The sequence below is a fragment of the Polypterus senegalus genome, chromosome 15 (genome assembly GCF_016835505.1).
Source record: "Polypterus senegalus isolate Bchr_013 chromosome 15, ASM1683550v1, whole genome shotgun sequence".
NCBI lineage: Eukaryota > Metazoa > Chordata > Cladistia > Polypteriformes > Polypteridae > Polypterus > Polypterus senegalus.
Genome location: NC_053168.1, coordinates 61,795,583 through 61,939,761, shown reverse-complemented (window position 1 = coordinate 61,939,761; position 144,179 = coordinate 61,795,583).

Sequence of the window (144,179 nt, the reverse complement as noted above, 5' to 3'; positions counted from 1 at the left end):
ATAGAATTTTCCGTATACAGTATTTAATTCTAAATAGTCTGTCAAATGTCTTCTCAAAAGTAAAATCTGAGCACTTAGACGAATCATTTCTCATGGATTATATAAACTGAGAATATATCCTGCTGAATGTGTTTAAGAAGAATGTAATGTAAATATACCTGTCACTTTGTGCTCCTTGTCATCTCTGCTCTAATTCCTTCAAACGTTTTTGCTTCCGTTCTTTCCTTTTTTATCTTTTTCTCTGTAGATCTTCTCTAGAAATCAAGCTTACATAATGTGTCCTTTACAACTGACACATCCATCCATTTCAGCCTTCTGTGTGAGAACTGTACCTCACAGTCATGTCTGTAATATCAGAAGACAGCACTTGCCTTGAAATGTCAAATTTTAAAAGTTGTGGCTTCTAGTTTGACATCTTCATTTTACCATCACTTCTGCTTCATTACTGAAAATCATAGATTGACCTTAATGATCAAAGATCTGAAGGATCTTCTAATTCAGTGTTTCTCAAGCTATAAGATGCTTCCAAAACTGGGAAGCATCACATGTTTGTGATGGGAAGGTTGTGATATGATTTTGTAGTAAAATTAGCTGAGCTCACCCTATCACAAATACTACGACATGCTGCCGTATATTAAATATACTATTCATTGCTGTACTATATGATTTGAGACGTAGCCTATAAACAACGACGTTGATGCAACACAGAGAATTTTAATATCCGTGGCATTAAAAAAATAAATAAATGATGTACACTACACCACCACCCCTCTAACAACCTGTAAAACAATTAGAATGGGACAACTGACAGCTAAGACACAATTAAAGGTGGAATGTGGATGAATGACACAGCCAAGCTTATGAGGAGAAAAGACTGAGGTGCTAAATTAAAATGTTCAAATAAGAATAATGGGTGTGGCATAAAGCTGTCATGAATAATGGGGTGAATAGGATAGGGGTATATATAGTGTCATTGCAGTATTGAATGCTAAATACAGTTTCAGTGATCATGGACAACTGATTGGTTGGTTACTCAATTGCTAAACTGTAAGTGGGAATTCCTGCTACAGTGTTAATAAAGTTTTATTGATTATTTTGTGAGGGTTGAAGTAGCCAATGGGAGTAGAGAAAACAAGCAGCAGGTGTAGCTCTGCAGGATAGTGCAATGTTTGTCTCATTAAAAAGACTTGAAAAGTAGACCACAAACTGGAGTGACCATCTCTTTTAAATACAGGTAAAATTCTGTTACAACAAACTGCCAGGGACCTATAAAATATATTGTAATGAAAATTTCGTTGTAATGAGATTCTATGTTTGTCACTATAGTGCTTTCTTTAACTTGCATCCAGGCATTTACATTTAATTTTAATCTTCTACTGCCTACAAGTTATGCTGACGAGAATTTTTCTCAGCATTTCCTTGCAATAATACACTTTCAGGGTGCGAATGATGCCCAAACCCAATGGCTGAAGCACTGCTGTGCAATTGGGTGGGAGGAATTCAACGCGAACATTATCTAAATGCGGAATCATGTTGTGGGCAGCATAGTTATCAGCCAGAAGCCGAATCATCCTTTTCTTCTTCCTCATATTGTGAGGATTCTGAACTGTTTTGGGAGCCCCCACCCCCAACCCAACTGGAACGACATGCTGAAGTGCGTCCTGAAGCACGATTGCCGCGTCAGTGGAAGATTGTCTGTCTGTTGCCAGGGCAGGGCAACAGCAGGCTCACGTGCTGCAGTGAAACGCCACAGAAGCGAATCCTAAAAGATCATGGGCACGCTATAAGTCCCTGTTTTACACCCCAAAACACGAGGCTAAGTCTCAGTACTTTAGCAAAACCAGCTTTATTCATCTTAAAACAGGAACAGCATGGTAATTTATTGTAGCCTGAACTGCCACTCTCCTAAACACAGACACAGCAATCAGTCAGGGTCATGGCCAGGTTAGTGGCCAAGTAATCCTTTTCTCTTCATTTACAATGTTCCTTGCATCACCCATCGAGATCTTTTCTGTTTGCTTCAGTGCCGAGCCGCATCAGAGCTGTGAGCCTGCTGTTGCCCTGGCAACAGATAAACAGTCTTCCACAGATGCGGTGATTGCACTTCAGGACACTCTTAGGCATGTTGTTCAGTTGGGGGAGGTCCCAAGAGAGTTCAGAAACCTCACATTTTCTTGAATGAGTGCCACATTAATAGGAATGTTTCTTGAACGAGCATCACTGAACCACATAAAAACTGCTTTTTCGGTGTCTTCAAATGCAGCATATAAATTTTATGTTTAAGATGATGGTAATTCATATATCATTGTCCTGTTGCAGTTCAGACGCATGATTTAGGAGATTCCTGCACTTGCAGTTTAATCATCTACCAGTCTCAGTGAAACGAAACATGCTGATGACAGAACACATTCCTGTTCCATGTTATTCCCATTGAGATCTAACGAATAGATTTGTTCATGCCCATGAATCAATTTGTATAATTTACTGAAAAAGAGTCATTCAAAAAGAAATAATTGTTTGCAGTTACCCATCAGTAATGATGAACAATTTGCAAACTTGCTTAGTAAATTAAATTATTGTTACTTTTTTAAAAAAAATGCTCTTTAAGACAAGGTAAATAAATTGCATCCATTATTTTTGATGACTTTATTCCTAATATAACTCAATAAAAACCTAGATGATTACAAGGAGAAACACTCAAATCAATTACTTTACTCATTGCGTCAGAGTGGGGCGCTAACTGACCATTCATGCTATAGCCAAAATGAAAGATGAAGTTAGGGACATTGACTCGCAAGTAAAAACAGGTTTTATTTTTGGTAGCTGAACAGGTGCTTTCAAAGTTAAGACAACACTTTATCAACAGAAAAATCCTGTGATCACTTATAAATAAAATACAAGAGCATGCACTTTCTTTTACCTTAATCAGAAAAGGGCAGGACACAAAGAAGATGTAGAAACTAACCAAACTGTCCATATTCTCTTTTTGTAAAAAGAGACACCATGGGTACAGCGCTCTCCTTTAAAAAGAAATCATCACACTATCAGGCCAAACGCATTATAAAGGAAAATTTGTTTTTCTTGGCTTCACTAAAGCTTACACGATCTGTTAACACTGGCATAGATGTACCTCAGGCATCTAATCCATCTTTTGAATGACAATTATTATTTTATTAACAGAACGTTTGCTTTCTGCTTTTCTCTATTTGCTTGAAAACACATTACTTTAACATTGCTTTCTCCTAACTTCACTTTAACTTAATCCTGATACTCTGTATGTTCAATTCATCATAATAACTATTCATAGTGGCTCTAAAATCCGTACTGACCCCAACTCTCTCTTCTGTTTCTTTTTCCAGTTTCTTTGTGGTGGCGGCCTGCGCCACCACCACCTACTCAAAGCATCATGATGCACCAACATTGATGGACTGAAAGCCAGAAGTCTACGTGACCATCATCATCAGGTCCTTCCATGAAAACCCTAAATACGAAGAGGACTGTTTGACTTATGTTAGGTAGATTGCCCAGAGGGGACTGGGTGGTCTCATGGTCTGGAATCCCTACAGATTTTATTTTTTTTCTCCAACCGTCTGGAGTTTTTTTTTTTTTTTCTGTCCACCCTGGCCATCGGACCTTACTTATTCTATGTTAATTAATGTTGACTTATTTTTATTTTTTACTGTGTCTTCTATTTTTCTATTCTCCATTTTGTAAAGCACTTTGAGCTACATTTTTTTGTATGAAAATGTGCTATATAAATAAATGTTGTTGTTGTTGTTGAATAGAAATAGTTTTTTACTATTGTATTTATTTATTATATATTCTTTGTTACTTGTGTTTGTCTATGACTCTGCTGTCATTATATTAATAACTAGCAAAATACCCGCGCTTCGCAGCGGAGAAGTAGTGTGTTAAAGAAGTAATGAAAAAGAAAAGGAAACATTTTAAAAATAACGTAACATGATTGTCAATGTAATTGTTTTGTCACTGTTATGAGTGTTGCTGTCATCAAGCATTTGATTATCATTATTTCTTTCAATCAGGTTCGCATTTGGAGGATGTATTGTGTTCAAGTTACATTCCGTGTTTGTCAACCGTTGTAAAGATAAGAGGTTTCATTAATCGATTCCTTTCTTACTGCATCAATAAACAGCTCGTCTTCCTCTTTATTTGAGACATCACACACTGCATGCACAGGTTTTTTTTACACTGTCTTCCTTTAGCTGGACATTGACTTTTTCCACCGTGTGCTTTGTTTCCGCAGTAGCTGCACTTATGAATATGCTTGTATGCGTCACTCGCTTCATATTCTTTTGCTGCCTTCTCAGTTGTGCAATGCGTTTTTTGTTCAGCGCTCTTTGTAGCTGTTGCTTTTTGTCTGCGTACTGCGTTCACAGTCAGTTCACGTGAGCCGCTCGGAGTACATGCATTGAAGGTTCTCAGCTGTGCTTCTGCTATTTCGTGCGATGTCCACAGCTTTATTTAATGTTAGCTAAGACCCGACATTTAAAGTTTCTCTCGCTGTTTCGCTGCGTTTGTGCCAAACACCACCCTGACCATCTCATCTTCATCTGCATAAGCACAGTCCTTCACCCGTGAATATTTAACGCCAGAGTGTTTCTATTGGATTGCCGCTGACGGACGGCCTTATATGGGCAGGCTCTCAATTACGTGGGAGGCATGACGATGAGGGACGCAACTCTGTCTCACATGGCGACCGAGCTGCAGGCTATGGCCGGTATATATGTACTATGTACATAAGTAGGTTCTAGTTATGACCGTTACGCGTAGAATTTCGAAATGAAACCTGCCTAACTTTGTAAGTAAGCTGTAAGGAACGAGCCTGCCAAATTTCACCATTCTACCTACATGGAAAGTTGGAGAATTAGTGATGAGTCAGTGAGTGAGTGAGTGAGTGAGTGAGTGAGTCAGTCAGTCAGTCAGTCAGTGAGGGCTATGCCTTTTATAGTATAGATTCTTTTCCTGGGCCCCACTATAGTACCGAAGTAACGATTTTCTTATTTGGGTCCTTCGAATAAAATGTTTAAGAAAATCTACTCTAGTTTATAGACAAATTGTGTAGTTGAAGATAACTTCCCTTGCTGAGTCAAGTGTTCTACTTGAAACTGTATCTTGAAATTTAATTCTTCAGTAAAGACTGTACTAATCCTTTTTGAAATGTATTATTTCTTCTAATCATATATACTACTTAGCTTATGTTAAGTACAGCACAGTTTACTGTATTTAACTTTGCAGTATATTGATTCTCTTCTATTTAAGGCTCCAATTTTCAAATGAAAACTCATTTGTTTTGTAATTAGATTAGGTTCAACTTAAATAATCCTATGAACATAAACATAAAAAGACAATCATACAAACTCACAGGACAGATAATACAGCAAATCAATTTCTCAATTGTTAAGTAAATAAAAATAAACGTAACAAGTTCATCGGGTAGAAGCATTGAATTGCCAAATAACAGTGGACAGAAAAGCCCCCTAGAGGTGCTTCATAGCACACTGTGTGGAATGATTCTGTGGCTTAAAGTGCTTAGAGAGAGCACCTCCTGGGGGGCATGGTGGGGTATACATTGTGATGCTGTATGCTTTGAAGAACAGTGTATCCATCTTAGCAATGAACTGATAAAGAACTTGCATTAATCAAGCAGTCTTTTTACCTTCATTTTAAATTAAACACATGCAATGTACAGCACAAAGGTACAACACAAAGTACTAAAAGAGAAAGCGGGACTTTACTACCCCAGGTTTAAATCAGTCTGTATGTCTGGTCTGGTGGTCCATCCATTTTTCCAGGTCTCAAGTACCATAACAAAGGATTCCTTCCTCAACTTATATTCCTCTCTGTCCTTCTCTCTTTAGACTCTGGCATCCTTTCACTTCCCAATATCTCATCAATTTGTCCATCAGATCATCACCAAAACATTCTCTTCTGTACAGTCAGACCCTCTATTCTGTCTCATAATGCATTACACCCTTGTGTCAGTTCATCTTATGATGCTAGATTCAATGAGGCTTTGTGAGGTTTTAGCTCTCAAACCCCACTCAGTGTTTACTTCTCAGACGCCTGTACAAGAACATATCTACAATAACTGACTGAATAATTTATTCATTTCACTGACTTAGAGAAGTTTACCTAAATTCCTTTTATCTTTACTGTACGATTGGTCAACCCCTTTAACTGATGCTACTTACAAGATCAGGATACAAATATTTAGTTTCTTTTTGTGTATCATTTTATCATTTTTCACAAGCTATAAAATTAAGGCACATATTCATCACAAAATATATTAGTCTTTGACTTTAATGGCTAGCTCTCCAAGATTTACGTATCAACACAGTACTAAATATTTAATTATTCAAACCATTATCATGACAGAAAAATAATTTACTTGATGTTAAAATCTCACGTGATTCAGAAGCAGCTGAGAATTGAACCTTGAGATGCTCATAAATATTGATAACATTATAGCAAATTGAGTAAATGATTTAAAATTAGAAATCAAAACCTTTTCTTATAGTAAAATTATTTCATTTTTTGTACAATTTATGTAAAAATGATTGTTTGAAGAAATAGCAAATTATATAAAATAAGCAAATGAAAGCATATGTTATTTTTGGAATAGCTAAGTGATGAACATCTGTAAAGAACATGTGACTGCGAATACTTAAGCTGATTGCAAGTTGTATTATACATTTGGTTCTTACTATACAACATTACTGAAACATATAAATGTTTTTCTACATTATTTACAATTATCTCTCTGCATTTGTATTTTTTTCCTTAATAAAATACTTACTGTATGGATTCCATTCGCCCCATGCAGCTTATTTGTTTCAGTTACAATTTGATTTCTGAGTGTTTTATTTCCCATAGGCTTTTCTTGTCAAGTGGATTGAAAGGATTGCCTATTCAGTTTGATGTACCAATTTAATCTTTCCTGTGTGAAATCTGTGGCAGTGTGAGGCTGCGTGTCAGAGGGAAGTCTTTAATCCCCTCATCATACAAAGAATAAGTTGTCCTCTTCTTAAAAAATATCTTGATGGCAGCTTAACAGTCACTGATATATAATATTACTTGCATGACGGCAAATAACTGTATTCATAAAATCAACCCTAATCAGTTTTTTTTTGCAAATATATTAAAAGAAAACATCTAATACTATTTTGAAAACTTTGCAATGTAAATTATTACAATATATCATTCTTATTATACATGAATTATAAGAAATTAATTTAGATTATTTTGTTAAAAAAGGGAAAAGTAATTTTTCTGAGAGTGCTAGAACCTCTGATTTTCTTATACTGTGATTCAGTATTGTATGGATATCCCTTGTGATTTTTAACAGAATCGGAACTAAGCTGGCTTGTATCTTTTGAATTATTAATGTTTAACTTTATCTCTTCTCCATTATAAAAAAAAACATGCCATCTCTTGTAAGTCTTTTATTTCGAATAGAATATTTTAATTATGGTATATAGATATTTTCCCAGCCTGTCAGTGTGCTGCAAACCAAGTGGCAATTCCTATTCCCAAATATAATATCGGGGAAGAAACAACACTTATTTACAGTGGATTCAGAAAGTATTCAGACCTACACTTTATTGAATTGTAGTTTAAACAGTACAGGGATAAATTTGCCATTGTTACCCATTAATCTATACTCAATAACCCAAAGTGGCAAAGTGAAAACATGTTTTCATAAAAGTTTGCAATCAGAGAATGACATTTTTCATTCATAGTAGTAGTGTCTTCTATATATTGTCAAGCACCAGGGCGCATACAGCTGCCCTAACCGCAACACAGACAGGCCGAGACACAAGAGACACAGAAAAGATTATTTACACATAGGGGCGCTTCCTTCACTCCCCACAGCAACAGCAAAGTAAGCACAGTCCCTTCTCTTTGCCAGTCCTCCCGCCTCCACTCCTCTTCAGCAAGCTTCAGCCACCTCCTCCCGACTCTGGCTCCTTGAATGGACTGAGGCGGCTTCTTTTATTTTACTCCTGGGAGTGTGACAGGTGGCTCATTAGTATTACTTGCAATCACTCCCAGGTGTGGTGGTTCCCAAGCCATGAATAAAGAATGGTACCAAAACCAGTTTGGTGATGAACAATGCCTTTTCCAGCATGATAGAGCACCGTGCCATAAGGCAAAAGTGATAACTATGTGGCTCAGGGAACAAAACTTTGAAATTTTGCATCCATGGCCAGGAAACTCCCCAGACCTCAATCCCATTGAGAATTTGTGGTCAATTCTCAAGAGGCGGGTGGGTAAACAAAACCCCACAAATTATGACAAGCATTGATTATGAAAGAATGGTTTGCTATCAGTAAGGATTAGGCCCAAAAGTTGATTAACAGCAAGTCAGGGCGAATTGCAGAGGTCTTGAAAAAGAAGGGCCAACACTGCAAATATTGACTCTTTGTTGAAACTTAATGTAATTGTCAATAAAAGCCTTTGAAACTTATGGAATGCTTGTAGTTATGCTTCAGTATACCATAGAAACATCTGACAAAAATGTCTAAAAACACAGAAGTAGCAAACTTTGTGAAAACCAATATTTGTGTCATTCTCAAAACTTTTGGCTATAACTGTACTTTTAGCTCTTACTGGGGGCTTTACACCCCCCTTTAGCCATGTTTGTTACTAATTATATAGAATACTTGTTGATTCTGAGCTGTTCCAGAATTTCTGAAATCTACTCAGTTCTGATTTTACTGCATCGATTTTAATATTGACCACAAATGTAAATATATGTATCTAAATAATTCATTAAATTATTTATAACTTACATAATTTGAACAATTATATCAGGATTGATCTTTGAGCCATTGAATGGGTCATACATAAATATAGATAAGGATAGGTAAGTTTAAGAGTGGATCAGGATTTTTCAAGTTGATTCCTGAGGCTCTCCTGTGGCTGCACATTTTTGTCCCAATCAGTTTCTTTTTAAATTGGAGTGTTCTGTTAACTAAGCAAGCTGTCATTTCCCAGTTTCCATGTTTTCTTGTGTTACTCCAGAAATTACAAACAGGTAATGCTAAATGAATAGTGGATGAAGCAAGCAGTTACATGTGTTAAACAGGAATAAATTCATGCTTTCTATTTTGTTGTTTAATATTTTGTTCTTTCTTAATGTTCAGGTTATTAAATACATTATTTCTTAATAAGCACATAAATGCATAACAATAAATTACCTGATGCTCTTAAGCATAAACATGCACGCAAGCCAATACTTACTGTATGCATGCCTGGCCACTTGAGAATTGCCAATTAACCTAACACTTTAGTTTTAAAAATGAAGAAGGAAAATTGAAGGAAAACCCAAGGCTTTAGGAGAATGTACAGACTCCACAGAGCCAGCAAATGAGGTGCATTTCAAACCTCGTTTTCTGTTAACTATAGGCCTATATTTCAAAAAATTGTTCTACCAAATAATCCCACAAAAATCTCCAAAAACTTTAAAATATTTAAACAATTACATCATTATTTTGAAACATTCCATTAGAATTTAACATTTATGTTATGACATACTGTATCTAAATAGGTTGTAATGTCCCAAACTGTAGTTAGAAATCAGTAAAATGGAGTCCACCAAGTCTAATCAAAGGTGTTTTACTGTATTCTTTGTTAATACATCTTTCTCTGTAAAAAGAGACAGAATTTATAACAAAGACTATAGCATGGAGAAAAAAAGAATTTTCAAAGAATAGCTGGAATTAGGCTTTTGAAAGACAGGATGGGGCAGGAAGAAGATAAAATATTTTTCCCAAAGTTTCTTAAATTCTAACAGCACAATACATTCTATTACAGTGCATTCTTTTTGGAACTTATTTATTTTTATGGATCAGTAGCAATCAGTCCTAATTAGATATGTTTAAGTTTCATCTTGTAGCAAAACACAACAAAAAGAACAACGTGAGAAAACAGAGATAAGTACTTCTCAAAAATACAGTACTATCCTCAGGAGAAGAGCATCTTTCTTTCTTATTAAAATAGCAAATTAGTTAGTCAAGATGTAGTTAAAAAGGGAATCTGGAATAAAATTTACATCTCTAAAAAGTATTTTCCAAGCAGTATAATGAGCACCCCTAAATAAATAAAGAAATAGATCATAAATAAATAATACAAAAACGTAACTAAGATCTTTTTACCAGATAAAAGTGCTCCAGGCATTAAGCCTGAAAATAAAAATGCAACGGGGAAATCATCTTGTCAAGTGACAGACACTAAACAGGATCTTACTGTCAGAAGAAAAAACTAGGCTAGACTTCCCAGACATTAGCCCCTTAGAATTTATAAGACTTCGAATGCTGACAAAGACGTCTGCAAGAATACTTGATTTAGTTTTAAAAACTCATTTGTTCTTCCTGCCAAATAAAATCAGGCACATGATTTACAAGATCTGATGTTAGACAATCAACATAGTTTTATTAAATATTTAATGACTGATTTCCGTTTCCTAAAAATAGCACTTTTACCAATGAGATTTTATTTGCACTTTTCATCATTATCTTACAAGATATTTCTGGAAGATAATGGTTTGATAAAAATTAATATTAAAACAACAGTAACAGTAATAATGAATAACATAAGACTTCAAACTATACTAAAAATATTGTTAGTAATTACAAATGTTAACATTTAAAACCATGCATTTAACAGCTTCATTTAGTAAAGTTTGTGGGACACTAAAATGCTGCGTGAGTTAGTGTGCATGTGTTGTACAGATGTCCCTTCAAGTTTGCTCCTGCTTTGCCTCTGATGCTACTGGGATACACTGCAGCTCTATGTGACCTCTCTAAGAAATAACTGGCCTCATAAAGTAAAATGATGGATGGAAGAGGTAAAAGCCAGACCAGGATTTTTGCCTTAAATATTTAATTTGTGGGTGTTCCAACATACAACTGTTATCTATTAAGAGATGAGTTAATATATCTAATACTATTATTACCGTAGTGATGCACTAAATGGTCTTTCTATGCTTCTGTATGTCCTTTGGGAAGACAGGTCTTCAGCAGGTTATACAATCATGACAAAGGAGCACTACAATTCATAGCCTGTCCCTGAAGCTGTGGAAAAATATGAGAAAATGCCAACTGCAAAATTACCCCTCCTTTCTTTCTGATAGTAAATCAAATAAACAAGTTACTATGGATTCAAAGAAAATCTCTCTGAATACTGACAAAACTGATAAAATAAAATGGTCAATGGAAAACAATCTAACTTATATACACTCAAGTAATATGTAACACTGGTGTCACGCACAAGTGCTTGGGGAGCAGCTAATCGACCCGGTTTGCTTTGGAAACATCCTGGGGGAGTGCGACGACAACAGTGTACTAATGTGTCTTTCTTTCCTTCCTTAGAAGGACCGATGCGTCAAAGCCGTAAACGCCCGGACAGCTATCACATGAGCACACTTCCGGGTCTACGTATTCCCTCTAATGACCCAAGATGCTCTCACAAATCCCAGAATCCATCACACCTATCCCAGCATACCTCACTTCAATATCTGGTCCACCCAAATAAAATGTCCGTCCTCTCTCCTTTCAATGTCTTCTGAGTTTTGTACAGAAACGACTGACCTTTTTCTTTGTTGCAAATCTTGAACTGTTTCTTGTGTTTATTACACTGGACAATGCAGATTTTGCTTCCGGAACACCTTTGTCTAACTTTTATAGATATTGGCCTGCTAATCACAAAACACCTTTAAATTTCTTATCACATACCATTTTATTGCAATCACCAATTTTTGTGATTTCTTCTCAGATTTTAAGCCTACTAATATTTTGCCCACAAAGTAAGCTGTTTTGTTTAGTCCAGACATTCCTCAATGCATGCACTCATTGCAGGTTGCACAACGTGAATTGGATGTGCAAAGGCTTAGTCAACATGGATCCAGGACAGGATATAAAAGTAGCTCACATGCACAGATGTTTTACATGTTTGTATGTGTACATATGTACATGTTCTATAGACATAATGTGAATATTTAGCGTTTATTGTCTAGAGTGCAATTTGTTACAGGACAAAGGTCTCACCAATGTCACAATAGCCATGATACATTGTTACATCTGAGGCGAGTATACGCTGAAGTCTCAAAGACACAATATAACTTCACTTGTTGAAAAAGACACACAAGCTTATCTTCAGTTGTGAAACTGGCGATCAAGAAAAACCGTAGGCTCATCAGATTTGTTGTTTGGTGATAAAATCAAATTGTGTGCTCCCCATATTTGTTGTGCAATATGCACTGTCAATCAGAGAGTTTGGTTTTAAAAGTTTTCAGAAGTTAATACTATTTCACTGCATGAAAAGAGCTCTATCCGGACAAATATGGTATGGGAAATCTCCACTAAACTCTACGTTTGCCAGATGTATGAGGTAGAGTGCTTGGAAAAGTAGCATGCAAAAGGAAATTTTGTGAAACAACCAGATACCTTACGTATGTGGATGTATACAGGAATCGGTGGAAGTTTCAAGGAAAACTCACAGCTAGCAATGAGGTGTGATGTCTGTGAGGTGTAAGAGCCTTTCATATGTTAATGACTATCAAGTAGAGGTGTTGTCTTTGTTATCATAGCCGGGTGGGGGGATTAGCCATGGGACAGCAGATACTTCATTATTGTACATAAAAACTGGATAAAACACCCTGTCTGTACAAATGTGTTTACTACATACGTTTAATATTAGGATAGCTTCATTTGTGTTTCTCAACAGATCCACAGATGACCTCAAGCGCCCTTCCATGATGACAGGCAACATGTCCAGTATGATATTTTCCCCCAGAATAATTACAAAGAATTAATTGACTGGGGTGGGCGGGGTGTCATGGAAAGCATCGAATGGGGAGGGTTGTATTTGTAAAGCATCCATTCAAAAACAAGAGGCTATCCAGCGTCTTGATGCACTTGAGCGCAAGTTTGGCGAGCAAAGACCGCAGGAAGAGTCAAGCCATGCGCTTAAAAGAGTCAAGAGGGCGCATAACGTGGGCATTGCGGTAAGTTGAGCTTTATGTTAGCCGACAATATAGTAGAAAATTATACCTCGCCAAGTTAGCCTAAGTTAGCGCTTGGCTGCACATCTGCTTTTGTTCCTTGCGTCTAGCTTGTTTAACAGTTTGTCACGTCCGAATTATACGATGTTGTTTGAAAATTCTTTGTTTCCTATGCATGTATGCGTGTATCTACTAAAGCGTTTTTAACTCAATGTTACAGGAAGCTGTAAGGCGCCTCCATAATTCGGAAAACAGCCAGCATAAATATGATCCACAAACTGGGTAAACAGTGTTTTTTTTTTTATTTGCTATGTATGGTGTTTTATGTAATCATTTTAAATTTAATTAATGACACTACTCTCTTTCCACACAGAATAAGTTTACCTCATAACCAGGCAGTAATGACATATCTCCTGGAGGAATTGAAGACGACTTTTGCAGATGCAGATCCTGAGTGTATGAAGGGTAATTTATACACTTAATATTTGTATATAAAGGGGAATTGTTATTATAATTATGTTCATGTCCCCTTTATTGTTGTCCCTCTAATAATTTGAATTGGTTTTGTCCTGTCTCAGCCAGGAAAGTCCCAGTTAAGAGACTCCATTAAGATAGGGGCTAAAAACCGACAAAGGAAAAGATGAGTAAGTGTACAAATTAATATATATACTGTGTATATATATATATATATATATATATATATATATATATATTGTCATGCACGTGCGAGTAGGGGACCGCGGACGGACCTTAATACGCTCAGGAAGACATTCGCCAGCAGGGAGTGACGGGGTACTAACCTTTCTCCTCTTATTTCCTACAGAAAAAAGACGCTCCTCCGCCATAAGCCTCCTTCTTCCCGCAGCACGTTACTTCCGCCCTTCCTCCGTCCACTACTCCTGATGTCATCAGTCCCATCTTCCACCATGGTTCCTTCCCAGAATTCCTTCACTTCCGGCTCCTCCTCCATAAAATGGCCGCTGACGCCATCACTGGTGTTGTGCATTGGGAAACTGTTTTGCTTTGATGTATATGACCTGTTTTTTTTTTGGCTTTGGCAAATACTACAGTATACAGGGCCGGAAACCCCAAACCTTTATGTTGTCTCTTGCTTCATCTTTTACAACATATATATATATAAAGTTTGGTACATCGCTGGGTGTTTTTAGGGGTTAACATATGGTGTGTTTTGCAGTTGCTGGAGTCCAGGTCTAGAGTCATCCAAACAGATGCAGAGAGAGAACTGTGGCAGACTGCAATTCTGCACCTGATGTCCGATGAAGAGGATGCCATCGTTGATGGAAGACCGGTGTGGGTTGTGAGGTCTCTACCTCACAGGAACCCACAATTGTCTGAGCTTTGCCAGCAGTCCAGATTGGAGGCGGATATGCGCTATGCTCTTACACACCGTCAGCGTGTAAGAGCTGATGGAATCGGGCCAGAAGAGGATTCATTTTTGGAACTTTAATAAGCACTGGTGCATGTGTTTGTTTCAGTTTGTTTCATTGCTTTTAATTTACTTGCACCGTCATATTTGAACATTTTTTTCTCCATATTTTCAGTTTTTTCTTATTCTTACGTTGTATATTTATTAGTGTTTGGTTTTATTTTAATAAAAACATTTCTGAATCAATTTTATTCTCATTTTTTAAATGGTGCGGGGGATGTATAGCACAGTGGGGGGGTGGGGGTAAAAATGTGACCAATCAAATAATAACAGGAAAGTCACTGGGTAATGTCCCAATAGATGTCAGGGTTTTGGAAGTGTTTTTTTTTTGTTTTTTTTAATCAACCAATCAATATTGAGATAAAAGACCAATGTAGAACAGCAGAGTTGTGCAGAGGTGTAAAATGCAAATGGTTCTTGAGGCGTGAATGTCTCCTTGAAAGAGAGACTTGAGTGGATTATTTGCCATGGCAACAAATGGCTGTACCATGGAAGAATCCCTCAGCAAGATACATCCGAATTGGTATCAATCCGGAAGTATCCTAGGTTGGTGGAATTTGATGTATACGCTCAGTGGTTTTTGTAGATACTTCCGAAAATCAGTGGTGTATACAGGAGTTTCCTAGTACAGATACACCTCTTTTCATGCAGTGTTTGAAGTTCTGATGATATGGCGAGAACTGAACAATCACATGATGGAGTGTTACTCTGTCTGATCAATGTCTCTGACTTCCTTGCTTAAAATAAGAAACCTATTGAATTCCCCAATCTGTGTTCAGCTAATACACCAGTGCTACATGATGGCAGTTTGTCAGTACTGATGGCACCATAGACATGGACCCGAGAAATGAGGCAGATGCACATGGAACTTGACAGTGATCCAGGTTTTGAACTCTACATATTCAAGATTAAATGACATGGTCAAACATTGAGACTTGTCAAACCTAAACTTGGTTCAAGACTACAAGGATGGGGGTTTGCTGTTGCCAGGAACAAAAATGTTTCTCTTTTAGAGGTGCCAAGAGCATTTGACAAATTTCATTGTGCAGGTTGATAACAATCTCTGTTTGGATACTGACATTGGTGGGCTGATCACACAAACACAGCAATGTCTACCATTCAAAACTCATTGGCTATCCAGTGCACATGAAAAAAAAATACAAAAACATGGAACTGTTGTTGAAACTTATACATTAGTACAACTACAACTGGAATATTTGTGGTGATCTAAAAGTAGTGGCACTGGTACTAGGAATGCCAAGTCCTGTTGTTTCATTTACCAATTGGACAACCATGCTATAGAGTCTCATTACATTAAAACAAACAAACAAACAAACCAACAAACTGGCCAATCTGTAAACAATTGGTTCCAGGGCAGGGCACATAAACCACTTGTGTGCCCAACAAAGTTATTTTTGTTTCCATTTCATATAAAAATTGGACTGCTGAACATTTTCATGAAAGCAATGAACAAGGAAGGTGAACAATTTAGATGTATGAGACAAATGTTTCCTCAAATAACTGATGCCAAGATTAAGGGAGATACTTTTGTTGGTTCATAAATCAGACATGTAATTATGATACTACATGACTTGTGAATCGAAGACATTCAAGGATGTCATTGAGAATTCTTGGCATCTACAGAGCACTAAACTACTAACAACATGCTTCAAGCATACAAAACCATGAAGTGGAACATGTCTCTAAAGATTCATTTTCTGCATTCATACTTGGATCTCCTTCTTCCTGATCATGGTGCAGTCATGTGTTGAAAGGTTTCAGTAAAACATTGCAACAACGGAAAAGCATTATTAGCGCAAGTGGAATCCATCAGTGCTCTCCAACTATTGTTCTACACTGAAACAAGATGTGTCAGATGCTGAGTACAAAAGGAAATCAACAAAAATACATTTATTAAATCAACTGAACTAATACATTGTGTAACATTGTCATCATTAAGTGATTAAATACACTAAATTCAACAATAGTAAACTCCATGTTTATTCAAATTCCTATGTGATATATTCTGAAATTAAACTTGTCTTCTTGTTGATTATTATAGACAGCTTCAACCTGCATACATTAGGAAGCAAAACGTTTGAAAAAAAAATTGTAAGGTGTAATTATACATAATGAATAGCTACTGTAAAGGATCTATACTGTAATAAGCAAATGCCAACTAGTTAAAAAGAACAAAATATTGTGTAAAAGATGAATGAAAAAACAGGTATCATTGCCTATAAACCCAGCTTGATCTCACAACTCTCTGGTGTGTGAAGAGATCTTTTTCCTCAGCCCACCCATAAGAAGGACTACTTGTTGAAGAAGGCAGCCTCACTATGTGTAATCCATATTAAAACAAGAAGACTCTGGTTTCTGTAGGATTAAGAGCTGGTACTCCACATCCACCTAATGTCTTCCTGTAGCAAACAGTTGTGACAAGACAATGAAGGAGAATTTGATTCCATTTTTGTTTTTACCACTTATATCATTTCTGATAACCTGAAACTAATTTCTAAGCAGACACCGGAAGTTCTATCCACCAAGGTAATTGAAGTAATTCACATCCTTACCCATCATATTATAATTGAATGGGAAAGATACATCACATATACTGTAAAATATATTAAAAATATAAAAAATTTAATACTAGATAATAATTAAACAGTATGTGGTTGTGTTATATGGTTTCATCCTTCACAAAGTTTTAGTTTTATATAAAAAAATAGTCTAAAAAGATGAATGCACAAGCATAAAGTCAGTTTAAAGAGTTCTTGAACACCATGTGTTACCACCAAAGTTTACATGTATTTTGCCATAATTGTAAACCGGTAGGCTACAAGAGTAAAAGAAGGCAATGGAACAAAGTTTTTATCTTAAGACAAGCAAGGGTCAAAACCAGGAATCAGACTATCGTGTGACAAAGCCCAATATGCAAACCAAAATCAAATCCATAAAGAATCAAGCCAAGAATCCACTATACTAGAAACAAAGTACAAAAAGCACTTGCAAAAGATTTTAGATTTTATCAACAAACCTGAAAAACTGGCAACCGTAAAATCAGTTTAAATAGTGTCATGTTATGCAAATTCCAGGGGGAATGGTCTAACAATGGAGACCTACGTCTTAGCAACAAAGTTACAAAATGAAAGCAAAAATGAAATCATGAAATAAACTAACATAAAAGAAGCCTTTAACCAAACTGGAGAAACAAAATGAGAGTTAATCAAAATATAGAAGCTTTCAGAACTTTGAGAAAAAGTCCTATAGCTCGAGAAAATTGAATTCAATTGGAGAAATGAGATGCCAAAAGATATTTCCATTGCAATTTTATACAATTTACATTAACTTTCATTTGGCATGTGTTTTTTTTTTCTCCTTCTTGCATTTTAGTCCTTCAGAGGCTGATATCTTCATGCCGGCATAAATCCATTCTAATTTAGTCTTCTAGGAGTCGGTGAATGACTACTGCCCACTCTCAGTCGTACAGATGAAGACAGATAGAGTTAAAGATAATATTTTTGATGTATTAAGTGATTAAAATCACAAAGCTATACTGGATAGAATGGTTAGCTATTTTAATTTACACAAATTATTGTATTTTAATGACGTTGTAAAGATATGAACTGAAAGATATTACAATGGGAATAGTCAGTATTCTCATTTTATTTAGATTTGCATGAGAGGCAGTATGCATGATGTGGAAAAAGTTGTAAAATATGTTTGTATTAAAAATGTTTTAAAAAATTACATATAATGCATGCTACTTTTGTGTAAAGTTTCCGCAGGCATACTACAACACAACATTGACCTGTACACTAAAAAATTTGGCCTATACTATTAATAAATAACAAAATATGATAATTTCAGTTCATTCTAATAAATACCTTTCTAGTTATAAGCACATAGAACAATAAGCTTCTACACAAAATATCTGTTCCTTTCCTGTACCAACTTTTTCCAAATCAAGATCATGAATCCTGTCAGCATCAGGAGAAAGCCAGGAATAAATTTTGTGAGTTTGTAATATAAATTATTGTAATAGTCTTAAATTGTACATGTTTTTAATATAATTTAATACCATATTACTGCATAGTATGACACAGTCTAGGACTATCTGAAAATAAACCTGATCCACGTCTACAGTGTTTATTCATCACCTGTCACACTTTCATCCACTGCAGGATATGCACATGTATCACATTTCACTTCAGTTGTTGAATGTTCATTGCAGACAAAGTCATTGCAAGAAGAACATCTCATCGTTATCATACATACACAAGTACATGTGTGTTGTACCAAATGCACCATATGGAACTTGCAACTGTGCATCCATTTATAAAACCGGCTGAGGGCACACTGGAGGGAATCCATTGTGACACTGTACTTGTAGTGAAGCAATCTGAGGACAAATAGTGGATGCTGCCAGTAGGTTCAAGTAAAAGGATGCTGGACAAAAATAACTGAGATGGTGTACAAAATACACCAGTACGAGTAGTTAAGGGTTAAAAGAATTATCTATTTAATCGCATAATCACGATTAATCACATCCAACATTAAAAAACGTAGTCATAAAATAAATACATAAATCATGAAGTAAACACATACTGAATCAGAAAGTAAATTTAGAATCAACACAAAAGAATTAAAAAATAAATTGATGACATAGTTTAAACTTAAACAATGACCTGAGTCCTGAACTTTTAACAAAATACTACTTGAGCAAGTACAACCTGAATTTGAATGCCATCCTAAAAGGCAAGATGAAAAAAAGGCAATTAAGAAAATGAAGCCATTCTCAAATTGTCACATATTATGCGACACAGACATGTCAAAGTAAAATTTAATTACTGAAACAAATATAGACTTTAAATGCACTACTAAAGACTGGTTTACGTGAAAATATATACTTCTTCTGGACGTCACGCAAAAGGCGGCCTTTTACAGGAGTTCTTTCTCTTCCTGTCTTCTTTTTTTGGGACAATTTTGTTGTTTTTTTAATAAGATAATTAATGTAATTAGTATTAATGATAATCTTTTGATGTGGCTTCTGGCTTGTTACTGCTAATCTTGAAGGAATTTTTAAATTGAAGATGTGCTGCTGTCATCGTAGACACAGATCAAAGCGGTCAGCATGTATCAACTACTTTTTTGGACGAGCAGGCAACTTGAAAGTTATCACAGTATGAATGAAGAGGTTCGGAAGAATCTGATGGCTACCTTTGTTTGTAACATCAGGGAGTCTCAGAGTCTGTAAAGAGGGAAATTTTAAATGTTCCACTATTCAGCTGGCAGCTCTGCAACCGCCGACTGTTGCACCTTATCTCAGAAGCACCTTGTCTAAAAGATGGGAAGAATATGGAGCAAGAATGAAAGTAAGATAGACAGGACTCAGAACAATCTGGACCTGCTTTATTCAAATGTTAACACCTTTATATGAACATCTGGACTGATCTTACCATCCTACTGTCACCAATAGCCCTGTTATTGACTGCAACAGTTCTCCTGAATCCAAGACAAAAGTTCATATGTATGTTTATGGGGTTGTTGTTTGTTTTATTAATTATATATTATTTAATATATTTATTCTTCTCAAGCTTCTGTAAATTCTAATTTCCCTTTGGGGACAAATAAAGTACATCGTGTACAACATGTTAAAACTCTGCAACTACCATCCTCAATTGTTCATCAACATTATTTACTTGAACTGGTGTTGTATCCAATTTAGAACACCTATATATACATATATACAGTCATATGAAAAAGTTTGGGAACCTCTCTAAGCCTGCATAATAATTTACTTGACTTTCAACAAAAAAGATAACAGTGGTATGTCTTTCATTTCCTAGGAACATCTGAGTACTGGGGTGTTTTCTGAACAAAAATGAGATTAAATCAAATGTGAAAAACTGGATGTGCAAAAATTTGGGTACCCTTGTAATTTTGCTGATTTGAATGCCTATAACTGCTCAATACTGATTACTTGCAACACAAAATTGGTTGGATCAGCTCATTAAGCCTTGAACTTCATAGACAGGTGTGTCCAATCATGAGAAAAGGTATTTAAGGTGGTCAATTGCAAGTTGTGCTTCCCTTTGACTCTCCTCTGAAGAGTGACAGCAAAAATTGTTCAGTATCATGGTTTAGGGAAAGGCTACAAAAAGCTATCTCAGAGGTTTAAACTGTCAGTTTCAACTGTAAGGAATGTAATCAGGAAATGGAAGGCCACAGGCACAGTTGCTGTTAAACCCAGGTCTGGCAGGCCAAGAAAAATACAGGAGTGTCATATGCGCAGGATTGTGAAAATGGTTACAGACAACCCACAGATCACCTCCAAAGACCTGCAAGAACATCTTGCTGCAGATGGTGTATCTGTTCATTGTTCTACAATTCAGCTCAATTTGCACAAAGAACATCTGTATGGCAGGGTGATGAGAAAAAAGCCCTTTCTGCACTCACGCCACAAACAGAGTCGCTTGTTAGATGCAAATGCTCATTTAGACAAGCCAGATTAATTTTGGAACAAAGTGCTTTGGACTGATGAGACAAAAATTGACTTATTTGGTCATAACAAAAAGCAAGAACACTGCATTCCAATAAAAACACCTGCTATCTACTGTCAAATTTGGTGGAGGTTCCATCGTGCTGTGGGGCTGTGTGGCTAGTCGAGGGTCTAATGAATTCAACCCAATATCAACAAATTCTTCAGGATAATGTTCAAGCATCAGTCACAAAGTTGAATTTACGAAGGGGTTGGATATTCCAGCAAGACAATGACTCAAAACACAGTTCGTAATCTACAAAGGCATTTATGCAGAGGGAGAAGTGCAATGTTCTGGAATGGCCGTCACAGTCCCCTGACTTGAATATCATCGACGATCTATGGGATAATTTGAAGCAGGCTGTCCATGGTCGGCAGCCATCAAATTTAACTGAACTAGAGAGATTTTGTATGGAAGAATGGTCAAAATTACCTCCATCCAGAATCCAGATACTAATCAAAGGCTATAGGAGGTGTCTAGAGGCTGTTATATTTGCAAAAGGAGGCTAATACTAAGTATTTATTTTGTTATGATGCATATTGCATATTTTCTGTTAATCCAATAAACTTAACATCACTGCTGAAATGCTACTGTTTCCATAAGGCATGTCACAAATTAAAAGGAAGTTGCTACTTTGAAAGCTCAGCCAATGATAAATAAAAATCCAAAGAATTAAGAGGGGTTCCCAAACTTTTTCATATGAGTGTACATACACACACACACACTATATATATCACTCTAAAGCATCATTTTTGGTTTACCACTTGATACAGCAAAACCTTACATTTTGTACAAGAGATTGAAGTTTTTGTGCTGCAGTTCACACATCTTATCTTGCCTTCTGTTGCACTTGCCCCTTAAAGGTTTAGTGTGTTTTTACTTTTTTTATTGTTGTTGTTGCTTTTTTCTTGCAATTAATATCTGAAATACATACATACATTTTCATACCAACTTTTTCCAGTGGTGGGGACAATACCTTTCCTAGCAGCCCTGGGCAGGACGCACATACACCTATACTTTGAAAGTTTGTGGAGTTTGATTTTGCGACATTCAGTTAGGGGGTGCCCCACATAAAGCTGCAAGCAGCGGTGTGGCATGGCATGATTCGGTGACATTCAATCAAGAAGGGGAAACAAATTTCAAGTCTTATTGCACATCAACAAAAAAAGCCCTATGCACTCTCACAGAAGCTTTGTGTGTAAATTTGAGCTTGCCACACATGAAATTTATTTCATGACATTCATGAACAGCTTTGACATGTAATATGAATGACAAGTCATAGACAACTATACATCATTTTAATGCTGTGAACATCAGCTGTCCAGTGGGTATGATCCTGTCACTGTATGTGGCTTGATGTAGATGGGATCATTGATCTCATCTAAGGATGTATGTGTGTAAATCACATATTTTAATAATGTAAGAGAGCAGACAACATCTCATTGATAAACAGGTACGTAGTAGCAACTCTTCAGTACAATGGATTAGGAGAAGTATTTGCCTAGAACAGACTTATATAACAAAAAAGCATTCTTATCTGCCTAAAAGTTTTATAACTCGTGTGCTACAGGATATCCAAAAAATGTAAATACTCATACATTTCAGCACTGCCGCAGTTCAGCCTGAAATCTACTTAAGGTAACTGTGCTGGGCTTGTAGAATTTTTATTAAATATTTTTAATCAATACATGATAATTTTTACAATATAATGTAAGCATATACTTAAATGAAGTTGTAACAATGGGTTATTACATGCATAAGGAAAAGCACTGAAGGTAACTAAAGAGTTAACTAAACATGTCTTAAAGCTTGGGCATATGAGGATTTTTGCTCATCTAGAGAAGACACCATAATGGTTGTTAAGGTTAAAATGAAGTAGGTTTGTAAATAACACCCCCTTAAATAGCGAAAACAAACTAGTGAGAAAGCTCATATTATGAAGAATTTAAAAGATCAATGGGAAAAACCATATGACACCTCTATTAATGAAGCCATGGAAGAATCGGCATGTATACAATGTTACTGGTTGCTGTAGTCAATTGGCTAAGATGATAGAATTCTTCATTTTAAGAGTCAGATGACCTGATGTATCAGATAATATAATGGTAATAGAAAAGTATAAAAAGAGATGAATTGTATAAATGATTGCTCACTTCATGGATTGAGACATTTGTGCATATCTATATGCAAATAAAGAACTGTTCAGCATTTTCATCAGGTCTCCAAGAATGATTTATTTGAATACAGAGGAAAGTGTTTTTCACAACAGGCTCTTATGGTACCTTGTATAAATAAAAGAATCATTGAATCATCCAGAGCTTTGACTGATTATTTAGCAAAGAGAAAATCCCCTAAAGATGCAGGAAGCTTGTGCAGTAACCAGGATTAGAACCTAGACTTCTCACACTGTGAGCTCCCCAAATACAGTTTAGATTTCCATATGTGGAATTGTATCACATACTTGATGCAGACTGAGTTTAAGGCAGTATAAGAAAATGATTTAGGACACCACATGCAACATGCATTGTTTATTGCTTATTTAGGAAGGAAGCTAATAACTAGAAAGGAGATTTGTAACCCTGTTTCATTGACATTACTGGACTGGCCCATTGTCCAGACAATTCTGTTGTATTTCCAGGGCATGACTCTGTAGCAATGCTTCCAGTGCTTCCTAAAAAGTAGAAGAGAATTTATGGCTCGAGTCCCATGTGAAGATAGGGTGAACTGTGACAAAATATGTTTCAATCAGATTATTAAATATCCAGATATCTATATCTATTTAATAATTGTTAAATGGAACTAGAAAAGACTGCCCTACCCAAATGATGGAAACTCATTTTAATAGTGAATTAAAAAGCATCTATGTCAAACAAACAAAACAAAAACTAGTTATTAAAAAAACGGATAAAAAGTAAAAAAGAAATTGGTACATGTTTTTGATCTCTCCTTTAAATTTTCAAAGCCAAATTCACACTCATCAATGTGCAGCTATTTCATTAAATCCAAAGTGCAATTTTAATGCCCAGTTGCAGATTGTAGGTTTGTTTTCATCAGTTGATATGGGACCAAGTTCATTACTGTGAATTAAACACGGCAGAATGTTTTGTTAGCTCTAAACATATACAAGGGACTTTTAACCAGGAAATGGCAACACAAATGGAGAATTGAAAGCAGTGTCAAAAAGGCAAACTTTGGTTATATCAGAAGTCAAAATATACTGTTAAACAAAGCCAAAATGTAAGACTGTAGCATTAGTCAACAGTCTTTCTGTAACTAACTGAATGTCACTTCTTTACCAGAGTTTGTGTTTTTATGTATGCTATGAGCCACCATCTTGTTTAAAGTAGAGGACTCTTGAGACAAGCAAAATGTTCCATTTATTTAAATAACTATTATTTTTTATGGTGAATGTGAATTTTATTTGTGTAATAGTTATTGACACAGAAGAATGGAACAAATGTTAATATTAATGTATTAGCAGTTTTGCATCAGGATTAAATACAACTTAGGACTAAAATTGTACAATATTAGGTTTTTGAATTAAAACATCCTAAATTAGATACAGGGTATATAGTATAAATCTTTTAAAAAGTTTGTAGAACAACATATAATAGAAATTAAGTTTGTAGGATAGTGTTAACAGTGTTTTCAGGAATTAGGATACTTAGGCCACATAGACAGAAATAGTTGGTGGCTATACAGGACAAATAAATAATGCAATGGTTTCCTGATCCTAAGTAACATAGAAGACAAAAGAAAGTAATAATTCAACCCAACAGAGATGGATACAAACCAAGGATCCCTGCTGCTGGCAGTAGACTTTGACATCAATAAGAACCTTGGGACTCCTAATGTCAGCAAGATACTGTTTGTTTTATGCAGCAAAGGTGATCATCTAATTTAAAACCACAACTGGAAGTAATTAGGGGCAACTTTGTGGATGAGAGCATGAAGATGTTATATTATACAGAGTCTATCTCTGGTTATTGTTATGCAAATCATCGGCACCATAAACTAAAAACGTTTAAAGTTTTTAAAGTAAATACTCTTTCTGTCTGTGTCGGCACCAATAATACTATTAAATTACCTGATCATAAATGAAGGTACAAGACTAGGTACATTTTTATTAACTAACATAGCTAATGAATAATGAATAATAATTGATTAACACACAGGGGCAGTGTGACTTTGATCAAACAGTTGTTAACTATAATTTTTCATCATATTTAGAACTTGTGACAAAATGGAACACAAGTCTGAGATTTATAAATGACGTAATGCCAACATAGTCAAATGAAGAAAAAGGACGTTTATACATGTAACTGTGTCTTTGAATTTCCATGTTTACAGTTTTTGTTTTTATTTGATTTTATTGACTTATTTTAAATATATTAGGTATTAATGAATTACACAAATTTCTATTATTCCCCAAATGTATCTAGCCAGGGATCTTATATTTCTTTTAAGCCCAAAAGTGGGGACATATTTAGTATAGACACATGTTTTATACAGACCAGAAATAGAGTTAAAGTAGGAGAGTATATCTTACTGTTTTTAGTTGGACTTTAATAAGTACCAAAGGGTGGAAAATATGTAAAATTTGAATCAATATTTTGAATCAATATGTCACATAATTTTACAATTTAATACAAGTGTATACTTACATAAAGTTATAACTATGAATTATTAAACATTAATGTGAAAACTGAATGTAAATAAAAGATAAACAGTGAATGTAACTGAAGGGTTTTAAGCCTAGACATGTGAGGACAGAAATCTTAGAGGAGTAAGAGTAAAATGAAGTAGGTGAGTAACAAACACCCCTCTAGAAAGTGGGAGTAAACTAATGGAAAAGCCCAAACAACCCTCCTATGAAGTGGTGCTAAAATCAAGAGATGAATCCGTATATCACCCCTATTACAAGGCAATATTCAGATGGGAGAGTCAAAAGGAGTCAGAAAACACTGGTAACACTCATAGACTGGATGAAGCAATGCATATTAAGAGTCAGATGATGTGCTATATTGGATGAGGTAATGCAACAGAAAAGCACAAAGGCAGATGAACTGTTTATTGAGGGCTCACTCCGTGGACTGACACATTTGTGCATACCTGTGTACAAATAAAGAATTATTCTGCATTTTCATCTGGTCTCCATGAATGACTTCTTTGAAAACAGAGGAGAGTTTTTTCCACTACACAAGGAGTCCTGCCACTGAAACTATGGAAAAACATTTATAAAAAACAATCAGATAGTCTTAAGCTAGTTATGTTGGGGATGTTTTCACACTTTTTTTAATCACATTCTCTCACAGTCACCTTTGTCTTTCCAACCATGTCATAGGTATGTGTCTAAATTTATAGTGTGATATTTGTGAATTTCCACTGAATTAATCTTTTCTTGGTATAGAAGGTAACAAAGGACTAGAAGCTACTCCAATAAAGCATTGACGATATAAAACAGTAACAGTTTCCACACCACTTAATATAACATATTTTTCTGTTTTACAAACCCTTTCATACTAAAACAGGGTTGCAGTTGACAGGTTTCCATCCTGGACTGGAAACAGGTTATGCTCAAAATCACACTTGAATGCACTTATCCTAAGCCAATACTTTCACATGTTTGGGATATATTCGTAGATTAAAATACCCTAAGAGAACCTATGAACTGTGTAAACAGAAAAAGTGCAGACTTGGTAAAAACAGCTTCTAGGCTAAGATTTGATCCCTGAGCAATGGAACCATCAGGCAGTAGTGCTAGGCCTTGAATTATTCTGCCACCCACACTTTTTACTGTCCCTGTGGATGTGTATTTTAATATGCATATCAATTATTTTACCAATAATCACCATTGCACAAGGCACTGCACCTATGTAAATTCACAAGAGAGATTTCAGCTGCTAACTTTCAGATAGCAATGGATAGTTTGAAAAATGTACAGATTAAACCTTGCATGAAGTCTCCATAAAGATGATGTCCCCTGATTATATTGTTTAATTAATGTTTTTCTCCAAAACAAAGCTCAAATGGTTATTATAAGTGAAAACTGTCAGTCATACTTATGTCAATAGAAAATCTGTTGACTGGTTATAGTTTGGGAATGTCTCTTCTGTATGTTCATTGTTCTGATGAGATAAAAGTCAGTGCTGAAACTATCATCAAAGAGCCATTGGTACTCCTGCTGTACTGCTGCTCTCCAAGTGCCCACATGTATTAATAAAGTGTTTTCTGATTTAAACTGGTAAAAAAAACAGAGTGGAGCTTGTTTCTTCCTCATTAGATTCTTTTGCCAAATTTTTATCAGTTTTGCTTCTTTGTTTTCGCTAAGCTTTTCTTTCTCTCAGGAATGTCAGATATAAATAGGCTCTGGGAACCACACTGAAGTGTTAATTACATTTTTAAATAGACACATTATCCACATGTTTTCTTTCTTGCAACATCAATATGTTCAATACTTAGAAAGGTCTATCCATATCTAACCACAGGCAGGTTTTTATAGTAAATTTATTTTAGTATGTCAAAGATTATATTTTTAAATGAACAGTAACAAGAATCTCAGTAACCTTATATGAGTTATTCATTTTTCAAGAGATGGATATCTAGACCTTTGTAAAACAGTGCAGCACTCTTAACAATAAAATAAACATAAAAACTAGAAGTTGGGGAAAAATGTAATATTAAGGTGTATCAAAAGAACCATACAAAAAGCAAAAACCTTTCAATTTTAAAACTGTGCAGATGATGATGTCAGGAAGGAATTTATGTAAGTCATCCATTTCTCTTGATAATATCACAGATTTGTTACATGTAATGAGGCAATCTAATTGACTATTTTAAGAATTTTAGAATGATTTGGTTAGGTATTTTGTAGTTTTGGTCTGGAAATACACAAATTATATTGTTGCATGTTTAGTGAATGTAAAAACGTGGTGTACTTCGCAGGAACGATTTTCATGACACACAAGAATAATTCTAATAGACTGATTTCACTTTGAGATAGAAAAAGAAATTCAGGTAAAGCCATAAATAAAGATGACAGTTTTTGGTATGACAAGAGTAGTCAGCTTATTTACTCAAACACAATCTGAAATTTAGTTTAACCAGACATGTTGAGTCTGCAAGGCTATGGAAAAAAAAAAAGAAAAATTAAATGCAATGAGACTGACCTAAATATGGAACTGAGGACTTGAAGAGGAATTCCTCAATGAAGTCCGACTATGGTAACTTTTAAAAAGTAATACATAAAATAATTTAATTTACTGGTAGATGTCTGCATGACCCAACACTTTCTAGTGGGTCCCTAATCTCTTCTATCAAATAAGTATTAAAAAACCAATAAATGTGCAATGTATGAGGTAGAGAAGGAAGAGGTGAAAGACCCGCAACATTTCAGAGTAGGGGCAAGGGACGGACTTCATTGTGTGACACTATAAAAGGTTTGAATCACTACTCGATTTTTAATATTTATTTTGCTAGGAATGATTCATCTCCAACTATTTAGAGTATCAGGCTATTCAACAGGAGTAAGAAAACAGAATCTTTTGGAACAAATGTCTACTATAAATCAACATGCAACATTAAGCTGGCAAATAAGTGAAAGCAACAAGAGAGTTAGTATGTAGCTTCTGAATTTGCAGATTAGCGTTGAGGGTACAAATCTGTGTGTGTGTAAGGTACATTTAATTGCCTCAAATTATTTATAACTTTGCAGGACACACTCTTATAAGCACACAAGTGCCCCAATCTTGGACTGACTCCTGTCTTGCACCCAATGATGCTGTGATCATCTCTAGTCCCCCACAAACCTAAAGTTGGAATAGACAGATTTAGAAAATGTATTCTTTAATATAAGAACCAACACACTTTTATTCAGTATTGTAACCACCAAGGCTAAGCCAAGTGCCATCTGATACCTTTTGTTGTCACGACTGACCCATCACACATTTTAGTGGATATGCAAACAATTTTAAATCCCAAGTTACTACCAAACAGTCTGCATGTTAGTTTCCAGACCCCGTGATGGCAGTAGCATTTTAAAAAAAGTTCTGTGTTCTCTTTGTTTTTTTTCTTTGTAATTAATAAATAAAATTTTATCTATCTGTCTGTCAGCATTTAGCATAGATTTTAGGCATCTTCATGGTCAACTGAATACAGGTTTATTTATTTATTACTATGTGTGCATTGCTTCATTCTACCACAGGGGTGAAGGACCCGAAAGGTATACTGTGACAGGAGCTGCTTCCCAAGGTTGCACTACTGTTCAGCATAACACCACTACAGTATTTAATTATATAAAGCAAAACAATTACTTTTCATTCGGCTGCCAAGAAAATATTCTTCATACAGAAAAAAAATAATTTTCTAGATACATAGGTTATATAAATTACACCTATATTTAAATATTTCACTGTAGGTAAACATCATGATGGACTAATTATACTTTTCACAAATCAGCACTCAGTTTTGAATGTTATCCGTTCTTTTCATCATATTGGTGTTGACTGTGTACTTTGTATTCCAAGATGTGTGAAAAACACTGTGAGATCATTTAAGGTGGGTTTATATTTGTTTTTACCTAACAAATATAAACAGAGTGCAACATCTGCAGTCCACACTCAGTTTTGCAGTCTTTGAGCAGCTCTCTGACACACAAAATGGTGGCACTTTATTCACTGCCACCTGGCATTGCCTCTGCACTATTGCTGACCACCTCAGGTGTTACCTCTGATAGCAAGGTGGCAGCTTCTACCTCATTTTTAATTTACAATTTGATATGGATCAGGCTTGCCATTTTATCAAGTTTGCTTGACTTTCATTGAAAATAACTGCCCATCAATGGTTATGTGTTCCTTTAATTATAGCACATCATGTAGTTCTGCAGAAAGTGTTCCAAGTGACTGATAAAGCAGCTAAGTTGTCATTAAATAAAGTAGACAACTAGCGTCAGTTTGATGTGGGCAAAGGAGAACATATATATAAGATGACACTTTGTGGATGAAACAAGTTGTGAATAAAAAGCACAGCAAACATTTTCACAGACACTGCAGACCCAATAATGTATACCGATACAAGCATAAACAGTCAGCTTTCTTTGCTTTTATACTCACAATTATGTAATTCTATACACGCTCTAGCATTCACGCTCTAGCATTTTAACATAGTGGTTCTCAAATCATATTTTTTTCATGGACAAGTGCCATGCTGCACTGGTTCTTCCACCTTCACAAAGAAGGTCCAACATTTATTAATGAATTTGCATACATTGACAGATTTAGTGCGTCTATGAAAACTTTGTGAGTGACCAGTCTTACAGCACAGTGCTCTTCACTCATTCTTGTTCCATCCACAATATGCCATCTCACATATCTTGTGGAAATGACTGGACATGCACTTACTGAAATGAAGTAAGAGATTGCAATTGTGCCATTTTTTCTGTGGTTATTTTCTAGATGTTATAAGATGAAAGACAACGAATCACATTTGGGAAGCAATATTCAGTATTGTCAATAAGAGTTCAGGTGACAAGAGTTTACTTGCCGGAGTAAAGGAGATGTGCAAATGTGGCCAGGAGGAGGAAACAGAGATAGAGGGGGTGTTCCATGAAAAAAAACTAAAAAAGATTATCAATCGCAATTTCTTCAGAATATTTCAGAGCTACAACAACACTGGCATTTGCAGTGCAGCAGTTTAGGAAACGTCAAAGAAAGACGGGGCATGGCACACATGCTGATGAAATAAACCGAGATTTAAACACAAAACACCAATTGGTGCTGGCCAGAAAGCCTCAGGTGTTTAGCAGAGAAACAAAAAATCCACATATTTGTTTTCATCTGGCAACATCTGGCTTTTATCTTATTTTATTATCTGATTTTTTTTTATTTAATGTTGTAAAATTCCTACAAATTTGTGATTTTTCAGATTCTTTAAAGGACACTCACTTGACCAATATTCAGAATATTCCAGGAGCCAGCAGTAGTATTTTGAAATATTTATAGCAGAAATAAGTTTTTTGACTATTTAAATGTTATTTACATGTGCATCAAGGAGTTAATATTATATTGATGTCACACTCCTGAATTTGTCAGAGACTCATTGGATAAATACCGTATATACTCATGGATAAGTTCTCCCATGGATAAGTCGGGACTTGATTTTACAGTATAATTTCTGGTATTTTATAATGTCGTACATATAAATTGAATGTGGAAAACTCACACTATTGGTACAAGGGATTAGGATATGCTAACGCCCACCTGAGAGAATAACCACAGAGCACGCTGCCTTTTTATTTCTATGTGGGTGTGGCAATGCGCTCTATCAGCGTGTGCTCCTAACCCTTCTCTCTCTCTCTCTCTCTCTACGTGACCACACGGTAATACCCAAACTATTCCGAAGCAACGTTTGCACTGATTTGTGTTTTTTGTATCTCACACCCTCACACACCTTTATCGTAAGAGCATCCGTTATCTACGATGGAGTGTTTGATCAGAAAAAAAATATGAAGCTGGTTTTAAATTAAACGTTGTTGAAGTAGCGAATGAGTTTGGTAACTGCGCTAATGCAACAAAATTCAATGCATCCGAGAAACTGATGCGAGATTGGAGGAGGTAAGAAGATTAAAAAAAAAAAATTAAAATTAAGTGTCGCATTTTTGAACGGGCGTATAAGTCTGGGTCTGATTTTGTGATCGATTTTTCAGGTTTCAAGACCCAACTTGTAAGTGAGTATATACGGTAGGTGTCATTTTTCAGCTATCTTATGTTTATATTCATGTTTAGTATCTTCTTTGTTTAATTTAAATATATCACTTTTCATATGTTTATTGTAATTATGTAATTTTATTAATGTTGTTCTGTTTCTTTATTGTGTAGTTTCTATGTATTTTATGTTGTTCTCTCGTGTTTCTTGTGTTTTGTCAGTGGAACCCCAAAAAGCTGGGCCACCATGATGTCACTGCTAAATGACCACCCTCAGCCTATATACAGTGTTGTGTGGGCTGGGAAGTGTCCTTCAGTGGTTCGTTGAAGTTCATAGATTACTTATCAAAGTGAGTATTGATTTTCTGGCTTCTGGATTTTGTTTTATTTTGCAGATTCTGTTTATTGTATTGTGAGTTGGAACTTGTTTGCTTTGGGTTGCAATTTAAGCAAAAACTTTTTGCTTTTATTTTGTTGGATATACAATAAATTCTACATTTACTGTATAAAGATTCTATCCTGCCAAAGTTTTAGAGTTCCGATTCCCTAAAGAGATATTTTTGATATAGTTTTTGGAGCATTAAAGAATATTTCAAACTTTTGAAGCCATTAATATTTGGGGTCAGGTTGCCTTGGGCGAGGTTGCAATTAGTGCAGAATACAGTAGCAGCAAGAATCTTAAAAGTTTAAAACAAATGGCGAGGCAGCCTTTTTCTGTTTATATCAAAAATCTGGAATACTTTACCATTAGAGATATGCCAGGCTAACACTGTAAATGATTAAAAAAAAACTTCTAAAAACCCACTTTTATATTTTTTTTTTGTAGCTACATTTTAGTTGTACTCTTAATAGACTATGTAGGCATAGAATTATACTTTTCATGGAATTTCAATCTTTATTAATCACTACTTTTCTCAGCTTAATTTTCTGGTTCTTCTGTGGTGACATTTTGTACCACCACCACCACTACCTGATTGAGGCACTGTGCAGCCAGTTGTGATACTGGACTGAAAGCAGGTGTCTCAGCTGTCCATGAGACCAACTGCATCGAGTCCCTTCAGTTGAAGCCTGCAAACAACAAGGAATGACTTAAGCACATTTATAATGGGTAGAATGCTCACTGGAGACTTGGCGGTCTTTTGGCCTTGGAACCACTGCAGATTTTGTTTTTTTTCTCCAGCCTGACTGGAGTTTTTTTTTCTCTGCTTCTGGCCATGTGACCTTATCACTGAATTCGACTTACATTATGATATTGTATATAAGGTGTGGACTATGGCCGGCCAGTCATCCCAGCCAATACACCCAGGCCACCAGGTGGAGCGCTCCCTGCAGCATGGAGGTGCCCCGAATGCCAACAGGGAACTATGGACAATGGAGTTTTTATCCACAGACCTGCTGGATACCACAGGGGCCCCTAGAGGATGCTGCAGGGAGGCCCAAGGACTGCTAAGTCACAGCGACAGGAGGGATGACGTACATCCGGGATGAAAAGAAGACTTTTGATCTGGCCCGGAAGTGCTAGGAAGTCACATGGACTGCAGGTTCAGAAGCACTTCCAGGTTACGGACTATAAAAGGACTGTGGGAGATCCCAGACATCGAGCTGAGCTGGGTGGCAGGGTGGCAACGCATCTGGGAGGGTGGAGGAATTGTATTGTATTGTAGTGTCTATTTATGAGTATTGTGGAGAGGAGGGTGCTTTGTGCACATTATTGCTTTAATAAAGTCGATTATTGGACTTTTACCTGGTGTCTGATGTATTGTCTGAGGGTTCAAGGGGACAAAGCACCCCCTATCTGTCACAAAGGACATTACTCTTCTAATAATTATCTGCTTTATAAGATTGTATAGATTTTTTTTTCTTTCTCATTTATTCATTAATATTCTTAGCTTATTTGTTTTTTCTTTTCTTGTAACTTTCTCTTTGACATTTTGTAAAGCACTTTTTCATATAAAGAATGCAGCTCAAAGTGCAAAATAAATAAATGTTGTTGTTTTCTGGACAGACCAGGGGGGTATTTTTCGTATGTGGATTACTCGTTTAGCCGGATGTAATTGTTGACAATTTCGCATGATCCTGGATCTGTCGGTTTTTCGGAACTCTTGCTGGATGTGTTGTCATAGCAGCAGATCCAAATCCTCAAGCCTGCTCGGAGCAGGTTTGTTCTATGTAAACAAGGATTAGCTCACACACTTAATCGGTTTCCGTGCATGGAATTCATTCAGTCATGGCTTTGCCGTTCATGAACAAGCTACTAATTGATATCGGTGCGCAAATTATAAGAAGAGAATTTCATATAGAGAGGGTTTTGTGCGATCGGCAAGATCCTTTATTGCTCCCGGAGGAAAGTCTTTTCGAAATTTACCGCTTTAGCCGAGGGGGAATATTGTACCTCAAAGATTTATTAGTACCTTATATTCGAAGTCAAACTAGGTGAAGTCGGGCTCTCACAACCACACAGAGTATGCACCGCTTTGAGTTTTTTTGCAAGCGGCACTTTTTTTATATAACGTAAGCGATGCGGAAAATCTATCTAAAAGTGCAGTTTGCCAGGCAATTCGTAAAGTCTGTTTGGCTCTGAAATATTTCCTTCGGGTTTTCATAGTGTTTTCTGGACACCTGCATGTGCAGACAATAAAAGAAGCATTTCATGCTATTGCAGGTACACAGACAAAAACACCCACAGTTCCATAAAGAATCTCACAATCAGCCTAACATTCTCATTACCCAGGATTTCCGAATGTGATTGGGGCACATGAGACTGATCAGAGTGGAGTTTGATCAAACATTATTTGGAAAATTTACATCTCCTCCTGATGAATAATCAGACACAGTGTTTTCATCCTTTACCTGAAATGAAGTGACCACTGCATCCTGGTACTGGTTCTGAGGATCAGCTTCCCCCATGGAATGGCCTCTGAAACAGGGTGATGGGCATTTTGTTGGAGAACCAATTCTTCTGCAGGGATTAGGTCAGGATCGCGTGGACCTCCACCTGTTTTTGCTTGTCTGCCTTCTTATTAGCTTTAAAATGAATGTTTTTTATATTATATATAATTCTTTATGTCAACAATTCTTTAAATAATTATATACCAATATCTACCAGTTTGAAGTATATTCTTGTACTTCACTTTAACCTGTTGCCATGTTCTCCTTGTGCTCACATTTGATCTGGAATTATGACATATTAAACAATAATTAATCTGACACATAGGAAATGAAACGCTGCATTCAGTAAGTCAATGCACACTACTTAGCGTTTAATTTGTCGACCACTTTTTGCCAGCTATCTTTTCTGGTTTGGGCTGCTTTTGCAGTGTTACCCCTTGTGCATATTAAATCTTGAAATTCTTCATATCCTTCGAATAAAAGGTCCTGCTCCGCTTGTGTGAAAAAATGCACCCTTTCTTTCGTCATTTTGTTACAGCCTATCAAAGACTTGCTGATCATGTTTTCTAGACTCAATATATATGGGTTTTTCAATCAGCACGGGTGCGCACAATCATCTCGGATGATTAGATCCAGCTAGACTAATCTACTACACAGCTGCGTTTGAAAAACCGACTTATCCCAGATGAGTTTCACCGGCATTAACTCATCCAAGATGAGGCATCTGATCTCAGATGATTTAAGCGACGTACGGCAAATACCCTCCAGGAAAGGCCCTGGCCTGGTTCATTGGTTGTTCTGAGGCCTCACATCCCTTTCATGATTTAAAGTGCACTGAATTGTTACAACAGGCTGTTAAACAAGGTCACATTGTAATAGGTGGTTTCCTTACATCAAACGGTTAAATTATATTAATGTAATTTACTGTCATACAGGATCTGAAGCTGTTTTATTCCTTTACAATACAGGCTTATGACAATCTAAGAACTGTGGTTGATTACCACAATATAAAATCACATTAAATATTCTATTTTCACCTTTAATATTAATGTCATTTTAACCACTTAATAGACTTACGATATTCAGCTGATTTTTCAGTAATGCTCTGAGAGAATGTTTGAGTTATTCTGGGCTGAATTCCGGTGATTTCAGCATATGTTTTTACATTGGCCACAAGAACAATTACTGGAACAGTTTATGTAACCCAGAAAGGGTGGAGTATCCTGATAGCTGCAAAATGTAATAGCAACAATTTTCTCAGGTGAAAATGAAAAGTATCTCAGACACCAGGACTGGTTTATATATGAGAATGTGATAACTAGACATTTCTAAGCATTTTATCTTACACGTTTTAGTCCTTGTTTTCATTTTCACTTATCATTTTTAGAAGTGAGAAATTGTGTTTCTGTCACACAAACTATTATGTGCTAATTCACATCACCATCATTTATTCTGAAATCCAAATAGCCATGAAGCAGACAGTTTTGAAAGCTATTGGGGTGTATTGACCAGAATGCACCCAATGTAAGTATGCCCAGATACTTCCTTTTTCATAATACAAAAAAACTGACATAAATCACACCATTTCAAAGGGCTGGGTTTCTTCTGTTTAAAACAACTCACTGCTCTTATTTCTGCACAGAAAAAGACAGAAAGAAAGAAGCACAAGCAGACATCCCAGATGTTACAAATTTCAGAACAACTTCTTCAGTTTTGTAAACTGGCCCATGTGAAACACATATTTACATGATATCAAACATTTTTCAAATCTATATATTTGTGTTATGCAATTGCAAAAAACAGCATCAGATCAGATAGCATGACTATTGCAACGCACACACACAGATTTTAAATTTTGAAGCACTCTTTAAATCATTATAATATCCATCCACTTATTTCCATAGTGACAGAACAAGTCCATTACAGGGTCTGCACCCTGATGTTCATACTGTGTAAATAAAGAGTAACCTACTGTATTAACTTAAAATGCACATCTTTCAGATAAGGGAGAAAGACTATACAATTGGTTTGGATTTTGGAAGGTATCCCAAATAGACAAAAGGAAGATGTGGCCAGAATTGAAACCCATTCATTCTCCTGGCTGACTGCAAACCACTACCCCACACTCTTTAAAATAATTGTCCTTTAATGGCACTCTATTGTTCTTTACTGGTTGTGTGGTTCCTCTCAGAAATGTTGCTGGACCAAAGGAAGAGGTCTTTGTATATGAACATCTTATAATATGTAGAAAAAAACCCTGAAATGTTTAATGTATGGTAGGCTACATAGCAGGACACTAACAGATTAAGAAAAACTGGACTTAGTCGGTGTTGTTGTATGAGAATGTAATAAGTTCTTCTACAACCATGAGCCATTGGTATTTTACAAATCTCTTCCTATCTATTTTTGGTTATTTCCATTATGTAGTCTGTTACAGATCTGAATAAATAAAGGTGATTACTGAAATCTGATTCCCTTATGGCATCACTGTGAAGAACCACTCTGGCACTCTGCACTATGCCACCCAAAAATAAAATTAGGTTATATAATTGAGACAATTAGATATTAAATTGAAAACAGCTCAGTTAATCATGTAGTAAAAAAAAGCATTTACGCTATGTTTAATGGTTCTGTGATGTGGAATCATTAGGGTCTTCCATTTTAAAAATAAACTGCTCTATAATGAATGCATTATACTGATGTTTTTGAAATAATGGACCATGATTCAGCATCATATTCAATATCTTATGCATTGTAATAACAAACCCCAGCATTTCAAAGCATTTTACTGAGAAGAGCATATTGATTTATTTAATGGAAGGTGAAGTCAAAATTTTTTCTGCCCAATTTAAGCACAATTCATACATTATTAACTCTGGAAGGCATATACTTTACTAATACCATGTACACCCCAAACCTTTCTTTCAAAGTTAGTTAAGCACATGTAATAATAAATGAATGACAAATGAGCATTGATTAGCTGCAGAACCACTAAAGATTTATGGAAAATTAAAATAACTACAATCTGGTTTCAATACAGGAAATATGGATGGATGTTCAACTTTAGTGAATATCCTCATGAATAAAGAAGGACAGGCCCAGTGGGCATAAAGCAGTATATAAATAAAGGAATGCTTAATGATATAAAGTAAAACGGAGAGTTGGAGAGCTGGCTTGTTCTTCAAGCACCCCCTGGATTTTTTAATGATGCCATGAATCACTGATTCAATATCAGTTTAGCCTTCAGTGGACCAAAAAAATAAAATATTTTTATGACAATTTTTCTCTTAGCATATCCCGAACTCTACATGATGGGCTTACATATTTTACACCCAATAAAATTGATCTCAGAGTCTGAAAAGCAAACGGAAAATGCATTTTAATGTACAAAAGGGCAAAGTATTACATACAGATAAAAGCAACATTAAATATAGATTAGAAGATAGGCCTACAGGAAGCAAACTATGAAAAGAATTTAGACTTAATTTTACATAACATTCTCTTCCTCAATAAATTGTGCAGAGACAATTAAAATTTCTATACAATATTAGGTTTTAACAATGAAAATAATGAAGGATCATTATAATCAAACTCTATAAAACACTAGTAAGACCTCATTGCCAGTATTGTACGCAGTTCTGGGGACAACATTACAGAATGAACATAGGAGGTTTATGCACATTGAAGAGTAACCAAGAGTGTTACTGGCTGCAAGGTCTGACAGGCTGAGGTAACTAAAACTCAGTAAAACTCAAAAGCAATTAACTTGAGAGGGTGTGGTACCTTGGGAGGACAACAGGGGGCAGGAAATCCAGCAAATCACAGGGATGCCTAAACCTCTGGTTAACAGAGAAAGGTCACAGAGGTGACCATAGGACAAAATACCTCATGACCGATAGAAACAGAATATTATCTTGGGGTAATAACTGAGACAATATTTTAAAAGGTAAGGTAGTAGGTGTTGCACACAGTTTGGGGTTGTGCTGAGGCGGAACAACAGCAGATATTTTTAATGAGGGATAATGATAACGATGAGGATTAAAGAACCAAATTCTAATCAGTAGATGCACTTCTAGTTGACTAACAGTTGCTAAATTCAAAACCAAATGATTCCTATATCTTTTGCCAAAACTGAAAAAATAAGGTCGAAAGAACATTGCAGAACTTCAAGTCATAAAAGTCAAAAGCTAAAGAAAGTGTTTGATTTGTTTTGATATTTATACACACTTTTGGATGCTTTTAAATACTTTGCTTTTGAATCTTCACATTGATAATATCACATGGTGCAATGTCCGGGACGTGAAAAAGTAATGTTATAACAGAATTCTCCATATTACAAAATTCCTAAATAAACAAATACTAGGAAATATAAAAAGGATAGTGCAAAAAGGGGTAACCTAGCAAACATCAAAAACAGAATAGTAAAAATACTTTATGAATAAAGTAGACTGAAGGCCAAAAAGTCAGATCTAACAAAAAGAACAAATTCTTAGAAGCAAGCAAATGAGAGGGTTTTGAATTATCCAAATGTTTTGGATGCTCAGTACACTATACTGCCATCTAGTGTAGGAAGTACAATATGTCATGTGACCTTTAACTGCAACAAAGCATGAACAACATGGCTGCAGACATGTAAAGACAGCAACAGAATGGTGGTGACCACACAAAAGCAAAATGCAAAATGACACCAGCAGAATAATCGTAAAAATTATAAATAAGAAGGATAAAGAGGCCCCGAAATAAACCAATCAAGATCTTACAAAGCTAAAAACCCAATTTCATAACAATGGGAACATTTTGCTCTTTCTAAAGCCACATCAATACTATGTTGTTCTTTTTAAAAAAAAAACTGCATTTCTAGATAAATAGAAAGACAGGCAGACAGAACTTTATTTGTCCCCATGAGGAAAATGTAGATCTTTACAGAAGCTCTTTAAATAAATACATGAATAGGTAGACTGCGGTGGGCTGGCGCCCTGCCCAGGGTTTGTTCCTGCCTTGCGCCCTGTGTTGGCTGGGATTGACTCCAGCAGACCCCTGTGACCCTGTGTTAGGATATAGCGGGTTGCATGATGACTGACTGAATAAGTAGATAAATTGTGAGACCCTGGCACTATCCCCAACAGCGCTATGCGCTAAAAACTCTGTTAAAATAGGCAGACATTGGTTGTCCGATGCTGGGTCAACTGAAAATTCACAGGCTCACTGCGTAATATGTCTGTCACACAATGGTTGATGCAGGGAACATTCAATACCAGCCGCTGGGGGGCTATATGTTCTTTTTAATCTGAAAGAAAGGAGCTAATACAGGATGATATTGGTGTCACCGCTTGCTTGCTTTGTGTTTTGAGTGCTGAAGTGACTGCTCCTATTTAAAAATGCCTATAACAGTCTCTGTCTTCACAACAATAAAGCTGATTTTTTCAAAAACATGGACTCACCTCCTTCTCTCTTGTGCAAGCCAATAACCCACACATCACGAAATAAATAAATATACACACACTTTGGTCTTGGCAAACACTCAATGACTATATAGCAAGAAAATTAAAAAGAAAGAAAGTATTTAACTTGACTGATAGTCACGGCGAAGAATTACACAAGGCGTATTGCCGAGGGAATAAAGGAGCCCAGTAGCGTTTCTTTACACACCTTTGCTGAATAATTCATTGGCTGAAAGTTCTCAGTGTTAGTGTGTCAGAGAGAGGATGTGCAGAATTGTTCATGATGGCACTCAGTTTTGTTTTAACTCTCCCCGTTGCTACTACATCCAAAGGATGTCACTTCCCACTTTAAAGGAACGCAGTCTGCTAAGGAAAAAGAGCCTCCTCCACTCTTTGTTATATGATTCCTCTGTGTTCTTAGACCAGTCCAACCTGTCATTAATGTGGACTCCCAAATACTTGAAATCGCCACCTTTACATCCACTCCCTGAGTAGAAACCAGACACAGAGGCTCTTTTGTGTGGAAAAAGTCAATAACTATTTGCTTGGTTATTGACTTAAGAAGCAGACAATTCTCTTTGCACCAAGAAACAAACTTCTCCACCTGACTCCTATACTCTGTCTCATCAATACACCCCATAAGTACAGACTTTTTCGAAAATTTCGAAAACGAAAACAATCTCTGTCCACACTAGCATTTTGGCACTGTTCGTGAAAATATATCTGTCCATACTAGAATGACTGAAAACACATGATGTGGAAATTCAACCACACTAGACATGTCCCCATTAGTAGAAAAATCCTTTTAGAGATGGAAACGGTGATCTATCGCTAAATTGCAGTGACCAGTTAATTATTTGCCTTTTGCTTATGTATGCAGCATTCAAACTGTTGAAAAAGCTATTTAAATGCATGCGGTCAAGCAACAAAACAAGCATCATGAAAAGCAACACTTCTTTGTCTGCTATGTTAGAATATTTATTTTTTCTATGAAGGATAACCAATCAGGGAAGGGCCACATAATAAGTATGAACAAATCAGAGCGTGATTAATATCTTCATTTTCAAAAGTCTACATTTTGACCCATCCACATTACAACACAGAGGCTGCATTTTCATAAGTATATGGCTCTAGAGAGCATTTCATTTTCAAATGCCTTAAAAGGTTTAAAACACTTGGGTAGTGTGGACGAAAGGTAAAAACAGACTAAGTTCTGCATTTTTAAACAAAAATGTAGTAGGTGGACATATCCTAAGTCTGGCAACCCACTTATTAGACTGCTGAAAGGCCACAGGAAAGTGATTCCAGAATTTGACCAGATGTGAACTCAGTAGAGTTTTTAATGCTGCCTCATGCCTGAGGACTCATTCATGTAGAGCTGGGAAAAGAGGTTCACTACAGGAAGGCAGAAGTCGGGATTGTTTTATAGAAAAAGTAATGGGAAATGTGAAGGTAGGAGGTGGACAGATAAGCAAACCACCATGTCTGATTGACAAGGCAGGCTCAGAATACCAATAGACATTTTCTGGTTATTTCTACTATGAGGTCTACTTTGATTTGTGTGTTTAATTATAATATTTGCTCTATTGTTACTACTTTGAATAACATTCTCTAAAACTAATTAAGGGGAAATACATTCAAGATGGAAACCGAAAACCATTTCTTCATACAAAGAGTCTGGCACAAACAACTTTTAAAAGGTGAGTTTGATAGCTTTTAGAACATCTGCATAATATATTTTCACAGCTACATTATATAACTAACCATGTAAGGCTTTTGGATTAAATAGTGTTGTATCTTTTTATAATTCCTATTCTTCTTATGTACACTACATTCTCTGACATTTGTATTAAGTAAAATGCAAGAAAGTATGGTGGCAAAACACAAACACAAATAAAAATCGCTGCTAAAATTAAAAACATGCTATATATTATTAGTCAGAAGAGCATCTGATATTCACTGATCTGTGGATCGAAATTCTCCTTTATGCTTATTAGGATAGTACCTTCTCTTTTTAATATTTTTTCATATTTACACATAACTATTGTCAAGATTTTAAGTAAAGCTGTCAGTATCTTTTTACATTTCTTGGTACAGGAGTTGTAAAAGGATTTACCATTCCAGCTTCTGGAATCTGACAAATCTATTAATGAAATCTTGTCTATAGTATGTTAGTTGAAGGTTTATGCACTGCATAAGCAGATGTTCTTAAGGTCTGACTTAGCACTATTTTAGGCAGTTTCTTAAGATCATTTAATATTTCTGTGCACGTTTGTTGTGAAATAATCCAAAACTTAATAATAATCCTATATCATGGAGATCTAATTTTGTTCATCTGTCTGCTCTGTCATTTTCTGGCCCCCATCAGTCTGTCTCACTTGGAGGGGTGAAGGGAGAAAGTTTGGCAACCAAATCTACTTACTGTATCTACTTGAAATACTACACTATTATTTAATACTAGCCAACCCGCGGCGTACCATACGCCGCATAATCAGGCTGATTTTTTAATGATTTTTAAGTACAGGGAGAAAATTAACATTTGAAAAATCGGTAAAGTAATAAATCAGCAAGAAAAGAAACATTGTAACAATGCATGGAACGAACCAACACACAATCGTCTGTGACTGAAAACTGACGGACCCTCATCGCGCCTTCTCCTGCCAGACGGAGGGATGTGAGTGCACTGCGCTCAGGTGCGGAGTGTGGAACGGCAGGAGAGGAGAAGGACGTCCACTCAGCTCTCTCCATCATGCTAGTCTGCTGATTTCTCGTTCAGTATGCACTGCCTACTCATGTGCCCACCTCCAACTCGTCACTGGAGTCGCTGTCGTCTTTACACAGTCCAGATGCATCTGTGACTCACGTAGACGTTTCATTGCTCTGTGCTATTTTGGCTTCTTTTCTATATATAATCCACCAAGACACCCGACCACGGTAGTCGCGAGGTGGGAGGAGGGTGTGCACAAAGGGTAGGGACACAATCAGTGGGAGCGTATGAGTCGCACTTAGTGGGAATTCCACGGTTTGCAGCCCGAATGGGGTTCAACGGCTTACCCACGCCTCTCTGCGCCTGGTAGACACGCTCAATCTCATGCATAATTATTAATTGAATGCTAAACACTTCTGGAAAGACACGGTTGTCTAAAACGGGTTGGTGTGAGAATACAACAGTAAGTGAATGAAAAGATGGAACTCTGGAGAGAACAAAATACAACACAATAGTGAAGCTGCGGCATAACAAACGCCACATAATTATTTATTGATGGTTGAACACTTCTGGAAAGACACAGTTGTCTAAAAAGGGAGGGTTTGAGGATACAACAGAAAGTAAATGAAAAGATGGAACTCTGGAAAGAGCAACATATAATTGTCTGTGAGTGAAGAAGATGCATGTTTGTCGCGGATGCCAATTGCTGTATGTAGCTTGTAAAACAGTTTGCTATGGCGCACGAAAACTCGGTTTTTAAAGACTGCTTACTTCATTGTGTTTTAACCTCAGTTGGAAAGAATTGTTTTAAGGATCCCATGGGATACCCCTCACAAACCGTTTTACACGCTGCATATGGCGATTCACCTCCGCAAGAAACTTGCCTCTATGAACAGTCAACGTGGTTCGGAGGTGCCATGAGTTGGTGGGCATGGCTCCTTCCTGCGTGCGCCATAGGTGTCTTACTTGTCGGTGGCTCAGTGAATCCACACCCCTTCCGGCGTGCTTTCCATGGTTGTCTTTCCTTAGTGAATTATATATATAGATTGTCCATGCTCCGATATGCTCTGTTATATTGCAAATAAGTGTTCAACTCTAATTCTATTCTGTAATATTGTAATGGCAATGACTCTTGCATCAGCCAGGCATGAATTAGTGCTGAGTCAGTAGAAGTAAGTGCTGACATTCAATATTTAAATGAGCAGCTTCAGCGCCAACTGCAGGGGAGCTAATAGTAAGAGCAAGTCTAGCACATTCACACTATCACCGTTCTCATGGGGATAAAGCCAGAAGTGCTTTTAAGAATAGCAATCTACTTAGATGAGCAAAAATCCATAGGATCAGAGCTGGCAAGAATTATGCAGTGCTACAATACTTTATAAATACCTTTGTCATTGCTTTTCTTTCCACTGCCCTTATATTTTCCTAATATGTCAGTTTCAATCCATGGTGGTGTTTTAGCTGAGAAAAAAAAAAAAAACTGCTTACAAAGTTTTGCGAAAAAAAAAAAAAAATTACATAGTGGAAGCAATGACTAGCAAATCTTTACAGAAAGGTAAAAACATTTTGAAGATTAGAAAACATTTTGTTACTTTAAGGTATAGGACCCTTACATGTGATTAACCTTTGGCAAGTCATTTCCCTCTGTAGTATACATTCTAGATTATTCAGCTTCCTTATTTAAAATTAACTTGCTAAAAATAATATTTTTATTGATTACTTATAGCCTCTTTCATTCTGCCACCTAAGAATATCACAAATTATTTTTTTGAACTTCAACAGCAGGCACCAAGAAACTTCAGACACCAATGTAACCTGGTTTGAATCAAGTAAGCCCATAATTTGTAAACTTTTCCAAGCAAAATAAGATTTTCTTAACTGTTTTGTTCTTAAAAAGTCTTTCCTTTATAGTGAATGAAGTACAAACATGTATGCAGCACTTTAGCAAGGGTCATTGCTACAGAAAAAGGCTAGTAACATCATCGATATGAGACATTCAATAAGAAATGTATACAAAACCATGATAAAAAAAAAACTTTGTAAAAAAAGGACTTTTTAAAACACCTTGATTTAATTGCATTGTTATTGTAAGAAACAATATTAGAGTTGAATAGAGTTGAATTTTTGTTAATTTTACATACATTTGTATTGGAATATAATAAATAATACTGTAGGTTTGGAATATTTTCAAGTCTGAATTTATTTCACAACCATGGTATATTATTAATTTGACATGAGAAATTGTGTTCTAAAGTGAAGTATTTATTTATAGATTTCACAAATAAAGTGCCTATGCTTGCAGTTAAAAATGAGGTCCATGGGGAATGAACCCAAACATAAAACAAAAGCCTTAAAATTTAAAGATTATATCAATTTTACATCAAAGTCAAGAATGCTTTTGAGTATCGCTTTTTAGATTGCACAAATGCTGTAAAACAGCTTATTTATGTTTTTTCAGGAACAAAACTTAGATTTTGGTTAGATTACATCATTTGTTAACAACATCCAGCAGTGCTCTTCACACCATTGCCTGTCTCCGTCTGCAGCCACCTTTTCTCTCTAGGTGCATGGTTTCCCTCAGCTCGTGAGTGCTGCTATTTTTATTTTAAGTGTTTCCAGCATTAAGGCAAGATTATTCTCAGGCACCAAGCTTGTGTGAGTTAGTTCATATTAATCAAATAAGTTGTAGTATGGGCGGCACGGTGGCGCAGTGGTAGTGCTGCTGCCTCGCAGTTAGGAGGCTCGGGTTTGCTTCCCGGGTCCTCCCTGCGTGGAGTTTGCATGTTCTCCCCGTGTCTGCGTGGGTTTCCTCCGGGTGCTCCATTTTCCTCCCACAGTACAAAGACATGCCGGTTAGGTGGATTGGTGATTCTAAATTGGCCGTAGTGTGTGCTTGGTGTGTTTGTGTGTGTCCTGCAGTGGGTTGGCACCCTGCCCAGGACTGGTTCCTGCCTTGTGCACAGTGTTGGCTGGGATTGGCTCCAGCAGACCCCTGTGTTCGGATTCAGCGGGTTGGAAAATGGATGAATGAAGTTGTAGTATGTACAAAAATGTGATGACAATATTGTTATTTTGCTCAGAAATTAAATATGGTGTCTCACAGGGCTCAATACTTGGACCCTTGCTGTTCTAACATTATATGTTTGGGAACTGTCATTTGCGCATACACATGCATGTAAATGTCTTGATTTTTCTCTGATATTTGGGTTTCAGTTTTTACAAATTCACAACAATATATCTCAATCAAACAATTTATTTTTCTTTTGGTTTTATTCTTGAATAAAAGCACACTTTTTTTGTTATACCTTTTGTGAAAGTATGTATTTGATATATGTACTTTATGTTGTCATTACTATAATATATGAAAAAAAAATTCTGTTTTAGCTGTATGTTCAACATTTCTTGCCTCGCATTTCCTATGTCATTCTACATCTACACAGATTGTTGTAGACATGGAATACACATGAAATGTATACCTTTCAAATAACAATGTTTCGTGTACCTATTGTCACATGCATGCACATAGAAGGCGTCAATATTGTATGCCAAGACAAAGGATGACTGGATACAACAATGCTTATTCTCCTTCCCCAGAAGGGAAGCCACTCTAATTCTGCATCCAGTTTCTCCACAGACTCCACTTCCAGACTACAACTACAGCCAGGCTCTGACATCTCTTCCAGCAAAGCAGTAGACCCACCTTTTCCTCCCCTTCCTCTATAAAAGCCCAAACTCTTCAGATCCCCAGCAGTCCCATTTTGAACACAGTCTTTTGTGATTACTCTTTTTTGAGATCCCCTTTTTTCTTAAAACTATCAAATACCATACATACTCGCATATAAGTTGGGTCTTGAAACCCGAAAAATCGATCATAAAATCAGACCTCGATTTATACACCCGTTCAAAAATGCAACACTTAATTATTTTTTTTTACACCTTCTTGCTCCCTTCAATCTCACACCAGTTTCTCCAACACATCGGATTTTGTTGCAGCAGTGCAGTTACCAATTTGTTTCACCACTTCAACGACTTTTAATTTAAAATTAAAATTAAAATTTTCTTCTGATCGAACGCTCCATCACAGATGAGGGATGCTCTTATGATAAAGGTGTATGTATTTCCAAGAACAAAACTTAAAAGAAGTGGTGAGGCGGCCTTCTGCTGTTATGCACCTAAAATCTGGAATAGCCTGCCAATAGGGATTCGCCAGGCTGATACAGTAGAGCACTTTAAAACACTGCTGAAAACACATTACTTTAACATGGCCTTTTTATAACTTCATTTTAATCGTAATTTAACTTAATCCTGATACTCTGTATGTTCAATTCATCATAACAACTATTCATGGTGGCTCTAAAATCGGTACTGACCCCTACTCTCTTTTCTGTTTCTTTTCCGGTTTCTTTGTGGTGGTGGCCTGCGCCACCTCCACCTACTCAAAGCTTCATGATGCTCCAACAATGATGGACGGATTAAAAGGAAGAAGTCTACGTGACCATCATCATCATCAAGCCCTTCCGTGAGAATCCTAAATCCAAAGAGGACTGTTTCATTTATGTTAGGTAGAATGCCCAGAGGGGACTGGGCGGTCTCATGGTCTGGAATCCCTACAGATTTTATTTTTCTCCAGCCGTCTGGAGTTTTTTTTGTTTTTTCTGTCCCCCCTGGCCATTAAACCTTACTCTTATTCGATGTTAATGTTGATTTATTTTTTATAATTATGTCTTTCATTTTTCTATTCTTTAATATGTAAAGCACTTTGAGCTACTGTTTGTATGAAAATGTGCTATATAAATAAATGTTGTTGTTGTTGTTGTTATGAGGGTGTGAGATACAAAAAACACAAAACAGTGCAAATGTCGCTTCGGAATAGTTCAGGTATTATTGTGTGGTCACGTAGGCACAATACATAGAATAAAAAGGCATTGTGCTCCTTGGTTACTCTCTCAGGTGGGCGTTAGCATAACATAATCTCTTGGACCAATAGCGTGAGTTTTCTGTATTAGACTTATACAACCGACATTATAAAATACCGGAAATTATATGGTAAAATCAAGCTCTGACTTATCCGCGGGAGAACTTAAACATGAATATATACGGTATATGGAGTGAATCCCCAAACCTTTTTGACTTCACTCTGTCTCTTATTACACTATTTAATACCTTACAACTTATTGCCAGATAAACACTTCAGCACAGACTTGAGCTGTAAGAATTGTAGCTGAGTGATGCCTTCATCTGGCTGAATGGGGAGTTAAGTGCAGGCTGTGTGCTGCTAATTGACACATTTGCAAAACAAAAGAGGTTATCGTCAGACAATTTCTGCAGTGATAAAGAACTATGAGCTTCCTGGTTTATGTTAGGAAAATGTAAGGAGGTCAGGGTATGAGAAGTGGTCTGTGGCACTGTGCTGATTTTAAAAAAATAATCACGCCCCGCAAAAGTGCAGGCTGTAATCGGGTGCGAGCATGCTTTGCTTAGAAGATGGCAGGTGTGGTGCATTCGTACCTGCACCTTATTAGGAGCAGTTGAATAAAAGGAGCCTGCATGGGACAGAAGGGGAAATAGGGAGAAAAAAAACAAGACCCATGTGAACAGCATCAGGTGGATGCAGGTGTTAAGGAAAAAAAAAATCATAAGCTTCAGGGATTCTAGTGTTAAATAACAAGATGCCAGCGTACTAAATACTTCAAAGATTTAAAAAAACACAATAATGGGAGGTAGAGCTTTGAACTACAGGGCCCCAAAGCTGTGGAATGATCTGCCTGCTCATACAAGAGATGCTGATTCAGTCTCAACTTTTAAATTTAGGCTGAAGACTCACTCCTTTAAACTACCATAGCCTGTTTAGAGCTGCTGATTAGCCATGCATATGGTATCGGTTTGTTAGTCATTTGTAGAAAAAAATATAAATAATACAATAAACTATTACTAACCTTCCTCTGTTTTGTTCTCTTCTTGGTATCCTCCTATGGCACTTGGTGTGAATGCTTCTACTTCCAAACTGTTTTTTCCTACTTGCTCTATTTTCCAAGCTGAAATTGGAAAAATCATCTGAAATACTGGGGGCATTAAAATCAATGAATGAAAACATACTGTTATCAGATTCTGAAAAAATACCTGATTTGAAAAATTCTGAACTTATCCTTTAAGCGATACATACAAGTGTGCTGAAAAGTCCTATAAAACTATTCTTTAAAATCCCAAATTACAAAAAAGAGCTTTTGTATATTCTATGAAGCTATTTTAATCAAATGGTTTCCTGGCACCAACAAGGAATTATTACTTCAAATATATATTGTGTGGAATATATTTTTAAACATATTACTTTTATTCTAATTTATTTTTGTATCCACAGACTTCCCCATGAGATTCTTTGTGTAATGTACAAAGGTTTCCTGTTAAAACGTTCTAAAACAGAAAATCTCTTCATAATCCAGACTATTTATGGCTGCTGCCTTGATCATTTAGTGGAGATGCTTAAATCTCATCTGGATAGCAACTCTGTGTTAATCAAGAGTCTTCTCTTTAGCCTTCAATATTCTGAATTGCCTCCCTTTTGACAAAAAATATGGCACTTGGCAGTACAACTTAACATTTTTCTTCTATTTAAAAATGGCTATTCACTCTAGCAACTTAAATTGTATACTTCGAGGTTTATTCCTTTGTTGTTCCTATTACAGTATAAAATTGTGTTATTCTGGAAGCTTTAAAATTCATTCTTAAATATTAAAACCCTTGATGATCACCAGAATTACTTACATTTTAACCTCCTTGTCTACTTTATTTAACAGGGTAATGTGGTAGTATAATGCCTGCCTCACACCTTCATTTGAGTCCCAGCCTGAGCACTCCCTGTGTGAAACGTACACTTTCTCCATGTGAGCTTTCTTCTGCATACTTCTTATTTCCTCCCACATCTCAAAGATAAACATGTTAAATGCATCATTAAAAGTAAATCGGCCCTGTTTAAGTGAGCATGGTTGTATACATGGGAACAGATTGACAGGTGACCTGAAGCTGCTGTGATATGCTCAAAAGCCCTGTGATCCTGAATTTAATTAAGCAGGTTGATAATTGGATGAACATGACTTATCTAAAATGTTTCTTAAGGACTGTTAATGATACATCGTACATGTACGATAAGCACATTTTGCTACAATATAACCCAGTCACAGGGGATGCACAATCCTGTGTGTTTTTTTGTGCCGGTCCCAAGCCCTAATAAATAAGAAGGGTTACGTCAGGAAGGGCATCTAGTGTAAAATTTTGCCAGATCAATATGTGGACAACAATACAAATTTCCATGCCAGATCGGTCAAGGCCTGGGTTACCAACGGCTGCCAACAGTGTGCTGGTGGAAATTGGGCTACTGTTGGCTCGAAGAAGGAGAAGAAGAGGTGGGAGACGTGTCCAGAGGCAGGAGGAAAGGAGGAAAGTACAGAAAGTGGAACTGAGGGTAGGAACTTTGAATGTTGGCAGTATGACTGGTAAGGGGAGAGAGTCAGCCAATTTGATGGACAGAAGGAAGGTTGATATATTGTGTGTGCAAGACACTAAATGGAATGGGAGTAAGACCAGGTGGATCGGATGTGGATTCAAATTATTCTATCATAGTGAGGATGGGAGGAGAAATGGGGTAGGGGTTATTCTGAAGGATCAGCATGTCAAGAGGTGAAAAGAGTGTCAGACAGAGTAATGAAGCTGAAAATTGAGGTGTGATGATGAATGTTGTTAGTGCATATGCCCCACAAGTTGGGTGTGCGATGAATGAGAAAGAAGATTTCTAGAGTGAGTTGGATGAAGTGATGGACAGTGTATCCAAGGGACAGAAAATGGTGATTGGAGCAGATGTCAATGGACATGCTGGTGAAGGGAACAGAGGAGATGAGGAGGTGATGGGTAGGTATGGTGTCAAGTAGAGGAATGAAGAAGGTCAGATGATAGTGGATTTTGCAAAAGGATGGACATGTCTGTGGTGAATATGTATTTTAAGAAGAGGGAGGAACATAGGGTGATGTACAACAGTGGAAGAAGATGCACATAGGTAGATTATATCCTATGCAGAAGAGTCAATCTGAAGGAGATTGAACACTGCAAAGTGGTGACAGTGGAAAGTGTAGTTAAGCAGCATAGGATGGTGGTCTGTAGGATAAAGTTGGAGATCAAGAAGAGGAGAGTGAGGACAAAGCCAAGAATCAAATGGTGGAAGATGAAAAAGGAAAACAGCAAGGTTGAGAGTAGGGAGGAGGTAAGACAAGCACTGGGTGGCAGTGAAAAGTTACCAGTCAGCTGGGCAACTACAGCAGAGTTAGTAAGGGTGACAGCAAGATGTGTGCTTGGGGTGACATCAGGACTGAGGAAGGAGGAAAAGGAAACCTTGTGGTGGAATGGGGAAGTACAGGAGAGAATACAGAGGAAGAGGATGGTGAAAAAGAAGTGGGATAGTCAGAGATGCAGAAAGTAGACAAGAGTACAAGGAGATAAGGCGTAAGGTGAAGAAAGAGGTGGCGAAGGTGTGAGTTGTATGAGAGGCTGGACACTGAGGAGGGTAGAAAGGACCTATACCGCTTGGCTAGATAGAGGGACTGAGCTGGGAAAGATGTACTGATTAGGGTCATAAAGTATAAAGATGGAAATGTTCTACCAAACGAGGAAGGTGTGTTGAGCAGACGGAAAGAGTACTTTGAGAGGCTGATGAATGAAGAGAATGAAAGAGAGAAGGTTGGATGATGTGGAGATAGTAAATCAGGAAGTGCAAAGGATTAGCAAGGAGGAAGTAAGGACAGCTATGAAGGGGATGAAGAATGGAAAGGCCATTGGTCCAGATGACATACCTTTGGAAGCAATGAGGTGTTTAGGAGAGATGGCATTGGAGTTTTTAACCAGAGGATGCCTGAGGAGTGGAGAAGAAGTGTACTGGTACAGATTTTTAAGAAAAAGGGAAATGTGCAGAACTGTAGTAACTACAGGGGGAAAAAATGATGAGCCACAGCATGAATTTATGGGAAAGAGTGGTGGAAGCTAGGTTAAGAAGGGAGGTGATAATTACTGAGCATCAGTATGGTTTCATGCCAAGTAAGAGCAGCACAGATTTGATGTTTGCTCTGAGACTGTTGATGGAGAAGTACAGAGAAGGCCAGAAGGAGTTGCATTGAATTTTTGTGGACCTAAAGAAAGCATATGACAGGGTGCCTTGAGAGGAGTTGTGGTATTGTATGAGGAAGTTGAGAGTGGCAGAGAAGTAAGAGTTGTACAGGATATGTACGAGGAAAGTAGTGTGACAGTGGTGAGGTCTGTGGTAGGAGTGACGATGTATTCGACGTGGAGGTGGAATTACATCAGGGATCAGCTCTGAGCCCTTTCTTGTTTGCAATGGTGATGGACAGGTTGACAGATGAGATTAGACAGGAGTCCCTGTGGACTATGATGTTTGCTGATGACATTGTGATCTGTAGCAAGAGTAAGGAGCAGGTCGAGGAGACACTGGAGAGGAGGAGATACTGTATGCTCTAGAGAGGAGAGGAATGAAGGTTAGTAGGAACAAGACAGAATACATGTGTGTAAATGAGAGGGAGGTCAGTAAAATAGTGAGGATGCAGGGAGTAGAGTTGACAAAGGCAGATGAGGTTAAATACTTGGGATCAACTGTACAGAATAACGGGGATTGTGTTAGAGAAGTGAAAAAGAGAGTGCAGGCAGAGTGGAATGGGTGGAGAAGAGTGTCAGGAGTAATTTGTAATAGACAGGTATCAGCAAGAGTGAAAGGGAAGGTCTACAGGATGGTAGCGAGACCAGCTATGTTATATGGGTTGGAGACGGTGGCACTGACCAGAAAGCAGAAGACAGAGCTGGAGGTGGCAGAGTTAAAGATGCTAAGATTTGCACTGGGTGTGACAAGGATGGATAGGATTAGAAATGAGAACATTAGAGGGTCAGCTTAGGTTGGACAGTTGGGAGACAAAGTCAGAGAGGCGAGATTGCATTGATTTGGACATGTGCATAGGAGAGATGCTGGGTATATTGATACTGCAGATACTGTAACTATTTCCTTGCAAACATGCAACTTATTTTTTAATGATGATACTTCAGAATGATTTTCACTTACTCAGTAAATTCACTAAAGAATGATCTGAACAGCTGCTGCCACTGTAGCTAAGAAAGATATTGACAGAAGAACTGTTATCTTTGTTATTCTATACATATGCAACATGTGATATACACTAAGGAATTCCTTAATAAATAAAAATAGCATTAAGAAATGGTCATCATACCCAAGTCTTAATGTTTAAAGATTAATACTCATTTCATTAATAATTTTTTCATCAACATCATGTTCATTTTTATCTTTTGCCTTTCTGTATGTCTGGAAAGTTCACACTCTGATATTTTTTCAGGAGCAGTTTAGTTGTGTCAGTTCTTGTACAGAGCAATAGTTCTGTGTTTAAAGAGGAGAATTTTTGACAAATTTAACATGAGTAACTCCTTGATGACCATCTTATTAGTCAATAGACTTACATACCAAGAAAGCAAATCAAAGTAAATGTGAGATCACTGCAGCTTGCAAATTCTCCTCCCTTTAACTTCAGCTATCTTTTACTATTGAATCAGAATTCAAATGGTTTCAATAGATAAACATGCCATCACATCTTCTTCGATGCCTTTGAGAATTTCGAAGAACTGGATTAGCTCCTCGCACAGTCTTTCCTCGAGCCTATACCGATTAAATTCTTTGAGTCTCTAAGTACAACAGGTCCATAAACGGTGAATCATGTACTGAAAGACACCAGTAAAAATTAAAGTGAAGTGCATTTAAGACTTAAGCCAGGAAGCACGTCTACTCAAAGAGTTGTGGGAATCTGGAGCAAACTACCAACACATGTAGTTGAAGTAGAAATTTTGACCACCTTTAAGAAGTATCTGGATGAGATATTGTGACATCTTAGCTACAGTATTAGCTAAACAAACGAGCTTGATCAACTGAATGGTCTCCCTTTTGTTTAAGTATCAAACTAAGCTTCTCATCCCTTGATGAGATCAAGGATGCCCCTGGCTTGTCTGCTGTACAACAACTCAAACTGGGAAAACCCTGTGGATGCTTCTGGCAAGAAAACAGTACAAGAGGAAGCAACTCATGACAATTCCTCCTTTCTACTTGAAAACATATTCTCAGCATCCGTTTTAATGTTTGGCTAAACCCTTCCACAAATCCATTTGTCTGAGGAAGGTACACAGGCATCTTGTGGAGTTTTGTCTTTAGAAGTTTGGTGGTCTGCATAAGTGTCTTTAAAATAAAAAGATTTATCTGGTTCTTATGCTGATCTATGGAAACACCCTAAGTGTTCTGTCAGAAAATGAAAAATCTGTCAGGCCACAAAAGCAGTTAAAATATTGCATCAGGAGATGAAAGCATACAATATGCAAAAAGTCAGAGCAAAAGTCAAAATACAGAGTCTTAAGCCCAGAATGCTAAACAAGAATCAAAGTCAGAAGTAGTAGATAGAAACTTATAAACCAGCGGACTATAATGACAAATACAAGGAAAATTATGTCCAAGTATTCCGACTCTTGGATAACCTGAGGCCTCATGCATAACGCTGTACGTAGAATTTGCACTATAACATGATGTAAGCACAAAAGCCGAAATGTGCTTACGCACAGAAAAATCCAGATGCAGGAACCTGTGCGTACTCCAACTTCCACGTTCTTCCGCAACAATAATCCCGGTCAGCGTGAAAATTAACACACGTGCACGCGCCTGCTGTCCCACCCCAATTCCTCCCAGAATTACTTCTCTTTGTATATGCAAATCAATATAAATAGCCCTCAAGCTCAGCATTCCGTGAAGAGACAATGGGAAAAGCACGGGGGAAAATATAAGAATTTCAGCGAATACCAAATGAAGGCAAAGGAAAAACATACTATTTGTTGATTTAAACAGTGGTATAATCAACAAAAGGAAGTTGATTGACTGACATAGCATGTCGGAGAAACTCGAAAGCTCAAGTTCACAAAGTCACACAGTGCCAAAATAAAAAAGAAGTCACATATCAAAGTCGGCGTGATATGGCAAGTTGTAGCCACCGTCTGAGTGTCATAAGAAAGCTTATTAGGGTACAGACAAAAAAAAAATAGGCACACAGTGGGGAAAAAAGCACGAAATGTCAACTTTAATCTCGAAATTTCAACTTTAATCACGTAGTTTATTTTGTCATTATAGTAGAACATCATAAACTTCATCTTAAAATCATTTAATTTACTAGTTTCTCAAATCCCATCGTAACTAAAGTAGCATGTTAAATGGTTTGTTTTGTATTTGATCTTCTATGTGCTCTATGCGTGTGAATCACTACGTGCTTTCGTTCTGTCTCTTTTTCCGACAGGACACAGAATCCTTTACATTTGTGATATTACAGCTCTCTGAATAATTAAAATACTGATATGTATATGTGATATCATTTTCATGATGATAGGAATGAAAGCATGTTATTAAACATGGTAACAAGATGGCACAGTGATTGTTCATGTCTCACACAAGATACTGCTGCGCCATGCGCGACCTTCGATGAAATACTTTATCGTAGCAGTACTGTCTCTTTCAAATGTACTAACCTTTAATTCCTGTCCTTACTTTTCTTTCCCCAAATACCCAATCGCAACACAATCAGCTCTGTAATAGACGTTAAGCCATATGTAAGCTTACAACGACGATTCTTCAAAACTTTTAAGGAAATATCTTCATAGTACGTGTTTAATTATTCTATTCGTTTATCCTTCCAGTGTCGCGCCAGCCTCGGTAGATATACAGCGCGAGGCAGGAACAATGCATGAACTTGCTAGCACTGCAGTACCGTGTCCTCACATGTTTAATCATTAACAATACAGATTATTTAAATGAAGTTAAAGTTTTATCTGTATAATATAATCAACATATTTTGCTGAATTTCATCTTAAAAATGATATCGTCATCATATGTTATTTCACGCTTCATAAAGTGGCACAGGTTGTGCAATATTATAACTGTAGTGCAAGTTTACAGTGGGGTAATTGTACTTATAAGTACAAACAGTTCTACAAGGAGTGTGTTTATAGTTCTTGGGATGAAACTGCTTCTGAACCGCGAGGTCCATACAGGAAAGGCTTTGAAACCTTTTGCCGTGGCTGAGGCAGCGTGTGCTTGATGCTGTATACCGGTAATTCTCTTTCTGATCAGCTGCTGCTGTGATTCCCCACTCAGATACAGTGATATAAATACTCCAAGTGGTGCAGTGAGAGTAATATGGAAAAAGATGATCTGCTGTGGCAACCCTTAAAGGGAGCAGCTGAAAGAAGAAAAAGAAGGTGCAGTGGGAGTAACAACGCTAAAGCAGTTATGGTATTTGGAATACTATGGCTATTCCCTGGACCATTATATTGTTACAGGTAATTTACAATCAGATGCATTACACTAATAAACAATATGCGGTTAGTTTCAGTGTATTTATAAAGCCGCATCTGGAAAGGAAAGGATAGCCACACAGGAACACTAGCACTGCTTTGATGCTGGGAGCCGCCAGTCTGCAAAACCTAGCGGAGAACTTGAGTACGACAGGGTATGAGGTACCGTGGAAATGTGCATGGCTTTACTCCAAGTTTAGGTTTTATATATCACAATTTGAATGTGGAAACGTTCTTACACAACATTTCTGTGCATATGCACATGAGGCCCCTGGATATTCACAAAATGCCATTGCTGCATAACAGAAACAATTTTATATAGCCTGTTTTCATACTTGAAAGTAGCATATAATGCTTTACAATAATAATGGCTAAAGACAATTACAAAATAAATTGACAAGTAAAGAACAGTTATTCATAAAAGTTTTTATTTCAAACAGAGTAAATCACAGACAAAACATCCAGTTTAATAAAAAATACTATAGTCAGATGGCCTGGAATGAGAGGAAAAGAAAAACCCCAGTTGACTGGAGGGTGGAGAAAGAAATCTCTAGGAGTTCTGAGGTCAAAAGACAACTAAGCCACTTCCAGGAATTCTACAGTACATAAACGTGCCACCATCATGAAGAGACTCATGTATAGCTTTTTTTTATATTCCTAGCACCACAGATGGCTACAACATAATCAACATGCTTTTTGGCACAGTGGCCACAGTTATAATTCACCAATTGAAAGAAGTCTTCGCCGCACATAGAATACCACAAACTGTCCTATCAGAGGATGGACTCCAGTGTGTACCATGCTTTGGACAATGAATACACCCATATATACAGCAAGCTGTCAATACCGATCAAAGTAATGTTTATGATGAGAATTAAAAGAAGGCTCCTAGGTCACTAACAGAAAAAACACAGTGAATGCTTTCCTAGTGTCTTAATATAACAACATTCTATAACATTCTCCGGCATAATTGTTCAGAATCATGAAATTGACAATTCTCACAATGTAGCAAAAACAAAAATATTACAGTGCTGAATGTGATATTTTTAATATTATTGATATTATAATAAGAGTCTAAAAAACATGTACTACAGAAGTGGCTGTAATGCTCTATGCTAATATTTGTTAATGGCTTGACTTTTTTTAAACATCCATATACAGTATAAGCTTTCTGGTGTAAGGAAACAAAACCAGAGTTTAAGTCTTAATGCATGGCAACACGGATAAAAATGAAAACATTTAAATTTCAAGCTAGCATTTTCAAATCATTATGGACAGAATTGGGCATGTGCAGTTTGTCAGCCAAGAGTGGTTTCTTAAATAGAGCAAACTTGAAGTACAGTGATCCCTCACTATATTGCACTTCGACTTTCGCGGCTTTTATTTTCACGGATTTTATATGTAAACATATGTAAATATATATCACAGATTTTTCACTGGTTCGCGGATTTCTGCGGATAATGGGTCTTTTAATTTATGGTACATGCTTCCTCAGTTGGTTTGCCTAGTTGATTTCATACAAGGGACGCTATTGGCGGATGGCTGAGAAGCTACCTAATCAGAGCACGTATTACGTCTTAAATAAAACTCCTCAAAGATATATGATATACTTCCCGCGTGGTGCTTCGCATACTTAAAAGCCCGAACAGCACATATTGATTTTTGATTGTTTGCTTTTCTCTCTCTCTCTATGACATTCTCTGCTCCTGACGGAGGGGGTGTGAGCAGAGGGGCTGTTCGCACACTGGCCTAGAGGATACAGACGCTCCTCTAAAAAATGCTGAAAGACTACCTTCACATTGCTCTCTTCCTTGCAGCTGCTTTATCGCGGTAATTCGCATACTTAAAAGTCCGAACAGCACGTACTGATTTTTGATTGTTTGCTTTTCTCTCTCTGTCTCTCTCTCTCTCTGACATTCTCTGCTCCTGACGTGCACTCCTTTGAAGAGGAAGATATGTTTGCATTCTTTTAATTGTGAGACAGAACTGTCATCTCTGTCTTGTCATGGAGCACAGTTTAAATTTTTGAAAAAGAGACAAATGTTTGTTTGTAGTGTTTTAAAGTCACTGTCTCTACAACCTCCTGTGTTTCTGTGCAAATCTGTGACCCAAGCGTGATAATATAAAAATAACAATATAAACGTATGGTTTTTACTTTGTGGATTTTCACCTTTCGTGGGGGTTCTGAAATGCAACCCCCGCGATCGAGGAGGGATCACTGTAAATGGAAATGCTGAAAGTAGGAGAAAAACAAAAAATCACCAGAAGAAAACACTTAAACAGACTTCTTTATTGACCAGGAATTCTGCAGCTGCTTTTAAAATGTTACAAATCAGTATAAGGTAGCCAAAGCCATGGAAAATATACTAGTACACCATGAGTCTTGTCAAAATTAGTTATGTGAAATATACATGTGTTTTAGGGTAAGTATATGTAAGATGATGCAGAGGAATTTGGAGAGGACTATTTGCACAGTAAAGGTATATCAGAACATACCTGAAGTCAGTGCCTGATTACACACTGATTTTGAAAAACTCCACTTTCCCCACCCACACTGCTATGCAAGACCAAGTGTTATCAAATGTATCCAGTTTGGGGGGCATTTTTTAAAAAGATTTGCTTTCAATGGATGAAAGCAGCATGGGTGGCTAGTCAAAACATGTGAACTAAGTGTAAGAAAGTGTGATAAAAGAACAATAGTTACATCAAAAATGTTAATAATGCAGTTACACAATGTGGTAAACCTGTTATTTTGACGATTCAGAAAACATTCTTCTAAATAGGACCCTTACTTCAGCACTTCTATTAGTCTTACAAGAGTACTGTGTAATGTGGAATTCTGTAAGATAAAATAATCAATTTTTATACACCAGCTTTGGTGCCCCCAGGTTCTAACCTATAAATAATCACACAGTTGCCGTTTCTTCGATGTGTGCGTCTGAACTAGGCGGAGGATTCCCACTTGTATTTGCCTTCAGCCACATTCACCCATACCTTCACCCCCGTCAGCAAACTCTACTGAATCCAGTGCATAAGTTCATTTTTGCTGAATTATTACTTTTTCAAGAATTTCATTTTAAAGGGCAGAATGCCTGTGTGAGGCCATTGTAACCTTAATTAGCTCCTTGTGCCTCCTGCATGTGGCAATTAAGCAAATTATGTTTACCCCTTAGCAGCATAGTAGGGCTAAGCAGCATTCTCAACTTATCCCTGACATTGGCTTTTAATGTAAACTTTTCATTAAAATAATAATTAACTAAGACCTATGATTAACTTTACTAGTTCAGATGAAAAGCACAGAATGTTAATACATGGGAGGAATAAAATATTTTGCATAAGAAGCAACATGGAGAAATGAGAGATGTTAATGTTGCTAGTATGGTCAATGCATACATCTGCATGTGACTAAATGAACTCTTTATTGATATCAGAATCACTTTTATTCACCAGTGCGTAATGTATAGGAATTTAACTTGGTAAATCTGGAGCTGCTTATAACAGAACATAACATCACATGCAAATATCATAAATAGCATAAGTTAAAAAGAAAAACTTCAAACAAAGTTGCAGAATAGTACAGTTATAAAGGAGATGTGCAAATGATGATGTGCAAGTGGAAGCATGTGTATGCGTGTGCACATTGTGACAGATAGGGGGCGCTATCGCTCCCTTGAACCCCTGTCCACGACTCCAGACACCAGGTAAAAGTCCAATAGTTGACTTTATTAAATCACCAAAGTGCATAAAGCACCCTCTCCTCCACTATAATCATACAATAACAATAACCAATCACAATAAATCAATCCTCCACTCCCAGACGCGTTGCCACCCATCCACCCATCCACCCAGCTCAGCTCACCGTTTGGGAGCTCTCATAGTCCTTTTATATTCCCTGACCCGGAAGTGTTCCCAATCCCCAGTCCATGTGATCTTGTATCACTTCCGGGTCAGGTAAAAAGTCCTTTTCTTCACCCCGGAAGCACGTTGCTCTTCCTCTGATGCACGTCCGGGTTATAGGGCACAAAGGAATCTTCGGTCCTCCCTGCAGCTCCCTCTTGTGGCCCCTGTGGTATCCAGCAGGGCTGAGGATAAAAACTACATAGTCCATGACTCCCTGCTGGTCTTCGGGGTACCTCCATACTGCAGGAAGGGCTCCACCTAGCGGCCTGGAGGTATTGGCCGTGATGACAAGCCACCCCAAAGATCACAACATACATACATATACATACTGTACCCTTGTAAATGCGCACACCTTCATACAGTGTATGACAGAATGCATGAATATACAATGAAGACAGGTTAAGTTACTGGTTTGAGAGGGTTATGGCTCTGGGAAAGAAACTATTGAGATGTCTATTAGTTTCGGTTTTAATTGACCTGAAACGCTTACCAGAGGAAGTTTTTAGAATAAGTGATGAGTTGCGTGGGATGAGTCCCTGGTGATCCTTATGACATGGTAAGTGACACGAGATGTTTACAGGTCTGCCACAGATAGAAAAGCACAGCCAATTATTTTCTTCGAAGACTTCAAAACACGCAGTAATTTAGATTTAGAGTGTGCCGCTGCTGAACCAAACCAGACAACAATGCAGAATGTGATTAGACTTTCAGTTATAGTTTTGTAAAATTAAACTAGGATTGTCTGGGAATATTTTATTTTTTAGATGGGGTAAGAAGCACAATTGCTGATGTGCCTTTTTAGAGATGGAAGTGGTGTTAATGTCCCAGCTGAGAGTGTTTGTGATAACTGTACACAAACATTTGAAGGATTCCACCATATTCACTGCAGATTCATTAATGTGTAGTGAGAGAGGTTGTAACTGCTATTTGTGAAAGTCAATAACCATTTCCACTGTCTTGGTCATATTGAACACTAGGTTGTTGAAAGCACACCAAGACACAAGACAAGACATCTCTTTTCTATAAGGTGTTTTGTTGCCATTAGTAATTATACCATTAATGGGAGTGTCATCAACAAACTTAATGATTTTACTGAAGGATCAGTGGCTCTACAGTCATTGGTGTACAAGGAGTAAAGTAGAGGGGAAAGTACACAGCCTTGAGGGGCACCTGTACTAATACAGAAACAGTCTGAGAGGTGGGAGCCCACAGTGACGTATGGTTTGCGGTTTATCAGAAAGGATGTAAGGATTCAGTTCAGTCTGTAGAAGTTTAGTTCACAAGAGCTCAGGAACAATGCTGTTAAAAGCAAAATTGAAGGCATCATCCACAGATCAATTTTCTCAATATGCAAACTGAAGAGGGTCGAGATCATGAGCAGTAACAGAATTCAGAAGGATTAAAAGAAGCCATTCAAATATTTTCATTAAAACGGATGTAAGAGCAACAGGTCTGTAATCATTTAGACACCTTATTTTATCAAGAACAGGAACAATAACAGAAGATTTAAAGCAATCTGGTATTTTGCACTGCGCAAGAGACTGGTTAAAGATGGCTGTGAAGAGAGGAGTGAGCTGCCTGGCACAGTATTTGATTGTTGTAGGTAAGACAGAATCCACATCGGCTGACTTTTTGCATTTCTTTGTTGGCCTATTCCTGGCCTGTCTGTAAAGTGTCCTTAACACTAGTTTTATGGGCTTTTTCTTTCATCTGATGGAGATTCCATCATTTGGTGAACCACAGCTTTCCATTCCTAAAAATCACAATACAAACCACTTCATAGAAGTTGATATAAGATGTAACAGTGTCAGTCAGCTCATGAATGTTTTCACAATCATTTTTAAAAACATTGCAGTCTGTAACAGTCTAGATAATCTTGTGATGATTAAACTGCCTCATCATTCCATGACCGAATAGATTTATTTACTGGTTTAGTTAATTTTAGTCTTTGTTTATAAGTGGGTAGTAAATGTAGCATAACATGATCAGTATTACCCAGCGGCGCATGAGATAAAGCCTGGTATGCATCCTTTATGGCACAGTACCAGTGATCCAAAGTCTATCTATCCCTGGTAGAGCATTTAACAAGCTATTTTTATCTGGGAGGCTCAATGGTTAGGTTTGCATTATTAAATTCACCCATCACTATAATTAGGTAGTTTTCATGACTGTTCTCCAAGCTAGTGATGTAATCTGCCAGTTGTTGCAGCATTATATTCATGTTTGCGTCACGTTTGACGTAAACTCCAAAAAGATGTATTGAAGAACATTCTCTAGGTGAATAGAAAGACTTACAGTTAATAAAAAATGTTCCAGATTGTTGTAGCAGTGCTTCAATAATATGGAAACATCAGTAAACCAATTGTTATTGATATTGACTGATTTGTTGCAATGATCAGCATCTCTATTTGCTCTGTAAAGCAGAAATCCCAGCAGTTCTATTGCAAACTAGGGAAGTGATGCATTAAGCCATGTCTCCACAAGGCAATATGCTGAAGAGAGAAAATAATCCTTACTTGTTGTGAGAAGAAGATTAAGTTTGTCTGTTTTGTTCCTCAGTGATCTGACATTGGATAAAACAAGACCGGGAAGTGGCACTCAAAGTGTATTTCCTGAACCACACGAGAGACCCTGCACGCCTCCCCCTTCTTCCCTCTTCAAGTGGAAGTTGCGTGACTGGGAGTCAGAGTCTGCAATTGGAGGAATCATAAGTGGTAAATTCGTATGTAAGTGTCTTTGATTGGTTGAGGATAAAGTCCAATCCCAATAGATAGGAGCTAATGTTGCGTGTCTCTCGCTTGTCTATTTTTATTCTTGGTGTATCTTATATAGTATGGTGTAATACAAGTTACTGTTGCTTTTCCTGAAATTGCTGCCATGTCTTTTATTTTGTATTTACTCAATTTAAAAAAAACCTGTGTGCTGTTATCTGTAAATCTCAAGAGTTCCCAGTCTCTTAATAAAACTGGGTGGCGTAGTCGGATATTTTAACTAGTGTCTAGTTTAGATTATCTATAAGTGTGACCTGACACCTGTCACACATGTCTATGATCCTCTGAAAAGAAAAAAAAAACTACCTAAATTTTCTGCACAAATTACCCTTAACAACTTTCCATCTGTGTCTCTGTGTTCTTGTTGAAGAAGTACTTATAAAGTAGCAGTAGGAATCCACCTTACTAATCCCATTCAAAATTTAGTAAACTTCCATCATGTCATTCCTTAAGCTGCCATTTGTTTTAACTTTATGAAAAGGTTTAGCTCTTCTCGTTACTCTTACCCCACGGTCCTTGTACCCCAGTATTCTAGTACTCATACCCCATTTGCTTTTCTCTGAACTTTCTCTAGTGTTGCTACAACTTTTTGTAATATCAAGGCCACAAATGTACATAGTTTTCCAGATAAGGTATATCATACATTGCATGGGTGAGTGTTGATTTGTTTCAAACCTAGTTTTGTTAAACTTGACTTGTTTGTTTGAAATGTTATTTGATTTTAATAAAATCAATAAAATGCTAAAAAAAAGATGTATAATACACTTGTAAAGCCTCGGCTATAATCCCTTTGATTTGTACTCCACACTTCATGCTATATAATTTAACATTTTATTAGCCTTCATATTAATCACTTCAGTGTACTGCCTGGATGTGGACAGTGATGAACATGAACCATCTCATAGATACTTTCATAAGGTGGACTTTCAGGTTTCACATTACGCCATTGTATAATCAAATCTAACATTTTGTGTGATAATTTACATTTGTTTACCCAAAATATCATCTGCTACAAGAGTCCCAAAGTCTGAATTCTGTCCAGATCCACCTGTAACAATTTAACTGCTATTAGATGCCAAACAACTTAGTTTAGTATCAACTGTAAATTTAATAAAAACTTTTTATTCATATTCTTATTACGATCATTTAATTTTAGGAGTTACAGCCCTTTTAACATCACCTAAATCTTAACATTCCTTTTGCCATAATTCTTTGCTTTCTATCCTTAACTCAGTATTGCACACATTTACTCACTGCACCTTGAACTCACTCTTCTTTTCATTAGGTAACTAGTTTCTCTCAAAAAAAGCCCAAAATCAAGATATATCATAAGCATCACTCTGGTCATATGTTTTCATATAATATTATGAAACAGAATCTCCCTGTCCAAAACTAAATTGACTGTTCACTTGCCATGTAATGTTCATTCTTTTCTGTAGTAATTGCTTCCATTAATTTATGCTTAATATACAGTATATTAAGCTTACTGGCCTATAATTACTAGAATTCCCTAGGATATGCTTTCTTATATAATGGGATAACATTTATTAGTTTATAATTTTTAAACATTTCTTCATTGTGCAATGATTTTGGAAAAATTCAGGATTTATATATAACTTCTAGAAATTTCTTCTAGCCTAAGTGATTTATTTTGATTTCACCCTTACCTTAGATCTATGTATGGCTGACACAAATATAAATCTTGGTGTATACAGTATTTTCAAGCAGCATATACTGTAGCATAAAGCTACACAACATCCAGGAACAAATGCTGTGCACAACATGCATGCACAACATGAATTTGTACAGTAGATAATAAAAATAAACACCAGGAACACCCCATGGTAATAGAAGCGGATTTATGGTGGGTTGTGTTTGATAAACTCATGAAGCTGGAGTATAATTATCTATTACTAAACCAAAATGTCTACCTTCACCGGACAACATGGTGCACAAATGTTAATCATAGGTTTCTTATCAACAGATCAAAGTATATAATGTAGTACAGGGGTGTGGTAATGTGCCTACTAGGCATTACCAGTTTAAACAAAAGTCAATTTTGTCACAAAATAAAACTTACAGCACTTACCTGTTTAAGTCATTAAAGTGCAGAGCGCCTCCAGGTCACGTCTGGTCTGCTGGGGGATGCGTGCGTACCCCGTTATCAGACCGAGTGTTTCTTTTTAGCCAGAAAACCGTTAGCAAAGGAAAAGGTGCAACATGTTAGGTTAAGTTTGTGCATGCATTAGTATGAGAAAGGGATCTCCAAGAAAAAGTAACTTTTGTAGTGCACACCAGCTCTTCGAAGGGAGTGCGACTGGATACGCTCAAGTTCGCACTCGTGATTACTCACTCGCGTGCATGCATGGCTGCTAGCCCTATTTAATACACACCTTGTAAGGATTGAGAGGAACACCTGTGCAGAAGAAACCTGCGTCAGTCTTGATTGGTGTAAGGGGGAAGTGTGTTGCATGATTGGTTGAAGATTTGTTTCCTGACTCAATGGGTTGTCTTTAGATTTGGTGGTGTGCTTAGTATAGTAAATTCACTTAGTATACCAAACAGCGGCTTGTGCCTATATGTGTAAATTTTTTTATATGCATATCTTCTAGTTATAGTATGGTTTTGGTGTAGGTATCTTATAATTTCTTGTATACTGTAGACACTTTTTTCCCTTGTAAATATTTTTTGTGGATTATTTGGTTTGTCATTCTGTATAGTTTCTTCATGCTTGTTTTCTTTTCTTTAGGAAGACTACAATTTTGTGTATATACATTTTTGCCTTTATTTTTCATTTTTGGGACTGACAGCTTCACTGTAAATATAATTCACTGTTTTTGATTAGGACATTATTTGTGTGTGTGTTTTTTATGCACCTGTAAATAAAACCCACTTTTGTTTGGAAATATCACCTTTTTGTGTTTGTGTCTCCACGTCTGACTTCTCTCAAGTCTGATCCCGGTCGGTCACGAAATTAAGACGCCCACCAAGTAGTCTGGTGCCAACCTTGCCACTACATGGGATGTCACAAGGGGTACTTAACGCTGGTCCTTTAGGTCCATAGTGACTACAGGTTTTCATTATAACCATTATAATAATTAGAAAACAGGCCTAGAAGATAATGAAACTTGGTATGTAATCTTGTATGTAACTTTCATTCTTCCAAGACAAATCTTTATCACATTTTCGATTTTTCATTTTCTCATAACATTATCCATATGTTTTGTGGTCCTGAACAGATCTATACTTCTTGGTCCTTACATTTTCTCTTATTTATTTAAAAACATTGTATCAACACAGATACTTCATGATAGCTACACCCAGGTTTAAACGGGAAAATATTAGCTGAAGAGCTGATGGTTTCTTTTGTTAGTTGCATCTCATTATTAACTTATAGATGGTTAAGAAAACAGGCAACAATTACAACTTAAATGTGGCTTTTTAAAATAGGCAATTAAGAGTTCTAAATTGCAACAAACAAGTTATCTAAAACCAAGCCCAAAAATCATATTGCTTCATTAGTAAATACAGTACATGGGTTCTAATTAAAAATTTGATTGAAGCAAAAACCTGCAGCCAGTGCAGACCTCCAGGACAGGAGATGAGTACCCCTGGTCTAGTGTCAATTATTATTTATTTTTTTAACATATCTCAGCTGTTGTTGTTAGCTTTATGTAGGTAATCGCCTTATGTATAATGGTGGAATAACAATTATGTTATTGTTAGATTGTCAGATTGTTATAATCTGATGTAATTTTAAAAATCATTTTTAAAAAAGAACTAAACAGTACAATTTAATGATGACAGAATTATAATGTTGGCTGCCTCAGTTCTTCTGATATAATCTATATACTGGTCTATGCTTTTGACAATTTTTGATTGCTATATAATTGGCAGTTCAGCTGCCAGTCATTCAACTCTTTAATTATGGTCCTTATTTTTTAACGGTGCCGATTTTCAGGCTGATGTGGATGTGTACATTTATTGTTACTACATTCATTTTCATAATACATTTTGGTGTGCAAGCATATGTGCCATTTTCTCCATAATACAGCAAACTTTAGAAATTTTTGGTATTGATGTACAGTGAACCCTCGTTTATCACGGTTAATCCATTCCAGACTCTACCATGATAAATGAATTTTCGCGAAGTAGGATTCTTTATTTATAAATCGAATATTTTCGCAGTTAGAGTATAGAAAACCTGTTTACGACCTTCTAAATACGTTTTTTAACATTATTAGAGCCTTCTAGACATGAAATAACACCCTTTAGTCACCATTACACTCGTATTACCCAATATATTCGACAAAATAAGAGAAAATAAGACATATTAGACGTTACAAATATCATATTACTAGGCAAACTCACCTTTTAAGGCGACCGACTTTTATCCTCAATTTTTGTGCGCTCCATTTGTACATCAGGCATGTAAGTGTAGGGAATGAGAATATCAAAGTGCCCATTCATAACATCTCCTGAAAACCTAAGTTTTTTTTTATCCCATCAAGTGCCTGTCCAAAGTCGTACAATGTCAGCCCGATTCTGTACCGCTAAAGACGGAGTTTCATGCACTAAATAAGGTATAGATGAGAATAAGCAAGCACCATCTCCCCTGATATTTACTACGCGGTGAGGCATTTGTACTCCATCAACATTAATTATTTCCAGAGACATAATTTTGTCTATTTTTCCAGCGCATCGCACACAAAAGCAAGGGAACGATGACAGCACCAGAACTCTGCTCACATCGCGTCGCTTCGTACCTCAAGCCGCAAGTAATAAGTCTGTAATAAGCGGAATACCACTATGCTTTGCACTCACGGGACGGAAGGACAATCCCGAACGCTTTTTTATAGTAGATTATTGTACTGTACATTTAATTGCACACAACCACTAACCTATGAAGGCACGACCTCAGTAGGAGAGTCTTCAGAGGTGGTGCAGTATCTTCAGCAGGTGCGTTGTTGTCTTCTTCCGCTGAAGTAGTACTAGGAGTAGGCAGTAGGTGTCTGGGTGCGCGGCTAAAGAACATCTTGATAGGCAGTTGCTGGCGCTGTCTTTTCATATGTGTGAGGAGGCTTTTGTAGGGTATTTCCATCTTTAATCATATTCAAGAGTTTCACCTTCTCCTGGATAGTAAGCATCTTCCTCCGGCGCTTAGTTTTATTGTCAGAAGGCTTAGAAAAAGCAGCACGTTTAGGAGCCATCGTAGGGCTTAGATAAAAGTTCTCAGAAAGCGCATGCGTAGTGACGTAAGCATGTATGAGAAAAAAATTGCGATAGAGTGAAGCCGTGAAAGTCGAAGCGTGATATAGCGAGGGATCACTGTATAGTATTTATTATCACCAGTTTTTAAACTTGGCCAAGTATGTGTTACTTATTCTAGAGCAACCTCATAAATGTAAGTTCTTTATATAGAAAAGCAATGAAAATTGATTCTCAATTAGGGCAGAGCCTTGACTGCAGATATACACCCTTTAATTACATAGTAATGTTGCTCCTGTGCAGCTTAAAAAAAAAACTTAAAATAAAAATATAATGTAAGCAAATACTAGAAATCAATTAATTTTGTAAAAAAAACACACACAGTCCAGGCTCTTATGTCAGCAAAGCAAAGCCTTCTGCCACACAAAGCACAAGGCCTTGGTACCTGGAAGGCAGACTGCTAAAAGTTCAAAATAAACAGAAGGTCACAAAAAATTAAAAGAAGAAAACCAAATAACTTCAGATCCATAAAATTAAACATACAGTATGTTATGATCGAGGAATATATGTAATCAAAAAAAATGAGAGTACAAAAGTCAGGAAAGGAAAAACAGAGCAAACATATATTTGGGCCATCATAAGGCAAACAAATCCAGACAAAATCCAAAGAAAGTTCCTTATCCAAGAACAAGGGTCAGAATCAGAAAAATCAAACATGTAAATTAACTAATATCTATGTATAAAAAAGGATAGAAAGGTAGGAGAAACATTATTAGAAAAGCCTGACAAATAGAAAGCCCTAAAATAGTTTTTTAATAAAATGTGCCACTTGTTAATGACAAGAGAAATAAAACATTACCTTAGAATACCTGAATTTTGTATAATAAAACTTATACAAATTAGAACTGCAGCTGACTTCAAAATAATGCCACAGACTTTCTTTTGAAAATGCTAGATTTTTTTAGCGTAGTTAATGTAGCTGGATGTTACTGTATCAGTATGAAGAGAATTTTTAAAAGGCAATAATGGAAGGCAATACACAGCTCAGTCACATAGCAAAGAAATTATTAAAAAAAAAACAGGAAATATTTTCTTCCTCACCCAACTAAACAACTCACTGCCCATATGTTCTGTAATAAAATTAAAAAAATAAATACACTGTACCATTATTTTTTCCATGCCAAATGGCAACCTATTTTAAGGATAAAAGCAGATGTATTGTTTTATTGATTGCTCACTCCATGAACTAAGACATGTGTGCCTACCTGTATACAAGTAAAGAATTGTTGTGCATTTTCATCAGGGGCCTCATGCATAACGCCATGCATGGAATTCACACTAAAACATGGCGTAAGGACAAAAGCGGAAATGTTCATATGCACAAAAAAATCCAGATGCATAAATCTGTGCGTTCGCCAACTTTCATGTTCTTCCACTCCATATAATCCCAGTCAGTGTGAAAAGTAACGCATGTGCACGTGCCTGCTGCCACACTCCAAACTCTTCCCAGAATGACGCCTCTTCGACTATGCAAATCAATATAAATAGCCCTTAAGCTCAGTGTTCTATGAAAGGGCAATGGCAAAAGCATGGGGAGGAATAGAAGAATTTCAGCAAGTACCAAGTGGAGGCAAGGAAAAACATACTATTTGATGGTTTAAACAGTGGTATAAACAACAAAAGGAAGTTGATCGAGTGACATAGAGTGTTGAAGAAACTCGAAAGCTTAAGTTCACAAAGTCGCACAGTACCCGAAATAAAAAAGTTTTCAGATATCAAAGTCGCTGTGAAAAGGCGAGTCATAGCCCATCATCTGAGTGTCATATGAAAGTTTATTAGGGTACAGAGAAAAGAAAAAAAAATAGAGACACAGTGGGAAAAAAGCTTGAAATGTCAACTGTAATCTCGAAATTTACACTTTAATTACGAGGTTTATTTTGTCATTAAAGTAGAACATCATAAACTTCATCTTAAAATTGTTTAATTTACTGGTTTCTCAAATCACATTGTAACTAATGTAGCACATTAAATGCTTTGTTTTGTATATGTTCTTCTATGTGCTCTATGTGTGTGAATCACTATGTGTTTCTTAAACGGGCTTTCTCTTCCTCCGACAATCCATTACATTCATGATATTACAGCTCTCTGAATAATTTAAATACTGAGATGTATACTTTATATCATTTTCATGATGATGGGAATTAAAGCATGTATTAAACATGGGAACACGGTGGCACAGTGATTGTTCATGCCTCACGTAAGATGCTTGCTGTGCCATGTGCTGCCTTCAATGAAATAATGTATTGCAGCAGTACTGTCTCTTTCAAACGTACTATCCTCCAATTCCTGTCCTTCTTTTTCTTTCTCCAAATACCCAATCACCACACAATCAGCTCTGTAATAGGCGTTAAGCCATCTATAAGATGAGAACACCGATTCTTCAAAACTTTTAAGGAACATTTGAATATCTTCGTTGTACATATTTAATTATTCTATCCATCTATCATTCCAGTGTCGCGCCAGCCCTGGCAAGAATACAGAGCGAGGAAGGAACAATCCGTGAACGGAGCACCAACTCCTTGCTAGCGCTGCGACACAGTGTCCTCACATGTTTAATTATTAACAATATAGATTATTTAAATGAAGTTAAAGTTTTATCTGTATAATATAATAAACATATTTTGCTGCATTTTATCTTAAAAATGATATTGTCATCATCTATACTAATAAAAGGTAAAGCCCTCACTGACTGACTGACTGACTGACTCACTCATCACTAATTCTCCAACTTCCCGTGTGGGTAGAAGGCTGAAATTTGGCAGGCTCATTCCTTACAGCTTACTTACAAAAGTTAAGCAGGTTTCATTTCGAAATTCTATGCGTAATGGTCGAAAACCATGTTGAACTTTCTTATTTATGGCCCCATCTTCACGAAATTTGGTAGGCAGCTTCCCTGCGCTAACCAAAACCAATGTACATACTTATTTCAGTGGTATGATGCCACTGTCGGCCGCCATATTGAACTTTTCAACGGTCTTTGTTACTTATGGGCCCATCTTCAAGAAATTTGTTACGCGGGTTCACAACGCTAACTGAATCCTACTTACGTACATATATACGTCCATAGCCTGCAGCTCGGTCACCGTGTGAGGCGGCGTTGGTCCCCATCCCAACGCCTCCCACGTTGTTGGCTGCCTGCCTATATAAGGCCGTCCGTCGCTCCGGTCTCTACATTCCCTTCCGTGCTTCGCCACGGGATTCATGTCTCCCTGCTGATAACTACAGCCTTTTTATTTAATCCACGGCTTCTCTGCTGTTTTATTGTTTGTTTATTACAAGTATAGTTATTGTGTAGGTATTTTAAACTTACTTTACATTGTTCAGGTACCCATTTCCTTTATCGTTCCAACCGTACCCTCATTAACATGTCTATCGAGGTGATCACCATCGATCAAAGAACTGTCACTTACCGAGTGGTTTCCATGCCCGGAGATGGCACCTGCCTTTTCCATTCTCTTTGTTACATATTGCACGGCCATATCAGGGTCACTCTTGATATCTGGAGGAACATTGTGTCTTATGTATTAAATGACTGAGACGGGTTTAAGGTGTGGACTGATTACAGTACAGGAGATAATTATACTACGTAGGAGCACTATAAGAGTGAAATGCTTAAGCCCTTCACCTATGGTTCTGCATGTGAGTTGATGGCTGCCAATGAATTGTTCGGTTGTTTCAAAAGTGTATCGAAATGGCCAAATATTTTACACCTTTCGACAACCGCCAATGCCTCTTAAACATCTTAGTTCACAGGTGACGATTTCAATAGTGGACACTTTGATGTTTATGAATGTTTAAACTCTCAAAAGCTGGATGCGAAGTTATCAATAAAACTGGTTGTATGCTTGCAATGCTTGACAGATGCCGAATGTCACTTCAACACAAGTCCTGCAAATACTGTTGTAATTGAAACAAACCATGAAACTCAAACCGATTATGACAGCAGCAATCCAAGCTGTGAGATCTGAAACAAGATTTCTGTTCACATGGCCAACTGTACGTTGCATGCTCAAGAGTAAGCTCAGCGCACAGCTTGGTCATATTACCACCAGAGGGCCGAACTGACAATGTGGTATACAAAGAGATCCTTAACAAATAATTATTGGTATATTTTCCCTCAGTTTAAAAAGGTTTAATTTTCTTCTTAATAAAAATTTTAAGGCAGTACTTTGCCACTGCAAAGCGCAGGTATTTTGCTAGTATGTAAATATGTGCTTTATAAAATGCCTCAGGTTGTACAATATTATAACTGTATCACAAGTTTACAGTGAGGTAATAGTACTTATAAGTACATAGTTTTACAAGGAGCACTTGATGGACTGATTGAGTACATTTACAGTTCTTGGGATGAAACTGTTTCTGAACCGCAAGGTCAGTACAGGAAAGGCTCTGAAGTGTTTGTCGCATGAGAGCAGTTCAAATAGACAGCATGGCTGAGGCAGCGTGTGCTAGATGCTGTATACCGATAATTTTCTTTCCAAGCAGCAGCTGTAAAGCTGTGATTCAACACTGGAACACAATGATATAAATACTCTTGAGTGGTGCAGTGAGAGTAATATAGAAAAAGATGATCCGCTGTGGCAACCCCTAACGGGAGCAGCTGAAAGAAGAAGAAGGTGCAGTAAGAGTAACAACGCTAAAGCAGCTATGGTATTTGGAATTGTTTGGCTATTCCGTGGACCATTATATTGTTACAGGTTAATTACAGTCAGAAATAAATCTTGCCTTAAACCAGTGCTTCTCAATTATTTTCTGTCATGCCCCTCCTAGGAAGAAGAAAACATCTCGCGACCCCGCGCGACTATAAATAGTATAATTTATACTGTATGTATACTTTGTACTGTGTGCAAAGCGTGCATGCTCAGTGCAAACAAAACCCCTACACCACCGAGCGAATGCTCCCTGTGCACACTCTGCCAATGAGAGCGCCACTGCCCCTTAATGTAGTGGAGTGGTATTGCACTTTATTCTAGAACAGTAAAAAAAATCAAAATAGAAAAATAAAAAAGCATGTTCCCCGAGGTCAAACGCGCCCCCCTTGATGGCGCGCCCCACTATTTGAGAAGCACTGCCTTAAACTAATAACAGTATGCAGTGTTTCAGTGTATTTGATAAAGCCACGTCAGGGATGTGGATGTAAAAAAGAAAGGGAAACCACACTGGAATACAATCACTGCTTTGACGCTGGGTGCCGCCAGTTTTCAAAACTGAGTAGAGAACTTGCATACGCCAGGGTTTAAGCTACCGTGAAAATTTGAGTGGCTTTACGCCAAGTTTAGGTTTTATACATCGCGATTTGAGCGTGGAAACGGGAGTATGCAACATTTTTCTGCATACGCACCATTTATACATGAGGCCCCCTGGTCTCTAAGAATGACTTATTTTAAAATAGAGGAAAGTTTTTTCCACAACATGGGCAATTCGTCTGACTTTTTGGCTTTGACACTAGCTAAGATCCATGACAATAATTAAAAATCTCTCAGTCAAAATTTGTAATTGCCCTTGTGGCCTGCCATTTCTGTTCTATGTCACAAAACATACCTGACAGTATTTCAGCCTTTAAAAATCACATGTATGCAGAAGTTCTTGTAGATATACAATGATCATGCTAGAATAAATGTACAAACAAGGCCGCATAGAGTAAGGTTATTAGAGTGCACTGTTTTGCAAGTCAATCCAACTGATTTCAATTATTACTTAATGATATTTATTTCCAAATATAAGCTGTCCATATAATACACTTATACAGTAAAGTCAGAATACTGTAACATGATATGCATGATATGAAACTTTTCTAGGTTAGCTGCACTTTGAAAGTCAAGGTTTAGCCCCACTAACATTTGTAGGCAGATTTGTATAACATAACACCTTTAAGTAGGTCTGCATCTTGAGATTAGAATCTTTTAAGCTAATATGTTCATAAGACCCACTGCATTAAATCCTCTGGGACAAAAGCTGGAACCAATGATGAATGGCTTAAAAATATTTATGTTAGGTAGTGGCTAGCAGAGGTGGCTGGATAGTCTTTGGCCTTATTACCCCTGCAGATTTTGGTTTCTTCTTCAGCTTATCTCCATCCTGTGTATAATGCTAACCTGCATCTTGCCCTGCAAGCAGATCCTCCAACTTGCAGGGAGAACTTGGGTGTTTGTGGCAGGATTGCCTCTCCAGCCACTATAAAGACCTTATACTGTTCCATTCCATTTGAACTAGTGTGTTGCTGAGGTGTCACCTTTTGCACAGCTGCGCTGTGGTCCAAATTTTGGATCCTGAAGTTGTTTGTCATGTGGTAGGTGTGGCAATGTGCGGTTTCAGTTCACACTCCCAACCTCACTCTCCAGCTTATCTGGAATTTAAGGTTTTTTTTGGTCCTCCCGGCCATCTGACCTTTTCATTTAGTTTTTCTTTTCTTGTGAATCTTTGACAACTTGTAAAGCACTTTGTGCTGCATCCAGTGTCATAGAAAAAATGTTGTTTCTTGAGGATTGTAGAACCCATCACTTATTCTACTATAAACTAAAGCATCCATTACTCATCACAGGGCTTCAATGTAATATCCATCATAATAAAAAGAGAATATTCACTTTTATAAATAGCAACAATGTAAGGTGTTTTTGTATTTTTTCCAGTGTGATTCATTTTCATCTGACATGGTTCAGCTCAGACATTCCCTTAAGAGATGCATGATGAGTAACACATAAAAAATGGACACATTCAGAGAAACTCAAGTCTGTCAAGTACAGAAGTGATTGTCCATTAATCTTAAAACCCCAATGGTTTTCCTTCAATATTTCTGGAAAGGGTTTTAATAGGATTTTTTTTTTCTTTCTTCTTTGAGCCAAGTGTACAAGGCATTCCACCAGAGCTAAAAACAGTCAATGCAATAAACAAAACAGATATTGTTTTTGCATAATTGTGTTTTTGTCTTTTACTCTTTGCAGTGAGACATGGTTTAGACTAATATGTCTAGCTATCCTGTTCTTACATAAAGTATTTATTCCTGTTGTTCCTTGTATAAGTACATATTTATTCTTGGTGTTCCTGGGATAAATTCAAACATTTTTTTCTCTATGCCCATAAATGATGAAATAATACAAAATATGAATGCAACAAATATGCTATGTGTTTTTGTGAAATATGTTGAGAATATGCGCTGACTTAGTAGCATATTCCTGGTCTTCCCCCTCTTCCCTAAGTTTTAGTTCATTCATGGTCAGGGTACTGATGCATTTAGATGCATAGAGAAGGGAGTAGATACTGTACTATACATTAAAAATATTCACACCAACTTTTCTTACTCACATAGGTGTGTGGATTTAGCATTATCTTGGATCTGTACAAAGGTGTAATGGGACAGGCAAGGCAGGCATTGATACTCATTGCAATGACAAATCTGGTAAAAGCATAGCACTGACACACTAAAACGACACAGTCGGAATCCAACCCCCACCCCGCTGGCCTGATTTGCTCTTATGAGAATGTTTGCGATGAATGTTACCTTTTTTAAGTAAATTTAAATGTAATCAGTGCCATTTTCCTATGAAGAAAATGTACATGTTTGGAAGCAAAAGGTGATATAAAAAACAAGAACTGGAGGAAAAGAAGAAGCAGGACAGTGGTAAGCAGTAAAGAACCTGTAATATCGATTCAATTTAATATGCAACTGCAGGAGAGTCTCACATATTTAAAATGAATGGATGGAGTGTTTTACAGCAGTGTAGGAGAATAGGTGATAACTTATCAGGATTGAAAAAGTAATTGAATTCATTGATATTACATTAATTATAGTTGGAATGAAAGACAACATCTGACTACCAGAGGAAACCAACAGCCCTAAAGTCTTTCATCCAGCTGGCGGTGAAAGCCTAAACAGAAGTTTAGTGAACCAGCGGAAGGCACAGAAGCAACTGAAAACTTCTTAACAATGAAGAATATATTGCTAAATGCAAATTCAATTTATTCCCTTTCTGTCGAGGGAACCTTTATGTGTTTTAGATTTTTCATCTGCTATTACAGACAATTTTACCTGCCAAAAATATTGGTCAAGAAAATACATATATAGGCACTACTTCAGGTGAGACATCACCAGCATGTTATAAAGCTTAAGCATAGCTTCCTTTGACTTTTACTTCACACATTGTGCTATATAACTTAAAACCTCCTTGGCCCTCTTAAAGGAATACTCCACTTAAAATTGATATTTTTTATATACAGAGTGGGCCATTTATATGGATACACCTTAATAAAATGGGAATGGTTGGTGATATTAACTTCCTGTTTGTGGCACATTAGTATATGTGAGGGAAGAAACTTTTCAAGATGGTTGGTGACCATGGTGGCCATTTGGAAGTCGGCCATTTTGGATCCAACTTTTGTTTTTTCAATAGGAAGAGGGTCATGTGACACATCAAACTTATTGGGAATTTCACAAGAAAAACAATGGTGTGCGTGATTTTAACGTAACTTTATTCTTTCATGAGTTATTTACAAGTTTCTCTTTGTTTACAGCCATTGACATGTCGCAGAGGTTAACACGTGAGGAGCGGATAGAAATTGTGTTGATGTCTGGTGAACGCAGTAACCAGGTCATTGCAGCACATTTCAATGCAAGACACCCTACGCGACCACCCATCTCCCATGCTACAGTTAACAAACTGCTTGCTAAGTTTCGTGAAACTGGTTCAGTGTTGGATTTGCCAAAATGTGGATGCATGAAAACTGTCACTAATGAAGAAACATCAGTGGCTGTCCTAGCTTCATTCAGCAAGAGCCCACAGCGTAGCACTCGCCGCATGTCACTGGAGAGTGACATCCATTCGGCGGATATTAGCTACTCACAAATGGCACCCTTACAAACTCCAGCTACTGCAGCATCTCAACGAGGATGACCCAGATCGGCGCACTGAATTTGCAGAATGGGCAAAACAAAAATTGGAACAGGGCCCTCAGTTTACGCAGAAGATTTTGTTCAGTGATGAGGCAAACTTTTATGTGAATGGTGAAGTTAACAAACAAAACCACCGCTATTGGTCTGACACTAACCCACATTGGATAGATCCCTCCAAGACTGTTGGAACAAAAAATTGATGGTATGGTGTGGTATATGGGGTACAAAGATAGTGGGGCCATTCTTCATCAATGGAAACCTCAAGGCCACTGGATATGCGAAATTGCTACATCATGATGTGTTTCCCTCTTTATGCACTGAAGCTGGCACGTTCCCTGAGTTTTTCCAGCAAGATGGTGCACCACCACATTATGGGTGTCAGGTCCGAGCATTCCTAGATGAACAGTTTCCTGGAAAGTGGATTGGTCGTCGTGGGCCAGTTGAATGGCCCCTGTTCACCGATCTGACCCCCTTAGACTTTTATCTTTGGGGTCATCTGATGGCAATTGTCTATGCTGTTAAGATACGAGATGTGCAGCACCTGAAACTACGGATACTGGAAGCCTGTGCTAGCATTTCTCCTGCGGTGTTGCTATCAGTGTGAAGAGTGGGAGAAGAGGGTTGCATTGACAATCCAACACAATGGGCAGCACATTGAACACATTTTATAAGTGGTCAGAAACTTGTAAATAACTCATGAAAGAATAAAGTTACGTTAAAACCAAGCACACCATTGTTTTTCTTGTGAAATTCCCAATAAGTTTGATGTGTCACATGACCCTCTTCCTATTGAAAAAACAAAAGTTGGATCCAAAATGGCCGACTTCCAAATGGCCACCATGGTCACCACCCATCTTGAAAAGTTTCCCCCCTCACATATACTAATGTGCCACAAACAGGAAGTTAATATCACCAACCATTCCCATTTTATTAAGGTGTATCCATATAAATGGTCCACCCTGTAGTACTTACCCCATGTATTTTATAGTGGTGGGTGAGAAAAAAAATGTCATGTTTAGGGGAGAAATCACATATTAAAGACTCAAATTCTGTGGGACCCTTTAGTGACCAATTCTGGACAATGACAAACAATGTGAAAAACATCCGTGGAAAAAAGAAAAATGATTCTCATATAACGTTTGTGTTGCATAATCAACATGTCCGTTACCCATTTGTATGGTCAAGACACACAAAATCTGTAAATTTTGCTAAAATATTATTAAGTTACTTCTGGAAAACTCAGTATTGAAGATCAACAGGAAAAATGTCATTCCCACTCATTCCCCCTCATTTATTGGTCAACATTCCTGTTTTCAGCATTTAATCCATATCTATTACATTCAGCGCAACATCCAACCTTATTATGCTATCCTCCTTCTTCTCTTACACCTTTTAATATTGTTATTATTAATATGATCTTTGTAGTGAAGTCAGTGTTAGTATCAAAAAACTACAATATGTCATTATGATTTCCAAGGAAAATACAAAACTACTTCAAGAGTGACATTTTGTGGCTTGGGGTGCAGTAAAATAATGATGTCAATCATTCTGAAACATGAACACCTGCTCCTCACTGAGTGGGCGTAGGATGTTTCATAATTACTTCTCATGTACTACTTTGTGGTAGGATAAACTCTTATTCTAGTCAGAGTTTTAGTGGAATTCCTAGGAGTTATTCTGAGATGTTTGATAAACACAGGCACAGAGCTTTAATGGGAGCTAACAATATGACAAAGTGGTCAAATGATGTAGATACGTTTTGGACATGTAAGTCATTGTAAGCCACTTATATGTACTCACACAAAAATGTGTGGACTAAACTATACAATATAAGCATTGTGTAACGTTCATTGGCCTTACAATGTGATACAGAGATTTCTTTGTGCTTTACAAAGACGTTGCATGCAAAGTGTTAAAAACACAAGTTCAAGAATGAGTCTAGTTCTGGTGATAAAAGCAATACCTATTTTATCACATTTTAAAATGGTGTATAATTACATAGTACATACAAATGCAATTACATACCTAAATGGGCATCTCTCTGTATTCAGAATTCAATAAAATGCATTTTCAAGGCATAAAATTTAAGATCTAATTTCAAGAAGTGGTAGACACATTGTAAAAGCAGAAATCAAGAAAAACAAAATTCAAAAGCATAAGAAATGCTTATAGGGGCATTTACTAAGCAGTTTGATGAAATTTAGCACTGAATATATTCCTTTAGCCATGTGTCTTATCTGTCACAAGAAATAAAGGAAATTTAAACTACCTCAAGGTGTATGATTAACTACATAAAGGCTGATGTGATGTACAGTAGTACTCTATACTGAGCACAGCTTAATAAAGAACATGCATTTATGAATGATAAAACAAGAACATGCATTTATGAAACAATATACATAATGTGGAGTGAAAACCCATTTTAAATAATTATAGGTAAGCCTACTTAAAAATAAATACAGAAACTGAACGCTCTGTGCCAATTAGTATAATTAAAGTTCAAGATTCAATTTAAAAAAGCAACGTATTCCAATTAAACATCTCATCTGTTTTGCTGGTAAAAATAATTGTGTTCAGTACAACAGTCTGATTATCTAACTTAGACATCAATGTATAAAATACACAACAATGAAGCTTTGACCTGTACAGCACAATGTCCTTCTAATGCTTATACAGGGGTGGGCAAAAGTATGTTAACTGTTGTTCATATGGAAAAAGACAAGCAAATTTATGGTTATTCAAATACCTTTATTAACTCAAAAGAATTTCACAAATAATATGAATAACTAATAGAATAATTAATAAACAAATGACGATAAAAGAATGAACTCTTTTGTAACCTCACAACTGTAAACCTACTTTTGCGCAGCGTTGTACAGTGGGTGCACAAAAGGAGGTTTACGATTGTGAGGGTGCGCAAAAGTAGGTTTTCAGTTTAGAGTATACAAAAGTATTATTGTAACGGGGTGCGCAAAAGTAAGTTGACAGTTGTGATTTCGCAAAACAGAGTTTATTGTATTATCAGTTATTTATTTTTATTGTTTTTATTTTTATTTTATTATTATTCATTTTTTTGTTTTTTATTTTTATTATTTATTATTATTTGTGATGTTCTTTTGAGTTAATAAAGTTAATAAATAAATCCTGAAAACTGTAAACATACTTTTGCCCACACTGTATAAGCAATCAAACTACAATCGGCTATACGACGGGTGTGCAAAATGAGGTTTACAGTTGTGAGTGTGCAAAATACAGAGCTTATTCTTCTAAAATGGTGCATAAAAGTAGGTTTACGTCTGTGAGTGTGTGAACGTTTATTCTTCTACCAGGGTGTGCAAAAGTAGGTTGACCATTGTGATTTCGCGAAACAGAGTTTACTGTTGTATTATCACTTTTTTATTAACTATTGTATTTCTTATTGTTATTATTTGTAACGTTATTTTGAATTAATAAAGTTAGTAAAGCTGTTGTGTTAATGAGGCTGTTGTAAAAACCATAACCTGCATGTCTTGTTTCCATCTTAACAACTGTGGGCATACTTTTACCCACCCTATATAAGAAATAAGTACAATCAGCTGTACGGCGGTACACAAAAGGAGGTTTACGGTTGTAAGTGTATGAAACACAACGTTTATTCTTGTACAGGCGTGCACAAAAGTAGGTTGACAGGTGTTATATTGCGAAACACAGAGTTTATTCTTTTACTTCCACTTATTTATTAATGTAAGTTTTATTGGTATATTTGTGACATTCTTTTGATTTAATAAAGTTAAGAAAGCTATTGTATGAAACCTACTTTTGCCCACCCCGTGTGACTAATCGAAGTACAATCGGCCATACGGTGGGTGCAGAAAAGGAGGTTTAGGGTTTTTCTTGTACATCAGTTTGTAATGGTTGCTTTACAGTTGTGAGTGTGCAAAACGGTTTAATGTCGTACCGTGATGCGCAAAAGTAGGTTACCAATTGTGATTTTGTGAAAAAAATTGTTTTTTCTTGTATTATCAGTTTATTTTTATTGGTATATTTGTGGCATTCTTTTGAATTAATAAAGTTAATAATGCTGCGGTGGGCTAGTGCCCTGCCCGGGGTTTGTTTCCTGCCTCTGCCCTGTGTTGGCTGGGATTGGCTCCAGCAGACCCCCGTGACCCTGTAGTTAGGATATAGCGGGTTGGATAATGGATGGATGGAAGTTAATAATGCTGTTGTTTTAATGAGGCTATTGGAATAACCGTAACCTGCACGTCTTTTTTCCATCCGAACAACTGTAAACCTACTTTTGCCTACCCTGTATAAACAATTGAAGTCCAATTTGCTGTACAGCAGGTGCAGAAAACGAGTTTTATGGTTGTGAGTGTGCGAAACACAGAGTTTATTCTTGTAAAGCGGTGTGCAAAAGTAGGTTTACAGTTGTGAGTGTATGAAACAGTTTACTCTTGTTCCAGGGTATGGAAAAGTAGGTTGACAGTTGTGAATTTGTGAAACACATTTTTCATTCTTGTATTATCAGTTATTTATTAATTATTGTATTTTTATTGGTATTATTTGTGACATTCTTTTGAGTTAATAAAATTAATGAAGCTATTGTCATAATGAGGCTATGGAATAACCATAACCTGCATGTCTTTTTTCCTTCCGAACATCACTGTAAAGCTACTTTTGACTACCCCGTATAAGTAATCGAAGTAGAATTAATTATATGGCGGATATGCAAAAGGAACTTTACGGTTGTGAGTGTGTGGGATAGACAAGAGTTTATTTTTGTGTAGACTGCTTTATCTATCTATCTATCTATCTATCATAGACTATTTTACATATCTTTTTAACTATTATAGTTTGCTTTACATATCTATTATAGACTACTTTACATATCTATTACAGACTGCTTCACATATCTTTCAATTATAGACTACATATTTATTTATTTACTGCTTACATATTTATTTATCTTTTACAGACTGCTTAACATATCCATTTATCTGTTTCAGACGCTTTACATATATATCATAGACTGATTTACATTTTTATCTATTAGAAGACTGCTTATCTGTTTATCTATTACAGACTGTTTTACATATCTGTCTGTTTCAGGCTTCTTTATATATTGTGATGTTTTAGAGTTCTTTGGAGACCCTCCTCAATGGTGCTACATGCCGAAATGTGAGACAAGCATCTTCTCTTGGGTGCAAGACAGTGACTCATGCATCACATGGCATCAGAAGTGGGGTGCTGCACCAATGGATCATCAGTAGGCTCATGATGCAGCTCCGACAGACACCCCGGTCTGTGTCTGTCCCAGAAATGTGCTGGTGAAGAGGGCTCCCTTGGATTACCCAGAGTTTTTCCTATTCTGTTTTGAACACATAGCAACAGTGATGTGCTGGGCAGCTATTTTGGCCCCCTTTTTGACTGGGGAGGCCCTAAAAATTGTGCAAAACATTCCACCTGAAAGGCTTGATTATTATGACTTTCTGAAGAAACTGATCATCCTCTGATTGGCTATGAGCCTCTTGGCCAAGGGACCTCAGCTTTGGCTGTGGAAGACTGATCCAGATTGCCCCATCCGGGGACAGGTCCAGGACTTAGTGGATCTGATTCAAAGCTGGTTCTGTGGAGATATCTTTGAGTGCAATGTAGAAAAGGTCACTATTGATGCAGTCTTGTCACAAATAAACAAAGACCTTTGTGATGAGATGCTCCAGTACGATGTCCACTCACTGCTAGCCCTGACCCACAGACAGGAGGGTGCCCAATCCACCTGGAAACAAAGGGGCTATCCTAACATGGCACTGACTTCGTCCCTGCCATTGCATCTTTGTCTGATATCCAACCACTGCAGGTGTGGGTCGCAGGCTCTGCCTCCACTTCATCCTCGCCTTTCTTCAGAGCGATGTCTTTTTCAACTTGTTCCCTCAGTTTCTCCTTCTCAGACCCATGCTCCTAAAGGTGTGGACACCACTGCTGGGGCCACATGAACTGACACCACAGACAGAAGGCCCTATTGGAGGAACCCTACAGCTGAGATCAAACGCAGGTGATTATGCTGTGATCAACAGGGACATTGGGCTTGGGAGTATCACCTCCCACCTTCACAGTCAATGGACTTCAGTCTGCCTCAGGTATGCAGGTTGTAGGTTTCCGCCAAGGTGTTGAAGAAAGACAATTTTAAGGTCTCTATTAAGTTGGCCAGATACAAAATCCTGACCCTGTTGGACTCTGGTAGTGACCTCTATGTAGTCTGTCATGACTTGTTCTGGCCAACTCCCTACACAAAGACGGAATGGGTGAACATTTGCTGAGTTCATACATTATAAAGAATATGAGCCTATTTAACTCCCTCTGAAATTTAAAGGGAAGGACTTTAAAGTCTGGACTGACATATCAGATACTTCACCCTGGCCTCTTTTAATCAGGAAGAGGAATGCCCTTTCCCACATGTCCTAGCCACCTGCAGAATGCCCATGTCTGTTGTAGAATGAGTGTGGTTCGTTGCTAACAAAGTTGGTTGAGAAGCTGACCTAGAGATTGAACCTGATTTGTCCAGTGAGGTAGGGGTTGGCTCCTCACCTGAGAGTTCAGGAAAACTGGAGGGCTCTTCGCATCAGGCACTTGCACCTTCAACCTCCACAAGTCAGCTAGCAGCTACCAGCCAATGTGCTGCATCGGGCCCTGGGGAAGCGGGAACTGACATCTCAACATAGTTTCCACACCTGCAATTGGCCAACAGCAGCTTAGACGTTGCATTTAAACAAGTACATGTCACAAACGATGATTACTATATGGAGCGGGAGGGTCCAAATTTCAAAACACACTTTTTGATTAAGGATGGTTTCTCATATCTGGTGATTTCTGATTGCATAGATGAAGGGCGGGTTGAGCAGTTGGTGGTCCTGAGTGGGCATAGAGTGATGATATTAAAAATTGCTCACACCCTTGTCTTCGGGGGCCATCTTGGCATAGATTAGACAAGGGATCACAATTCAAAAAGCTTTTATTGGCTGAATATGGGCCAAGATATGGTGCGGTTTTGTACAGCCTATTCTGACTGTCAATGTATTTCTGCTCATAGATCTGCTAGGTCTCCCTTCTCACTGATGCCTTTTTTGGATGTGCCCTTTCTGAGGGTTAGGTTAGATATTGTTGGCGCACTTCCCAAGATTAAGAATTGTTGTCAGTACATGCTTATATTGGTTGATTATGCAGCAAGGTACCCCAAGCTGTTGCTAAAGCTTTATAAAAAATATTCATGTATATTGGCATTCCTCGTAAGATTTTATCTGACCAGGGTACGCCCTTCATGTCCCGTGTCATGAAGCAGCTGTGTGGAAATCTTGCAATTAAACAATTGAGCACCACTGTTTATCATCAGCAGACGAATGGCCTGACTGAACAATTTAACAAAACTTTAAAACAGATGATTTGGCATGTCGTCCATGACAACCCAACCAACTAAGATACCGTGTTGTTCTTCCTACCATTTGCTGTTTGGGAATTCCACCAATCATCCACCAGCTTGAGTCCATTCAAACTGGTATTTGGCCACTGACCATGAGGAGTGTTGGATATTTTCCAGGAGGAATGGACAGGGGGTCACAATACAACTCGCAGGGTGAGATTTCTTAATTGGGTTGTTTCGCTCTAAGAACAGATTTCTAAACTGCCCTCAATCGTGATATAGCATCAGCAGCACAAACAGGGGGTGCAAAAATGCAATTATGACAAGAAAAGCAAACTTTGCAAATTCAGAAAGGGCAATTGGGTTCTGGTTTTGTTCCCACCTGACCCACATAAATTTCAAGTCAAATGGCTAGGTCTGGCAGTTCTGGAAGAAAAAGCAAAGTATAAGGTCAGGATTTCTGGCCAACAAATGTCTGTATAAATCTTACATGTGAATACTTTGGAAGAGTGGCATGAGCCCCAGGAGGTGTTGGCTACGGTAGCAGCAGTCTCTCAGACAGAGGTTACTATTGGTGATGATTTGATGGACACACAGAAGTTGCTGTTACAGATCGAAAGGAACTTGGATGTGTTTTCAGCCATACTCAGCCGAACAGAAGCAGAACACAAGATTGTAACGAAGCCCGGAGTTAAAGTACAGCTATTCCCCCATCAAGGTGAAGCAAATGCTCTAAATGGGTGTAATTTATGAAAATAAAAATGAGTGGCAAAGCCTAATTGTTCTGGTCCCAAAGCCAGAGAGCTTGGTTTCAGTTCTGTACAGATTTCAGATGCTTGAATAAGATCTCCCAAATTTGATGCCTACCCAATGCTGTTTATTGATGACTTCTTGGAAAAAGTTGGGCAAGCCTTGTATATTTCCACCCTGGATCTCACAAAGAGGTGCCCTCTGAGGAGTCCAGCTGTGAGAAGACTGCATTCATCAGGCTTCCTTTTGGTCTCCATGGTGCACCATTGACTTTTCAGCAGATGATGGATTAGACCTCATTCCACGTATGCTGGAGGATATTTTAATTATGTGGTCTTTTTTAGTAATGATTGGAGGTTGCATTTTGACCACCTTCAAGCAGTCCTTGACAGCTCGAGGCTAACGGGCATAAAAAAGTGCACCATTGTCTGGTCAGGATGCAGCTTCCAGCACTGCTGGTGGACATTTATAGCATACACTGCCTCCGGAAAAACCACCAGCATCTGCATGAATTCCACTCAGCCATGCGTACAGTCTATTCAAGCTTCTCCCATCTGGCAAAGACTTCAGAGCCTTTATTGCTTGGACATTGAGGCTCAGAAATAGTTTCATCCCAAGAGCTATAAACATACTCTATCAGTCCGTCGAGTGCTCCCGGTAGAACTGTTTATACTTATAACTACAATTACCTCACTGTAAACTTGCATTACAGCTGTAACATTGTACAACCTGAGCCACTTTATCAACCATTTGCACTATCTGCACTATATTTACATGTTTATTGTACTTATGCTTTCATATTGTATATTTTTCATTGTTTTTTATCATATTATTATTGTTATTTTTGCATTTTATAGGAAAATAAGTTTATGGAGAATTTGATTATTGAATCTCATTGTACCATACAATGACAATAAAGGAATTCAATTCAGTTCAATAGAAGGGAGCACATATTTATAGATGATTATGACTGGCTATCCTCTTGGAGCTGTGTGTTGTAGAATATGAGGATGCATAGTTGACGTCATTTTTATGATGAAATCCTTTATAGTATGTATGTTACATTTTACAGGTAAATTGTTAACTTCATTTAAATAATGTATACTCTTAATAATTAAACATGTGTGGGCACGGCGCCCCATCCAGGGATTGTTTTTGCCTTGTGCTTGATGCTTGCTGGGACTGGCATGACCCTGGATGGATGGAATAATTAAACATGTATAATGAAGATTTTTCAATGTTCCATATAAGTTTTGAAAAATAAGCATTCTTAACTTACAGCTTGTTTTACATTTATTACAGAGCTCATTGTGTGGCAATTAGTTACGTGGATTAAGAAAACAGAAGAACAGGAATTGAGGGTTGGTATGTATGACAGACAAGAACTGCTGCAATAAATTATTCCATTTAGGGTTACGCACATCCCAGCAAGCATCCTGCGGGAGGCAGGGACAATCCCTGGATGGGGGAGACAAGAACAATCCCTGGATGAGGCACCATCTCATCACTATTGGTGCGCCACCATGCCCCCACATGTTTAATACGTACGTAAGAGCCAATCTTAAAGAGTTAATGCTTTAAGTTAAACTCATATTAGTGCTAGCTTGATTTGAATAGAATGTAATTTTCTTATAGCTACCTAGAGTATGGTACAGGTATAGTCTTTTACCCCCTATAAGTTAACATGAGGTAGAACTTTCTTAGGTATATCAGTAATGCAGTGTGTTAATTAAGTCAGTTAGGAAGTAGTCTTACTACTAGCATGGACTATTAGATGCGTTTTTAAGAAGGATATGGCATACAGTTTCATGACCGTGTTTAATGTGCCTCAAGTACGACTTTATGACCAAATTTAGGGAAATGAAACAAGATTTATAAGCCTTAAACAGAACTTTCTAAAAAGAAGAACTTTTCTGTTCTTTGTTATATCAAATTTTTCTCTATTTTTATGTGAACTGTTTTGCCTTGAATTTTTATTAAAACTTTTAAAACAAAGATATTTTGTCTGTGGAATTATTTGATCACTCATCACACTGGTGCTTGAAACATCCTATGAAGCAAACTAAAAACTGCAGAACTTTGGTAACTTTGGAGAAACACTGCTACAACATGGTTAATTAATTTTATCATGAAAATAATATCACGTATACATCTTAATATTCTAAAATGTTCAGAGAGTTGCAATATCATGAATGTAATGCATTCTGTGTGGCAATCACTGCCTGCATACTCCTGTCTACGAAAGAGAAAGCCCATTTGTGTGATTCACACACATAGAACACATAGAATACAAAGCATTTAACGTGATACTTTAGTAACGATGGGATTTGAGAAACTCTAGTAAATTGAACATCAATTTTAAGATGAAGTTTATGACGTTCTACTTTAATGACAAAATACACTGCAAGATTAAAGTGAAAATTTTGAGATTAAAGTCTACATTTCTACATTTTTTTTCTTCACTATTTTTTTTTTTCTTTTCTCTGTATCCTAATACACTTCCATCTGACACTCAGCTGGTGGGCTACAACTCACCTTTTCACCTCAACTTTGACATCTGACCACTTCTTTTTTTTATTTTAGTTACTGTGTGACTGTCTGAACTTGAACTTTTGAGTGTCACTCCATCAGTTTCTTTTTGTTGCTCATACCACTGCCTAAGCCACCAAAAGGTATGTTTTTCCTTGCCTCCACTTCACTGAGTAGGACCTCCACTTCACATTCAGTCAAATTCTTCATTTTTCTATGTGCATTACCATTTTCTTTTAACAAAATAAATAATAAAAGGAGCTATTGATATTTATTTACATAATCAAATAAGCAAAAATGTGGGAGGAGTAGGGCTAGGTCTATAGGCACCTGCACATGCGGTAAATTTCACGTTCATTGGGATTTATGAAGTACGCACAGTTTATGCATCTGAATTTTTTTTTGTGCATACACACTTTTCCAGTTTTATCTGTACCCTATGTTTTAGAGTGAATTCTATGCATGGCATTATACATGAGGCCCCTGGAGTGTCATTTTGCTTTTTACACATGAATCAACAGATCATAAAGGAATAAAGATGATAAATAAAACAACTCATGGTAAATGTGTTTCTTTATTTCAGCATCCCATTTGCACAGGCAATTCCTGGGCTGGGATTTCAAGCTAGTACTTCAGTCATGCATGTGTGGAAACCTATGCATTCTGTGATTTCCTATTCACTTTACTCTTTGGCTGCTGACGCTAACACCAAAAGAGTCAGCCTCAGACTCTCGCACTAACTTTTTTTTTACGTAAGCTCTACCAAGAATGCTTGCAAAAACGCTTTATGAATACTGGTTTGCATAGGAATTGGAGTACACAGAGGCTCCCTGCGTAAGCCTGTTTTTGACTTTGGACCACAGAAGGCCCCTGCACAGAGCCTATTGATTTCAATATGACATCTTTTAATAATGAAATAATGATACATGAATAAACTCTGTTTTGCATGCTCATAACTGTAAACCTACTTTTGCACACCGCTGTGCTAGAATAATCTCTGTGTTTCACGCACTCACAACTGTAACTCTCCTTTTGTGAATCCCCTGCTTGTCACACAAAGTGCAATGAAGAAACTTTATAAGAGCACAAAAACACAGACAGGTAATACCTTCAAACTAGGCCTTTCCAAGCAATTACAGTCTAAACACATTTTCTCAGAGGCAGGTGTCACAAAACAACAGTGATTCAGAATATTTAGAAAAAGCAATAGGCAGAGGAGAACTCACCACCACCATGAGTGCATTCACAATGAACCTCTAGAGACTATGGGTTTCCCTTAGCCTTTATAGGGTTGAGGGTAGTCCCTTTAAGTGATAGGGTATTCAAGATAAAAGACAGTGTTCCCTTTCCTAGTAGGGATCCATAGGTGCCACATGGGTTGCTGCTTGGGGGAGACTTCCCTGTCAGCAGGAGGTTCCACCTGAACCAGAACTGCTTCCTGGCTATGGTGCTGACATATTGGAAGTGCTCATGGGTGCAGCTTGAAAATGATTCCTCCACCTCACCCAGGGGAGTCAGAGTCTGGAGTGGAGTAGAGCAACACTCACCTGGGGCCTCATGTATAAACGGTGCGCACGCCCCTTTTCCACGTTCACATCACAATGTGTAAAAACTAAACTTGGCGTTAAGCCACGCACATTCTCACACCAGGTCAAGCCATTGCGTACGCACATTTTCAGCTCAGATTTGCAAATTGGCGGTACCCAGAGTCAAAGCAGTGCTACTGTTCCTGTGTTTTACCTTTATTTATTTGATTCACATCCCTGACGTGGCTTTAACAAATACACTGACATTAACCGCATGTCTTTTTTTTTACTTTAAGGGATCTGATTGTAATCAACCTGTAACAATATAATGATGCACAGTATGGCCAAACTATTACAAATACCATAGCTACTTTCAATGTTGTTACTCTCAGTGCACCAGTATTTTAACCCATTGTATCTGAGTGGGGAATCACAGCTATACAGCAGCTGATCGAAAAGCTCTACAGCAGATTGTGTCAAAAATGTAGACAATTATCGAGGTACAGCATCTACCTGCCTCAGCCATGCACAAAGTCTATTTGAACTTCGCCCATTCGACAAACGCTTCAGAGCCTTTTTATTATTGTTTTTGTTGTTATTTTACCATTTTATTGGAAAACTAGCAAAATACCCGCGCTTCGCAGCGGCGAAGTACTGCCTTAAAATTTTTATTAAGAAGAAAATTAAACCTTTTTAAACTGAGGGAAAATATACCAATAATTATTTGTTAAGGATTTCTTTGTATACCACATTGTGAGTTCGGCCCTCTGGTTGTAATATGACCAAGCTGTGCGCTGAGCTTACTCTTGAGCATGCAACGTACAGTTGGCCATGTGAACAGTAATCTTGTTTCAAATCTCACAGCTTGGATTGCTGCTGTCATAATCGGTTTGAGTTTCATGGTTTGTTTCAATTACGACGGTATTTGTAGGACTTGTATTGAAGAGACATTCGGCATCTGTCAAGCGTTGTAAGTACACAACCGGTTTCATTGATAACTTCACATCCAGCTTTTGAGAGTTTAAACATTCATAAACATCAAAGTGTCCACTACTGAAATCGTCACCTGTGAATCTAACATGTTTAAGAGGCATAGGCGGTTGTCAAAAGGTGTAAAATATTTGGCCATTTTGGAATACTTGAAAGCGACAACCGAAAAATTCAGCGGCAGCCATCAACTCACATGCAGATCCATAGGTGAAGGGCTTAAGCATTTCAATCTTCTAGTGCGCCTGTGTAGTATAATTATCTCCTGTACCGTTATTAGTCCACACCTTGAACCTGTCCCAGTCATTCAATACATAAGACACAATGTTCCTCCGGATATCAAGAGTGAGCCTGATATGCCCGTGCAATATGTAACAAAGAGAATGGAAAAGGTAGGTGCCATCTCCGGGCATGGAAACCACTCGGTAAGTGACAGTTCTTTGATCGATGGTGATCCCCTCGATAGACATGTTAATGGGGGTATGGTTGGAATGATAAAAGAAATGGGTACCTGAACAATGTAAACTATGTCTAAAATACCTACACAATAACTATAATTGTAATAAATGAACAATAAAACAGCGGAGAAGCCGTGGATTAAATAAAAAGGCTATAGTTATCAGCAGGGAGACATGAATCCCGTGGCGAAGTAAGGAAGGGAATGTAGAGACTGGAGCGACAGACAATCTTATATAGGCAGGCAGCCAACAACGTGGGAGGTGTTGGGATGCAGGACCCAACGCTGCCTCACACAATGACTGAGCTGCAGGCTATGGACGTATATATCTACATAAGTAGGATTCAGTTAGCGTTGGGAACCTGCGTACCAAATTTCTTGAAGATGGGGCCATAAATAAGAAAGTTCAACATGGCGGACATTGTCGACCGTTACACATAGAATTTCGAAATGAAACCTGCTTAATTTTTGTAAGTAACCTGTAAGGAAATGAGCCTGCCAAATTTCAGCCTTCTAGCTACACGGGAAGTTGGAGAACTAGTGATGAGTGAGTAAGTGAGTCAGTGAGGGCTTTGCCTTTTATTAGTATAGATAAGTTTATGAAGGATTTGCAAATTGAATGTCATTGTACCATACAATAACAAGAAGAGAGCGCGTATTTACAGATGATGATGACTGGTTTCTAAGCCGCTTTAGATTTCCAGGTGCTATCTACTTGAAGCTCTTGATATCATTTTTAAAATGAATTCAATAAAGCACAGTATATAGATATATATTGTGGTCCCGGACGCCCAGGAGGACCATAGGAGGGCTTGTGCCTCATCCAGACCGCGAGGGGGCGTCCGTCCTGGTTGTGTTGGAGGCCTCGGGTAAAGGGCTTGGAAGCCCAGCCCTGTAGGGACCCGTGTGCCACCGCCAGGCGACGCCCCAATGCCTGATTATCCCGGGAGCCCAGCACTTCCGCCACACTAGGAAGTGCCAGGGGGAAGACGACAGGGGACACCCGGACGGCTTCCGGGTGCGCAGCCGGCACTTCCGCCACACAGGGGTGTGTCCGCGGGAGACTGCCGGGAAGCAGCTGGAGCCCATCCGGGTTCCTATAAAAGGGGCCGCCTCTTTCTCAGTACTTTCTCACCTAACAGGTCTAAATGCTAAAATAGTATTTTTACAGGAAACCCACTTACTAAGTAAGGATCAGTTCCGGCTGCAAAAAGACTGGACTGGCCAAATGTTCCATTCTAGTTTTACAAAGAAAACTAGAGGGGTGGGAATTCTCATACATAGAACAGTACCATTTGTAGCATCAGATGTAGTATTGGATCCTGAAGGGAGATATGTGATGGTCATGGGAGACTTATCTAACTGTAAAATGATTTTGATAAATGTTTATGCACCTAATGTTGATGATAAGGAATTTATACAAAATTTATTTGCATCCATTCCCAATCTGAACACTCATAAACTTATAATGGCTGGGGACTTTAATTGTGTTCTAAATCCACTTTTGGATAAGACTTCCTCCACAGGGGGAACGGCAACTAACACCGCAAAGATAATTACAAAGTTTATAACTGATCACAACTTATCAGATCCCTGGAGGTTTTTAAACCCAAATTCAAGAACATATTCTTTCTACTCACCAGTACATCATTGCTACTCAAGGATTGATTACTTCTTTATAGATAATAACTTCTTGCCTAAGATTAAATCTTGTAAATACGATGCTATTGTTATTTCAGACCATGCTCCATGATCTTGGAGCTGAAATTACTAAGCCCCATACACTCACCCCGCAGATGGCGACTCAATCCGCTTCTATTAGCTGACGAGAATTGTACTGAATTTATATCCAAACAAATCAATTCTTTCTAGAGACAAATACATCCCCTGAGATCTCTGCAGGAATACTCTGGGAAACTCTTAAGGCCTTCTTAAGAGGACAGATTATCTCATATCTTTCCCACAGAAATAAATCCGCAAGAAAGTAGCAGAGATAAAAAGCGAAATTACTAAAATAGATGAAGAACATGCCAGACTACCAAGCGAGACTCTACATAAGAGGAGGCAGGCTCTACATTCAGAATTAAACCTCTTGACAACTAAAGAAACTGAACAACTAATTTACAAATCCAGACATCATTATTATGAACATGGAGAGAAAGCTAATAAGCTTTTAGCGCAACAAATTCACAAGCAAGATGTACGCAACGCAATCTCGTAATTACTAACACTAACGGAGATAAAATCATCGAACACAAAAATATAATGTACACTTTTAGAGACTACTATAAATCCCTATATACTACTGAGTTTAAAGAAGACAATATACAATCTAATGCATTTCTGGATACATTACAGATACCACAAATTGACGCTTTTAGTGTGGAGGAACTCGATAAACCTCTGTCATTATCAGAATTACTGGATGCTATAAAGTCACCCAAGGTGGAAAAGCAGCAGGCCCTGACGGCTACCCTGCAGAGTTTTACAAGAAATTCTCCGCTCAGCTAGCTCCCTCCTATTAGCAACATTTACAGAAGCCAGAGATAACCAATCTCTTCCACAAACCTTTCGCCAAGCACTAATCACTGTCTTTCCAAAACAAAATAAGGACTTATTACAATGTGCATCATACAGACCAATTTCACTTCTGAATAACGACGTTAAAATACTCTCTAAAATCATAGCTAGAAGGATGGAGAAAGTGCTCCCTCGTAATATCACAAGACCAAACTGGATTTATTAGGGGCCGACACTTATCTTCAAATCTTCGACGCCTGTTTAATGTAATATACTCACCAACTAAATCAAACACCCCAGAAATATTATTATCATTGGATGCAGAAAAGCATTCGACATGATTGAATGGAAATACCTTTTACTATTTTGGAGAAGTTTGGGTTTGGCCCAACATTTGTGCATGGATTAAATTACTGTATACTAACCCAGAAGCTTCAGTTTGCATCAATAACATTTGCTCAGACTACTTTAAACTAGAACGTGGCACAAGACAAGGATGCACCACTGTTGTTTGCAGTTGCGGTTGAACCACTGGCAATACATTGTCGAAATACTGATCAGATAAAGGGGATTAGCAGAGAAGGACTGGAACAGAAAATCTCATTATATGCAGATGACATGGTACTGTATATATCGACCCAGAAAATTCTGTGCCTGCAGTCTTAGCAGCACTCACAGAATTTCAAAAGCTCTCTGGTCTCAGAATTAATCTGAATAAAAGTGTACTCTTTCCGTGAATTCTCAAGCATATAATATTAGATTAGACACCCTACCTTTTATCATTGCAGAACAGTTTAAATACCTGGGTAAACATCACAAGTAAACATAAAGCTCTTTATCAACAAAATTTCGTCGCCTGCATGGAAAAAATTAAACAAGACTTGCATAGATGGTCAACCCTTCATCTCACACTAGCTGGAAGAATTAACACTGTTAAGATGAATATTCTTCCTAAGCTCCTTTTTATTTCAAAACATACCAATATACATTAATAAATCATTCTTTAAGCAATTAGATTCAACAATAACCTCATTTATTTGGAATTCAAAACATCCACGCATCAAAAGAGCGACCCTACAAAGACAAAAGGCAGAAGGCGGCATGGCTCTACCTAACTTCCAGTTTTATTACTGGGCGCAAATATACAGTGATAAGAACCTGGACACAAATAGAAGAACATACACAGGCATGGACCGCAATAGAAGTAAAATCCTGCAGTACTTCTTTGTATTCCTTGCTCTGTGCTCCAATAAACACACGCTATCGGCAATACACTAATAACCCAATTGTGCTCCACTCACTTAGAATCTGGAACCAATGTAGAAAGCATTTTAAGACGGAGAAGCTTCTTCTGTGGCACCCTGCAAGAGAACCACCTCTTTCAACCTCACAAACATATGCAGTTTTAATATCTGGAAAAATTTGGAATTAACTTGCTTAGAGATCTTTATATAGACAACGCCTTTGCATCCTATGAACAATTACATTCCAAATTTAACATTCCAGCTACAAATTTCTTTCACTATCTTCAAATCAGGAACTTTGTTAAACAGAACCTTCCAGATTTTCCTCATCTTGCACCCTCATCCACGCTGGAAAAATATTGCTCAATTTCAAGGAGTTAGACTCCATCTCTATAATATATAAAATCATTTTACAATCCCTTCCTTTCAAAGATCCAAGAGGACACTGGGAAAATGACCTCTCAATTAATATATCAGAAAAGGAGTGGAAAGTAGCAATGCAGAGAATTCACTCAAGCTCCATATGCAAAGCATACAATTATACAACTCAAAATTATATATCGAGCACATCTGTCTCGACTAAAACTCTCAAAATGTTTCCAGGGCATGATCCAACCTGCGAACGTTGCAACCAAGCCCCAGCCTCACTGGGTCACATGTTCTGGGCCTGCACCAAATTAACATTATTCTGGACAAAAATTTTAATTACCTCTCAGACAGCCTTGGACTTACAATCCCTCCTAACCCATTAACAGCTGTGTTTGGGGTTCTTCCAGAGGGGCTTAAAGTGGAGAAAGACAAACAAATTGTGATTGCATTCACTACACTGTTGGCACGCAGACTTATTCTGATAAACTGGAAGAACCCAAACTCTCCTCTTTAAGTCAGTGGGAAACTGATGTGTTATATTATTTAAAATTGGAAAAATCAAATACTCAGTTAGAGGATCTGTACAGACTTTTTCAAAACATGGCAGGATCTAATCAGTAATATTTTAAAATAAGTTTATAAAGCACAGAGAATTTGTTGATTTAGGTATTTTACAAGCCTTAAATTTTACACGCTTGGCTTGCTCTCTCTCTCAGGGTGGGGATCGATCTGTTCTTAACATAATTTTTTTTGTAAAACTTGATTGCTATGTATTGATTGTAATAAAATTAATAAATAAAATAAAAAAAAGGGCCTCCCTCCAGTCATTAGCGGAAGTCGGGTGGAAGAGGACGGAGCTGGAGTGAGGACTGGAGGCGGCCAGGAGAAAGAGAGGCACAGGACTGTGTGGCCAGGACATTGGAGGAATCGGTGCTGGAGACGCTGGGGTTTGTGAGTGCACTAATTTGTAAATATTGTACAATAAACGTGTGTTGGGTGGAACTATGTTGTCCGTCTATGTGTGTCCGGGCCAGCGTTCACAATATATATATATATAGTGACAGATTAGCGGTTTCCTCGCACCCTTGTACCCTCAGACCACACGTCAGACACCAGATAAAAAGTCCAATTATTATTTATTATAATAATAATGTGCACAAAGCACGCTCCTCTCCACAATTCTCAAATAAACAAACAATACTCAAATAACCAATCCTCCACACCCAGACGCTTAGCCACCCTGCCTCCCAACTCAGCTCATTGTCTGGGAATTCCCATGATCCTTTTATACTCCCTGACCCGGAGGTGTTCCTGCCCAACAGTCCACAAGTCCTTATTCCTTCCAGGTCAGGGTAAATACTGTAGTCCTTTTCTTCAACCCGGGAGCACGTCGTTTCTTCCTGTCACGTGACCGTGACGCACTCCCGGGTCATAGGGCACATAAGAGCCTACGAGCCCCCCTACAGTGACGCCTGGTGGCCCCCAAGGTATCCAGCAGGGCTGTGTACAAACACTACATAGTCCATGATGTCCTGCTGGAACTTGGGGCATGATCATGCTGTCGGGAGAGCTCCTCCTGGCGGCCTGGGGGTGAGGGCCGGAGTAAAATGCCGACAATCCACCACAATATATATATATATAAACAATATACAGATGCAGTTTTACTTCATTTTGTTTAATTTTATTGATTTTAGTGTAATCACACAACATTCCATACTAATAGATAAATGTTAACAAAAGTAGGATAAAAAACAAATCAACCTGAAAAAGAGAGCATGGCCAGCAGAGTAAAACTTAAAGCTAATGAATATAAGTAAATTGATGAATTAATAAGTGAGTAAAGATAAATGGAGAAGAAAAAGAAATAGGGAGAGAATCTGCTTCCTCGGTGCTTTAAAAGCTTATTCTAAAATGTTATTGATTAGATCATGCCAGGTTTTGAAAGTCCTGCACAGATCCTCTAAGTGAGAATTTGATTTTTTTTCCCAATTTCAAATAGTATATACTGTAACATCAGTTACCCAATGACTTAAAAGAGGAGAGTTAGGATTCTTCCAGTTGAGCAAGATAGGTCTACAAGCCAATAGTGTAGTAAAAGCAATTACAGTTTGTTTCTCCTTCTCCACTTTAAGCCCATCTGGAAGTACACCAAACACAGCTGTTAGTGGATTGGGAGGGATTGTGACATCAAGGCTGTCTGAAAGGCATTTAAACATTTTGGCCCAGAATGATGTTAATTTGGTGCAGGCCCAAAACTTGTGACCCATACAGATGCATTTTTAACATTTAAATAATGTATACTGTTATTAATTAAACATCTGGACACAGTGGACAGTGCTAATGATGAACTGGTGCCCCATTCAGGGATTGTTCCTGCCTCGTGTTATATGCTTGCTGAGGCTGGCGCACTCCTGGATAGATGGATGGAATAATGAAACATGTACTGCGAAGATATTTCAATGATAATCAAAAGTTTGGACGAATCGGCGTTCTAAGCTTACAGATGGCTTGACTTTTATTAAAGAGCTGATTGTGTGGTGATTGGTTACTTGGAGAAAGAAAAGAAAGGACAGGAATTGGGGGTAAGTATGTTTGAAAGAGACAGTACTGCTTCAATAAATTGTTTCATTGAGGGTCGAGCACGGCTCAGCAAGCATATTGTGGGAGGCAAGAACAATCTCTGGATAGGGCGCTAGGTCATCACTACCCCTGCGCCACTGTGGAGTTATGTTTAATACATACTTTAATTAATTTCATCATGAAAACTGTATGGAGTATACATCCTAGTATTTAAATTGTTCAGAGAGTTTTATTATCATGAATGTAATGTATTCTGTGTCCTGTCGGCGTAAGAGAATGCCTGTTTAATAAGAAGCAAGTAGTGATTCACACACATAGAGTATATAGAATACAAAGCATTTAACGTGCTACTTTAGTTACGATGGGATTTGAGAAACTAGTACAGTAAATCAAAAGATTTTAAGCTGAAGTTTATGATGTTCTACTATAATGACAAAATAACTAGGCAAGAAAAAGTTAACATTTTGAGCTTTTTTTCCCCGTGTCCCTATTTTTTTTTTCTTTTCTCTGTACCCGAATAAGCTTCCATATGAGACTCAGACGGTGGGCTACGATTCGACTTTTCACAGCGACTTTGATATCTGACAACTTCTTTTTTATTTCGGGCACTGTGCGACTTTCTGATCTTGAACTTTCGATCCACTTCCTTTTGTTGTTTATACAACTGCTTAAACAAACAAATAGTACATATTTCATTACCTCCACTTGACATTTGCTGAATTTCTTCTTTTTTCCCCGTTCTTTTGCCATTGTCTTTTCACAGAGTGCTGTACTTAAGGGAACATTTATATTGATTTGCATGCTCAAAGAGGCGTAATTCTGGGATGAGATAGGGTGAGGCGGCAGGCATGTGCACAAGCGTTACATTTCATGCAGACCAGGATTTATGTAGCTTTATGTAGGCTTATTTACAGTTTTGTGCATCTGAATTTTTTCGTGCGTATACACATTTTAATTTTTCTCTGTATGCCATGTTTTAGTGCAGATTCTACGCATGGTGTAATGCATGAGACCCCTATAGTAAAGGCAGAGGAAGGCAGTTCAGTTATTGCAGAAGTTTTATGGAATAAGCCTATATGAAGGCATTTTTGTTTAATACAAATAGTTATTTTAAACATGGGACTGTTACAATATAATTATGAGTGGAGTTTGGGATCTGAGACACCTCCTACTGGCCACAACATATAATAGCTTATATGACATAACATAAACAATCCAGTTCAATAATAAAATATTTCTTTAGTCACAGACATTCAGTATTGAATTAGCCGTTATTATAAAAAAATGTCCAGCAGCTCAACTGAGGTTTACATGTGACAACTAGGTATATACGACTTACCTAACTTGCAAGTTCAAAAGCAGCCACCATATCCTGGTAGTGCAGATCATCAGATTATTCATGAGTGTATTGGAGAAAGTATGCCTTTATATTTAATCCAGCTGCCCTAGGGCAATTGTTAGACATGCACAATAGTTGATTCACAGGAAATCAAGCAATTCAGTTTATTTATCCTCAATCAATAACAATAGGCAATGGAATTTGAGGCAAATCTTATCTGAATCAGACAAACATTTCCATCAATGACTGGTAATCAAAGAAACTCTTTTTCCACCACATTTATGTTGTAGGGTATCTGGTTCTCCCAATATTCACAACTAGTCTTTTACTTGATGATGTTCAGTGACCATGCTGGGTGAGGGATGGTTTTCCATAACCATAAGCAAAAGTGAATGACCAGAGCCATCACCTTAGAGACTGCTGATCATCACTTTAGTCATTAAAACAAACCTAAAATATAAAAAAGAAAACTTAAACCAAAATAATAATAATTATAATAATAATACAGAAGATGTGAAGTTTGCTGCTGAACAATATACCACTGATGATTCCATATCTAACTGGGGGGAAAAAAAACTAAATTCAACTGTTCTCCACTAAACTGAGGAAAGCTCTTTGTTTATTGGAGACTTTCTTGGCATAGTAAACTCGTCATTAGATACGGGTGTCTTCCCAGACTGTCTTAAGACTGCTGTAGTTAAACCACTACTCAAGAAAAATAATCTTGACTCCGCTGCTTTTGATAATTTTAGACCCATTTCTAACCTGCCTTTCTTAAGTAAAATTCTAGAGAAGGCAGTCATTATGCAGCTTAATGACCACCTCAATAAACATGCTATTCTTGATAAGTTTCAGTTAGGTTTCAGAACAAATCACAGTACAGAAACTGCACTCGTTAAAATAGTAAATAACTTGTGGGTAAATGCAAACAGAGGCCGTTTATCTGTTTTCATCCTTTTAGATCTGAGTGCCGTATTTGATTCAATTGATCACAATATTCTTAGAAATCACCTTAGTCAGTGGGTGGGCCTCTCTGGCAGTGTCTTAAATTGGTTTGAATCCTACCTTGCAGGGAGAAAATTCTTTGTTTGTTGTGGTAATTATACTTTAAAGACACATGATATTCTACAGTGCATCCGCAAAGTATTCACAGCGCATCACTTTTTCCACATTTTGTTATGTTACAGCCTTATTCTAAAATGAATTAAATTCATTTTTTTCCTCAGAATTCTACACACAACACCCCATAATGAAAACGTGAAAAAAGTTTACTTGAGGTTTTTGCAAATTTATTAAAAATAAAAAAATCGAGTTTAGGATGGTGGTATATTTTCTCCTGTTTTAATTATTTAGAAAAAATGTTCACATATTTCAGTTAGAAGTGCATTGTTCACAAGTTGTAAAATATAGCTAAGCAAACGCATACTGTAAACAGATATGTTTAATATAGTGTCTTATATACTAAACACGATTAAAATGTGCACCCATCACTACATAATAGAAAAGTTACATTTTTACAGGAGAAAAATCAATAAAAGTAAACCCATCTATCCACATTGTAACATGCTTATCTAATTTCCACCCACATCATATATTGTACAGTGTATGACTATGGGTGTGTGTGTGCTTGGGCTCTGTTATGTACAATCACCCCATCTAGCGATGCACATATTGCTGGGATAGGTTTTGGCAGGAAGAAGGATGGCGTTTAGCAGGCAGGTGGAACATGGATGGCATTTTGTCAGAGGTGGGAGGGGGATGGACTTTTTGTGTTGGAGGATGGATACCATTTTGAAAGAAATAGGAGAAAGAATGGAAATTTGTTAAAGGATATCCTAAAATGGATACCGTATGCATGGAGGTGGCATGTTCTCCATATGTATGTAGTTTTTCTGCAGGTACTCTGTTTCCTTTATCCCAAAGCCATGCAAATTAGGTTAATTAGTTTCTCTAAATCGTCTATTTATTAGTAAATGAGTGTGTGCAAATGTGTCAAGTGATGGATTGCAGTTTACACTACTTTGGCATGAATTAAAGAAGTATTAAATGCATGGATGACATATCGCACAGGTTCTGTTCCAGTATTCAGTGACAGGATGGTAACAGTAAAGCAGGAGGAGTACAATTTCCTATAGACTGAAAATAAAAATTCATAAGCATTAACAATGAACATGACATAAATCTTAAAAAGAATTGAAAAATACCAACAATAAGCGATTAATCCAGGAAAAAAAAAAAAACTATCTTTATTTTGCTTGGCAAATTTAACAAAATTAGTTTAATTCTGCCAACATGCAAATGACTTAAATATATCATAGAGCAAACACATATAAGAAACATTTCTTTTGACACACCGCCCTCTAGTGGTCAAAAAGAATTAAGACAGAAACGACTGTAAAAGCAAATGGGAGAAGCACACAACTATCCTCTTTATACTGGGACCGCACCCATTTTCATATCCCTATCATGCATGTAAATATAAAAACCATTTCAAAGAGACAAATTGCCTTCTTACATAGTATGGTCTACTAGTCACCCCTAAAAGGAAGGCTATAGAGCACATCTCCACAACATTTAGCATTTTTATTGAACATATTTTCCGTTTTACCACTTAAACATATTCTCTCTCCTAATCAATATAATTATTTCCTTTCCACAATGCTTATACAGTAGTGAAAAACATGTTTTGATTAATTTAATCATCATCATTATGAAAGATACTATACAGAATGGAGCTCAAGTGAGTGGTCAAGCTTGTTAGAGCTTATGGGTTGCCATGTGCCCTGAATGCTAAGAATACATAGTGGTTTGGAAACCAAAGTACAACATACAGTGTGGAGGGAAGGACAAAAAACGACTGTGCTGGCATATCCTCTGTCAAATCACTATGGAAGGGGTTACAAAATTTCATTCTGCAAAGGAGAGCCATCTTGCCAGGTTCACAGCCAAAATTGCATTAGGGTTTAATTATACATTTCCAAAAGTATTTAAACTCCCCTCCAAATTATTGAGTTCAGGTGATTTAGTTTCATCTATTGTCTACAGGTATATAAAATCAAACGCATTGCCATGTAATCTCCATTGACAAACTTTGGCAGTGGAATGGGTCACACTGACCATGGTACTTTTATAGGATGTCACATTTTCCACTAGTCAACATGTGACATTTATGCACTGCTGGATCTGCCCTTGTGAACAGTAAGTGCTATTATTTTGAAGTTCAATTGTCTAGGAGAAAGAACAGCTCAGCCATGAGACACCTTAAGCCCCACCCCAATCTATGAATTATGAAATATGGTTTAAGAAATATCATACATGGAATATTATTTATAAAGATTTGCATTAAGAAATATGATGTATGAAAATATGAATTGTGAAATATGAAATATGAAATTTAGCCCCACACAAATGATAACTTATGAAACTTATGCGACCTGTGGCACGTGACTTAGTTGAAACACATAAGAGTGTAAAAAATCACCTATCTTCTGATGCATCACTCATAATAGTGTTCCAGACTGACTGTGGAAATGTGTTATCTGGAGTGATGAATTATATTTCACCATCTGGTAGTCTGATGGGCGAGTCTGGGTTTGACGAATGCCAAGAGAACACAAACTTCTGGACTGCATAGTGCCTACTGTAGAGTTTGGTGGAAGAGGAACAATGATCTGTGGCTGTTTTTCAGGGCTTGGTGCTAGGCCCCTTGATTCCAATGAAGAATATTATTAATGATACAGCATGTTAAGACATTTTAGACAAGTGTACCTTCAAACATTGTTGAAACAGTTTGGAGAAGGACCTTATTCATTCCATCATAACTGTACCCCTGTGCACAAAGCCAAGTCCATAAAGACATGGTTTCATACTCTTAGTGTGAAGGAACTCAAGTATATTGCACCTTCTTGTCCAACATTAGTATCTTATCTCACAAATGCTCTTTTGCCAAAATGGGCACAGATTCCCACAGCCACACAAAATCTTGTGGAATGCCTTCTCAGAAGAGTGGAGGCTGCTATAGGTACAAAGAGGAGGCCAATTCCATATACTTCCCCAAGGTTTTGGAATGGGATGTCCAATAATTCATATAGGTGTGATAGTCAGGTGTCCAAATATTTTTGCCCATATACTGCAGTGCATCTTAACTGTGATATCTGTCTCACTGTTGTTTCTGCCAGCTAAACACACTTCTTTATAGTGCCGAGCGTATACAGTTGGCAAATGTTCACGTTTGTTGGTTTGCACTTCAAAAGGATGCATGTACTGTATTTTCATCCAAGAAACTGGCCTGGCCCCGAAGACCATAGAAGAAATTTCCCCCTGAGTAGTGAGAGATTTGAGAGATGTGATGTTATTACTAGTCTGCAACAGTATAAATGTCACCGTCATACACTTCAAAGTTGTCCCATTTTGTAGATGCAACCTAAAAAAACCTAGCATTATTTCCACAGTGTTTAAATTGAACCTCTGGTTACAAACTCGTTTCTGTCCTGTGAGCACATCCTTCAGTTAATATTTTAGCTCAGCTTATTTCCTATTTTCGAATCTCTCACTATGCTCCTTAATAACAAGTTTTATTCCATTTTCTGGGGTTTATTTACTTGATTCTCACTCTCCCAGTTTTGATCTTTGCTAGTTTGGTTTTTACTGATCCATTTCCTGATTCTATTTTTTCTCCAAACTGCTGTCTGTCATTGCAGTAAATACAACTCTGACATGCAGCAGGTAGAATTTACAAGAAGAATTTGCAGGTTAAGGCGGCTCTGCTGCCTCGCAGTTAGGAGACCCGGGTTCGCTTCCCGGGTCCTCCCTGCGTGGAGTTTGCATGTTCTCCCCATGTGTGCGTGGGTTTCCTCCAGGTACTCCGGTTTCCTCCCATAGTCCAAAGACATGCAGGTTAGGTGGATTGGCAATCCTAAATTGTCCCTAGTGTGTGCTTGGTACATGGGTGTGTGCCCTGCGGTGGGCTGTCGCCCTGCCTGGGGTTTGTTTCCTACCTTGCACCCTGTGTTGGCTGGGATTGGCTCCAGCTGACCCCGTGACCCTGTAGTTAGGATATAGCGGGTTGGATAATGGATGGATTTGCAGGTTAAAGTCAGCCAGTATGTGGAGTGAGGTCCTTTTGTGAAGCTCAGTAGTTTTTAGGAAGTCTGTTTTACAAAGATATTTTTGGTAAGAGGGTATAATGGCCAAGTGCTGGGAGCTGTGGGCCTCTTCCATATCCTGGGACATCAACAGTCATAACTTAGATGGATTAGAACGAATGAGGACACATACAGTGGGTATGGAAAGTATTCAGACCCCCTTCAATTTTTCACTCTTCGTTATATTGCAGCCATTTGCTAAAATCATTTAAATTATTTTTTTCCCTCATTAATGTACACACAGCACCCCATATTGACAGACAAAAAGAATTTTTGAAATTGTTGCAGATTTATTAAAAAAGAAAAACTGAAATATCACATGGTCCTAAGTATTCAGACTCTTTGCTCAGTATTTAGTAGAAGCACACTTTTGAGCTAATACAGCCGTGAGTCTTCTTGGGAAAGAGTTTTTCACACCTGGATTTGGGGATCCTCTGCCATTCCTCCTTGCTGATCCTCTCCAGTTCTGTCAGGTTGGATGGTAAACGTTGGTGGACAGCCATTTTTAGGTCTCTCCAGAGATGCTCAATTGGGTTTGAGTCAGTGCTTTGGCTGGGCCATTCAAGAACAGTCACAGAGTTGTTGTGAATGATGAATGCAGCCAAGTACAGGGATATCCTGGACAAAAACCTTCTCCAGAGTGTTAAGGACCTCAGACTGGGCCGAAGGTTTACCTTCCAACAAGATAATGACCCTAAGCACACAGCTAAAATAACGAAGGAATGGCTTCACAACAACTCCGTGACTGTTCTTGAATGGCCCAGCCAGAGCCCTGACTTAAACCCAATTGAGCATCTCTGGAGAGACCTAAAAATGGCTGTCCACCAACGTTTACCATCCAACCTGACAGAACTGGAGAGGATCTGCAAAGAGGAATGGCAGAGGATCCCCAAATCCAGGTGTGAAAAACTTGTTGCATCTTTCCCAAGAAGACTCATAGCTGTATTAGCTTAAAAGGGTGCTTCTACTAAATACTGAGCAAAGGGTCTGAATACTTAGGACCATGTGATATTTCAGTTATTCTTTTTTAATACATCTGCAACAATTTCAAAAATTATTTTTTTTGTCTGTCAATATGGGGTGCTGTGTGTACATTGATGAGGGAAGAAATTAATTTAAATGATTTTAGCAAATGACTGCAATATAACAAAGAGTGAAAAATTGAAGGGGGTCTGAATACTTTCCATACCCATGTATAATAAGTATGGTGCAAACTACATCGTAATCAGAGTCCAAAGTGCCATGCCATTCCAAAAAAAATTAAAAAAAGATCAAACCAATCAATAAATACATTAAATTGTCAAAAATACCAATATAACCAAAGTCAGGATCGTCTCGACTATTTTGTACCCCCAGTGATCCCTCCAGGTCTTGTAACAGGGCTGAGATGAATGTGAACATGGTCAAATTTCAGGCTCTCCTGTCCAAGCCACATCTGTCAGTTTCCACTGGGATCTTCCTGCCACCTCTTTCAGTGTCAGCAGGTCCCTTGAGTACACAATCACTCCTGCTCCTCAGCTTAGCAGGTATGATCCACCCCTGGAACACCATTCCCCTTGCTCACCACGGAGTGCCCCGATTGCCTTGCCTCCTTTCCTTAGCACTGGCTTGAGTGCCCAATCCTACTCTTTTTTTCTTTATTTTCCTACATACTTTTCTTCAGTCTCTTTTTATTTTCTTCCCCTTTCAATCTACTCAGACCTTTTATATAACCCTGCAAGCATAGGTAGGTTAAATGACCCACAGAATTGCTAATGAGGGATGGTTGTGCAAATCACTTATCTGCATGTGTATAGCTAATGAATTCATTTCCCCATTAGTGCTCCATGACCACACATCTTTCCTGTATATATCTACACTTGCATGTCTGAATTGCATGGATTTAAAAACAAAATCCTGCACCTGCTGTAATCTGCCATGGAATATTGACATGCCATACCACACATGGAATACAATTATTTTTTACAGTCTGTTCTTTACTCCCCTGGTTGTTTTCTATTAACAAACAAACTTTACCTGTTAATACTCTAACTTAAATATGTATTTATTATGTACAGGTTCTTGCTTTTTAATACATTAAAATGTGTCCATAAGCTAAAGTTTGCAAATTTGTATATTTGATTAAAGACTTTATTGCATTAATACATGTGTGCCCTTGTTTCAGTACATTCTTTGATTTGTTTTGCACATGACTTCTTTTAAAGTCAGGAATGAATAAATTGTAAAAATTACATAATTATTCACTTTTATTCCAAGTTTTATATTTTTTTAGCTGAAACGTCAAATCAAAAGAGCAGATTTTAACGTACTGTAACTTTGTATTTAGTCAGTTTTTAACCTTACTGTGTGTTTAATTTATGTAAAATTCAAAACTATTTTATGAATTGATTTCAATGACTCCATGAAAGAAGGGAAACAGTCGGTATAAATCAAAAATGCAAATTGTTTTTATACTTTGAATTAAAACAAATCATGTTACATTGTAAGCATTTTTTGTTATTATGTAATAGATCAAAACAGAGTCTTTTTTTTAAAATAAAGTCTTTTCTTGATTTTACACTTTAGGTTGAGTATGAGTCAGTGTACTTTTTGGTATTTGAAATTTCATTTTAGAAGCAAAAATGAAATGAAAGGTATTTTCACATTTTTATTTTTGATTAAAGAATAAAATGAGGGAAAATAAGGTATTTTTTATTTTTGTGTTAACAAATAGCAGTCATAAACTTAAAATTGCACATACTTTTCTGGATTTATTTGTGATTCAAATAATGAAAGTGTTATAGCTCAAAAACAACAAAACAGATGCATTTTCGTTGTCTGAAACCGGAGGTACTTTTTCTGCGCGATTTTTGATGACACGTGCGAACAGTCCTCCTCACAACAGATCGACCAACGGCCTTGAAGTTACACTGCATGACATCAGCAGAGGATAAACCATTACATTGTTTTTCGGAACAGTAAAAGAGTGACACTTCGGGGCGAGAACATGACTGTGGAAAAACTGAGTCGCATCTTTCAGGTAAAAATACAAGCTTTGCAAACTTTGCATCATTGATGTAGCAGTTCTTTTATTAACGTTATTGTTGTTACTTACTGTGAAACAGCTAACATTTGGTAAATTCATTTACTAACACTAAGTCTGGCAATTTTTATAGTGCTAGCATTTTGAATGGTTGTTCATTGACTTTTACCTGCTACTATAGCTAGTAAATGTTTCGAGTATTAACAGTGCGCACAAGTGTATAACACGTTAGGAGAGCAATGTGATTTACAGAAAGTTTTCTTAACATGTGTTACACTTGTCAGTTCGCAACCATTCACACATTTACACACAAACAAAAACAGAAAGTCATAGACTGCAGTGCCTCAAAAAGGAATTCAAGTAAGCTTGGCTTAGCAGTCTGTCTTTGGGGTAAAGCTTTGTCCGGTGGCTGGCTCAATTGCAAAATGAGATGCCACTTTTAGAGAGCGTCTCAGTTTTATAGCCCCCCCAGCAGAAAGGGACGGAGTCAGTTGCCCTCATTGGGTGGCTTCACTAAGCTGTGGATGGAGAAATAGACCAAATAGATAATATTGTTAGTTACAGCGCCCTCTCATGTCCCAGAGTTGCATTACTTACCTTGGATGAGCCTGGAAGGTGACCCTATGATGAGTTTGTATGGAAATGTGTAATGTACTTATGTAATAGTAAAGACTTAACAAGGCAAATTATATATGTTGATTGTGATAAATCTTTTTCTTTTCTTTTCAATTTGCTGAAATATATGAAATTAGCATGGTTTTTAAAAATTTTCATTTCATTTGAACATTTAAATTACTTAAATAAGAGAAAATTGATATTAAAGTTCAAAGTTAATATGAATGAAGCTATTGAATATTGGAGTCCTAGTAACATTACAAAACTTCAACTGCCCCCTTGTGGGAGAAAGAAACATTAGTCTGTATTTTAGTTCTTGATAAAAATGTTTTCAAAAATGTTGGGTTCAAAGTTATTGTCATGAGTACAGCTTACACAAAATCCTTATCTGCATATCTGATCAACATACAACACATCTGGATATTGTATTAATTCAGCTTTTGAACAAAAACAAGCTATTTCATAGTCTCTTGCTAACAACAGTAAAAGGCAACGTGGGACTGCAGGGATGTCACTATGAACATATGTTGAATCTAAACTTTCACCCCATTTCTATGCAGAGTTTCCAGTTTACACTCAGATCTCAAAGACAGGTCATTCATGAGATAATAATAATACATTTTATTTATTTGTAGGCACCTTTTTAAACACTCAAGGCCACCGAACAATAGATACAGTAAAACAGATATTATAAACAAAACAAAAATTACAAAAATTTAAATCAGACAGAGCAATTGTAGTCAAAGAGAAAAAGCAGTCATAAACAAATGAATTTTAAGTTTAGATTTGAAAGTGAGAATGAATCAATGTTTCTAAGCTCGGAGGTAATGAGTTCCAAAGCTGGGGAGCAGAGCAACTGATAATAAGATTTCCAGAGAGCTTGGCACCTTGATAAACAAGGTGACTTTTCACAATGTTAAAATACAAGGTCTGGAGTGTCAGGTTGCATCCCCCTACCCTAAACTAATTGAGAGTGAAGTCAGAAACCGGAAAAATGGTATTCATATTATTGGTCTTCAAGATAATGAAGGAGGTGATGCCATTCAGTTTTTGAAAAGGCTGTGGCCCGTGATTTTTCTTGATCTTCATGACTTTGCCTATGAAGTTGAATATGGCCACACGATTTACAGTATTCTCCAGTCAGAAACTCCGCTTGTCTGTGCCCCCTGATTTTCAGATATTTGCATTACTCTGATGACCAGGGGCCTCATGTATAAACGGTGCGTACGCACAGAAATGTTGCGTAAGAACTTTTCCACGTTCAAATCGTGATGTATAAAACCTACACTTTGCGTAAAGCCACGCACTTTTCCACGGTACCTCATGCCTTGTCGTACGCAAGTTCTCCGCTCGGTTTTGCAGACTGGCGGCACCCAGCATCAAAGCAGTGCTACTGTTCTTGTGTGATTACTCATTATTTTCATGACGCGGCTTTATAAATACACCGAAACTAACCGCATATTGTTTATTAGTGTAATGCATCTGATTGTAATTAACTCGTAACTATATAATGGTCCAGGGAACAGCCATAGTATTCCAAATACCATAACTGCTTTAGCGTTGTTACTCTCACTTCTTCTTCTTCTTCTTCTTTCAGCTCCTCCCGTTAGGAGTTGCCACAGCGGATCATCTTTTTCCATATTACTCTCACTGCACGACTCGGAGTATTTATATCACTGTATCTGAGTGTGAATCACAGCAGCAGCTGATCGGAAAGAGAATTATCGGTATACAGCTTTAAGGAGATGCTGTCTCAGCCACGGCAAAACGTTTTAAAGCCTTTCCTGTACAGACCTCGCGGTTCAGAAACAGTTTAATCCCAAGAACTTTAAATGCACTCAATAAATTGCTCCTTGTAGAACGGTTTGTACTTATAAGTACAATCACCCCACTGTAAACTTGCACTACAGTTATAATATCTCACAACCTGGGCCACTTTATAAAGCGCGTATTTACATATGATGACGATATCATTTTAAGGTGAAATGCAGCAAAATATGTTTGTTAAATTATACACATAAAACTTTAACTTCATTTAAATAATCTATATTCTTCACTGGGAGTGTCGTGAAGGATAGAATAATTAAACATGTACTACGAAGATATTTCAATGTTCTTTAAGCTTACAGATGGCTTAACGTCTATTACAGAGCTGATTGTATGGCGATTGGTTACTTGGGGAAAGAAAAGCAAGGACTGCAGTGACGGCTACGCCAATATATATTGAATATAAAACAGAAAGAGAAAATAACAACACAGCTAAAAACGCAGCGACAAATTTCGACAAAAGATAAATGCTTGTCATGAGCACGAGGCTCATGAAACACATGTTTAATAATGTGCTTTAGCTCCTATCATCATGAAAATGACATCACGTATACATCTCAGTATTTTAGTTATTCAGAGAGCTGTAATATCACAAATGTAATGGACTCTGTGTCCAGTTGGAGGAAGAGAGCCAGTTTAAGAAGCAAGTAGTGATTCACACACATAGATCACATACGAGTAGAAGATCAAATACAAAACAAAGCATTTAACGTGCTACTTTAATTACGATGTGATTTGAGAAACTGGTTAATTAAACGATTTTAAGATGAAGTTTATAATCTACTAAATGACAAAATAAACTACGTGATTAAAGTGGAAATGTCGAGATTGAAGTGGACATTTCGTGCTTTTTCCCCACCGTGTGGCTTTTTTCTCTGTACCCTAATAAGCTTTCATATGACACTCAGACAGTGGGCTTACAACTCGGCTTTCCACGGCGACATTGATATGTGACTTCTTTTTTTATTTCCGGCACTGTGCGATTTGTGAACGTGAGCTTTCAAGTTTCTCCAACACGCTATGCCACTCGATCAACTTCCTTTTGTTGATTATACCACGGCTTATTTGAACAAATAGTATGTTTTCCTTTGCCTCCACTTGGTATTCGCTGAAATTCTTATGTTTCCCCCCGTGCTTTTCCCATTGTCTTTTCACAGAAGGCTGCGCTTAAGGGCGATTTATATTGATTTGCATATTCAAATAGGCGTAATTCTGGGAGGATTTGGGGCGTTACATAATGCGTGTGCACGAGCGTTAGTTTTCACGCTGATCGGGATTTATGTAGCGGAAGAACATGGAAGTTGGAGTACGCACAGATTCCTGCATCTGGATTTTTCTGTGCGTAAGCACATTTCGGCTTTTGTGCTTACGCCATGTTATAGTGTGAGTTCTACGCACGGCGTTATACATGAGGCCCCAGATGATTTTGAAAGTAACACAGAAAGCCTGCAATTTTACTTATGAGGGCCAATACATTTATTTTTATTCAGATTTCAGTGGTGCTACTGCATACACAGGGGGTCCTCGGGTTACGACACAGTTCTGTTCCTACAACAGTGATGTTACCCGAATTTTGGTGTAAGTCGAAACACACCCTAGCCTAAGTCACTTACCTATCCTAATACATTTGTAAAATCACAGTCTAGAACATAAAAACACAACTAAGTCACAGGAAAAGGACATAGATATACTGTAATGTACACTGTATTGTAGTAACACAAACAATGTCAGAAAAATGAGTGTAAAAAAAATTCCTTACCTTTTATTCCTTCTGATCTCTTTACAATGTCTAATTTTACTTCCATCGTGATGGCTTTCCTCTTCTTTGAAGCACTACCATCTGAAGACTCTGACTTTTGTTTAGGAGCCATGATAAGAGCCAAAAAGTTGGCAAACAAAGCAACACAAACAGAACACTTGTGCAGCCCGCAACCAAACTAGCTTGCCAACTCCCTCACTCCAACGGTGCATTACTGCATATTGTTCCGCCACGCGCAACCAAACTAGTTCACCCACGTAGTCTGTAAGTACAACGCTAATGGCATAACCGAAACACTCATGCCTCAATTTTTTTAACTTTTTATGGGGTGATCGTTGTAAACTCAAAACATTGTATATTGAGATGTTGTAACCCGAGGACCTCCTTTTCATTTGTATCCTGCCTGCCTCGAAGTGTTCCATGGATCAGAACTTGCAATATTTGACAATATGAAATCAGCAGCTGAGGCTATTGACAACTTCCAAGCCAACTAAACTTTTATTCAGTTTATAATTTTGTAGCACCAGAGTAACATTTTTAGCTAAGTTTTTTCTGTGTAGGAGTCAATGTATTTCTCTATCAGTGTATATGCTATAAGCTCTTTCCAGAGATTAAAACTATCTACGAATGAATTGAATTACAATTAATATTAGTGACTTTAATTAACTGAAATGCAGTGGAGCTATTGCATTTATTCTGGCAAAAAAATGAGTGCATGGAATCGGTATGCAGCCTTTTCATTTGTATTCTGCCTGCCTCAAAGTGTTCCATGGATCAGGACTTGCAATCTTTGACAATATGAAATCAGCAGCTGAGGCTATTGACAACTTCCAAGCCAACTAAACTTTTATTCAGTAGCAGAATCAGCTGGGTTCTTCTTCCTCTATGGGGTGGTGGTACCTAGTCCTGTCCATTCTGCAATGTTTCAAATGATACAATAGTGAGACAGACTTTTTTTTTTATAACAATAACCTGCTGCATAATTATTATATAGTGCTGTATGATTTGTAGCACATCTGCATTTTTTTACTTTCTTGCAGGTTAGTAACTTTTTAGTCTAACCCTGAGGGTAGGTGTAGCTCCCAAGGCTGCCTGCTGCATGTCTTGATCAATGAGGGCAAGGTGGTGTATTTTTTCAGCCCTGTGGCACACTGCTGTCCTTCTCCAGTTGGCTGCTTTTTTTCAATTTTTAATCTTCATCTCCACATATTAGTACCGCCAGGATCTGGGCTGGGTGGTGTGGGAGGGTTTTTGCTGCATTTACACAGTCTAAGTTTATTACTTTGGTGGGATTTATGGTTAATGGTTTATGTGTGCAGTGATGGGGTGGGGAGAGTTGATAGGAAGGAGATTAATTATAGTTTAATGTTTGATTGTACTTTCCTTGTGGGTTTTGAGCTATCTCATCTAGTACAAGGGATTTTGGGAAGTAATTATGACTGTTCCTGGGGTTATTGGGTTGGTTTGGGGTGAGTGACTTTGCCCTTTGATTATACCTTTATTTTTTATTTTTTTCCTGACATTTCAATGGGGAATCAACAGCCAGGCCTTGATTTCTTTTTAACCTTCATTCTTTGGGTATTATTTTTTGATACTTTGCTTCGATCTTATCCTTTTCATATTTATGAATAACCTTAGAATATTGTCTTTGAATATCTAGGACTGTTGTTAGAACATTAAAGGGATCAGTATATGTGACTGTTTGTGGAGCAAGAGAGCTTATGTACCATTACTATAGGACACTAAGCTTTGTGCTGATGATACATTTAAACTTTGCAATAAGCACTACTCCATTGTGGCATCAGCACTGGCTGAATCCCAGAAGCAAGGACTGATGATTCTGTCTTGCCGCTGTCTTGATGTTGAGTCTTTAGGACCTATTTCTGATAAGTGTGGCCAGTTCTTCTGTTTAGTAGTTAAGGTAGCTCTTAAGAAAATCACCTTATTCTCTATATATTCTCCTATACACTATCAATTGTCATTCCTTCATTAATCAAATTCACCTTTTAAAAGATGAAAATTGACATGAATACATATACTGTATGAATCTGACTCTTTGCTCCTACAGATTGCCCCCCTCATTCACCTAGGTAACTATGTAAATTTGTGTTTTCATTGAATCTATGTGACCTGTTCTGTTTACTTAATCCTTCTGCTAAGACTTTCTTCTTTTATTCATTCTGTCATCATTCACATTTGAGGATAAACTGTATTTTCATTTCACAATCCCTGGTGACTTCGTTGTCCAATTCTATATTGAAACTAGCCTCACTGACTCTCAGCATAGAATCCAAGATTCCATTTTTTCTTGTTTACCTTTCTTCTTGCACCCCACAATGATAGTTTATTTAACATGTTATTGCTGCACAGATTCTGACTTTTTCACAGCAAACTTCAGCTCTGTGAGTGATCCTATAGGGCTGAGATGGGTGCCATTTGTGACTTCACAATAGTGTTTGCTGAAAACCAGGCACACGCACGCCAACTAAAAATAAATGAACTTGAAATGCAACCCTTGTCTCTAGATGATTCATGCTCCTGTGTGGTAGATCCTGATTGTAAATTGTAGCTTTCCATGACCTGATCTGAATGAAACTCACATTCATACTCATATTTTGTGCCCAGTATAAAACCTTGTAAATTACTTGTGTTAAAATTGCTCAGATGTAATTAATATGCATTCATTAAAAATAAATTGGGTTTTTGTAACATCAATCCCTAAGAGATTCAGAATTGCTTCATTAGATCTATTCTGAACTTTTTTTTATTTATTTTTTTAGGAATCTATGTCTTCCCAACCTGCCTGCTGAAAAAGCAATCATGCTTCCCTAAATATCCAAGCTGAAAAAAGTTCTTGATTCAGGGAATGCATGGTGCTCTCCTGGACCTTATGGTTTGCCCCCAGAGGTAATGTGGTCGAAATTTAACATCTTATTAAAGAAAGAAACATGTGAATTTCCCTTTGGGATTAATAAAGTATCTATCTATCTGCCTATCTGCCTATCTATCTATCTATCTATCTATCTATCTATCTATCTATCTATCTATCTATCTATCTATCTATCTATCTATCTATCTATCTATCTATCTATCTATCTATATATCATCTAACAGGACAATTCAGTAATCAGGCAGGAGAAAAGCTGCTCATTGTATTTTTAATTATTTTAAAAGCAGTCTGTTACAGCATGGTCAGAAAAACAAAGAATAGAGGTTCATTTTATAAACTGTTGAATTTACATACAGTGTCAATCAATGCATACATTTTACTCTGGTTGGTTCATTGGTTTACACCCAAATATTTATATAGAATAAAAGTATATTATATTATATTCTGGTTCTTCTTATACCTTTTGAGATGACACTAACCTTGAAATTTCTGTGCATACAACAACTGTCCATTAGACTGTTGATTTCTTAGTCATCCTTCAGTACGTTTTGTATTTTACATCAACCTCAGTATTTTTCCTAAACCAAATCTTATATTTCAGCATACATTTTGTTGTTCACTTGACCTTTATTTGGTTTCCCACATTTTAAGATGAATGCTAGGTTACCCTAAAATTATTCTTCCACAGTAATTACAGCATTTTAGAGGCAGCTGTCGTCTCAGTTTCTCCTCTGTTTCTGTATCTAAATTGAACACTACAATTAATTTAGTCTTAACTACTTTGCATTTAAAGCAGGACAAGGTCCCATCTATCATCTCATTTCATTGATGAATTCTGAATTCATAACTATTAGCTAAACTTCTTGAAAACTGATTACAGTCATTAATTCACAAGTTAATCCACTCTGATTACACAAGCTTTATTGCCAGGTTTATGATAATATGCTTATTCTTGGTGTGGCCCCTACTTTATCTATCCTACCGGCTTTGGACTATATGTATTGAAATTTCCTGTGGTACATTATGAGATTAATTTGGCAAAGACTTCATTAATATGATTCAAAATTGTATTATTTACCCATGACTGTTATTCTCACAAATTCAACCATATCTCACCTCATATCATCTTTCTTCTCTTCATCTGAATCTGTCTCTGGAGTCACTGTCCATTGCCCTTCACTCCCACAAACTAATGCCCTATAACTACTTATAGTTCCCCCTTGAAATATTATTATATGTGGAAAATATGCTGTTATACCTAGGTAATGATCCTTCCAGTTTTTCTCATGTGTAATAAAATTTCCTTCTGTATTGATACAAAGTTCAAATGTTAAGAATAGTAGTGCCATTTTAACTGCAACTCCCTTTTAAATTAGAGAACCAAAAATAGACAAATACCTCATACCCAAACTTTAAGTTAAAAGATAAAATGCTAAGAAGGATGAGCTTTAAGCCTGATAAGTCAAGGTCACTTGTTATGAAAAGAGGCAGAGTTTAAGACAAGTTTCACTTATTCCTTGAAGGCACCAAGCCAGTCAAAAGTTTGGTAAAACTTTTTTTTTAATCTTTTATTGAATTTATTAAAATCATGTAACATTCCATACAATTAAGTCAAACTTAACAAAACTAAATTCAATTCAACCCCTACTCATGAAAAAAAGAGGAAGGCCAACACCCAGAATAAAACTTTGAGAATAGTAAAGAGGGAAACAAGTCCTTCTCCCCAATATTAATGCTTATTCTAAAATGTTATTGATTAGATCCTGTCAGATTTTTAAAAAGTTTTGAACAGATCCTCTAAGTCAAAATTAGATTTTTTCCAGTTTCAAATAGTATGTAACATCACTTACCCACTGGCTTAAAAGAGGTGAGTTAGGAATTTTCCAGTTGAACAAGATAAGTCTACGTGTAGTAAAGGCAATTTGTTTGTCCTTCTCTACTTTAAGCCCATCTGGAAAAACTCCAAACACAGCTGTTAGTGGATTAGGAGAGATTGTGACACCAAGGCTGTCTGATAGGCATTTAAAAATATTTGTCCAGAATGATGTTTATTTGGTACACACCCAAAACATGTGGCCCAGGGAAGCTGGAACTTGATTGCAATGTTTGTAGGTTGGATCTTGCCCTGGAAAAATTTTAGACAATTTTAAATGAGATCGATGTGCTCGACAAAAGATTTTAAGTTGAATAATTGAATGCTTTGTGCATATGGAGCTAGAGTGAATTATGTGCATTGCTGCATTCCACTAATTTTCTGAAATGTTGTCCTTTTCTCACTGTATCCTGGGATCTTTAAAAGGAAGGGACTTCAAAATACAATATAATACAATTCATTTTTGTATAGCCCAAAATCACACAAGGAGTGCCGCAAAGGACTTTAACAGGCCCTGCTTTTTGACAGCCCCTCAGCCTTGATTCTCTAAGAAGATAAGGAAAACTCCCCAAAAAAAACCCTTGTAGGGATAAAAAGAAAAAAATCTTGGGAGAAAGAGAGACCTCTTTCCAGGTAGGTTGGGCGTGCAGTAGGTGAGAAAAAAGGGGGTAAATACAATACACAGAACCTCAATACAATATAATAGTGAAATAGAAAATTACAAGTACAAAGCAGAATTCAACAGTAGATGATATCACATAATAGGATTTAGATTTTTTTCAGAGTCCTGGAGACCTCTGCCATCAAGCTGTCTTTCCCTATTGGCTTTTTTACAGCCCGAGTCAGCGCTAGGCCAGCCGATCCTATGAAAGGAATCCTCTACCCAACGATTCTTGTGATCCCCTGTCAGAGATAACTTTGTCTTAGGCAGACAAAACAACTTGGCAGTAGGGCAGTGGTACAAAGTGCCACATTTGAGATCAGACAAGAGAAACAGAATACGTGAGGGTTAGTAACAATTTTATCTGTCATATTACTTATGTTTTAGTGCTGATGACTAACAACAGAGATGCAGTATGTACAGTTAATCTGCAGTTTAAGTCAGGACATGCTAAACTGAAGTAGTGAATCTTCAACTGGGATTTGAAAGCTGAGACCAAAGGGGTATCTCATATAGTAGCAAGCAGACCATTCCACGGTTTAGGGGCCCTCTAACTAAAAGCACGACCTCCCACTGTTATTTTATTAATCCTTGGGATCATACAGTAAGCAGACTGGCATCTTGAGATCTGGTTCTGGTCCTGGTTTGTAAGTCATGATAAGTTCAAATAACTAAGTAATTGTTCGTAGGGTGCAAAAACATTATTTATATACAAATCTGTAAATGATTTAAGCCCATGTGTTTTCCAAACATTGTGTAGGATTGAGAAGAAAGGTTGTTATCATGTACAATAGAGGTGCCACAGACAAAATATTCTTTAACTTGAAGTGCTTCCTACTTTGGTTCCATATTCTGAGTGAATAAAGGACAAGTGGGTTGTTAGTATATTGATGATAACTTGTATTTACTGGTGTAAGCGATTCTATATTGGCCCTAGTGTGTGCTTGGTGTGTGGATGTGTGTGTGTCCTGCGGTGGGTTGGCGCCCTGCCCGGGATGGGTTCCTGCCTTGCGCCCTGTGTTGGCTGGGATTGGCTCCAGCAGACCCCCGTGACCCTGTGTTCGGATTCAGCGGGTTGGAAAATGGATGGATAAAATAGGTCATATAAAAAAGTACTGCAGGCTTAATTTCTATTGCAGACCAAGCCAGTATGTGTTCATCTATTTGTATCAATGTCCAGGTTTTTATACCTTGTATATTTTCTGCCCAGTAATAAAATTATAAAATTAGGTAGAGCCATGCTACCTTCTGATTTAGGTTCTTGTAGGTTCACCCTTTGGATTTTTTGAATTCCAAATAATAAAGTTATGATTGGATCTAATTTCTTAAAAATGATTTGTTAATGTATGTGGAGATGTTTTGAAATAGAAACAGAAGCTTAGGGAGGATATTCATCTTGATAGTATTAATTATTCCTGCTAAAGTAAGATGGAGAGTAGATCATGTATACATGTCTTGTTTAAGTTTTTCAAGCAGTGTCTTTTTTACCTGAAAATTAAGGCTATTAGGACTTGAGATAGACAGACAGAGTTTTAAAGCTTTTTTGCAATAAAACAACATAAATAACAACATGGACTCAACCCAATACGGTCAAATTGAGCTGAGCCCTGAACGGTTCAGCAATCGAAGTTTATATAACAGTTTCTTATTACTTTGACCTCGTTCAATTAGCTCATTTGCTGTTTTCCTCTGACTCCCTTCTACTCCTGTCTGGCCAATTTCTCGTCTCCCTGCAGGTGGGCCCCTGGTATTTCACTGTCTATTGTTCATTTCTAGTTTCTGTTTTTGCTTATTTCTTTCACTGGCCCAGGCCAGTGCAGGCATTCATCTTCCTTATATGGGCTTTCCTCTCATCACTTCCCCTTTCTGGGACTTTTAAGCTATTGCCCAAAGCTAAGCTTTTAACTAAAAGAAATATGATATGTGCTTTTATTTAATCATTGCGTGGCAGTCCTGACTTGTCTTAATTTCTATGCTAAAGTTAATTTCTAATATATTCTTCTATATTTACTGCTAATGCCTGAATATACTAATGTTTCTTTCATGCATTACATCATTGTGACCTTGCTTATAGTAAAAGCCTTTTGTTGCTTCTTTGCTGATTTACCAATCCAGCTGGTTTCTTACGTGCCTACCAGAGCCATTTTTCTCTCTGTGGTATCGTTCTATGGCTTCCCAGCTTTGAATACAGGTGTTCTCAATCTCCTTATCCTGTTCTAAGCTGGTTTCTATACATAATTTTTGTTCTTGTTTTGTTCTTTTCCCATACTAGCAATTCTGCTTTAAGCTTAAAAAATAATGCAAAATGACTGATTTTTGGTTAACTATTTACTTGAACTATCTTATTTGCTTAACATTCTATTCAATGCTTAATGTATTGTTTTAGAAGCTTTTAATTACTTTTTATGGCTCTTTATGTTAATTTGCTATTTTTTGCTTGTATAAAAATTTTCTCTTCTACAGCAGACAGCAAACTTTTGTTAAAAAAGAGCTTTATATTTTACTTGTGATGTTTACCCCTAGGGATTTAAACTGATCTGCAATGATATAAGGGAAGGTTTCCAATGTAATGTTGTTTGCTAGAGAATTCACTGGGAAAAGCACACTTTTGTTCAGTATATCTTTTGAAATTCTGCTAGTGCAGTTAGGGCTGCAGGCACAGAATGTCGTGGATCTGATATACTGTATAGTAGTACCATATCATCTGCATAACGTGATATTTTCTGTTCAAGTCCTTCTCTGAAAATCCCCTTTATCTTTGATGCGTTTTGAAAGTAAACAGCCAATAGTTCAATGACGATTGCAAATAGTAATGGTGACGAGGGGCATCATTGTCTAATACCACATTCTAGTTTGAAATAGTCTGAAATAATGTTGTTAATACAAAATGAAGCTTCTGGACTGGTATACAGTAGTTATATCTGTAAGAGCCAATCTTAGAAAGTTAAAGTTTTGAGCTAAACTCATATTAATATTTGCTTAATTTGAACAGAATATAATTTCTTTCATAGTCATCGTTTATGGTATAGTCTTCTCCCCCTATAAGTTAGTAAGAGATAGAACCTTCTTACTATAATTGAGAAACAGTGTGATAATAGATTCAGTTGTATTTAGAACAGGTCCCCCAGTACATAGGCACTTGAAAGACCCATTTTCAACTCAGAAATGGGATAAGCATACAGTTTTTTGACCATTTTGAAATGGTTCAGGAATGTTAATAGTAACGATTTGAGATGTAACAAGATTGAGCTTAGAACTGAACTTTTCTTAATATTATTTTTTTCTCTTTTTGCTATTTTAATTTTCTTTTTTGTGTGAACTGTTTTATTTTGAAACTTAACTAAACTTTAAAAAACGAAGATATTTTGTCTGTGGAATCATTTCTGCGTGTCAGGCTTTTGTTGAATCCCATTTTTTGAGTTAGAGCTGCTGAACTTTGGTAATTTTGGGAAAACGCAGCTACATTTTCGTCAGAAAACTTGTCATCTGAAGGCCTTAAACTTGAACTGGAATCTACCATCTGAGCACAGAGGACCCTTCTGCTCCAGAACTCATCAACGAAAGAAAAAGAACTGAGTCATTCTGAGGTATTCTGCTCTTATCTTCTATCTCTGCATGATCGTAAATGAAAGCAAGGTCGACGTACCTGAACTTGAGAAGAAGTAAGAGACTGTGATATTATAGAGACATTGTGGATGATCGGTTGTGCTTTTGCCTGAGTCATGGAAGCCTCGCTGTAAGGAAGTCATCTGTTGTCAGTGTTTGACTGTGACGTTTGTTGCTGACAGGAAACTAGCTGTCATTTACTCAAACTGCTGTCATGGCAATGTCTGAGCGTAACTCAAGTGAAGTCAGAAGCGATCTAAGTACAGACTCAAAATCAGATAATATAATTAGAGATCTTAAAGATCATATAAGTAGAAGGAAAGAACAGATTTCTGAGCTTAAGTCTAAAATAGAAAGCCTAAAAGACACTTCAGAAAATCATTTTTAAGTAGCAGAAAGACTTGGAAAATTTTGCAAGACGCACAGTGAGATAGAGGAGCTGCATAAAAGGCTACTATCAGCACTAAGTAAAGAAGGCGCAATTAAGAAACAGAAAACGACATTCGCTGAAAATTTAAAAAAATGGAGAGAATTTATTGACGCTACAGCGGTATGGCTGAACAATACAAATAGCCTGTTAACACACACATCTGACGAACAGCTAGTTAATCAATTTGAAGAGATGCAATTGCAAGAACGGGAACAAACAATGTCAAAAGTACGAAAGGCTTCTTCTCAGTTAAAGCGCGCTTTAGATATTAAATGTGATTCTTTAGACCAAAAAAGTGCTGTAGCATCATCACCCTTTTCGACAGTCACACTTGAACGGACAGAACTCGATAGAATCCTACAAAACCTTCATGAGCTTGAATTTATAGTAAAAAAAACAGGTACGTTCGGAACAACCTTTGAATTGCGCAATAACAGACAAGCAGAGCTCCAGTAATGATATACTAGATGTGCTAGCGTGGAATCAAATCGAATATCAGAAAAGTCAAGCCGAATGTCAGAAAGCAATCACCAAAATGGCTAAATCGCTAACCCAACAAAAGATAACACCTGTTCCAGCACCTTCAGCACCGCATGGTGAATGACCACACAGACAGGTCCCTTTATTTTCAGGTGACCCACTGACTTATGCAAAATTCATCAGAGCCTTTGATCACGCTGTAGGTGATATATTAACAGACCCACAAGATAAATTAGATTATTTGATTCAATATACAAGAGGAACAGCTCAAGAAATGATTAACGGATGTACACAATTGCCACCAGATCAAGGATATGAAAAGGCAAGAAAACATCTTGAAAGTTACTATGGCAACCAAGCGTTTGTAGTAGATGCATACATAAGTAAAGCTTTAAAGTGGCCTCAAATAAAACAAAATGATGGGGAGTCCTTGAGAGACTATGCAACCTTTCTTTATAACTGTATGGACTCCATGACTAAAACAGGAAATCGAGCAGCATTTAATAGCAATGAAAATATCCATACTATACTCACAAAGCTCCCATATTCTCTACAAAATAAGTGGTGAGACATAGCTTATGAACTTGAAGATGAAGAAGATAGAGAGATTGACGATCTTGATTTAACTAGCTTTTTACATAAACAGGCTGATATTTATGCATCTTGTCTATGGTAGCTCAGAGAAAAAGAAAAAGACTGACAAAGTTAGATCTCCTCTTAAGTATGGACAGAAATCAAGAAGTATCTACACTACAAGTATATCTGATGCTGCTGAAAAGGAGACTCAAGAAATCTCTGTCAAAAAGACTGTTAACAATACATACTGTATGCATTTAGAAAGCCTTGTGTATTCTGCAGTGGTTAACATACTCTTGCTGAATGTAGCAAAATCAAAGATGTTGACATGAATGTAAATATGCTCTCATTTGTAGACTTTGTATAAATATATGTAAATGACGTTTTGGTGGTGACCAAAGGGTGGCAGTAGTGAGCTAAGTTTGTTAATAAAGTTTTTCAGAGTTTTTGTATGCCTGAGACTGAATGCTTCCACGTGTGTTTCATTCCTCCAGAATTATATATATATTCGGTCTGGTATTATTACTTTACACACCAGAACTGCTGTGGCATTAGCTTCTGCTAACAGGTTATGGGCCCAGAGTATTTGTTTTACTCGCCGAAAGAAACATCTCAGCGTACAGCGTGTCCGGTGAGAGTTTGTGTAATATACTAGAACCATGAGTAGACGGGTCGCCGAGTCAAGGAGTCGATGGTCTCGGCTAATTTTTGATGGAGATGAAAAAAACTATGAGCTGTGGGAGACAAAATTTTTGGGCCATCTTCGGTTGCAAGGTCTGAAAGATACAATTTTAAAAGAGCCCGCAGCCGACGAAGACGATGCCGAGGAGAAAAATGCGGAGGCATATGCAGAATTAATCCAGTTCCTCGATGATAAGAGTTTATCGCTGGTGATGCGAGAAGCAGCGGACGATGGACGAAAAACGTTAAAGATCCTGAGAGACTATTATGCAGGTAAAGGAAAGCCACGTGTAATTAGCCTGTACACAGAACTGACCTCGCTCCGAAAGTTAAGTAGCGAAAGTGTGACTGAGTATGTCATACGTGCGGAGACGGCCATCACGGCATTAAGAAATGCAGGCGAAACATTGAGCGATGGACTATTAGTAGCAATGGTTTTAAAGGGACTGCCAGAATCATTCAAACCATTCGCGATCCATATTACGCAAAGTGAAGTGACCATTCCTTTTGCGGAATTTAAAACTAAATTATGGAGTTATGAAGACACTGAAAGATACGCCACAACGTCCGGCGACAACGTGATGAAAGCGCGAATACAACCAAGTCGAAACCTGCTTGGTGAGTACGAGTGACCGGGGAACCGAGTACGGATATAGTGTGTTTCAGATGTGTTCTAAAAGGACACAAGGCAAAAGCATGTCAACGCAAACAATGGTGCAGCTGGTGTAAAAATTCCACACACCGAGACTCAAACTGCAGACGGAAACAGCGACGCGTCAACGTGAGACAAGTTTCAGAGGAGATGAGCGGCAAGGAATATGCATTCCAAATGAGCGACAGAAGCGCGGGGGTCCAGCCAAGACACGACATGAATATGACTGGTCTGATGGTCGATACCGGGGCAACCTCACATATCGTCACAGATATAACAAAGTTTAAGACTATCGACGATAGTTTCCACGCCGAGACACACTGTGTAGAGCTGGCCGATGGCACAAGGTGCCATGGAGTCGCGGAGCGCAGAGGTGATGCAGAGATCTGTTTGATGGACAGCAGAGGACAGCGCCACGCCACGACGCTGAGACAGGCGTTGTACATCCCCTCCTACCCGCAGGATATCTTTTCTGTGAAAGCAGCTACTTCCAACGGAGCAACTATTATCTTTAAGCAAGGAAAAGACATCCTCCAACACAGAGACGGTACAAAATTCCATATTCATGAGCATAACAGACTATAATATTTACAAACAGTAAATGATAAATGTGATGATCAATGTAAGGGCTGTCATGACATGCAGACATGGCATGATATTTTGGGGCATTGTAATTATGATGATATTCAGAAATTACAGGGAGTTGTTAATGGTATGACAATCAAAGGTAAACCAGATAAATCAGTACTGCACTGTGAGGTGTGTATCCAGGGAAAATTTGTCCAGACACGTAACAGGGAGCCAGATGTAAGAGCCAAAACAGCTCTTGAGTTGGTGCACGCTGATCTTGCTGGACCAATAGACCCAGAGTCTAGAGATGGGTACAGATTTGCATTGTCGTTCACTGACGATTTTTCCAGTACGATTTTTGTGTACTTTTTGAGAAATAAGAGTGACACAACATCTGCAACAGAAAAATTTCTTGCTGATACTGCCCCATATGGGCACATTAAATGCCTTAGATCAGACAACGGCACAGAATTCACAGGGAAGAATTACCAGGCACTACTCAGCAAAAATAGGATTAGACATGAGACCTCAGCTCCATACTCGCCCCATCAGAATGGTACTGCTGAGAGAAATTGGCGGACATTGTTTGACATGGCAAGGTGTATGCTGATAGAGAGTGAATTACCAAAAGATTTGTGGACATATGCAATACAGACGGCAGCTGTAATAAGAAACAGATGTTTCAACAGGCGTACAGAACAAACACCTTACTTTATGTTGACAGGAAGGCGCCCTGACCTCTCTAGGATGCAAAAGTTTGGGTCAGTGTGTTATGCCTATAAACAGGACAAGAGAAAGCTTGATTCAAAATGTGAGAAGGGAATTTTTGTTGGGTACGACAAAAATAGTCCGGCTTACATGGTTTACTATCCTGAAAATGGGAAGGTGCAGAAGCACAGGTTAGTAAAATTCGTGACTAAGACTATTATAGAGCGGGAAACTCAGACTGACATTGATGATTTGGAAATGTCGAACAGAGTTAGCAAGACCAGGCAAAACACTGGTGTGAGTTCTGGGCATGTCCAGGATCAGGTTCCAGTAGATAGTCCTGAGGCAACAGACCAAACACAGGTAGATGATACTGTTAGTGAGTCCAAGCAATACCCCTCCCGAGTAAGAAAGAGACCTGCTTATTTAAATGATTATGTATTGGGAGAACAGCGTGATGACCAAGTTCTGTCTAACATTGATTTCTGCTACAGAGTGATGTGTAATGTACCCCTCTCATTCAGTAAAGCTGTTCATTCACCAAACTCAAAGGAGTGGTGTAATGCAATGGATGAAGAAATGCAATCCCTGAAAGATAATGATGCATTTACCCTAACCAGCTTACCTGAGGGAAAGAAAGCAGTGGGGGGTAGATGGGTGTATATAGTTAAGAAAGACATTGATGGGTCTGACAAATTCAAAGCACGATTTGTGGCCAAGGGATATAGTCAAAAAATGGGAATTGACTACAAGGAGACGTTCTCTCCTACTGTCAGTATAACCAGCATCAGAGTGCTAATGCAGAAAGCAGTACAGGAAAACCTAATCTTACATCAGATGGATGTAAAAACTGCTTATTTACATGCACCAATAGATTGTGAGATCTACATTGAACAGCCAGAGGGTTATGAGGTCAAATGTGGCACAAATAAGAAGCTGGTGTATAAATTGAAAAAGTCATTGTATGGACTAAAGCAATCGGGCAGAAATTGGAACAAAATGTTGGATGAGTGTCTGACTGATAACGGGTTTGTGCAGAACCCGGCTGATCATTGTGTTTATACAAAGGAAACAGGAATTGAGAAAGTGATCATGATTGTGTGGGTGGATGACTTGATTATTGCTGCCAGTGATGAAAACGCACTGAATGTAGTAAAGGAAATGCTCACTGAGAAATTTAAAATGAAAGACATGGGTAAGCTGAAACATTTTCTTGGTATTGATTTTGAGCAAGACAATGGATGTGTGAAAATGTCACAAAAAAAAAAATCTTGGAAAGATTTGATATGCAACACTGTAAGCCAAGAATGACACCCTGTGAACAAAAGTTGAGTTACACTGGTGATGCAGAAATGATGCAGGATGTCAGGAAATACAGAGAGGCTGTAGGCAGCCTTATCTACCTCACTACATGTACAAGACCTGATCTCAGTTTTATTGTTAGTAAACTGTCTCAGTACTTTACTAAGCCAACAGAGGAACAATAGTGTACAGTTAAACATGTACTGAGATATTTAAAAGGCACATCTGAGAAAGAACTGTGTTACAGGAGATGTGATGATGATAAACTGAGACTATATGCATACAGTGATGCGGACTGGGCGGCTGATGTAGTCGACAGGTGCAGTATAACTGGTTTTTGCGTGAGTCTTAATGAGAATGGTCCTTTGATTTCGTGGAGAACCAAAAAGCAACCAACTGTTGCACTGTCTACTTGTGAGGCAGAATATATGGCTTTAGCTGCAACCACACAGGAATGCCTGTACCTAATGCAGCTATTAGAAGGCATTGATGAGCACCAGAATGAACCACCTATAATATATGAGGACAACCAGGGTGCGATTGCACTGACAAAGAATCCTGTGAGCAGACAGAGATGCAAACATGTGGACATAAAATATCATTTTGTTAGGTCTTCATTGAATGATGGAAAAATATGTTTGATCTATTGCCCAACAGAACAAATGGTGGCAGATGTAATGCCAAAGCCTGTGACAACATTTAAGTTGATTAAATTTGCCTCATTTATGTTTGGAGATTAAAGGTACACAGAAGATTGTACTTGATGTAAATAGAAGTTAATTTTTCTTTTCTGATGATGGTAACGATATGAGAGCAAGTGGGGGTGTTGACATGAATGTAAATATGCTCTCATTTGTAGACTTTGTATAAATATATGTAAATGACGTTTTGGTGGTGACCAAAGGGTGGCAGTAGTGAGCTAAGTTTGTCAATAAAGTTTTTCAGAGTTTTTGTATGCCTGAGACTGAACGCTTCCACGTGTGTTTCATTCCTCCAGAATTATATATATATTCGGTCTGGTATTATTACTTTACTGCTGTGGCATTAGTTTCTGCTAACAAAAGAACTGCCACGTAAAGAAAGAATTAACTTTTTAAAATCTAAAGGTTTATGTTTTCGCTGTCTCAAACAGGGGCACCTTGGTAAGAACTTTAAAGAAAGAATGAAATGTCAGACATGTTCTTTTCAGCACCCAGACATCTTGCACATCAAAAAAGACAGTGGAGCAACATCTAAAGCTACAGCCAGTGTAGCAACACCAACTGAAAAGGAAACAGAGACTGGAACTTGTACCTTTACTGGGGCCGGAGAAGAATGCAAACTTCAAGTAGTTTCTGTTAAGGTAAAATCTAAGAAAAGTGAAAGGTATATAGAAACATACGTCTTTATAGACCTCGGCAGTACAGTAACAATTTGCACTGAAAGGCTCCAGAGACAATTAAGCCTTCAAGGGAGAAGAACACAACTATTCCTCAAAACTATGAGTAATTATGATGATGATTCAAAAATACTAACACAATGTTCTGTCTTATCAGATTTACAAGTCTGTGGTCTCAATGATGTTGAATATATTGATTTGCCAAAGGTCTTCACACAGGTCTCCATTCCAGTGAACAGAGAAAGTATTCCACTACAAGAAGATATCGATAAGTGGGCATATCTTAAAGAGGTACGTCTATCTCATATTGACTCTGAAGTTGATTTTTTAATAGGAATCAACTACCCAGAAATCTTCAAGCAGTCATGAATCATACCTAGCCAAGGAGGTGGACCTCACGCCATGAAGACTGCACTTGGATGGGTGGTTGGTGGACCATACAAAGAGATAGATGACCTCGCAAAACAAAGTGGTAAGCTGCCCAAACATTCAGTCAATCGTGTGTCAATAACAGAGATTGAAGATATGCTGCTGCAACAGTACAACACAGATTTTCCAGAGCGCGGCTGTGAAGAAAAGGAGGAAATGTCACAGAAGGACATCAAGTTCATGCGCATAGCCTCAGAATCTGCAAGACTGGTAGGTGGCCACTATTGTTTAAATTTGCCTTTGAAGGATGAAACACTTAAAATGCCGAATAACCGCTGTATTGCTGAACAGCGTGCTTTTGGACTCAAAAGAAAATTGAGCAAAAATTCAGTTTTCCACGAAGACTATAAAGCCTTCATGAAAGACATTATAGACAATGGTTATGCTGTTAAAGTACCCAAAGAAAGCCTGAATTGCAATGAAGGCAGAGTGTGGTACATCCCACATCATGGTGTGTATCATCCAAAGAAAAATAAGATTTGAGTGGTCTTTGACTGCACTGCCACCTACCAGGGATTTCACTTAGTGAACAATTACTAAAAGGCCCTGACCTAACTAACACACTCATTGGCGTCCTTACAAGATTCAGAAAGGAGCCAGTAGCCTTAATGGCAGACATTAAGTCAATGTTCTACCAAGTTAAAGTACCAGATAAAGACACAGATCTTTTACGTTTTCTATGGTGGCCTGAAGGTAATCTAAGTAAAGACCTAGAAGAATTCAAAATGACAGTACATCTTTTGGTGCTACTTCTTCACCCAGTTGTGCTTCTTATGCTTTGTAGAACAGCCGAAGATGCCAGAGATACATTTCCTGAGGAAGCTGTTAACACCGTTCTCAACAACTTCTACGTGGATGACTGTTTAAGGTCAGTGACAACAGAAGAACAAGCAATAAAGCTGGCAAAGGACCTCCAAGCTCTATGCCTCAAAGGGGGATTCCATTTGACTAAGTGGGTGAGTAACAACAGAGCAGTTTTATTGTCCATACCTGAAGAAGACAGAGCTCATGAACAAAAGGACTTAGATTTGAGCCACAGTCTCCTTCCCACAGAGTGTGCCCTGGGCATCCAGTGGTGCACAGAAACTGACAGTTTCAAATTTCAGATTAAGTTACAAAACAAGCCCGCTACAAGGCGTGGTATTCTGTCTGTTGTTAGCTCAGTTTATGATCCACTTGGTTTTATAGCACCTGCCTTACTGCTAGCAAAGCTTATTCTAAGAGACTTATGCAAAGAGAAATTTGGGTGGGATGAAGAAGTAGAAGTCAAACACATTCAGAAATGTAAAAATGGATGGATGATTTGCAGTTACTTACAGACTATAAAGTGAACAGATGCTTCAAACCTACCAGGTTTGGAACTATAAAGACAGCACAAATGCACCATTTTTCAGATGCTAGTGAAGATGGATATGGCACTGTCACTTACCTTGTCTTAACCAATGAAGAGGGCAAAAGCATTGTTCATTCCTGATGGGCAAGTCAAGAGTTGCACCATTGAAGCAGGTCACGATTCCAAGAATGGAGCTGACAGCAGCTGTTGTGGCAGTTAAAATGGACAAAATGCTTAAAGGTGAGCTTCAAATGCCCTTACAAGAATCTACATTTTGGACTGACAGCACCACAGTGCTAAAATATATTTAAAATGAAAGCACTTAATTCAAGACCTTTTTTGCCAATAGAATCTCCATGATCAGAGATCATTTACAACCTTCACAGTGGAGGTATGTCACATCTACCCTTAACCTGGCTGATCAAGTGTCTAGAGGGCTAAACATAGAAAACTTTCTCAAAAGCAACACATGGTCACAAGATCCAAGTTTCTTATTGAAGTCCGAACGGGAATGGTCAAAAAGACCAGATCAACTGAACGATTCGCTCTTTAAAGATGATCCAGAAGTTAAAACTTATTTAGTTAACATGACAAGAATAGAAAAGGCGACTGAGCCCACCAACAAACTAATCACTTACTTTTCAGATTGGCATCGTTTGAAGAAAGCAGTGGCTTGGTTTCTCAAGTTTAAAGACATACTGCTACATTTAAGAAACAAAAGAAAAACATTTCAACTAGAAGTCAGTCAGACTAAAAGTAATCCAGAAGAACAAAATCACTCATCACAAAGCATATGAAAAGGTATAAACTGACTTTAAAACCAAGTCCAATTTCTCTAGATGACTTAGTTAAAGCTGAAACAGAGCTTATCCGTCTAAGTCAACAGCAAGAATTTCCAGAAGAATTAAAGGCTCTAAAGAAAAAGACTTGTGTTAAAAAGAACAGTCAAATCTATAAACTTGACCCAATCATACAAGATGGAATACTGAGAGTTGGAGGAAGACTCTGCAAAGCTGCAATGCCCGAAGAAGCTAAACATCCTGCAATTCTTCATGAGCATTCACATGTTGCTTCTCTCATATTGCAGCACATTCATAAACAAATCGGACATTGTGGGCACAACTATGTGTTCGCACAATTACGCCAGAAATACCTCAAGCAAATTCAGCTATCAGGAAAATAATTTCAAAGTGCACAACGTGCAGAAGATACAATGTGAAAGCAGGTGAGCAAAAAATGGCAGATTTGCCAGAAGATCGCCTAGCACCAAACCAACCACCGTTCACAAATGTTGGAGTAGATTATTTTGGCCCCTTTCTAGGCAAAAGAGGAAGAAGTCTAGTCAAGAGGTACGAAGTAATGTTCACATGTCTAACAACCAGAGCTGCGCATATATAGATTGCACATAGCTTAGACACTGATTCTTGTATCTAAGCCATACTCCGATTTACGAGTAGAACAGGACAAGTTAAAATCATGCGCTCAGACAATGGAACAAATTTTGTTGGAGCAGAAAGAGAGCTACGAGAAGCTACTAAAAACTTGGAATGCAAAAAAATCAGCAACCCTATGATGCAAGAACAAATCAAATGGATTTTCAATCCACCATCAGCCTCTCATTAAGGTGGAATGTGGGAAAGACAAATCAGAAGCATAAGAAAGATCTTAAATTAAACACTAGATGATGATACATGATGTGTAAAGTGGAATCAATACTCAATAACAGACCCCTTACTAAGACATCAGATGACTCAAATGATTGGAACCACTCACACCCAATCACTTGTTATTACTGAAGACACAACCTGAAATGCCACCTGAACTCGTTTCAGAAAATGAACCATAACCAAGAAGACGCTGGAAACAAATTAAATACATGGTTGAATTGTTCTGGAAAAGATGGACAAAAGAATATTTTCCAATACTTCAGGAACGTCAAAAATGGCTTGCACCAAGAAGAAATTTTGAACCAGGGGACGTTGTTCTAATTGTAGATAAAGCTACACCCCATAATTCCTGAGTAATGGGTTCCTGTCATCAAGACAATGCCAGATGCCAAAGGTGCAGTCAGAAAAGTTTGTGTATTGACCAAAACAAGCACACTGGTGAATAAACTGTGCCTGCTTCAAGAAACAGCCAATGTTTGAAATATGAAATTTTTAAAATGTTCGTTTGAAGTGTTATTGCTAGTGATTTGAAAACAATAGTTAATACAAAAGTAATTGGCTCATATTGAAGTAAAGTATAGTAATTGTCTCTGCTCCTGCATAGCCAATTAGGGGCCGGAAATGTAAGAACCAATCTTAGAAAGTTAAAGTTTTGAATGAAACTCATATTTGCTTAATTTGAATAGAATATACAGTAATTTCTTTCATAGTCATAGCTTATGGTATAGTCTTTTCCCCCTATAAGTTAGTAAGAGATAGAACCTTCTTACTATAACTGAGAAACAGTGTGATAATAGATTCAGTTGTATTTAGAACAGATCCCAGTACATAGGCACTTGAAAGACCAATTTTCAACTCAGAAATGGGATAAGCATACAGTTTTCTGACCATTTTGAAATGGTTCAGGAATGTTAATAGTAACGATTTGAAATGTAACAAGATTAAGCTTAGAACTGAACTTTTCTTAACATTAATTTTTTCTCTTTTTGCTATTTTAATTTTCTTTTTTGTGTGAACTGTTTTTTTTTTAAACTTAACAAAAACTTTTAAAAACAAGGATATTTTGTCTGTGGAATCATTTCTGCGCATCAGGCTTTTGCTAAATCCCATTTTTTGAGTTAGAGCCGCTCAACTTTGGTAATTTTGGGAAGATGCAGCTACAATATCCATTCACATTTGTTTGGGCCAAACCCAAATTTGTGCAATCTGGCGAATAGGTAGTCCCATTCAACAATTATCAAATGCTTTTTCTGCATCCAAAGATAATAAGATCTCTGAGGTGTTAGACTTTATGGGTGAATAAATCACATTAAATAGACGTAAAAAATTGGAAGCTAAGTGTCTACCTTTAACAAATCCGGTTTGGTCTTGTGATATTACCGAAGGAAGCATTTTCTCAATCCTTCTAGGTAGAACTTTGGAGAGTATCTTGACATCTTTTTTCAGAAGTGAGATTGATCTGTATGATGCACATTGTAATAAGTCCTTAGTTTTTCTTAGGAAAAACAGTGATTAATGCTTGATGAAAAGTTTGAGGTAGAATTTTATTGTCTCTGTCTTCTATAAATGTTGCAAATAAAACGGGAGCTAACTTGATTGAAAACCTTTTATAAAACTTATAAAGCTAGTGCTTTCCTGCTCTAAAGTGAGTTTATAGAGTTGAGTAATTCTTATAGTGTCAGGGGTTTACCCAATTCCTCTGCACTGATAGTATGTTGTGGAATCTGTAATGTATCAAAAATGCATTAGACTGTGTCTTGTATTCTTTAAACTGAATAGAATATAAGGACTTATAGTAGTCTCTAAATGTGTGCATTATATTTTTATGCACAATGATTCTATCTCCATCTGTGTTGGTGATTACTGCATTGCAAACTTATGCTTGTGGATTTGTTGATCTAAGATTTTATTAGCCTTCTCTCTGTGTTCATGGTCACAATTTAAAAATGAGTTGTTCTGTTTCTTTTGTTGTCAAAAGGTTGAGTTCTGATTGCAAAGCCTGTCTTTTCCTAAAAAGAGCCTCATTTGGAGACCAGGCATGTTCTTGATGTATTCTGGTAATTTCACTGATTAACTCTGAGGCATTCTTGGTTTCTGATTTATTTTTGTAGGAGAGATATAAGATAACCTGTACTCTTAAAAATTCCTTCAGAGTTTCCAAGAGTATTCCTGCAGAAACCTATGGGAATGTATTTGTCTCTAAAAAAGAATACATTTGCTTGGATATAAATTCTGTACAGTTCTCGTCAGCTAATAACAGGGGATTAAGACGCCAGCTGAGAGATGAGTATGTGGGACATAGTAATTTGAGCTCCATGATCAGAGGGGCATGGTCGGAGATGACATTAGCGTCATACTTACAAGATCTGATCATGGGCAAGAAATTGTTATCTATAAAGAAATAATCAGTTCTTGAGTAGCAATGATGTACTGTTGAGAATAGGAATATGTTCTTAAGTATGGATTTAGAAATCTCCATGGGTCTGATAAGTTATGATCAGTTTAAGACTGTGTGATTATTTTTGCAGCATTAGATGTTATTGCCCCAGTAGCTGAAGACCTATCCAGGTCTGAATTTAAAACATAATTAAAGTTTCTGGCCATTATAATTTTATGAGTGTTCAGGTTAGGAATCTGATATTTTCATACACGATTTTTTCCTGCTACATTAACAAGGGCAGATAATCAGATAATCTTTCAAATGAGATTTATGTTGCCTTTATCATTCTTATATTTTGGTTTCAAATTTTCTTTTTTAAGTTATATTTTGGTTTCAAATTTTCTTTTTTAAGTTATATTGTCAGTTTGTCTGTCTCCTCACTTCATTTGGTATAAGAGTCTCAACAGCAGTGCTAAAATTTGAAACACACCAGTTATTGGAATAAAAAAATGCAATGCATATCATTACTAAATGTGTTGTATTTTTAATTTCAGTAAATGTCACATCCCAAACATGAATATCAAACATGCCCAGAAGAGTGCAACAGAATTTGGCTTTTATAATATATACTTTAGATTTCAAAATATATTTAAAACCATTTAGAGACATCTTTAAATGTTAATTTGGCTTATCATACTTATCTTTATCAGTTTTGTGAACAAGCGTCTGTCCCCTCTAATAGCAGAATATAATTGTGTATTTTAATGCAGTGACACCCAACTTCACAAACATGGTAAAGAAAATATATGCATTAAACAAAATAAAATACATGCATTTCAAAATATAGAATTCAGAATTTACTAGCTAACATTGCCCAGAGACTGAGCACCATTTTCCACAGTAGATTCTTGTGTAAATGAGTTTACTACTCACTCAGGTCAACAGTATCCTTTCAAAATGAGTTATTGATATTTATTTTAACAAACCTCTGCCACTTAAAATGTAGTACATAAGGCCTTATCTTATGCTGGGTTTATACCATCAGTTTTACCCAAAATACATCTGATTTCTGGTTTGTCCAACAAATAGTGAAATATAATTATCATCATCAATCAGGGGAATAGGAAGTGTGTTTAATGTGTTTACTATCACTTCAGGGGGATTTATGTGTCCATTTGAAGATAAAAGTAGATGACATGTCTGATGCTATAGCCAAAATGTTATACACGTGGTGCCAGTGAAAAGTTAATTGGTCAAGTAAAATGTGCCTTCCAGGTTCTTCCCTTTCATCCTAATTTAAACATATTGTTATGTCAAACAGTTTCTAAAATATATAACATGTCAAACTTCATCCATATTTCCCATTCTGTTTGGAATATATAAGTTTGAATAGTTAAAAAACATTATCTAAAAATGGAATTGTAACATTAAATATAGCTAGCTTAATATGGGCAGAATATAAACCGTAAGTACACAATTATTCATATTTTACACACCACTATGGGGTGATTTAGGTTAGAATATACATAATATGTAAATATTAAGTTTTAAAGACATTAATTGGTTTGTTATTTCTTTTAAAGCTCAATTGATCTGTGCCTATCAGTTGTTGTTCTTAAATTTTCTTATTCTTCTTTTCTTACTTAAACCCAGAACATTTAATATCTCAAGGGGTAGTATGGAGTTTCTCATAAATCTAATTTTCAAATTTCAAATGGAGAGACCCTCTCCAGTGGCGAAAATTCTTCAGTGTCAATCATGATCAAAAAATCAAAAAAAATAAAGCTGCCATTCCTGTTTATATCTGTAGAGAGAGAAAGCAAATAAAAAAAGCATTTTAAAGAGATCTACCCCACCATACTTTAATTAAACTGCCTGAGCTGTTAAGTTGTTATTTTTTGGTTATTTATGGAAAAGGATGTATTTTATTTTTCTCTTAAACATCTAATATAACCGACAGAGGGACCGTTAGATGTTTTAAAATTCAAATAGCCAAAATCACTGAAATGAGGGGTCACAGCTGTCACAATCAATTCTCCATGGCCCCTGCAGAAGGAGAGAGCAAGCAATAAAGCTGATCTGCATCCAGTGGAATGAGCTCAGCCCATCTGCCAAACTGTCCCATCATTGTATATTAATGAACAGCATTTAATTGGATCGACATTTTCACTGCTTCTTATTTCGTACACTTTAAACTGTAGGGGCACATTCCAGAATTTCATCAGACGTGTAATGCCCTGCTATGCGATATTACAAACTTTGAATGGCATTACATGCTTGCTGGACGTGACAGCCCAAACCGTAGATTACTCATTTTCTTGGCTGTCCGTTAATGTCACACAATGGTAAACTAAATCCAGAAGAAAATAAGATACCTTGCAGAAGGAAATTTAATTTTGTATCTTGATAAAAAAATATTGTTGCTTGTACACAGCTGCAATGTAAATTCTAATTCAAATTCTTTAAGTTTTGAATAATTATATAAATAAAAAATAAATATATTAAATAATATAAATATTTCCTTATTACATTACATAGTTCTGATAGTTTCTTCTTGTCTGCTGTGTGTTTCGAAATGATTGTTTCAAATGTTAATGGATTGACACTGTATGCTCACTTTATTAGTAATTGACTGCTTAATCATTAACAGCACTGTCTATGTAAACAGCAACATTTAAAGCAGGTAGGCATATACTAATGGATCCAGTGTGTGTGAAAAGAACTAAATATTAAAGTGTTTTGGAATGGCTCCTGATAGAGGATGCCAGATGCCCTACTAAGTGTCCTATAGTTTCAATGCAGAAAATGGTCCATCAACAAACACATTCAGACAACGATCCTATGGTTAACAATTATTTAGACCATTGAGAAAGAGGCTGTCAGAAGCTAATATATATATACATGTTGCATCAGACAGGCAACAATCAATCAACTAATAGCCAAGTACAACAATGGTCCTGAATAGCAGAATACTCAACTTTATTATATGTCATTAAGAATGGGGCTTGGCAGGGAAAGACACAGATGTCTGCTCATATAAGTGATATAAAAGGAGGTGCAGCTACAAAGGGCTATAAGTAGAAACTCTGGATTGTAGAAGATTTGGAAGAGTATTGCCTGTTCTGGTGAATCCTTGCTGATCCTCACTCACAAGCAAGAACACCAGGGCATGAGTCTAGGAACTAATTTGTCTGGATTTCTACCCTTCAGGTGGCTTGTGGAGGTGTAATGATATATGTTGTGTTCTCATAGCACAAATATGAGTCCTTAATCTGAATGTCATTCATTTGGAGAGTGTTGAAGATCATAGTGGTGAGTTAGCAAGGCAGATTCCAGACAGCTACGTTCAAATTCTTACACAGTCGCTCTCTGCATCCTGTTTAAACTTTCTTTCTGGGCATGTGCTGAGTTTCCTCCGGGTGCCCCGGATTCCATATTGTATACAGTATATGATTTTGAAGATGCTTGCCGCTTCTGAATTGACCTGGTATAGTTGAGTGTAATGTGCCTTGTTGCCCTGGTTTATGCAACTGAAACAGTTATCACAATCCTAAATAATTGACTTCAGAAAAGAGATGGATGGGTTTAAGGAACTGTTGAGAAGAGACTGCTTGTTAATTAATCTTTGAAACAGGGTTAGGAGCATGCGCTGATACAGCACATTGCTGCACCCACCACATGACACATCCAACATAGGATCCCAGATTAGGACTCGAGTGTAGCCATGCAATGGGCACACCTCAGCACCACACTAGTTCAGATGGAATAGAACAATGTGAGGTGTTTTATGGTGGCTTGACAGCAGTGGCAATATTCCCAAAGAAGGTGGTTTACATCTCAGTTTTGGAAAACATGTCACAATACATTTCATTTAAAAATCCGTGCGGAACAGCATGAACACCACTACAGTTAAACAAAGCAAGTCTGGTAATTAATCCATTTCTTCATTAATGCTCCCACTCAACTCACTAACAAACCTGGTGTGACGATGCGGGTTCACTCATGCTCCCATCTCGCTTCTGGGAGCCCTTGAACCCAACACTGTCGGTAATGTCACCGATGAGCTAGGCAGTGAGGCACAATGAAACAAGGGGATGTTGCAAAAAGTGCAAAAGTGTTTTTATTTAAAATCAACAAACAAAAAGAAACAGTGTTCAAATAAATAAAGTGCAGTGCATCAAAATCTTCAATAAATAATCCATTAAAACGGAGGTGAAATCGTGGAGGTTAAAATCCATTCCAAAAATCCTTTAAAACAACGAGGTTAAAATAACGGCTGGATGCTGTCCTTTTAAAAATCTGGAGCATCCTTCTACTACTGGCAGCTCCCCTGGTTCTCCCAAACGGGCCCTGCAACAGGGGAGTCAACCAAGCTGCAGCTGACCTGCTCTGCCTGCTTTGGCTGATCGGTTCGCCTCACTGACCCCTGGCTCCAGTAGGCTCTACCAAACAGCAACTTGGGCTCCCCAGTGACCAGGGCACTCACACTGGGAAATACACATCCCAAGTCCCGACTCCCGCTGCCTTCCGTGGCCTTGTGCGGCGAGTCTTCTGCCTTCGGGTCACTCCCGCTCTTCACAATAAACTCAAAGGGAGCAACCACTTCAACTGCTCACTCTACTGCACCGGCTTTCTCTTCCTGCCTTCTCCTGCAACCTCCCACTTCTTTCCTGTTCTCTTCTTTTTCTCCTTTCCCCCCTAGCCGCCTGGCGCTTCAGTTTATATTGGGGATGTGGTAGCTGTGGCAGTCAGCAGCTCCCAGGAACAATTACAGATGTGGACGATTTCTCACCGTGAGTGCGGCAATTATTTATTTAAAAAAAAAATGGCCTTTAACATGAGCTGTGGACCTGCTATACCACACCTGGTAAAAGTTTTTAAAATTTATTACAACTGGTATTAAAAGCAAAATATTGGCAAATAAAGGATATTTAAACATATGTTAAAAGACTGTGGCTATGTGACATTTTCTGAGAAAAGAAAGAAAAAAGTAAATAGAATACATAATGTCATGGCAAAACAGATACAGTAGAGAGAGCAGATGATACTTTGTTAATTGAGTAGTAATTAGCTGACATTAAGTTAGAAAGCTGAAGTGAGACATTGCAAACCGTCTTAGCATAATGGGTCCCACGGAAGCAAGTTAATAGTCAGAGCCAAGCAATCCAAAAGCACCTTGGCATTTCAGAGCTTGCTGAATGTTATTAAAGTGCTTCTTAATATAAGTCTAAAGTGATGTGACATACACCAATCTGTAAGCCAGTTTTATGTACCAATTACCCTCCTGTGGGCATGTAAAATATTCAGCCAGGGAATAGCGTGACAACTTGGAGTAGGACAGCTGGAACTGAAAAACAAGACACTTAGCTATAGTGATCATGAGCACATTTCCTCCAAGGTATAATTATGTTAGATTTCTGTTTGGCACTTGGTAGATTTAATTGCTTGTGAAACATGGGTTATTTGGGGATTTTTAACTTGATAAACTGCATCAAGATGTGAATAGAAAAAGATTTGCTAGTAAGTGGTTTGCAAAAGTATCTTGAGAAGCATAGAGGCCCAGCAGAATAGCGGTGAGAAATATGCATGCAATAATTCATTCATTCATCCACTGTACTTTTTTCAATATAGGGTCACAGTAGACAGAGCCTTTTCCTATTAGCACCAGAAATAAGATAGGACCTAACTATATATATGATGCCAGTCCAGGAGAGAGTACACTCACACAGACACCCACAGCGAGCCAATATGGGGTCACCAATCAGTCTAATGTACCAACTATTGAGCAAACAGCATGCAGCTTTATGTTTTACTGAATCGTAAAATAATTCACAAGTCTGTAGCACAACATACATCTGAAAATGTTAATCTGAAACATCTTTATGTACATTTACAGCAAAAAACAGCTCAATACCAGCAGTAGAACAGGCTCCAGTTCTCTTTTCCTGATGTCCAAGTGCAATCATATCCTGACATGTAAAGAACTGCACATAATTACAAGAAGACTTTCATTCACACCATGAACAATTAAAAACTCTTCCAGTTCTTTCTTATTCAGTAGAATTCATTACAAAAAGTGCATCCTTCCTAAGCACAATGTCTTAGTCTGCTATTCAATGTAAGACATTCAGGTTTGCTGCTCTCCTCCTCTTCCTTGTGACTTCCCTTTCAGAAGCATAGGGAATACCCAGGGAAACAGATGAGAAACTCCTGATGCCTTAGAGTCTGTCCTTTTTATTTCCTGTGTACAACCTGCCATACCCACTAAGTTCACCAGGAGTCAGAAATCCAATTACCAGCCATGGAGGACATGGCTACAAAATGTTATTATCTGGGTCCTTTTAGTTATTTTTCTGACATTTCCTGTAATATTTGTGCGAGGGTTTGGATGATTTTTTTAGATGGGGAATTCAATTATATTGTTTACATCCACTTCTAACTTGTTTATCTTTATGTTAAAATTATTTAGAGTGTCTGATTGTGATTCCATTGTTGTCTTATATTGGATGCCATCATTTTCTACTGTTTTTGTGTATGATTGCTGTGAAGGTGCACTGTGCACTTCCTGGTTATCTGAGATTGGAGGCAAATGTATTTTCTTTGATTGTTTATTTATTGTAAAGATGAATAGACTGACAAATGATCTAGTGGCAAGAAATTAAGGTTCAAATGGCCAGCAAGAGTCAAACATTCCAGAATGTATGACAAAAATCAACCAGCTAACTCTTCCTCATTTAGCTTTTCCCATATTTCTTATCATTTTTATAAATCTGCTCCTTAAAATTCTCCTTGATCATTTTTCTATTTTTTTTTTTTTTTTTGTAGTTTGCTACCAAGGCATTTTTCTCACTTTGAAACTTATAGTTTAAAATCTTAAACTCATGTCTCCTTATTTGGGATGTTTCCATCTTCCTCATTCATCTCTTTTAACTGATTCTTCCAAGCGCTTCTTTTCAGCCTTCATCGCTGTGTCCAACATGACAAATGTAAATGTCTGGAAATAGAAAATGATGAAAAAGAGTGATACACCTCCAATGCAGTGACCAAGATAAGGGGAAAGCCAAATGGAAACAAAAAGAAAACCGATAAACAATTAGTATTAAAACCAAAGTCAAAGTGGTAGCTCCTAGTATTTCACAATGAAGTTTACAAGTACTTTAATTGTATGCTGAAAGTTTAAATTAGAATGTCCAGTACCTTAATTTAACAGAAAATTTGAAATTTTCTTTGCTTATTTGCTTTTATTTGTGTTATACTGCGCAACAGCATGCTTGGGCTCTGGTTTGAAGCTAGACCAGCTTCCTTTTGTGAATACAGGGAGGCAAGCAGAGTTTGTTGCCTAACAGTACTGCAGTAATACAGTGGAATATATATTAATTAAAATTTAAAGGAAAAGCCTACAGAAGTTAAAAAGTGAAATGACTGAAGGTCCCAAGTGTACAACAGTGTGATAGCAGAACACTACAATCAAAAAACAGTTTAAAATGCAAAAGATAAAAGGTATCACAATTAAAACTTGTGGCAGATGGCCGGGACCCATGCCCGGCTGGGATGCCCCTTTGACACTGCAGCCATGGGATGCACACTACATCCCCCGTAACACTTGGTGGCAGCCACCCTGGGTTGCATCAGGGCCAATATTGTCAAACACTGGCGCTCATCCCTGTTGGGCTCTGTGGCCACCACCAGGGGGAGCTGCACAGCTTCCTGAGCCCATGTGGGCTGTAACACAGCCACACCCAGAAGTGCAGTCTTAATTAGGTCAATTATCACCTGAAGCACTTCCGGGTGGGCTATAAAAGAAGCCGGCAGACACCACTCCGGACGCCAGAGGTCAGGAGGAGGAGGACAAAGCTGCCGAGGAGGAGTGGAGGAGAAAGATGAGTGACTTTTGTGGTGTTTTTCTTTGTGTGTGTTTTGGGAACTGTGTAGGGCCAGTGGGAAGACAAAAATAAAATCTTTTTTGTTCATTTTTACCTGTGTCTCCACTGTGAGTCTGTGTCAGGTCGGCACCTATAAAGCGTTATATCCCAGACACTTTTCTACAGTGGAAACTGTAACAACAACAACATATATTTATATAGTACATTTTGATACAATAATGTAGCTCAAAATGCTTTACAAGATGGGAAAGAGAAAGTTACAAGAAAAGAACAACACTTAAGATTAGTCAATAATATTAAAGAACTAAGTGACAACAAATAAATGTAATGAGTAATCTGCAGGAGTTCCAAGGCCAAAAGACCACCCAGCCCCAACTGGTCATTCTACCTAGCATAAATGTTCCTAAATCAGGCATTTAAGTTTGTGTGCTTCACATGACAGGATTTAATTAAGTTTTTCTCATGGACAGCTGAGACACCTGCCTTCATTCTATCGTTTGAGGGGGCTTCATGGTGCCTAGAGGTGGGATAATAAAAGAACTGGAGAATAGCGAATAGAGAATAGTGGGGATTAGTACAGATTGTGGAAAACTGAAGAATGATAATTCTTTGCCCATACAGTTTTTTTAGGAATACAACTAAAATGTAGCTACGAAAAAGCCATATTAAAATAATTTTAACAGTTTTTTAAAATGTTCCACACTATTAGCCTGACAAATTTCTATAGGTAAGGAATTCCATATTTTAGGTGCATAACAACAAATGGCTGCATTTCCACTTCTTTTAACAGTAAAATTACCAGAGCCTATGAGAAAACTCATAAATCCGGCCCACTTAAATCCATTCGCACCTCTCCGTCAGAGTCTTTTGTCCTGTAAATGTGCCGATTAAGACAAGCAGCAAGCAGCCTGCTATTCCATCCCCCACCATCGCAGAACATTCACTAAGTTTTCCCAGCTCATGCCTTGTTTGATTATCTGGGAGTGAACTGCTGGAGTTTTAGAGTGGAAATAATAGATCGTTATTTGGAACACATGCATTTCATGTGTGCTCTGTTTCTACAGTAATCTGTGTAAACACATTGTTAAAACAGAAACTTTTTCATATTTTAGTAATAAATGTTACAAAATGTAGGCATAAACTAGTCCAAAGATCAAATAAACACTTTCACAAAAGGTTCAAGGACAATACAACAGCTTCCGTGGCATAGTGGTAAGATGTGCTGACTTGTAATCAAGAGGCCACCGTTTCGATTCCCACTGCCTCCTATATTTACTGTTTTCAGTAGTGAGCTGCTCTTATTGTTAATATTATACAGTACACACATACATTTGGTTTGTGTCTGCAACAGACCGTGTACATTTATAGTACTGTACTTGTAAAAGATACCTTTTTTTTCACTTTTATTCTCTCACTCATTATCATGATACATACTACCGCTCTAGGGATCTAACGCTGTTAGTTTTTATTTGAAACTAGGAATAACTGTAGATGTGAGTGGTGTTTTGAGGCAATGCAATTGGACATTCTCTGATCTGGAGGGATAAAAGCTGACACACAAATGCTGGTGAATCTGCCTTCTTCGTATCTCACCATCACTTTATTTTTTTTTATTCAGTTTTATTGAGTGTTCCTGCTCACGCAGAATTAGTATGCACCTTATGGCATATGATATCTAAAAAAAACAAAAACACAGATGTAGGTATATATATTTTGAAGAAATCATTTTATAACCTCAATAGTATCAATCAGAAAACATCATCGCACTAATGCAATATTATTTGAAAAGGAACAGTGTCAGATCGGGTGTGAATTTACGCTGGCACTGTTACTTAGAGTCCGATCTGGAGAGGCGGGGGGACTGAGCAAGGTTATTTAAGGCTGTATAAACAATCAGTAGTATTTTAAAGTCAAGTCTGAATTTCATGGGCAAACAATGTGACAACACTAAACTGGTGAGATGTGCTCAAATTTTCTTTTTCTAGTTAAGATTCTGGCTGCTGCATTCTACACTAATTGTGCCAATTGATGTCTTTGTTAGGTAGTCTTATTAGGAGTGCATTACAGTAATCTCGTAAACTTAAAACATAAGCGTGAATTAATTTTTCAGCGTCTTATAAAGTTATAAGAGGTCGAACTTTTGCTATATTCCTTAAGTGAAAAACTGCATCCTGGTAATCTGATTAATGTGTGATTTAAAGTTTATGTCAGAGTCAATCATTTCCCCTAAATTCTTTACCACTGGATTGATTTTTAAATCTATTTTTAAACTAATTTTATTTTATTTCTAATGCCTTCACTAAATCCATATTTGACAATAACTGAGATTTCTGATTTTTCCTTATTTAGTATGAGAAAGTTACTATTCATCCACTCAGAAATACTGCCAAGACATTGGATCAGAGAGCCAAGAGCATCAGAGTCATCAGTTGCTATAGATAAATACGGCTGTGTGTCATCTACATAGCTGTTGTAGTTCAACTTGTGCTTTGAGATAATCTAACCTGCTGGGAGCATGTAAGTTGACAAGAGCAAAGGACCCAGAATCCTTGTGGTACACCATATACAATAAGTATCATGGGGTTTCTGAAGTACAATTACCACAACTAACAAAGAACTTTCTACTGTTTAAGTACGACTGACACCAATTTAAGATCCTACCAGAGAGGTCCATCCATTGTCTAAGGAAGTGTACTGTATATGAATACTGTGGTCTATGGTGTCAAATGCGGTACTGTCTAAGAGAACGTGAACAGATATACGGCCTCTGTCCGCATTCACCCACAAATCGTTTACTACTTTAACCAGTACAGTTTCTGTAGTAAGATTTGTTTGAAAACCTGAATGAAACTTGTCAAGAATAGAATGCTTATTCATGTAATCATTAAGCTGCTTAATTGCTACCATCTCTAGAATTTTATTTAAGAAAGGCTAGTTAGAAATTGGTCTAAAATCGTCAAAGACAGAGGAGTTGTGATTATTTTTCTTGAGCAGGGGTTTAACAACTGCAGTCTTTAGACAGTCAGGGAAGACCCCATATTTAATGATGAGTTCATTATGTCAAGTACACTATCAGCAATGACATTTTTAGAAGGCATTCCATTGAGTGAGGTGGGTTTATAAGACGAACAATAGTTGAAAATAAAACTCTTAAGATTTATTAGCATTGTCATTTCTAATTTTAGAGAAACAGGACTGCCCCCACAGTTATTTTTTGCCTTCAGTATTTCATAGTGGACTATCAGTCTAGTTTTTCTCCATATACGCTCAGTTCTCCAGCATGTTCTCTTTAAATCAGATAGTCTTTGGAGCTTCTAAGGTATACTAGTGCTGGAGGATTTCTTAACTGTCTTTTCAGGGGCCACTATGTCAGCTGCAGCTCTTACCTTAGTGTTACAATGTTCCACCTTACTATTTACACTATTAGTTTTGCTAAGGTTAGTACTACAATTGGACTGTTTAAAATATTAGCAAACATTGAAGCTGCAGGTGTATCAAATAAAGTGTTTTTTTTATTTCTATATTAAATAGTATGCAAAACTGGCCTGACATAAAAGAAAATTTCAGGTGTCTTGTATATTGATAATGGACATACAGTGAAAATAA